Below are 121,896 nucleotides of genomic sequence, written 5' to 3'. Positions count from 1 at the left end.
CTCAGAAGGGAGCGACGATGGTCCGGCTTGATGATCGGCGCCGTGGCGATGGATTTCAGCCGTGGAGGCAATAATGAGGCTCACTCGTCCTGATCGTTTGATTTTTGAAGACGCTTTCTTTAAAACGTGTCAAAAAACAAAAAGCTTTTTCTGCAAAACTTTACAGCACAAACTTTACGAGGAGCCGCAGGGAGACGAGCAGCTTTTATCTCCTCAGAAACACTAAGAGAAACTCTGACGTCTCTAAAGTTGCAGCTTGTGTGGAGATCACAGACTTTAAATTTAACCAAGCTTTAACAGGAAGAGGTGGATGTGCTGATTCTGCTGCCACAACAATCCAAAGATTTGCACACTGTCGTCTCAGAGAGAGGCAGCAGCACTGATGCTAACCTTCAGTTGGTTTCACCGCGGTTTGGACGGCAGGTCGAAACTGGACCAAAGGAAAACATGAACACAACCTTTATCCAAGCTTTAAAGTGTGAAATATCTCAAATATCTCAGCCAACGTAAGCTGTGGCATGAAGATGTGGAAAATAAGGGATGAACGCTGAGTCCAAGCGTCCTCTTTCTGTTTGAACCGAGGGCTGTTTCCGATTGAAAGTTACGCCCGAGCAGAACCTCACCTGCACCCTTCCTTAAAGACGCCGTCATGACTCGATCGTAGCCGACTCTCTCGCAGAAATACTGGCGTGAGTGTTCGGACCGCTGACTCTCTGCTGGCTTCAACTAGAGATGGTTACCCCGCAGCCAAACAAGCCGCACGTGTGCCTGACGGCGGTCCTCATCGTGACCAGCCTGGCGCTCATAGACGCCTACCTGGTGGAGCAGAATCCGGGTTCCCGGAGGCTCGCTGTGTGCGTCACCGTGTTGGCGAGCGACGCGTGTTTCCTCATCGTCCTTCGATACGTGGCCGTCTGGGCCGGGTCAGAGGTGCACACCGCGAGGCGAGGCTATGCCATGATGCTCTGGTTCTTCTACATCTTTGTCTTGGAGATCAAGGTCTACTTTGTTTATCAGAACTACAAGTCCCAGGACGCAGGTGTGGAGGTGGTGGATGTAGGCGTGTCCCGGAGAGGTCTTACGCTGCTGCTGTCCATCTGCATGCCCGTTGTGTTCGTAACGCTGGCTGCGATCGATCACCTGGAGTACTTGCGACCATACAAAAAGAGAGAGGAGATACGGAGCCGCCTGTTCTGGGTGGTGCTGGACCTGCTGGATGTCGTGGATGTTCAAGCGAACCTGTGGGAGCTTCAAAGCGAAGGACTCCCTCTGTGGGTGGAGGGTTTGATGTTCTTCTACTGCTACATCCTCCTGCTGGTGCTGCCGTGCGTCTCCCTGAGCGAGATCAGCATGCAGGGGGTGAACATCGTCCCCCACAGAATGATGCTCTATCCCATCCTCAGCCTCGCCACCATCAACATCATCACCCTCCTGATCCGCTCGGGAAACCTGCTGGTCTACGGGGACATCCGAGTGTCGGGGATCATGATGGGAAAGAATGTGATCGCCATCGTGATGAAGAGCTGCAGCCTGCTGCAGTACAGGAAACACCAGCCGGCGGCTCCTCCGGCGAATCCGGGCGCCGAGATCCAGAAGAACTCTGAGGAGGTGGTTCAGGTGTACGGCGGGCAGCACGCAGGGCTGCCCAGAGTCGTGATTGAGGACTTCACCAGCATCCCAGAAGAGGAGGAAGAGGATGAAGAAGGCGAGGAGGGCGGTGCTGATGCCAGTCAACAAGAGGTGAGCTTGAATGGCGATGAGATAAAAGAAGGAGAAACCCAACTGAAGCGCCGGGACTCGACTGGTTTGGGATAAACGAGCATCTGCGGTGCCGTGGAGAAACTCAGCGGCAGTCCCCGAATCCAACATGTTCCCACTGCGTCGCTGTAAAACCGATCAACAGGTTTCTTCAGATTCTTGTTCATGAACTCAAACGTTTCTAAGGAAAGGTCGTTTCTGTTGTTGATTGTCCTGCTCTCGCTCTGATATAAAAGAATTTCACTTAAAACTGAGTAGAAATCTTCTTGTTCACACAGATTTACGGTGGGGATGTAAAATTCATTTTTAGAGTCCTGAATTTAAACCTGTCACACGTCTCTGAGAACCAGTCACTTAGAAAAGCTTCTTCTAACGCTTGTTGGCAGATTGATGCTGCTCTCGTGTCTGTGAGCAGACATGAAGCAGAGCAGATTTGGGCTCTGATGTAATCTTAGAGACTCGCTCAGCCTGTTAGGGCCATAAACAGAAACACAAATCCAAGCGAACCCTTCCTCGTGTCAGTGTTGAAGCCGCACAGCAGCTCCTCGGCACAAAGAGAAGATATCGTGGATGAAAATGATGATTCTTCACTGCTGAGGAGACGATGCTGGAGCTTTTACCTGGTGTGCTTCCACACATTACACTTATAAAGATACGGATGTGTTGAGTAAAGGAGCGAGGGAGGTGGCGTCGTCACCTGAACAGGTGTAATCTCAGTTTCTGGACACTTTTCAGAGTTTGGTGAAGAAGTTGTTTCTCAGGATGTTCATAAATTATGAGCAACAGACTCAGCGACACGACCAGCAAACGGCTGACAAGGCTCCGTCCATCATCATGTAACTCAGGGCTGAGGTGACTGTGCTGCTTTTGTTGATGACTCATATTTGGAAAAGAAAACTAATAAAATGACTAAAATTTGAAGCCAGAAGGCTTTCAAAGCAAAGCAGCTTTGTGGTCAGTCTAAAAGTTTCCTGTTTGCAGACCCTTCGTTTTATCTGCCTTCAGGTCTGACTTTAAGTTTTTTCCCTCTTATTTCAAAGCCAGTGCACAAACATGTAAACAGAAGCATTCCTGCAGTGCGCCAATGTGGCCACAAGATGGAGCCAGACCTCACACATTAAATAAAGTCATCGTCAGGTAAAGGACAAATTAAAAAAGAAGAAAAAGCAAATTAAAATGTGATGGTGATGATATTTCAGGCAGAAAAACACTGGCAGGAAACTGCTTGTTTTTCTTTCTTGCTGTTCAGCTTCGTAAAGCTACAGACACGTACGAGCACGTTTGTGCTGTTTCTCTGCTCTGTTTAAATGTGCTGCTGGAACAATCACACAGAGGCTACACTGAGACCGCTGAGTTCATTTTTAAACTCTAATTTACCCCCCTCAACCCTGCCGTCAAACACTCACACAGATGTAACTATAAAATGTTATATTTCCTAAACACATCCAAACAGTTTGAAGCATCAGAGGTTGACATAACAGGACTGAAGTCGTCGCTGACGCCCATCAGCAGGTCCTCAGCTTTGCTGTGTCCTTCACTATCAGTCCTCACTTCTAATATGAAGGAAAGCAGTCAGTGAGACGACGTGATCTTCTTTTTGACCTACTTTCCCTGCAGATCAGGGTTCAGGAAGAAACTTGGTTGTTTGTGGTGTGATGAGCATGATGTAAACTGTCTGCATGTGCTGTAGCGCTGATCGTATCAGCTGACTGCTCTCGGCCAGAGGAGGAAAAATCAGCTTCTGTTGGTCTGGTAACCACCTGTCACCTGACTCAGGCTCTCCTCCACATCCTTGTTTATAAAGTGCTTCACAAACCCAAACATGACGACTAACAGCTGGATTTTCCCGTTTCAGTGCAGCAAGCCAAACACCGAACAGCCACAGTGTATCCTCGGTTTAACATAAGATCATTGTTGCAGCACCTGATCGCCGTACACTGATGTTTAGTTTTAGTGTCACTAGTTAGCTGACATTTCAATTCAATTCAGCTTTATTTACACAGCGCCAAATCACAACAGTCGCCTCAAGGCGCTTTATATTGTAAGGTCGACTCTACAATAATACATACAGAGAAAACCCAACAATCATATGACCCCCTATGAGCAGCACTTTGGCGACAGTGGGAAGGAAAAACTCCCTTTTAACAGGAAGAAACCTCCAGCAGAACCAGGCTCAGGGAGGGGCGGGGCCATCTGCTGTGATTGGTTGGGGTGAGAGAAGGAAGACAGGATAAAGACATGCTGTGGAAGAGAGACAGAGATTAATAACAGATATGATTCAATACAGAGAGGTCTGTTAATACATAGTGAGTGAAGAAGAAACACCCAGTGCATCATGGGAATCCCCCGGCAGCCTACGTCTATTGCAGCATCACTAAGGGAGGATTCAGGGTCACCTGGTCCAGCCCTAACTATATGCTTTAGCAAAAAGGAAAGTTTGAAGCCTAATCTTGAAAGTAGAGATAGTGTCTGTCTCCTGAATCCAAACTGGAAGCTGGTTCCACAGAAGAGGGGCCTGAAAACTGAAGGCTCTGCCTCCCATTCTACTTTTAAATACTCTAGGAACAACAAGTAGGCCTGCAGAGCGAGAGCGAAGTGCTCTAATAGGGTGATATGGTACTACACGGTCATTAAGATAAGATGGGGCCTGATTATTTAAGACCTTGTATGTGAGGAGCAGGATTTTGAATTCTGGATTTAACAGGAAGCCAAAACAGGAGAAATCTGCTCTCTCTTTCTAGTCCCTGTCAGGACTCTTGCTGCAGCATTTTGGATTAACTGAAGTTTTTATTTCATGCCTGGTTTCTCTGAGCATGGATGCTGAAGGTGGAGCTGAGGAGTGGAGGGCTGGAAACCCAGAAGAAGAGACGGAGGTGTCTCCTCACGAGGATGTGCTGCTCTTGGATCAGCCCCCCCCCCCCCCCCCGGGCTCTCAGCCCCGCCCTTACCGGTAGCCGGGCTGGAGGATCAGCTCACGGCTTCGCAGAGACTGCCGACCGGGAGAGGAAACGATGGCGGCGGCTGTGGACCGAGGAGGACTCCGGTGGTCCACCGACACGTCAGCGGGGACCGAGGCTGCCGGGGAGCCAGACGGTCGCGGCCCGGTGCCCATGAACCTGTTCGCTACCTGGGAGATCGACCGGTCCTCCCCGAGCTGCGTGCCCAGGTAAGAGGATCGATGCCCGGCAGAGAGGAGAGGACGACGGGCTTCTACACAGCACCTGTTTGTTTGTGTGTGTAAATGTTTTCATGTGTGATCAGTAACGATGCAGCAGGTGCGTTCAGGTGAGTCTGGGGGACTCGAGCCTCTGTGCCTGTGATTACTGATGAATGATGATCTTCAGACTCGGTTCCTGTTGTTTTAGTTTGTTCATTTTTAGCTTCAGTCCAGTCAGAGGTGTGCAGCGTCTGTGGACGCTCACAGGGATCCTGCTGAAAGCTGTCTGCAGTTAAACCTGAACCGTGTGTGAGTTTCTCAGAGGTCTGTGTGTGTTTTATGATCGCACACACCCTGGCATTGTGCTGGATACCTGTGCAGGTGAAGCCCGTCCAGTTGTTTTGTCGTGATGGTTGTAAAACACAGTGTTTGCACAGTAACGTGAAACTCTCCTTTTAAACCGATCAGGTGCAACAGAAGGGAGAGCAGGGCTGTGCCTGCTCGTCGTTCAGCAGTTTATCCACAGGATGACAGGATGGTGTCAGACTTCCTGACGTCAACTTGACGTCAGATCAGCTTCAGTGCTTCCTTTATTACTTCCTTTGGCAGAGGAGACAGCGGAGCATCCTCATAAAGGATGCTCATGAATCAGATCAATCTCGTGTCGAGTTGATCTGATGTAAACTGTTGTGGTTCAAACTGAAGCTGCTCCTCCTCACTGTCCCGCAATGCTCAGAGGTTTCACCTGGTTCTGGCTTATCAGTTAAGACCAGAGACACCTGCAAGGTCATGACCTCAGTGATTACATCAGCTTTCAGCAGCCAATTAGAAATGGACAAAAAATCCTGATGACAGCTGATTAGAGTTCGTTCTTTCTGATCGCCACCTGTCTGTTTCCGGGCAGATTAGCAACATGTTCGTGCAGGGGTTAAGAAAGCCAAGCAGTCGATGTTAATCCTCTTAAAACTCCTGTTGACTCAGGAAGCAGCGAAGAGTAAAGCGAGTCATGCATCACCTGCAAACAGGTGCAAATAATACCTGAAATAATGATTCTAAAGGAAATCTTCTTCATTATGTCGGCGGATATTAAACATCAGAGCGATCAACACTCCGACCGATCCCAGATCAGTCAGCACTGAGTCGCTGCAGCCTGGCCTCACTGCTCCGCTGCTCTGAGGTCAGTCTGGAGACTTGTGGAGCCTCCATCAGCATTTTCTCCAGATCTCCAGACTCATGAACTGGAGCTTCGTCCTGGAAACTGATGATGTGGAGCCAAGTGAGACATTTGTGGGTTAATTCAGAGGTTTTCCCACAGAGCTGTTGCGTGATGAACTCGTGTAACTATGCATGTGACCAATAAAAGATCTTGACTCTCGAGATGAGAGCGATCGATGTGTTTGTCTTCATGCAGCTTTTAAATGATGAACTCTCCTCATCATCACGCTGCTCTGTCAGTGACCCTCATCACTGTGCCTGAGTTTAAGCATCTGATCAAAGTGTCTGTGAAGGTTCTCAGTCATCCAGGTCATCGTAGTCAAAGGAGCTTGCAAAGAAAAGCGTCTGGACTTCTTTAAGTTACTTGAAGACGTTTCACCTTCTCGGATGAAGGTGAAACGTCTTCAAGTAACTTAAAGAAGTCCAGACGCTTTTCTTTGCAAGCTCCTTTGACCATCTGATCAAAGATAACAGCGCCACCATCAGGTCGGCATGTGAACTTAGAAGGACAAGTGACCTATTACAGCCTGGGGCCTGTGCTGGCGCGTGCCCTCTGTCGATACTGAGAGCGTCACTGTCAGTTTCATGTACAACAGTCGTAGGTTTAAAGCTTAACGCACCAAATAAGTGGAACGGGAGGGTAAAACACACGAAACAAACGAGTCATCCACCCACACATTAAAAACAGAAGGTATCCTTCACACAAAGATCTATTTTTCACCTCCTCTGTCCTCGGGAGGGCGGATCAGAGCTCAGGTGGCACTGTTACCAGGATTAGCAGGATTAGCTCCCGCTGGCCGGCGTTGACAGGAAGCTGCAGCCTACAGGACGAGTCCCAGCATGACCTCGCAGTAATGAGGTCTCAGGAGGTCAGCCTCTCACTCAGCTCCCTCAGGACTCGGCTCGATTAAACACGTCCACCTCACTGCTGAAGGGAAGCTGAGGAGGTTAAACAGGCCCCGCCTCCACGATACGTCAGGAATACACGACTGGAATATTTGAAGTGATGGATCTCCGGGTCAAACATGGCCAGAGTGTAAAAGAAGTGAATCACACGGCTGCTTTTTTGTCCTTCATGATTGTTTTTATTCAGCAGAGTCACAAATTTATTTCATTCCAGCATAAAAACGAAAAATGAAAACCATTAACCTCAATAATCAGCCCCAGAGTGTGATATTTACTGATATTTACTGATAATCACTGATATTTACTGATATTTTTTGGGGTGTCTGTAGCTCAGGTGGTCGAGCAGGTTGGTGGTGCGATCCCTGTCTGCTCTCCGATGCATCCTTGGATGCATTTGAGAGGCTTTCAGCCAAGAACTGATTCTGTTTTCAGTTTGTTTTCTTAGCAAACACACTTTGGCTGCTGCCCCTCTGATGGCTTCTGGACAATGGCAATAAGAAGGGAGGGGCCTTTTGGGGAGCAACAGATTAAGTATGGTAAATGGTAAATGGCCTGTGTTTGTATAGCGCTTTACACATCCACACATTCACACACTGGTGATGAAGCTACATGTAGCCACAGCCGCCCTGGGGCGCACTGACAGAGGCAAAATAAAAAACCTGTATTGGAAACCATCTAAAGCTTTAGCAGCTAATTTAGAAGAAAAAAAAACAGACTAGCTTTCATCTCCACATGGACAGAGAGAGGCGCTGGTGTGACAGACAGGAGGCCGAGCAGATGAAGCTGAGGCTGAGAGAGGAGGGAGGGTGGATGTTGGACAAAGGATGATGAAGACAGAGCTGCCAGGCAGGATGAGAAGAGGAAGACCTCAGAGGAGGTTCATGGATGTAGTGAAGACCAACATGCAGACGGTTGGCAAAAGGAATTGCTTGTGATTGTCTTCAAACTGCTTGCCCGTAATGATCTGCTGAAACTTTAGTTGCTGAGTTTCCACCGACTTTGAAGCTGGAGTAAGTTTAGCTGAAGGTGCTGATCAGACTTGTGCTGTGATCTCAGCGTCAGGCTGTCAGTCTGTTCACACTAGGGCTGCCACGATTAGTCGACTAGTCACGATTACGTCGACGACTGATTTAATAGTCGACGCGTCGTTTGAAGCTTTGTAAGATCCCAAAAGACGCAGGAATAAGTAGTAGGATTTAAGAGTGTAATAACGGACTGAAACAGAAGATGGCAGCACTGCATGTACAAGGATGCCAGCTGCCGTTAAACCCCGAAGAAGAAGAAGCTGTGTCCCAGAATTCATAGCGCGGCCCAACTCAGTTTCCAACAATAGCGGCAGCTAGTTAGTTTTAATATTACTCTTATTATTCTTTCTGGGTCACAAAATAAACGTTTAACATATTTTCAGGCGAGAATGTAGCTGTGTAAACCTCAAATATCTGCTCAGTTTATCAAGACACCACATATTTTCAAAAGCGCTCCGACGTTTTCGGAGACGTCTGTTACCCACTAGCTCGATAGCTAGCCGGGGGCTAGGCTAACTAGAGCCGTGAGAACACCGGACTCCCGGCAAACCGTTTTCAAACCCACCGCCGTCTTTCGCTACTCAGGTTAAACATGATATATAAGTCACTTAGATAACTTGAAAATGTTATTGTTTGGCTTTTTTAGTATTTTATTTGTTCCTGAGTAAATCGGTTTGGCTGAGATTAAAGTTATAGTTTTACACAGCTGAATAAACGTCAAGCAGACAGCTGATTATCAGAAGTGTGAGATGCTCGAGAATTTACTCCGGTGTCCTGTTATATTTTAGATAGCAAGGAGTTTATTAAACTTCACCGAAACAATCTGCAAATTTCATTAAAATTTAATAAACTATCATCTTGTCTTTATTTTTAGTTAGCACCTTAAACACTTACAGCTGTAAGCTAATGATAGTGATGCATGCTTGTGCAGTAAGCTGTATGTTTTACGTCCAATGGATGATGATCTGATTAGTCGACTAATCGCAAAAATAATCGGTGACTAGTCGACTATCAAAATAATCGTTTGTGGCGGCCCTAGTTCACACCTGCTGCTGTTTGTGTTGACAGTGAAGCTGCTTCCTGTTTGCTGTGCTCTGCAGGCTCTGCATCCTGACCGTGAAGAAGCTGAAGGTTCTGAGGGAGCTGGACAGAGAGCTCAGCTCCGTCATCATCGCTGTAAAAATCCAGGTGAGATTCTGGCAGTCGCCGGCCTGACACTCACCTGTGCTGTCGATCTGACCCTGGGTCTGTGTCTCAGGGCTCTAAGCGGACGTTGAGATCCAACGAGTACCTTCTTCCTCCTGACGGCCTCATGGAAACAGACCTGGAGCTCACCTTCTCCCTGCAGGTTGCACATTTAACAGAAATTCCCTTCTCAGCATGAGGAACCACACAGATCGCACACTGCTCCTGTCTCTGATGTAAAATTGTGTGTGTGTGCAGTATCTTCACTTCCTGAAGCGAGATGTGAACCGTCTGCATGTGATGGTGCAGAGGAGGAAGAGGTACAAGAACCGAACCATCCTGGGCTACAAAACCCTCGCAGTGGGTGTTGTCAACATGGCCGAGGTACGACAGGAAGCTCTGCTGCAGCAGGAGCTCTCGCCACAGCGTGTAGCACATTTAGCTCAAAGATGAGCCGTCGTCAGATCTGTGAGAGGTGACGGAAAAGTTTAAAACTGTGTGTGTGTCCCAGGTGATGCAGCGTCCAACAGATGGTGCCCACATACTCGGTCTCCATAGCAACCAGAAGGATGCTTCTGTGCGTGCGGCGGAACTGAGTGTTCATTCTCTCTGCAGCCATCCAATAGAAATAGAGGACACAACTGGTCACCATGGCAACAAGGGCAAGGCCTCAGGTAGGAGGAGTCTGACCATCCCTGCATCAGGTACTTGTTATAAACTGGCTACTGATTGGTCAGACATAGAGTAATATACATGTAAAGACACACACACTTTTTTGTTTTCATATTCTATACCCGAGCCCCTCAAACTCACCATCACCTGACTGAGACTCTAAAACCACATTTAGAGTCTCAAACTCGCGGGGACGGGCAGTCTGTGATGATGTCACTGCAGAGAGCTGTGACATCACTCTGTAAATGAAACGCACATCAGGTCACCTGTTCACAGAGAATGGCTGCAGGTGTCGCTACCGCCGCAAAATGAGCTGAGAGAGTGTGTGTGTGTCTGTGTCTCTGTGTGTCTGTGTGTGTGTGTGTGTGTGTCTGTCTGTGTGTGTGTGTGTGTCTGTGTCTCTGTGTGTCTGTGTGTGTGTGTGTGTGTGTCTGTCTGTGTGTGTGTGTGTGTCTGTGTCTCTGTGTGTCTCTGTGTGTGTGTGTGTGTGTGTGTGTGTGTCTGTGTGTGTGTGTGTGTGTGTCTGTCTGTGTGTGTGTCTGTGTGTGTGTGTGTGTGTCTGTGTGTGTGTGTCTGTGTGTGTGTGTCTGTGTGTGTGTGTGTGTGTGTGTCTGTGTGTGTGTGTGTGTGTGTCTGTGTGTGTGTGTGTGTCTGTGTGTGTGTGTGTGTGTGTGTGTGTGTGTGTGTGTGTCTGTGTGTCTGTGTGTGTGTGTGTGTGTGTCTGTGTGTGTCTGTGTGTGTGTGTGTGTGTCTGTGTGTGTGTGTGTGTGTGTGTGTGTGTGTGTCTGTGTGTGTGTGTGTGTGTGTGTGTGTGTGTGTGTGTGTGTGTGTGTCTGTGTGTGTGTGTGTGTGTGTGTGTGTGTCTGTGTGTGTGTGTCTGTGTGTGTGTGTGTGTGTGTGTGTGTGTCTGTGTGTGTGTGTCTGTGTGTGTGTGTGTGTCTGTGTGTGTGTGTGTGTGTGTGTGTGTGTCTGTGTGTCTGTGTGTGTGTGTGTGTGTGTCTGTGTGTGTGTGTGTGTGTGTGTGTCTGTGTGTGTGTGTCTGTGTGTGTGTGTGTGTGTGTGTGTGTGTGTGTGTGTGTGTCTGTGTGTCTGTGTGTGTGTGTGTGTGTGTCTGTGTGTGTCTGTGTGTGTGTGTGTGTGTGTGTGTGTCTGTGTGTGTGTGTGTGTGTGTGTGTGTGTGTCTGTGTGTGTCTGTCTGTGTGTGTGTCTGTGTGTGTGTGTGTGTGTCTGTGTGTGTGTGTCTGTGTGTGTGTGTGTCTGTGTGTCTGTGTGTGTGTGTGTCTGTGTGTCTGTGTGTGTGTGTGTGTGTGTGTCTGTGTGTGTGTGTGTGTGTCTGTGTGTGTGTGTCTGTGTGTGTGTGTGTGTGTGTGTCTGTGTGTGTGTGTGTCTGTGTGTCTGTGTGTGTGTGTGTGTGTGTCTGTGTGTGTCTGTGTGTGTGTGTGTGTGTGTGTGTCTGTGTGTCTGTGTGTGTGTGTGTGTGTGTCTGTGTGTGTGTGTCTGTGTGTGTGTGTGTGTGTGTGTCTGTGTGTGTGTGTCTGTGTGTGTGTGTGTGTCTGTGTGTGTGTGTCTGTGTGTGTCTGTGTGTGTGTGTGTGTGTGTGTCTGTGTGTGTGTGTCTGTGTGTGTGTGTGTGTGTGTGTCTGTGTGTGTGTGTGTGTGTGTGTGTGTGTGTGTGTGTGTGTCTGTGTGTGTGTGTCTGTGTGTGTGTGTGTGTGTGTGTCTGTGTGTGTGTGTCTGTGTGTGTGTGTGTGTGTGTGTGTGTGTGTGTGTGTGTGTGTGTGTGTGTCTGTGTGTGTGTGTCTGTGTGTGTGTCTGTGTGTGTGTGTGTGTGTGTGTGTGTGTGTGTGTGTGTGTCTGTGTGTGTGTGTGTGTGTGTGTGTGTGTCTGTGTGTGTCTGTGTGTGTGTGTGTGTGTATACAGACCGCTCTCCTGATGTGGAGAACTACTGGGAGGACGATGACGACAGCTTCTCCTCTGAACAGGAAGGAAGTGACGACGCAGTCTTGCCTCAGGTGACCTCACCTGTCTCACACATAATCATTGAAATAGAAAAGACTGAAAGCAGCTGTGAGTCCAGCATGAATCAGTTAAACTTCGGGGATGTTGATGTGGTCAGTTCAGTAACAGACGGGGTTTCAAACAGTTTCAGCTGCTGTGGTGATGAAATCAACAACAGGTGTGCGAGAGGAGCAACAATGAACCACACTGAGCTATGAAACCACGACACGATTTAACTGAAACTGTTCACCTGAACAAATGCTCGACGAGCCTCTTTTTTCCCTTCAGGACATGTTTGATGATGACGAGGATGTCCGGGGAAAGATTAAGAAGCCTCACAGGAAAATGATCCGAACATCCTCGCTGACTCAGGTAAGGACCGATCAGAGCAGCTGATGGTCGAGGGGCTGGAGCTGTGTTTTTCACTCTTCTTCTGTTTTCTGTCATTCAGCAGCCCAACTTTAAGCAGAAGTTTGTGGCTCTGCTAAAGAGATTCAAAGTCAGTGATGAGGTTGGTACTCAGCACATTACCTTCAAACTCCATCTGGAGGAACTTCAGGTAGAGCTGTTTATTTTAAACTGGTTTCCTGGTGACAGTCGCCCGTTCTGGGTAGAGCTTTGTAGGAACAGCTAAGTTGTGCAGGGTTTCTTTCCTCAGGATCACCTCTCTGCTTTCCTTGGACCTCTGTGCCTGCTGTCAGCGTCTTTGTACTGGTTCTTCTTGAAGTTTCCAGCTCGATGTCAGAAAATCCTTCAGTAACAATATTGAGTGAAGATCAGGATCAGAGTTGAAAAAGACTTTTCTGTGTTTTGAGTGAAATTTAAATATTTATTTATTGTCGACTGAGTAGCTGAATCAAACACAGCTTTGCTGCTGCAGTGAAAATAAAACCATAACCTGGTTTGTAGGACATGAGTTGTAAAAAGTAGGACCTCTGTGACCCTGATTGGCTCGTTTCCTGCAGGTTCTGGACTCGGACCCCGTGGGTCAGAGTCAGGAGGCCGAGGAGGACCTGGACCTGCTGTACGACAGCCTGGAGGTTTACAACCCGAGCGACAGCGGCCCCGAGCTGGACGACAACGACAGCATCCAGAGCACTCCCAAACCCAAGCTCAGGTGAGCCTGAAACACACCTGTCTGCGCTCACAGCTCGTCAAGCTGGAGAGGAAGTTTGACCTCCAGTCAAAATGAGGTGTGAGGAGGTGACTATGCTGGCTGTTTTCCACCCGCAGGCCGTTCTTCGAGGGCGTCTCTCAGTCGAGCTCTCAGACTGAGATCGGGAGTGTCAACAGTCAGCAGAGAGAACGGACTGCAGCCGTGAGTAAAACATCATCATGTGAACGTCCAGAACCTGAAGCTCCCGTCAGCAGACATTAGTGCATGATTTCAAATCTTTATGTGCTGAAAATCCACGGAGCTGTCCACGGTGCTGAATAATCTTTCAGTCTCCGCTTTCTCTCAGACTGGAATATCATGGAAAATACCTGCACACAGTACTCGGACACAGATGCATATTTGGAAAATAAGACAATAGAAAATTTTAGAGAAAAATTCTGCTGAAAATACACAAACATCAGCAAAGTAAAGTAAAAGAACAGTACATCATTACTGCAGACATTTTTTACTGCTAATATTGACAATGTGCTTTCTATTCTAACATTTGTTAGGTGAGTGAATTACATGTTGATCTGCAGGAGGATCAGACAGCAGCTGTGTCGCCCCCTGCAGATCAAGCTGTGTAACTGCATCCTGCTGTTGTTAAACAGGCAGATCTACGAGGAGACTCTGAGGAGGTGAAAGGAGAGGAGACCGGGCCGAGGGTGAATCTGAAACACACAAAGACACACACACTTGTTATATTCAATTCAATTTTACCCTGACAAATCACTACAGCAGTCGTCTCAAGGTTCTTTGTACTGTAAGGTAGAGCCTACGATAATCCATGCAGAGAAACCCAACAATCATATGACCCCCTATGAGCAAGTATGGAGCCCCGCAAGGGACATGGCAGAAAAAAAATGAAGATAAACTTTTGCAAAACTTTTGCGAGATCGCACAAAACATCAAACTGGGTAACAGACGTCTCCGAAAACGTCGGAGCGCTTTTTCAAATATGTGGTGTCTTGATAAACCGAGCAGATGTTTGAAGTTTACACAGCTGCATTCTGCCTGAAAATATCTTAAAAGTTTATTTTGTGACCATTTGTGAGTGATAAGAGTAATATTAAAACTAAGTAGCTGCTGCCATTGTTGGAAACTGGAATTGACTGGGCCGCGCTATGAATTCTGGGATAGGTGACGAGCCAGTCGACGAAGGCAGTCCCAATTCGAAGGCTGCTCCAAATGCATCCTTCGTGGCCCAGCCTATCCTTTCCAACAATGGCAGCAGCTACTTAGTTTTGATATTACTCTTATCACTCACAAATGGTCACAAAATAAACTTCTAAGATATTTTCGGGCTGTGTAAACTTCAAATATTTGTCTATATTTGCAAAAGTGCTCGCAAAAGTTCATCTTCATTTTTCTTTCTCCCATGTCCCTCGCGGGTCTCCGTAAGCAAGCACTTTGGTGACAGTGGGAAGGAAAAACTCCCTTTTAACAGGAAGAAACCTCCAGCAGAACCAGGCTCAGGGAGGGGCGGGGCCATCTGCTGTGATTGGTTGGGGTGAGAGAAGGAAGACAGGATGAAGACATGCTGTGGAAGAGAGACAGAGATTAATAATAATTGGAAATAAATGATCTGAATTTCAGGAGCGGGACCACGCCTCCAACACGCCCCCTCCAGTTCTTGTCTATATACACATCCCCAGCTCTACAACTTGTCCGTTCTTGTTTTCGTGGAAACACCTTTCGAGAAAGTCTTTAACACAGCTTATCTTACACGAGTAACATAATCTTTCTCACCCTTCCATTTGCTTACAATCGCGTCCGTCAGCACCTCAGATGAAGGACTACACAGCTCTGCTTCATCGGTTTCCCTCCCAGCAATCCAAGAAACGCAAACACTCTGAATGTCATGGCGGCGCTTCAAAGAGACCAAATGTTGCCCAGGATTTTTCTTGCCAGCCAATAATCTGCTACGTCGATCCTTTTATCTGAACTCCGTCGTGCACAAAATTCCTCAAGGCATCCCTTCACTTCTCATGTGCTTTCACATGATGCTAGTGATTCAAGATTCAAGCTTCGTTATTCATCACATGTACTTGTATAACTATGCATCATTTAAACCCTCCCCCCTCGACACCGAATTCAAAACAATTCTCCAAGCGAAGGCTTTAAGACTGCTCACCATCACCTCTCTTTGTTTCAGAAATCAACACAGTAGTTATCGCTACCTTACCCAAACTAAATTACTCAGCCGAGCACCCCTCTCCATCTTCTACTCTAAGACAAGCTCACGTAAGAGTTTACGAGCCATCAAGCCATTAACTCAAGTAATGAAGCTCTGACAGGTCAAAACCTGTCAGAGCTGACATGTCCTGGTCCAAAATGACTCCAAGGTTCCTCACAGTGTTACTGGAGGCCAAGGTAATGCCATCCAGAGGAAGAATCTGGTTAGATACCATATTTCTAAGCTTTTCAGCGCCGAGTACAATGACCTCAGTTTGATCTGAATTAAGAAGCAGAAAGTTAGCAGCCATCCAGGTCTTTATGTCTTTAAGACATTCCTGCAGTTTAACTCATTGGTGTGTTATCTGGCTTCATGCACAGATAAAGTTCTTCTTCTTGTTTTCCACAGAAACCTGAAGATGATGTTGCCATGGGAACAGACACAGGCCCAGCTGCCAAACTATGTAAAACAGAGTCTCAGACACACATGTCACCAAGGTACACACACACACACACGTGATGTTGTTCCCAGATGTTTGAGCTCATACAGGTATGAACAGCTGTGTAAAAACGCCTCACACACCTGTGTGCTCCTCCTGCAGTAACACGGGAAGTCAGTCGTCTCGCCACACGTGGATCATCGCTATGAAGGACAGACAGAACTCGAGAATGAGCAGCTTCGACAGTGAGACATCGTCTGATTGCAGGATACCTGCTCCACAGGTGAGAAGGCGTCAGTTCCAGGCGTTTAAGCCTCTTTTTATTAGTAGCTAGTCGGATCGACTCATACTTTTTTAGCACCTTCTCAGCCGGGAAAGGTGATCTGAGCAGAGACTGAAATGTGATGTCATCAGCCAGCATGCTACCAATTGCACTAATATTGCACATCAGGGATACAGGGCGAAAGTTACCATTGTGTATGGGATGTGTGTGTCTGTCTGCACGTGTGTGGTCATCTGTGAAGTCTTTGTTGTAGAGTCTGACAGCCTCGATGTCCATACCTTGGATGTTCAGTGGTTGCAGTGGAGGATGTTTGTGCCTGTGGAAGTCTACCACCAGCTCCTTGGTTTTACTGGTGTTGATCTGGAGGTAGTTCAGCTGCACCAGTCCACAAAGTCTTGGGTCAGTTCTCTGTATCCATGTCGTCCCCATCAGTGATGGGCCGCCTGCAGTCATCAGAGAACTTCTGCAGGAAGCACTGGGTGGAGTTGTGGGAGACGTCTGCAGTGTAGATGGTGAAGAGGAACGGAGCCAGAACCGTTCCCTGTGGGGCCCCCGTACTGCAGACGACCCTGTGCGACACACAGCCCTGAGTCCTCACATACTGTGGTCGGTCGGTGAGGTAGTCCAGGATCCATGTGGGAGCTGTGGGACTCTCCCCAGCCTCAGGTTCAGGTTGAAGAGGTGCTCCATCACCCAACAGGACCTGACAACCCTTGAGCTGAGTACCTGAGTACTGGATTGTAGTGGAAAACCAGTCAATTCGAGTCGAGTGGTGCCTAGTTGATCCAGGCAGGCACTAATGGAAAAGGGGCCGTAGTGTCAGCAGGAACATGTTCCACCACCAGGTGTCAGTGTTGCTCCTGCTTTGGTGTTAAAATCAGTGATGCTGCATGCGGTCACCTCATTATCTGTGTGTGTGCGTGCGCGTGTGTGTGTGTGTAACACTTTAAGACACATCAGGTCTCAATGGGGAAAATCGTGCTGATATCTCTGATGCAGACGAGTAACATGTTAGGAATGAAAGGATGCCGTATTGTTTGATGGGAATGAAAATGATCAGAGAGGGTCAGATTTAGGTTCAGGGTCAGAGTGAACTGTGTGTCTTACCTGTATTTCTTTAGCTGGGTCCACATCCTGTTGTCACGGCGTTTCTTGTGATAATGGCGGATGGCGTGAGGATGAATTGAGGCTCCGCTTTGGGGCCCTCGGAGGAGGCTGGTGTTAGCTCCCGGGCTGGGCAGATGTGCATTTACTAATGAGAAGTGAATGAATTGAAAAAAGGATGTTGGTCGGGCAGGGGCGGTCACAGATAGACAGCGAACCAGGAGGGGGGTGTTTGAGGCCCCCCTACTGAAATTCAGATAACTTATCTCCAAATGAAAGACAGACACAGTCACTGTACTGATTCACTTTTGGAGCCTCAAGTGGGCACTAGAGGAACTGCAGTACTTCATATCTGATACTAAAGACCGGTGCTTGTTTTTAGGTAGCTAGAAAGTCGGTTTTGGATCAGCTGAACCACATCCTGTTCTCTGAGGATCAGATGCCTGACTCCATTATCCTGATCAACACCACAGACTGGCAGGGACAGGTACGCATCCTTTTTCTGTCTTTCAGGGGCTGAGTTCAGTTTCTATGATCGTTCAGAGCCCAACGTGTCTTTGTCTGCGCTGTCCCTCCTTAGTATCTCTCTGAGGTTCTGTTCGATCAGCCAATCGTCTGCACTGTTTCAACGGCTGATGTTCAGGCCGCCTTCAGCGCCATCATCGGACGCATCCAGAGATTGTAAGAACATCTGATCCGTACTTCTATTCAGACATCAGTGTTTGAATCTGGCTGAGCTCTGAATCCTGTCCTGCATCGCTACGTCCAAAAATTCATCTGATTATAAACAAGTTTGCATAGATATATGTATGAATATGTATATATATATATTCATACATATGTATGAATATATATTCATACATATGTATGAATATATATTCATACATATGTATGAATATATATTCATACATATGTATGAATATATATTCTCTCTGACCTGAATCTGTTTCTGCAGCTGTAACTGCAACTCGCAGGCTCCGCCCACCATGAAGGTGGCAGTGGGAGGAGATCAGAGCTACCTGACCACAGTGCTCTGCTGCTTTGTAGAGCAGCTGGCCAGCAAGACGTCTGATTGGTTGAGCTACATCCGCTTTCTCATCATCCCTATTGGTGCGCCTATCACACACACACGCACAGACACACACGCACACACACACACACAGCAATGTAACTGTACTAAATTGAGTAATCACAGTACAGTTACAGTTATGCTGTTGCTCATGTTACAGAGCTGCACACCAGGTGTGTAGAAGGAAAAATAAACATCAATCAGCTGATTTCAGTTCATATGTGGGAGCAAACAGTGGAGCTGTGAACATTTCTGGACTTTTATTACACAAAAGGACGAGCGAGTGGTGGTGAACTGAGACAATGATTTAGTGAAACATACACATACTTCAGTAAATCATTGTCGAGCACCGTCTGGAGACGCCAGTATTTGTTCTACATCTGCTGATCATTTGGTTTTTGTGCTCTGCTGCTTGTTTGTTCAGCAAAAAGTTGGGTGAAAATTACATTTTCTTCCTTTTTGTTACAAATAATTTAATTGTAACAAGTATTGTGCAGTTGTTAGTTTGCAGATTTAGTAAATATATATCATTCAGAAATCCTGTCATGGCCCTGAGTGTGACGACTGAGCGTTTTGTATTTCTTTATATTATTCGATGTTGTTGTTTATTCTGTTATGTCTTTTGTTTGAGCCATTTGTTTGGTTTCTGTGCCTGCTCACACTTCTTTGTGTTCCCTCTGTCTGTGTGGTGTCACACCGTCTGTCGGGTTCTGTCTCATGTGAGTGTTGTCAGCGTTGATTTCTCCCAGGTGTGTTCCCCTCCTGTGTCCCATCCCACGATTACTCCTGTGAGTATTTAAGCGCTGTGTGTTCTCCTGCCTGTTGCTGGTTTGTGTGCTTTCCCTGCATCGTCCTCTGTCTCACTGTATCAAGGTTTGTGTTTGCTTAGTTTTCCCAGTTTAGGTTTTCTCAGCTCGGTTTTCGCCTCACCTTTGTTATATGTTCACTCTCCATTAATAAAGCTCCCTCATATCAGTAGTGCCTGCGTCTTGGGTCCTTTAATAATTCCACACGGTTTGCCCTGCTAACCATGACAAAGACACCATTCTTTAACAATGTGAAGTTTTTATTACTGTGTGCTCAAATATGGGACTTATATTTATTTATCTTAGCTGTCATGGTTTTGACTGGCTCGTATTTTAGATGCTCCAGAGCAGTCAGTGTTTCCAGGAAGTGTGCTCCTCTTACTGTGACTGTGCCAAAGTAATCAGTGTTCACCAAAATGGTTTTATCCACAGTAACATCTCAGTGTGAGCAAACAGAGAGAAGTGAACCATTATTTCTATAATGATGTTTTGAGTCTTTTGAGGCTTGGACAGGTGAAGTCACAGACGATTTAATAAAGCAGCTCCTCAAAACCTTCTTACATCTCATTGGACTCACAGCTCCTTCGTCCTGTTCATTCAGGTGTTCAGAAAATATCTTCTGAAAGCACACAGTGCAGCAGTGAATACAGACACCGTTAGAGATTGTTCCCCTCGCAGGAGTTGATAGAGACAAAAATATGCAAATCACTTTGGAAGAACTGACCTTTAAATCCAAAAAGCCAATCCTGTAAGTCACAGTGCTGGGACCAGTGTATTTCTATCATTTATGTGAGGCTAATAAAAGCTTGCATTTATTTTAGAGATGAAAGCCGTTCATCCAGAACCAGAGCTGCTGTTTGATGAGCTTCCATGTTACAGGTTCATACGTGACTGTAACATCCTGGAGGAAATAAAATGATTGCTTGTGTAACTTGACACGTTTCTTTCACAACCTGCAGACGTGTTAGGACAGGGAGCTGCTGTCGATGGTGCATCCACCCAGGTCAAAACATCTGGACACAAATGTGTGGAGTCATGATGATTAATGTCCCAAATACACAGTATAAAACTCTACGTTTGACACACAATCCGGTCGTTAAGTGATGACGTGATGAATCCTACTTCAGGCCTAAAGTAGTCTGCGTTTAATATGCTTTTGTGTTGTTAACATGTTTAATGTTTTGTATTTTCTTCTACTTAATCTCAAAAAGCTCCTAAAACAGTCAGTGATCACTGTTGACCTCCCTCGGCTTTTATTACTGCTAATCATTTATTTAAGCTCAGTTTTTAAAACTTTAGGATGTAACTACAGCCCAGCCCATGCAGCAGTATATGAATGACTAACCTCGTATTGTGGATGGATTATCTTAGTTGTTCTCCTGCTGAAGTTTGGTCCTTTTACAGCATCCTGCCATGCGATTACATTTGTTCCTGACCACCGAGAACACTCACGTTAACTTTTATCGAGTGGAGAAAAAGTTAGCTTGTTTATATTATGCTAACATAGCTGTGTCGCTAGCGGTCACGTAGCACATCATTATATACCAGCTAGCCAAACTTCAGTAACCCTACAAACGTCACTGCTGTTTAGTTTTCTGTCTTCATTTATGTTGGAAGTGATAGCAGAGCTGTACGTTTGAATTTGTTTCCAAAACCCCGCAGTCAGGACATGCTATATTGTATTTAGATAGAAGCTAGCGAGCTAACTTCCTGCTAACTTCTAACTCCGTTAAATGTCATAAATTCCGTTTTCATGGATGCCTGGATGTTAAACTCAATTGTTACACCTGGTAGAGCAGAACGCTGATCATTTTATTAAAGATGAAAGACTTTAGACAGTTTTTCAACTCTCAGTAATGCCATAGTGATCGTTTGATATATGGACCTGCAGCGGAGTTTAGGCCCAGACACGGCTAGTGACGTCAGACTTAACGACCGGATACCAGACAAAGGATGTTCTGGTGTTCCAGCCTGAAACCCCTGCACAGGCGTCTCTGCTGATAGCTGCATGCGTGCTGCATGGTCCTGGACGCCTGTTCAGAGTGTCTGGCAGAGGATATGTGAAGACCTGTGTGTCTGTTGTCGATTGAGTGGATGACCGGTCACAGCATGCAGATGGTGCTGTGGGGTGTTGTCATTGCGGGTCCTGGATCCACTATTCCCCACCGTGGTGGGCTGTGGGGAATAGGGGTGCTTATTGCATATCCTTGTAAGGGCCTTTCTCTACCACCTGGTCTTATCTCAGTGCACTTTTCTACTTGTGCTCTAACCTTTTCTTACGTTCTGTTTCCTTTTTTCATTTTCACCACCATTCATTCACTCTCCATCTCTCTATGTTTATACTTGATAAAAAATTGTATTGAAATCAGAGACATTCGATCAGAAAGTGTTTTAAATTTGTCAGGTTACAGATGGAGTGACCTACATTCCTTCTTTTGACCAATGACCCCGACATGGATCAGTGAGCAGGTGCTTCATGTGTTGAGTTTTGGGTAAAGACCTGAAGCTTCTTACATCCTGACACAGTGAGAACTTGACTCATACCAGCTGCGTTTCCAGTAGCTGCTGGTGAAAGCTTAACGATCCAGAGCTCTCTTTAGATCTGAGTAGAGCTCCTTAAAGCTTTGTAGAGTTCATGTGAGGCAGCTCATTAGGCTGGTGGACAGCATGTTTTGGCTCATGAACCTTCCTCTAATGCGTTTCTCTGCAGGAGTCCACCCGCTGGCCAAGTACCTGTCTTCCCTGGATGGGAAGTTCAGCGGTTTGTTCATGGACGCCGGCTGGAGGGAGCTGTTTGGACGCCCGGAGCCGCCTCCTCTCGGTAGGTTTCCTCACAATTATTGCAGCCTGACATCTTAGCAGCAGGTTAATGAGCTGGTTTCAGTAAAACAAGCAGACTCTGTCGTTTCGCCTCTTCTTTGTGTCATTTACTGGTTGAAGCATTGCTGCTCTGGCTGAGAGTAGCTCTGTCTCTTCAAACACAAATCCAACCTTTCCAAGTGTTTTTTGGACCCAGGATAAAAACCACAGGATGTGATGTTTGTTTCTGACAGATCCTGTGGGTGTAGCCGGTCGGGTTTCTCAGTATTTGGCCGGAGCGGCTGTTTCTCACCTGTGTCCGATCTCCGAGGCCATGCTGACCTGCAAACACAAGAGGTATGTTCCCCTCAGCATCAGGATCTGACCGGAGATAGGGAACGCTCATCAAACACTTCCTCACTTCCTCTTTGTGTTTGTTGCACAAATGTAGTTTTTCTCCTTTGCTGTAAACCTCCACCACTCGAGTTCTGACCCCTGTAATGCCTTCGGTCTGCTTTCGATTGCTGGACGGTTGATGCCACTGAGCAAAGCTGTGTTGCAGGAAAGCGCTGCAGCACAGCTGGTACTTTGTCGCTCTGAACCCGTTTATTTATGGTTAAAATCCTCCCAGCTGTTCAGAACGATGCGTCCCAAGCAGAAGCCACGCCCTGCTGGCGGTAAAGTTCAGGGTGTACCAGTGAAATAATGTTTTTCTGACAGAGCGCGACAATAACTAAATAAAAACTTGCAGTATTGCATTATTGTGCATAGGTTTGAGTGTCCTTCATCTTTCTTAACTCTTACTTTTCTGTATTCTCCTGTACGTGCCGCCAATTGGCAATAAAAACCTTTGAGTCTTTAACGCACCGAGAGCTGAACGCTTCCTGTTTGCTTTTCAGTCAGGACCAAATCACAGCAGCACCCAGTGGCCATCGTAGGAACTGCAGCAAGAGAAACTTTCATTCATAACGAAACGATCTTCTCACTGTTATCGGTTTATTTTGCTCTTGCTCCACAGCCCCGACGATGACTCCTGCCAGAAGTTTCTTCCTTTTATCGGGGTAAGAAATGCTGCTGTGCTCCTGTGTGTTCCTGTAGGACACATTTAACGGCAAACACGTCGGGTCACGGTATAGCAGAGACAAAGACAGTGCAAAACCTTCAATTAACAGGAAGTGGTCCAAAAAAAAGTCTTTAAACTGATAAATGAATTTCATAAAGTTTCACAGCGAGCTGCATCAGCTCTTCTTTGAACTGTCTGTAAGCTGAGGATGCTGCTGGATGTTAAAGCTGGATTTCAGCTGCTCAGCAGGCTTTGCAATGCTTTCTACCCCCTCAGCTGTAAAAGGCTGATCGGGTGTGCTCGTCCCCCCGCAGGGTGGGCGACCGGATGGTGTGGACCTTACATTGATACCACAGGTGTATCTACTATTTTCAAACAGGTGACAGGTGTGTGCTGCAGGTGGAGTCTTTAGGACAGCATGGTTGAACATGGTGAATGGACTGTAGCGCTTTTCTTCTCTGCTTGAGCACTGTGCTATCGTCTGCTGAACGAAGAGCTGATGGCAGCTTACATCTGGAGCTCTGCTTCAGCATTGATGGACCAACGCTACACCTGCCACGTGCGCTAACATGCTAACGTGCTAACATGCTAACGTGCTAACATGCTAACGTGCAGCAGCAGGGACGTAAAGCAGATTCTGGAATGACAGGTATGTGACGGACATAACAACTGTTTCTGTGCCTGTTCTCAGCTGGTGAAGGTCGGCATCGTGGAGCAGAACTTCATGTCCACCTCAGGTATGCCTGCCCCCCCTCCCCATGCCCTTTGACCTCTGACAGCCTCTGATGTCTTTGTTAAATGCTCCTCTTGCCCCTCCACAGTGGACTCTGATGACATCATACTTGGATCTCCTCCCTCCCAATCAGGAGCACCGATCAACATCACCTCGACACCTCCTCCCTCCCCCTCCACCAGGTACTTCCTGCCTGCAGTTTTTCCCCAGACGAACGCCGTTCCTCTGCGATCAGAGTCGTGATCCTCCTTTTCTTCTGTGCAGCTGTCCCACAGAGGTGATGGGGCTGCAGGTGGACTACTGGAGCAGCCAGGGTGGAGGAGGAGAGCGGAAGAAGGAAATCGGGATGAAGAACACGCTGAAGAGCAACTTCCGCTGTCTGCAGGTGTCGAGGCTCAGCGGAGGAGAGCTGATGAGCATGACGGTGGTGACGAAGGAGAAGAACAAGAAAGGTGAGGAAGAGGAGGTGAGGTGAAGATGAAGGTGTTGATGAAGGTGATAATGAAGGTGTGTTTCTCAGTCATATTTCTCAGTAAGAAGGCAAAGGAGAAGGAGGCGGAGTCAAGGAGTCAGCTGATAGAAGGAATCAGCAGGTTGATCTGTACCTCCAAACACCAACACAGACTCAGAGGTACACACACACACACACACACAGACACACACAAACACACACACACACACACACACACACACACACACACACACACACACACAGACACACACAAACACAGTACCATAGTAGTACCATATCACCCTATTAGAGCACTTTGCTCTCGCTCTGCAGGCCTACTTGTTGTTCCTAGAGTATTTAAAAGTAGAATGGGAGGGAGAGCCTTCAGTTTTCAGGCCCCTCTTCTGTGGAACCAGCTTCCAGTTTGGATTCAGGAGACAGACACTATCTCTACTTTCAAGATTCAAACTTTACTTTCTGCTGAAGCAGTCACAGCATAGAGCACTTTGAGGTGACTTTGATTTGGCGCTGCATGAGTTGAACTGAATTCCTCCTCGTGTCTCTCAGTGTCCGTCGACGGCGTGGAGTGGAATGACGTAAAGTTTTTCCAGCTGGCGGCTCAGTGGCCGACACACGTCAAACACTTTCCTGTTGGAATCTTTGGATACAACAAACCCTGACCTTGCTCGCTCTCGTCGTCGTCCGGATCACGTGACCTCCCTGCGGACGCATCGTGCTGAGCTCCTGGTGATGATGGGCAGTAAACCTGTAACCCCTCCTCTCAGTGTCAGCAGAGCAGCAGAAACCTCGTTTGCCTTTTTCTCTCACATCATGTTGGAGTAGAAATATTTGTACCTCATCAGAAAGTTTTTTATGTGATGGATGTGTCTGACACGGAGTAAGTAATGTGCACATGTTTGTCCTGTAATAGTAATGTTAATAATAGCATCTTTTATATATGGCTCAGATGAGTTGGTTAATTAGATTTTTAACGAGTAGTCTTTCAGTGGAACTCATTAAACTCAGAGTTTGGCCTCTGTTTGAAGTGACTCTGATCATTTCTGTAACAAAAACACAGAGACAAAGATCCCAGAGAGGACAAAGGGTCCACAAAGAGACAAAACCAGCAGAGACAACGGTGTGACTGTTTTAACCCTGTGAGGTCTGTCATCAAAGGTGCGAACAGCCAGGAACTCTTAGAGAAAGCTTTGTTGGAAAAGCTTGAATAGTTTTATATTCATGTCAGTTACAGTTACATAAACTTTATTTTGTGTCTTCACTGTTTAACAAACAAAACCAAAAGTTTCACATTCTGAGTCCTCAGAGAGCTAATGGTCATAACCAACAGTGCTCAAAGCTCAGCCTTTAACCTCGTGTCATCGATGTTTGTTTTTTTCTGATGTTTGTGTCAGCAGTTTGTCGTACCGTAGAGCTTCAACCCTTCACAGGGACGTTGGTTTTGTAAAATATCAATAAATACACCTGAAATTGTTGCTTTTCTCTTACCTGAGCTCCCTAACTGTAAACTGTGAGCTATCGATGCACCTGTCAGGTTTACATCGCAGCCCTCGTTTAGTATAATACATGTATAATATTATCATTTATAATATTCTGCTCTTTGTTGACATTTGAGCAGACATGTCTGTGATCCAGTCAAAGAGGAGAACGATTTACTGACACTCTACTTTAATACTTGAAACAAAGACACTGCATTATGAAGACGCAACTAATGTTTACATCACCCAAACAGCCAATCACATTTCTGTCATCAGTGTAGGAACTCACACTCAAGCATACATCGTTTCCTCAGTGTTTGACTCCACTGAAGCAGCAGCTCAGGTCCAACTCAAGCCAGCTGCTGTTCAGCATCTCTGATTAAACTCTTCTTTAATTCAAACTCAGTGCAGATATTAATGTAGGTGCAACACTACCTGAGTCACCTAAAACACTAAAAGTCACTCCGGTTCTCCTTAATCGCCGCGACTACTCGTGATGTGGTTTAAAGTCCATGCACGTCAAAATTAAATAGTTTACATTAGACATCGCTGAAAGGTTCGGATGGATTTTTTACATGGTTGGGAGGTATGTGAGAATGAAAGTAGTCACCATTGCTCAGCAGCCAGAGAACAGTTCGATATGGACACCAGAGTCAGTTTCAGTTCCCAGGGTTCCACTAGAACCTTCAGAGATCCTTCACAGCAGAAGAGAGTCCACCGGGTACCGTCGGAGCCTTTAGAAAGCCATCAAACAGGTTTTGCAAATATGTGACCCCAACCATGTGACGCTTGTCTGCCATTTTGGATCATGGTGATACTGTAGAATCAGGTGACTAGTACTCAGGTCACACAGGCCTAGAGAGCGGCTGCAACCATCTGTTTGTGAGGGAAACAGCACTATTTTACCACTGGTTGTAAGCTGTTGCTGGAGGCTGATGGCAGTTGTTGTGGTCTTTTACTTTAAAGGCAAACTTTCTGAACGTCCAGTGGGTGTTGCTGGGAGTTTGCAAGGATTTGAAGACAAATGTGAAAAACTACATTTCCCCATGGCAACCTGGTAGCAACCAAAGCAATCACTCAGTTTTCTGGTGCAAACCTTTTTTAGCATCTAATTTCACCCAGTGAGAGGCAGAAATCACCAGCAACCACTGCAAATCAGTCAGGAAATAGACATTTTTCCACAGCAACCAGTGGTTGTATCACGTCTAATATGGCAGACAGCTCTCGAGCACATGGCGTCACATGAGAAACGTCTGTACCTTTAGTAGAACCTTAAAGAACTCCGATATTCAGAGATAGGGGGAAAAGAACAAACAAAACTTGTTAGAAACCTGTTGAAATGTTCATCAATCTAAACTTTCAGACAAGTAACAAATTATAGAAACTGCTAAGTCACTAGATTTTATTCAAACCCTTAAAAAGCCACCCAGTATGATTGTAACCCCAACCCATTCAAGATGTTTTTTAAAATGTATTTTATTTTGTTTTATGTGCCCTGTTCATGATCGTGAAGAATGTGAACTGAACTACAGCGAATCCATTCAGGTCAATCCCTCGTATAACCTTTAGATGGTACCACTGGTATATGCAGCAACCTAGAATCCAACAGAAAAGTCCTGAAGAGGGTCTGGAGTGGCGCTGTTAGAAGCCCTTTACATGGCAGTAGGCTTCCAGGGAGGAGAAGACGATGTACATCAACCACAGGCTGAAGAACAAGCAAGTGGTGAGGATCTTTGGGACACGGGGTCCACCTAGCTCCCCGCCAATCTCCGGTCGGCGGCGGTAGATGAGCACAGCGATGCAGATAAAGGCGAAGATGGTGAAGAGTGTGACAGAGAAGGCCAGTGTGCCAGGGCTGACCTTGAACTCCTGACCTTGGGTGTAGTGGTAGACAGCAGCGATTGACCAGGCCACACCAATACCTAGGAAGACATTGACGGCGTTGCTCCCCGTCACATTTCCAATGGAGGCATCGGCATATTGGTCCTGAATGGCTGCCACCTTACTGGCAAAGGTGTCTGATGATGAGAAAGTGGAGAGAAGATATGTTTGAGATAAAAAGGGCTTGATGCATGCTCAATCATCCAGTTAAAGAAATTCCCCAAAATTAATTCTGTTCATCTGGCTGTACGGAAGATACATAAAGAGCTATGCCTTTAAGACCAATTGTCTGTATGATCAGCTCAGTCACCTATAACATCTCTAAGTTTCTGGCTTTGACCTTCAACCCTGCAGCTCTGAACACCTCATCCAGAACACCCTGGATTTTGTTGAGAAGGTGAGAGATGTCATCATGGAGGCAGATGAAACCATGGTCTCGTACGACGTTACATCTCTCTTCACTTGCATCCCAGTCACGGAAGCGTTGGAGGTAGTTCGTAAGAGATCACAGGATGAACCCAACCTCAGCAGCAGGACCGCTCTCAGCATCCAACAAGAGTGTTTGAACTGTGTCTTCATTCCACCTACTTCACATACAAGGGTCAGTACTACAGGCAGAAACATGGGTGTGCCATGGGCTCCCAGTTTCACCCATCGTGGCCAATTTGTACATGGAAGAAGTGGAAAAGAGGGCTTTGCTATCCTACCCTGGAACACCACCAAGCCATTGGTTCAGGTATGTGGATGACACCTGGGTGAAAATCAAATATCAGGACGTACTACATTTCACGGATCACATTAACTCGGTGGACCGACACATCAGATTCACCAGGGAGGATATGAACAGTGGCAGGTTAGCCTTCTTAGACTGTGAGGTTTCCATCAGTAATGGGGGACATCTAAAAGCTGACGTGTACCGTAAACCTACACATACGGATCAGTATCTAAGGTTTGACTCTCATCATCCACTGGAGCACAAACTGGGCGTCATCAGGACGCTACAACACAGAGCGAACACCATCCCCACAGACACAGCAGCCAGGGAGGCAGAAGAACATCAAGAAGGCCCTGAGTAAATGTGGTTATCCCAGCTGGACTTTTGTCAAAGCTGGGAAGGCTCCTAAAGAAAGGTCCAGCCGATCCAGGAGAGAAGGACAACCGCTGGCTAAGCGAAAACCTGTAGTGATCCCGTACGTGTCAGGAGTATCGGAGCAGTTGAGACGCATTTTTTCTAAACACCAGGTCTCTGTGGCTTTTAAACCCCAAAACACGCTGCGCCAAAAACTGGTCCACCCCAAGGATTGGGTCCCCGACACAAACAGAGTAACATAGTGTACGCTGTTAAGTGCAGGAGGATTGGCAGGATTTATACATCGAGGAAACCAAACAACCTCTGACTACAACACAGAAGAGCCACCTCGTCAGGACAGGACTCTGCAGTCTGTTTACACCTACAGGCCAGTGGACACTGTTTCAAGGATGAGGATGTAACATCCTGGACAGGGAGGAACGCTGGTTTGAGGGCGGAGTCAAGGAGGCCATTTACGTGAAAAGGGAAAGACCATCTCTGAATGGAGGAGGGGGCCTAAGGGTACATCTATCACCATCTTACAATGCTGTGATTGCAGCCATTCCCCAACTCTCTGTGAATGGGACTCATGGTTGTTGATCAATGGTCATGAGAATTTGCATAATTAAGATTAAGGAACTGACCTCGTTTCTGAAACGTTTCTCCCACTGAAAACGTCCAGATGAACAGAATCAGAACCTTTTGGGTTTTCATACAGATAGTTCTGATTTAATGTGCTCCTGTTGTTTGTTTGTTGTAATGTTTTTATTGCCTTGGACAAAATCTGAAGGACTGAAAGTCTTAGTAAAGAAAACGAGATGTTTGTGTTAGACCTGGTACAGAAGTGCCCAAAGCGACGAACACCACAGCGGTGACTGAGTCTTTGAGGCCCACGGTGCAGCCGAAATGCGACGCCAGGTCTCCGATCACTGCCGTCAACATGCCTATGACAGTGATGGAGACAACAAAACAGGCCCAACCATTCCAGTAGTCTGTAGGAGGAACGAAGGCGAACAGAAGCTTCCAAAAGATGGTGAGGAAGTGCATGACGTAGTCAAAACAAGAGGGCAGCTTCTCCTCTCCACATTCATCATCATCGCCTGAGGAGAGCAGAGCCAGGAATCAGTTTTCAAGCTTGGTTTGGGTACAGACTGATAGCCCTTAATCAGGGCTTATATTAATGTTGGTTTTCATACCTGAAGAAGGACAGTTAGAGTTAGTTCATACCTGAGCTGACCGTGATGGCCTCCACAAACTGCTCCCTCCAGCTGTTGGTCCCAATCAGCAGAGCCAGGTTGGTCTTCTTAATGAGTTTATCTACTGTACTCTGAAACACATCCAGGAAACATCTAATGTCACCTTCACTGCCCTGCTGACCATTTTGAAAATCAGCCACCTCACTTTAGCTTTTCTGATGCTGAATTCATTTCAGACGATGACAGTATCTGAAGTTCAGTCTGAAACAGTCGCCTTGCCTGACACGTAGAAGATAGCTGATGAAAGCCTGCTTCAGATGTTCTCTCACTATCGGAAATTCTTCAGTTTCTGTGATGCAAGGGACGAGCGGACAGGAAGCAGGAAGCAGGACCCATCGTGATCATTTCAGGCTCAGTCCGACTTGTGCCTTTCTATTACAGACTCTTTCAGGACTGTTTATAGACCAGTCTGAATGTGGTGAACATCTGCATCTTACATAAAACTCCAGCTCTGAATGTTTCTCCACTGTTCAGCGGTCAAGGCAGCATATTCTGCCTTTAAGGGCCTAAAGACGCTTCAAGCAGACATCAAGAAGCCTTCGTTTTGCTGACTCACCACTAGCTGCAATGCTGCAGGTGAACAGTGTCGGATCAGGGTTCAGAACCTTAAGCTTAACAAGTATAGCTTCACAAACCAGAGGCCATTAGGTTTCATAGAAAATCTCTTATATGCATTTGACCATTTGACCATAAAAATCCCACATGAAAGGCTAGAAATGCCAGATGCTCCAGCTATTCACGTTCCTCCTGGTTTAATGATGCAACTAAATGTCCGTTCAGTAACTCTGAAGGTAAAGCCATCGGCTCGACTCGATTCAAAGGGAACAAAGTCAACATACTAGTCTTTCAGGTCACAGTCCAACATGCTATGTGGTAGGAGCGATGCATAAAATGTAAAGACAGTGTAGGGATTGGACTTCCTTGATGTTGGCAGGTGGATTTCTGAACTATCCATTAATCTATGAGAGAGTTTTGGAGTGTCCTTTAGATGCGACTCGTCAGGCTAGTTCAGACTAAAGGACCTTTTTCTAATCACTGTTAGAGGAAGTCTCCTTTTTTATGTGTGCCCACATTACAGGAACTATGTGGGAAAGTCCTTAGAATTCAGTTTTCGGGGGCATGGTACTCTCTTTCAATTAGTTATGTTAAAAACAGTTAGCGCTGAACATTTGTTGTTTTGTTGGTGGTACAAACAACAAAGTCCTGGTTGATCTCTTGGTGCTCTCTGATGCATAGTGGCCATCAGAGCTCCTCAGAACAGTTTCGTCTGAAAGGGGCTTACATATTTCACACTAACCCAAGAGAAACGTCTCCTACCTTGAACTCATATGACTCCTCGATGATCACCTCCAGTTTGACGTGTTCGCCCAGCATTGGCCTGCCCATCTCTGCAATCCTCCGCTCTTCTTCTTCTTTCTTTGTCAAAGGCTCCTCAGCCCCGTCCTCTGAATCATAGAGGAAACATTAGGTTGTAGAGTCCACAAAAATATTAAGATTCATTTACCTTATTATGTGAGAGAGCAGCTATTTATAAATATGCCTATTCTTGATACAGAAGCCAATATCTGTCACTTTATTTCTAATGGGGTTGAGTCGTTTTTGAGAGAGATGGTTGAATTGCTCTCAGTTCTCACTAAAGATTTCCCAAGAAGACGTCTAAACCCTGACAGTGAAGAAATGTCACAATCAATAACATGCGTTTTCTCAAAGCTCAGCTCTCATTGATACCTGTGTACATACGAGCGTTGCCTGTCCTGATCAGAGCTACGAAAATAAATGATCATAATGGTTCGTTTGACACTGTGGTAAAAGTTAGCACAGTAAAAGATAGATGATGGGCAAACCTGCGATGCTGATGATGTTGGAGGGGACGGGTGGCTCTCGTCCCTGGACCTTCCTGTAGATGTCTCTGCCTGAACAGGTGAACAGAAACTGAAACCAGAACATGGCTGAATCATCACAGCCTGTATCCAGCACCGAGCTGACGGCTTGTGTGTTTAATGTGCGTCTGTTCAGAGGGACAGAAAGTCTGTGACATGTCAGAGGTGTTTTTGTTTAGTAATAGACTTCAAAAATCGGGATGAAACGTGTTTGCTGTTCAATCTGGATTTATGTTCCTGTGATGCTTTTCATTAACGAAGGTTAGTTATTATTCAACCAGTGCAGGTTAGTTAAAAGGTTAGCTTGATGTCTGTTTACCTCGGCTCATGTGGGAGATGTGGAGACGTAATTTTACTGGATGGTAACTGTGCGCTCGGCCCAGAAACAGCATTTTGCAGCTGTGAGCACGTGAACAGTGACAGGCTTACTTCTTTTGTACAGTCTATGATCGTACCACAGGGCTAGCATCGTAGCAATGTTCGGCTAGGCTGGCTGTGCTGAGGAGTATAAAGGGTGTGCTTCATGCTGGGGGGGCGGGGTTACACCCACTCTGCTCGTCAGCAGAACACTGACGCTCACACCTGCAGCTCCTCCTCAGGTGGGCATTCAGGTGGAGGGTTGAGCGTTAGACTAACGGACAGTTACAGAGGTCATGTGACGCTAACAGGAAGCAGCGAGGAGTGAAAACAAATCCTGTCTGCTGACGGCAGTATTATTTGATGTTTTTAAAATACTGATGAGCCGTGCTGCTCTCTGAACTGAAATAATAATAACAGTAATAAAATGACCTTTCCTGCAGTAACAGGATTTAACACCAATCCTGTTACCAATCCAACCGGGTGCAGGACATCTGCTGCACCCCAACCAATCACAGCAGATGGCCCCGCCCCTCCCTGAGCCTGGTTCTGCTGGAGGTTTCTTCCTGTTAAAAGGGAGTTTTTCCTTCCCACTGTCGCCAAAGTGCTGCTCATAGGGGGTCATATGATTGTTGGGTTTGTCTCTGTATCTATGAAGCGCCTTGAGGCGACTTTTGTTGTGATTTGGCGCTGTATAAATAAAATTGAACTGAGTCTGAGATTTAATTTAATGCTGTTTAAGACTGTTTTAGTGAACATTTGTGAGAACCTGCAGAGAGTCTGATTTAATGATCTCTTTTATTCTGAAGGTCTTACCTTCAAACATTCACATTAATGATCACACTGACGGTTCAGCATCTCAGAGCGCTGAGGACCTGCGTGTATCTGAGCATGCTCAGTTTGGTTAGAAATAACCTTCCTTGTCTCACAATTTTAAGGCTTCTGGAAACCTCCAGATGTTTCCTCGTCAAGAAAGTCTTCTCTTCACTGATTGGCTCAAACAGGTGATTTTTTGGCACAATAACAGGCTCTAAAGATCACGTGTTGTCTGTACACTGTAGAAATGGTGACATCAGCATCAGCCGCTGATCTGAGGCGTCCACCTGATGGCCGCCTGAGTGGTTTTTGTGTGACCATATTTAGATAAGAGGGCGGAGTCATAAGGTTAGTTAATGGCAGCGAGGTTTTTGGGTTGTTACAGTAACTAGAAGTAACTACAGTAGTTAGAAATTCGAAGGCCAGGTTTCATGTTGGACACTCGGGGAAGCGTTTGATCAAAGGTTAATGGATCTTAGAGAAATTTCTGCCAATCACAAGCTGTGAGGAACACACGTGTTGTCAAAGTGGTGAGGTGCGAAGCCGCCGTTTCCTGCAGGTTTCCCATCATCTCCCAGGTTTAAGTCCTTCTTTAAACGTCTGTCATCGCTGCCTTGGAGAAGCAGCTGATGGTTCAGACTCACACAGAGACGGAGCCTGAAGTTGTCGGGAGCTCACGTCACAGAATTTCAAGCTTGGCGATTGGATGGTGAAATGAACTCTGGGAGTTTGAGGCGGATGAGTGTAAATGACCCCAGAGAGGATCACTGTTGAAGGGAAAGCTGAATGGGATCGTTCCTGCAGGAAGCACGGAGGTCACTCCTTCACAGAACTGAATGAATGTCTTTCCAGATGTTTTCATCTGTATTATGTCTCAGCTAGGACACAATACCAAAGACAGGCTCTCATTTAGCAAACAGCCATTGCCCTCTCATCCCACTGTGTCTGACGCTGCCTGTGTCTAACCCTTATGTGAAAGTCCTGACATCGGGTTTCCCCTGTTATCCCTCACTCATCAGCTTCAGGAACTAAAAACCTGCATGGTTAGGTTCAGGGAAAGCTTGTGATTGGACCAAAACATCGCTTTGCATCAGAAAACTGCTCGTTCTGCACTGAGAGCATGTCTCACGCTCAGCTGGAAGTCTGGAAACAGCCGGAAGTCTGGAAACAGCCGGAAGTCTGGAAACAGCCGGAAGTCTGGAAACAGCCGGAAGTCCGGAAACAGCCGGAAGTCTGGAAACAGCCGGAAGTCTGGAAACAGCCGGAAGTCCGGAAACAGCCGGAAGTCTGGAAACAGCCGGCCTGACAGGCACTCCTGCTCTTCCAGCTGCTTTGGGATGATGATTTTTTAAATACTCGCTGATGTGTTTGACTAAAATGTTATTTACTATAATTTCTCTTCTATTTCCAACTTCATTAAAGTTGAGACACTCTGTGGCTCGGCGAAATAACAGGAACGATGGTGTCGCAGCGTGCCGATGGACGCCATGTTTAAATTACCCTGAGCTTCTTCCCCTGCGTGATGCCCTGGAAGTAAACATAACAAGAGCTGGTGCTGTTTCATCTGTGATCACGATGACGCACAGAACGGCTCAGCCTGTACGTAAAGCGTCTGGAGTCATGTCTGATTCTCGTTCCACGTCTCACGTGTGCACCACTTTGTGTTGGTCTTTCACGTGGAATTACAACAACATGGATTCATGTTTGTGGCTGTGATGTGACAAAATGTGGGAAAGTTCAAGGGGCCGAATACTTTTGCAAGCCACTGTAGCTCGGCCCACTCTGTGGCGGCGTTCAGGACGCATGCAGTCAGTGAAACACAAACGCTTCTCGGGCCTGGTGCAGCAGCGGGAACGGGCTTTGGTCTGTTTGCTCACGTTTGGCTTTAAGCGTCTAAATCTGAGATTCGGGGCTTCGTCTCAGGCGCCGACGTTTAAAGGTGATAAATGAGAGTCACGTGATGAGCTTACAAGACGCCGCTACCATCGTACACGTTGCTTTCAGTGTTGACACACTTTGAAAGCCAACATTTACACCACTGACAGGTGTCTTACCATACAGCTGTTTGTCTATCAAAAAGTCACAAAAAGCACAAATTAACACACACACACAGTGAATGCTCACATGTCAGATATCGTCTCACTTTCACCTACCTGTCTTAACGAATCCACCTGAAAGGACAGCAAGTACGAAACAGGAAGTCAGAGTTAGTCATTTGGTTTTGTGGCAATTCTTAGAAATCATGAAAGCGACACACATAAACGTTTGCAGACAGGAAGGGGACAAAGAAAGCGGCTTACCGACTTCCTGAAGCAACACAGCTGAAGAGAAGAAAGAGACGAGAGAGACATGAAGCAGAAGTGACATCAGAAGGTCTCTGTTTGACACACCTGTCCTCAATCTGGACTTCATGCTGCTGAACGCGTGACAAACGTGACGCCAACGACGGTTCGAGCGGAGGTCAGCTGTTAGTTTACTGTTACATCTGTGCGACTAACACGGACACGTGCAGGTGGACCTGACCCGTCCTCCCCAACCTGCCAGCATCACAGCTCGACTGGACACATCTGCATCTGTCCACATCTGGACCAACAAGGAAGCGAGAAGCTCTCTCCTAGCCTCTCCGGGACTAAACGAACTAGCATGTTCTAGTGAGGCGAACTGGGCGAAGACAAACTCCACAAAAACCACCTGAAAACCCAGTGAAACACTCAAGGAAATGAAAGTGGGCGGTTGTTACATTTAAAAGATTCAAACTGGTAATCTGAACAAAATAACTTCCTGTTTCTGTGGTGACCACAGGAAAATCTCTGGAGTTATAAGAGGCAGACGACCACGTGTGTGCTATCACTCTTTACTGTGGTTTAACCTGTCAGAGACAAAAACGTGCAGAAAATTGTGTATCGAGCCTTCCACCTGTTTTTAAGCCTGGATGGACGGCTCAGTGGCACAGCGGTTACCACTGTTGCCTCACAGCAAGAAGGTCCTGTGGTCAAATCCACAGTCTGGCCGAGTTTGCAGTGGGAACTCTGACTTCCTCCCACAACTGAAAAGTTAGGTTAGTTGGTGTTTCTAGATTACCTGTGAGTGCAAATGGTTGTCTCTGTGTTAGCCCTGCGACAGAATGGTGACCTATCCAGGGTTTGCCCCGCCTCTCGCCCTATCACGTCCGGATAGGCCCCGGTAACCATGGTAAAAGTGTTTTTACGTTAACCAGACTCTAGACCAGGGGTGTCCAACTCTGGCCCTCGAGGCCTGGAGTTGGACACCCCTGGTCTAGAGTTTGTTGAACACTCTAAAAATTTAAGTCTTTAAATGAACTTAATGAAAAGGATTTCCACATTAATAAATGGCTTTCTATCAGCATTAGGTATTTTGTTCGGACTAACATCATTTTCATGGGTTGGATCAACTTAAATAAATTAAGTTAGGCTACGTTCACACTGCAGGCGAAAGTGCATCAAATCCGATGTTTTTGACCCTCTGCGACCCATATCCGATCATGGTGTGACAGTGTGAACGGCACAAATCCGACATTTTCAAATCCGATCTGGGTCTCTTTCGTATGTGGTCCTGAATCCGATACATATCTGATGTTTCAGAAAGCTGCTGTTTGATGGTCATGTCGCATTAAATCCGTCTTTTACGTCACCGACACAAGACAGACGCCAATTATCAGCGCCGGAGAAGACATCGTGAACGCTTCCTGTCCATCCAGTGAAACTGCTGGGAAGACAACGTTGGAGAAACGTGAACATTTTATTTGTACTGCATAATCTGCAGATTCTGACAGAAATCTGCAACTATCCTTTGAAGCAGCGCTCCTCTAAAACAGCAAAACATTATTCGGTTATTTACATTATTATGTAAATCAGTGGTTCCCAAACCTTTTTTGCTGGGCCCCCCTTGTTTTACAAGAAAAATGTTCGCGCCCCCCCTCGCGCGCGCACGTGCGCACGCACGCGCACGCACGAACACATCCTCCAACCACACACACCCATATTTTGCTCCATTGCGGTTTATTTCACACCTCAAACATTTAGTAAACAATTAAGCAAATACAAGTAATCTGCAATAAATTACAGGTAGTAAGAAAATAAACTACTAAGTCTTTTACGCTACGTCCACACCTACACGGGTATTTTTGAAAATGCAGCTGTTTCATCCACACGTAAACGGCGTTTCGAATCACTCTGCAAAATGGGTTCAAAAACATAAATAACTGTTGGATGCTGTTTGTCCGTGATTTGAACCGGGGGAACAAATTGTGGCAGGATCAGCCTGATGTTATTTGTATCCCACTGTAACTTTACTGTATAAAGAGCAAACATCTCCAAAATGTCAGGAGTAGTTAGTCATTACAACAAGTGTTTGTGAACTACAAATCAAGAATGTGGGATCCTGTTTGTCTGTGATTTATACAGCCCAGCGCTGCTCCCAACAAAGGGAAAACCAATTCTGCAGGAGAGACCAACCTCTGCACTTGTGCAGGTGAAACCAAAGGGCAGATATGCTTCACCATATTTTCTAGTCTTTGGCTTAGAATGAAGTTGGTTTGGAAACATATTCAGCTATGCTTCATCTCCTGCTTTGCGTTTGTGTGGGCGCCCGTGCTAGCAGTGTCCAAGCGTTGTTGTTGTTTTTTTTTTTTTCCCTTTTCATGCCGCGCCCCCCCTGCAATGGCTCTGCGCCCCCCCTAGGGGGCGGGCCCCACACTTTGGGAACGTCTGATGTAAATAACAAAATAACTTAAAGCAAAAATTGGGAAACGTGAAGTCCGAAGTCTTTATATTAAGGGCCATCAGTCAAACATACTGTTGCTCTGGGTGTAAACAGAGCGCGTTGTGTGTGACGTCTTCTTTTGCGCATGCGGCCGCTTTGAGCGTTCACACTAGAGCGCGTTTGCTGTCGCATTTTATTTGTAGTGTGAACGAGCAGACAAAAAAATCGGATTTGATCAAAAAATCATAATTGAGCATCAAGACCTGCAGTGTGAACGTAGCCTAAGACTCAACTGCAGTAAATAAGTTGATCCCACTGCATTAAGTTATAATAACAGCATTGCATAATGCTAAAATAAAGCAATTTAATCACATGAAAATTATTTCCATTATTTGTTATTCAATTCAGTCCAAATGAGTTTATTTAAAAATCACAAATCGCCACAGCAGTCGCCTCGAGTTAAAGAGCCTGCAATGACAACCCAACAATCATGTGACCCCCTATGAGCAGCACTTTGGTGACAGTGGGAAGGAAAAACTCCCTTTTAACAGGAAGAAACCTCCAGCAGAACCAGGCTCAGGGAGGGGCGGGGCCATCCAAGAGCTGTTAAACGCCACGGGTGACCTGATTACACGTGCCTTCACATCACCAACCCGACGAGAAGAAAAAGCGGGTGTTTGCCATAAACGTCTGCGTGAACGACAACAACACTGTGTGAAGATTTCTATGAACCCAGAGAAAAGAATCAACGCGTGGATTTTGTTGTCGCCTCATATATCGATAAAGTTGACTCAAACTGTCCTAGCACCTCTCAGCACTGATAAGTCAGTCTGGACCAATAGGACGCCAGCTGAGGGCAAAGGAGTGACAGCAGCAAAGACAAACTCCACAAAGACAGGCAAAGGAGGACAGGTCAGAGGTCGTCAGAGGTTAAGGTGCCCGTCCACACCTGTCCATCTCCTCCTGTTCCAGTACGGCTCCTGCAGCTCCACGTAGAAGCTGGCATTCTTATCATACTCCTCGTGATCGATTATTTTAATGGCTATGATCTTCCTGTGGGGGGAGGGGGGTCAGAGGTCAAGGGTCATGCATTAGTTCACACACACACAGACACCTTGTCTGCCTGCTGGGATACAAAAACATGATTAGCTCAGATTATTAAAGGATGAGCTCAACTCAAACTTTCACTTGTTATGACATTAAACACCACATCAACAGGGCTGACTGAGGTCAAAGGTTATCAGTGATATAGGAGGGGTCAGGGTACAGGAAGGCGACACCCCCCCACCTTTCCTCTCACTCATCTCCAGCAGCCGAGGCTCTCCGATCTCCAGGAAGAAGTTCTTGTTCTTCTCGTACTCTTCGTCATCGATTATATTTATCCGAATGGTTTTGCTGAAACAGAGAAAAGCCGGAAAGAGAGTTTGCAGAAGGAGAAGCGTGCAGAAGCCCGAGACACGACAAAGGAGAAACACGGCGGGCAGAGGGAGACGCCGCCCACATTTACACGCCGCGTGACCTCGTGTTTCTGTTCGCCGCTTCTTACGAACTTTATGTGTGCAGCTCTCTGAGCTCCAACCCGAAACCAGCCCAGCACATATTTAATATTTATGACTCCAGGAAGTCAAATCTGAGTTGTTCAGGTGAGGCAGCATCAGGAGTGTGAGGACGCAAGAAGAGAGCCGGTCAGTTCATGTGAAACACAGAGACGACGAGAGGACGGCGAGGAGATCTCAGGATGACACAGTTTGTTTGTTCGGAGCTGGAGGCGGAGCTGGAGGCGGAGCTGGAGGCTACAGCAGGCCGTGTGTGTGTGTGTGTGTGTGTGTGTGTGTGTGTGTGTGTGTGTGTGTGTGTGTGTGTGTGTGTGTGTGTGTGTGTGTGTGTGTGTGTGTGTGTGTGTGGATGGAAACTGAAGATGGCCTGCATCCACTCACATGTTTATTTAATGTGAGCAGATTGATGCTCTGGGGCTTTCTCAGTGATCCAAGGACGGTTTGTTTGGTGTCACAGATTCAGGAAACTTTCAGCTCTGTGGATGTTTCAGTTTTATTATTTGTGCCGATTCATTATTATTTAACTTCATCTTTAAAGAACCTGATGATGCAGAATTACTGCTGTCATTTTAATACTCATCTGTTTGTTTCCACCTCGACTATATTTAGTGCTGGTTACAGATCGACCATGTTACCATGGAAGGAGTGCCCAGGTGGGTAAATCTCACAGCACCAGAGGAGCACCTTGTGTTCCCCTGTAGCAGGAACAGCTGGACAGGAAATACAGGACAAACGTGGACACTGCAGGTGTTTCTGCACTAACTGAACCCGCCCGGCCGAGACGCAGCAGTTTCTCCACCAGAGACTCTGCCGTAAAGCTACAACCACACTCACAGCTTTGCCTTAAACCAAAGACTGCGCAGAGACTCGACGTCCTCAGATATTAACTGTCTAAATGTGAGGTCTCTGTGTAAACAGTAAAACAGAATCATAAACTCATTTGATCAAACACAGGAACACGTTAAAGCTGACAAAATGAGCTGTTCTGAGATCAGTTTCAAATCTAAACTGCGGGTTTAGCATCGTCTCGCTCCAGGCACTGACACGCCCCCATCAGAGCTGCAGGCTTTGACCTGATGTTCGGTTGGGTCTGACCTCAGATCAGTTTTAAAGGAGCTGCAACCTGTATGTGTGGAAGACACACGGAGTGTTCGCAGGTCGGCGACCCTCTGCCTCTGTAACACAGTGGTTTGATGCTCGATCATGTGATCGCGTCCTCTTCCTTCACCAAGTTGTTGCCATGAAATTCAAAATGACCATATATTTTTCTAACGATGGAAAATGTTGTCAGTTTAAAGATTCGTTGTGTTTTATTGTAAATAAAATCAGCATCCTGAGTTTTGTGCATCTGGGTTGTAAGATCTTGAAAGCTGCTTCGTTGCAGTGACAGACACACACACACACACACACACACACACACACACAGACACACACACACACGCACACACACACACACAGACACACAGACACACACACAGACACACACACAGACACACACACAGACACACACACAGACACACACACACACACACACACACACACACACACACACACACACACACACACACACACACACACACACACAGACACACACACACACACACACACACACACACACAGTGGTTGCGTGGATGCACCGAGGAGCTACAAATGGAAATGCTCCCTGAGCTGCAGAGGTCTGTGTGATTTACTGCCTCTATAAAAATCAGAGATTACATATAAACTCTACGTAAGTCAGCTTTTTATCACCGCAGAGGGTTTCTGTGCAGGAAGGAGAAGCGAGATAAAAAGTGCACCGAGTCTGCAGACGTGGCCGCCGGCCAGCAGCGACCTCCCCCGTCGTCGGCCGTGACAGGAACAAGCTGCGGTGATGTGTCTGCTTTATGATGCTGCGACGAAGAGCAGGGACGAGGCGCTGCTGCCTGAACGCAGGCTGGCCTAATAAGGAAGAGAGCAGCGTGGTGTTTATCTGCTCCGCACAGCAGACAGAAGACATCTGACACACTGAAAATCCCCCACACCTCCAGCCGCCTGAGAAAAGATGGAAACACGAGCGAACATCCAGCATCCAGGCAGCAGGCAGCAGCAGGCAGCAGCAGGCAGCAGCAGGCAGCAGCAGGCAGCAGCAGGCAGCCCCCTCAGCGAGCTGCTGCCATGCAGGATGCAGGTGTGCACACCTGCAGCAGCTGTTACGTTTCATCATCACACTTTCACTGATCTGGCATCCGACCACACACCGCCATGATGTCACAGACTGCTCTGACTGGCAGCGACAGACACCTCACACCAGGGCTGTCAAACATAAAGCCCGGGGGCCACAATCGGGCCCCCTGAAATGTGAAGGAGGGCATAAATTGTTGGCTGTATTTGAATCCATTTCCTGCCACGCTCATTCAGCTGCACCAACGTGACAGCAAACACTGAAAGCTGTTTTGCCGTCTACGACAGAAACGTCAGATTTTTATTTATTTCACAAACGTCCCTCATGAGAAAAAATTTCTGTGAATTAACTGAAACTTTATGTTTTATAATTACATCAGAGTCTGGCCAATGACAGAAGGCCTAGTTTCACTGAGCCCACCCAATCAGGAGCAGAGATGGGCAGTAACGCGTTACTGTAACGAGTAAAGTAAGGGATTACTATTGCAAACACAGTAATTAGATTACCGTTACTTTCCCGTAGGAACGCTGCGTTACTGCGTTACTAAAACCGTGATTTTTTGCGAGAATGTCTCATGACAGTGACGTAAGCGAGCGCGACGTTCGTGACAACAGCTGTGTGCAGATCAACAATGGATCATATATCGAGTGCAGAGAGAGTATGAGCGTGCAGCGTTTAAAGCGTGGAAGTACTGACCTTACTTTGAGTTTGATTCCATAAAAAGTGACAAAAACATTAGTGTCCGTTGTGCGTGGGAAGAAAACTTCTTTTTACAGCAAAAAAACTCCTAAACTTCCAAACAAGCACCGAGTAGCTACGACGTAATGGGAAACTCAGAGAAACTCGCGGATTCTTCCACTGACCGCTGCACACCTGCACCAGGGTAAACCTCCGCCTACCCCACTCCTGCTTTACAGGTGAAAATAGAGCAACAGGACCGCTAGTCTTTGACTTTATTTATTTTCTGCTGTGTTTTACTTGCATCTATTTGAAAGACTGAGTGTAAACACAAAAAATATTTTATTTTATGTGCTGGAATGTGCAGAAAATAGGTTTAAATATTAAACTAATTTCTTCCAGTCAGAGAATGTTGCATAATTAAATGTTTGCTTGATGCATAAAGTTAAAAGATTAAAACTAATAAAACAAGTTTTAAAAAGAGACTTTTCCATTTGATTACATTTTGTATGATGATTATGCAGAAAAAGTAGAATTGGGCTGAAAGATCTATCACTTTATCACCTATTCAGGCTGTAAATCGTGTTTTTAAAAAGTAACTAAGTAACTAAGTAATTAATTACTTTTGAAAATAAGTAATCAGTAAAGTAACGGGATTACTTTTTGGGGGAAGTAATCGGTAATTAGTTACTGATTACTTTTTTCAAGTAACTTGACCAACACTGATCAGGAGTGAGGTGATGTCACACATTCGTTTGACACAAAGTGAGCATATATGGGTGGAGTCATAATGTGGTGTGGCAGTGAGAAAAGTAACGCTTGATGTGTTGACACAACACGGAAAGGAATAACAAGGAAAGGAAAGAAGGAAAGAAGGAAAGGAAAAATGGAAAGGAAAGAAGACAGGGAAGGAAAGAAAGAAAGGAAAGAAAGTAGGAAGGGCCCGGTCTCTGCTCTTCTGCTGGAGCCGTCATATCGCTCCTTCCTCGCGTTGACAAAAACCGGACGCAGGAAGTGCTACAGCTGCCTCGGTGACGGCTACGAGCTATGAACCGGCACAATGATGCCAGGACAGCAGACACCTTCCAGAAAGAGTTTCATATGTTTAATATCTCATCATTACTGGATTGTCAGACACCTACAAGAAGCTGATCCAGATCAATCACGTGTTGGAGGGCCAATCAGAGCTCTGCCCTCTCAAACACATCGAGGGTGCGGCTTCACAAACACGTGACCTGCTGAGGCGATGTCCCCACAGACAGCTGTTTACAGCCAGGGGACACCTGCAGGGTGTGACACGCATCGAGTCACGCTGTAACATAAAGCACACAGTGGCTGATTCGCTGGGCGCTGTCACATGACCTGACAGTCTGAGGCGAAGCAGACGCCGCCTCTGGGAAAAAGAATCACGTGGATAAGACCATCAAATGTTCCCGACACCGCTGCTGTCCCGTCAGGACGACCGCAGCAGCCTGTCACCTGGATCACCTGTCCAGCTGTTTCAACATCACTGCATCAGCTGCGTGTCAAACTGAACGCCATCGAGCACGTTCACCGCCGCCGTGCAGCGTGCAGGCGTGTGTGTACTTGACTCGCTGCAGCTTTGATGGATGCCAGCTGTGCAGTCCTGCTTCTGTCACTGGAGACTCTCCTTCAAACTCACTGAGCAGCACACACAGTGTTGGCGGGGGGGGCGTGCACCGCACTGTCAGAATGACGGCGTGCCTAATAAACTGACTATAAATGAGCCGCCTGCAGCCATCTGTCTCCCGGGTGACTGAACGCAGCCTAAAACAGGACGCGCCGTGGAGCTCGGAGATCCTGCCTCTGCGATCACTCCGTCGGTCTATATAAGGCCGCGGCGCTGCGGCGCTGCCAGCGTCCTCATTAATATACGCAAACACAGGACGAGCGAGGCAGCGTCTCCATTCCAGCACGCCGGCCTCTTCCTTTCGCGGATATAAATGTTTTCATTTGAGACGTGGAAAGAGTCGACCTGCAGCCACTATGCCAGGCATGTAAGTCACGTGACTGTGTGGAGGCGGAGTTACACTCAGACCAGGGTACAAGAGCTGTGAGGCGTTTAGCTCGTTTTCATCGTGACCTACGACCTCAGCACCCTGAGTGGTCAGCAGGATTACTCTACCTAAACACAGTAGTAGTAACAAACACGAGTTCTTCACTCATGTTTATTCTGTTCGCTCTGATAACAAAACTCACGTATAATCACCAGAAACAAAACGAGTCACATCCATCTGTGTTTGTTTTCCTTCTTAAACAAAGATCTCGTCTACAAACGTGAATGACTCCACCCACGAGAACAACAGTAAAGAACCGACTTCATGATACGAATTCAAACATAATGTTTTAAAACGCTGCTATGGTTCCGTGTGATGTTCTGCATGAACAACAGAGGTTTTTCATCATTAATAAAGAACAGAGTGCAGCTTCAGCGGCTCCTCGCTGCGAGCGCCTTCAGCTGTGCTGCACGTCGTCTCTGCAGCTCGTTGCTGCTACACCATCAGCTCCAAACCATCAGTCTGTCATCAACATCATGTGACCTCTGGGTGTGATTAGTTTATTTCACAGCATGAGAGTTTGTTCTGTCCACACCCCACAGTCCACTGTGGAGCTGACTCTGGTGAATCGATGTGTGTGATGAGTGAGTGTGTGTGGGAGTGTGTGTCTGTGTGTGTGTCTTAATTCTAAATGAGGATTGTGCATTAATTAAAGATCAGTTGTGTCTGACGTGGAAGCTAAAGGACAAATTTAAGTTCTCTGACTCTCCTTCAGGTGTCGAGTGATTAAACTCGATGTTTCTGAAACTATTGTCTGGGTCGTTTAAAGAGGTGATGAAAAAATTGCCTGTTCATTAGAATAATCTGGAAAGGTTTGAAATCTTCAGAATGATCCGTACTTAAATCATTTATATTTCAGGATGAATAAGAAACCGTGTGAGAGCCCGGCCTGCCTGCTCACGTGATGGTGTTAGGGCTAACCTCTGAACATGTCCGGTTTTAGCCACATGCCAAACAGGAAGTAGAAAATGTTAGGTCACAAAGAAATACAATGCTCCTTAAAAAGCTGATCCATGAACTAATCCAAACACTCAAACTCAAACCCTAACTCTGGTCCTGGGGGAGGAGCCAAAACACTGGTGGGTGCAAAGCGATTAAGTAAGATACTGTTACTATAACACCTGTGGAGCTAAAGTTGTCTCAGGTGGTTAAAGAGGATTCGTACTTACGAAATCTCATCGTTCTCAAACTCCAGAACGCCGTGAGTATCCTCAAAGTCCTCGCCGCCTCCTTTAGCGGTCCCCTGTATCGTTTTGTAGGGCACGACCACAACGCCGCGTGCTCCTGAGGTCCGGATCACCTTGACCTCCATTACCCCGACGCTCTCGCTCACGGTCATCACTGGCTCCTCGAACGTAAAGATCCCGGCGTGGTCGTCATCAAAGATGGTAACGGTGGCCGTGCAGGGCAAACCCAGACCTGCGAGGGCGTCCGCGTGGTTTGCCTCGTGGCGGTTCGAACCCTCAGCTGTGACTCTGACGTTGCTTAGGTGAACCAGGAAGTGCTCGTCTTCTTCAAAGATGTCGTCATCAATAATATCGATGCGGATTTCTTTTTCCGTCTCACCGGGTTTGAACACAACTGTTCCTTCTGTGAACTGATAATCGGAGCCGGCGTTGGCGGTGCCGTCTTCTGTCCGGTAATCCATGGAGACCGTGCTGGTCAGGTCTCCGCCACGCCGAACCACATTCAGCGCCACGCTGCCGCAGTTCTCCAAACACTGGTAGGTACCAGGGTCGAAGATCACCTTGGAAGAGAAGTCGTTCAGCGACACCTCAGAGAAGATGTCGTGGGTGGCTCTCTTGGCTTGGTCAGCGGCGTGCTTCTTCAGGACGTTACCCGCTCCGGTCATGATTCTGGTCGCTTGGCAGCGGTAGAAAGCTCGACTCTTCTGTTGCTGGGTCAAAACTTGGTAATTCACAAGCTCCATCAGCTGCTCCATCTCCTTCTCTGGATGTTTCTGTTTCAGCTCCTTCAGGATCCTCGCCACCTCCCTGCGGGCCTCCTCCTCGTCCAGCTCCTTCCCTTCAAATCCCGCCTCGCCATCCGTGAACTCCTCTCCGTGAGAGTTGAGCATTTTTCCATCCATTTCAATGTCAACCTTTGAGGGAAGTTCTGGCTCGCCCTCCGTTTCGATGATCACTCCTTTCCGCTTCCCCGCTCTGTATCGCTTGTACATGTATTTGTAGAAAAGAAGTCTGCGATCCGCTATGTACGCCAGTCCAACGCAAAGCGGGAAGAAGAAGAGCGTGAGAAGGCCCTCCCATATCTCCACGACTCCTGGAGAAAAGACAGCCAGGATCAGGTAAAGCCAGGTGTAAGCAAAGACGCTCCAGGCAGCGGTGATGAAGAACACGCGCAGGTGCTTCACTTTTCTGGTCTCTCCTTCAGGAATGACAGACACGCACAGCCCGATGATGACAAACATGTTGAAGGCGGCGCTCCCTACGATGGTGTTGGGACCGAGCTCCCCGGCATTGAAGTTGTGCCCACAAACCTCCACCACGGAGAGGAGGATCTCTGGGGCGGAGGAACCCAGCGCCATCAGGGTCAGGTTGGACACCGTCTCGTTCCAGATGCGTACAGTCGTCGTGATCTTCTCACCGTTTGGTTTCTTGATGGTGATCCGTCTCTCCTGGGAGGTGATGACTTCGATGGATGCCATGAAGCGATCGGCGATGATGGAGACCCCTAAGAACATGTACGCTAACCCCACGAAGTATATGGTTGCTCTGGCGATGCGGTCAGTGAAGGCTGGGTTTTCTGGCTTCCACACAGGCAGGATGACGCCCTCTATGCAGCCGGTGCTTCCACCACATTTGCTGTGGTTGGAGGCTGTCTGGTTGGAGGTGAGAGTCAGAGTAGAGCCCGCTGCTGCTGAATATGCAAACTCAGTTGAGATGACGGTCAGAAAGAAAATCAGCTTGTAGGTGAAGAACATCGGCACGGTCCTGGCTGGGCTCATGGTGCTTCAGCTCCCTTAAACCTGTAAGACACAGAGAGAGTGCTCAGTAGTCTGGTTTCTCCCTGATTATGTTTGAGCTGGAGCTGAAGCCTTGTTCCACATTCAAACTACCTCTACTTATAAAAGTCGCTGTGAAACTGGCAGCAGCAGTGCTTCAGTGAGAAAAGGAGTCTGTCCTGTCATCTGTATGAAAGCTAAAGTCCTGACCCACACATGAGTCATGTTCTTGAGATGGGCTTGGTTTGTGACACATGAAATGCTTCCAGCAGGCTCAACGATATTATTGGTGTATCTTATGGGGTGGCTGTAGCTCAGAACATAGAAATCTCCTGTTTTGGCTTCCTGTTAAATCCAGAATTCAAAATCCTGCTCCTCACATACAAGGTCTTAAATAATCAGGCCCCATCTTATCTTAATGACCTTGTAGTACCATATCACCCTATTAGAGCACTTCGCTCTCGCTCTGCAGGCCTACTTGTTGTTCCTAGAGTATTTAAAAGTAGAATGGGAGGCAGAGCCTTCAGTTTTCAGGCCCCTCTTCTGTGGAACCAGCTTCCAGTTTGGATTCAGGAGACAGACACTATCTCTACTTTCAAGATTAGGCTTCAAACTTTCCTTTTTGCTAAAGCATATAGTTAGGGCTGGACCAGGTGACCCTGAATCCTCCCTTAGTTATGCTGCAATAGATGTAGGCTGCCGGGGGATTCCCATGATGCACTGGGTGTTTCTTCTTCACTCACTATGTATTAACAGACCTCTCTGTATTGAATCATATCTGTTATTAACCTCTGTCTCTCTTCCACAGCATGTCTTTATCCTGTCTTCCTTCTCTCACCCCAACCAATCACAGCAGATGGCCCCGCCCCTCCCTGAGCCTGGTTCTGCTGGAGGTTTCTTCCTGTTAAAAGGGAGTTTTTCCTTCCCACTGTCGCCAAAGTGCTGCTCATAGGGGGTCATATGATTGTTGTGTTTTTCTCTGTATGTATTATTGTAGGATCTAACTTACAATATAAAGCACCTTGAGGCGACTGTTGTTGTGATTTGAATTGAATAGATCAGGTCAGCTACTAATCAAAAGGTTGGCAGTTTGATCCCTGCTCCTGTCTCTTTGGGCAAGACGCTCAGCCTCACGTTGCCCTCTGAGGCTGTCAGAGAGAGAAAGCACTTGAGTAGAAAAAAAGTGTTTGTGTGAATGTGATGGTGCAGATGGGGCGGAGCCACAGAGCAGCTCCTCCTCTTTCAACCCCACACCAGCAACACTGAAGTCTAATGAGAGGCTGCTCCTACAATGACAGCTCACAACAGCTACCACGGCTTTGTTCCTACAAGGACACATTTCACACCTCAGTCCATGAAAAGACACAAAGCAGCCGAATTACACGAAGGCAAACTAACCTGTTGCAAGAGAGCGAGACAGGAAATCAAAGGTACAAAAGTATATAATAAAATAAATATAATAAATATAATAATATATATATATAATATAATAAAAAGAAACAGAAAAGTACCACAAACACTGCAAATCACTGTAGAAGAAAGAAAAACGTCAACACAAACTGTCAGAAATGTGATAAAAGAAGACAACCAGCGAGCCGTAAACCTGCTGGAACAGAGAAACTGCTACTGGAGGACATCAAGCTGTTAAAACAAGTGACAAAAAACGACTAAAGTGACATAGTCCTTTAAATTAGTTTGTGTCTCTTTTATATTCAAGCTTTTTAAATAAAGATAAAATTTGACTGGACATCTTTAAAATGATTTGTTTTCAGATTGGACGATCTTTAATAGCCCAACAAAGTTTGCAGCTCACGCACACTGATCACAAACACTTCTGCGTGTCAGCGCCCTGCTCAAAAATGCTCATTTATAATAAAAAAATACAAACATATACATAAATAAACAAGGATGGGTGTGCGAACATGAACAATCGTGGACAGATGAATCCAAATCCTCCCTGTCAGAGTTCGATCAGGGAGAGACGCTGTGAGCCTGCTCGAGTGCTCAGGAGAAAACCAGAAACCTACCTTGGCTCAAACTGTTTCAGGTGAAGATCAAACTCACTGATGGACGATGGAAAAGAAGAAAAAATCAGAAGGGTGACTTTTCCTCTGACAGAGCTGAAACCCCGACACTAAACCTCCTCCAGAGGACCAGCGAGAGGCTGTCAGACGGCGTGGAGACGAGGAACAGAAACACCACCTGATGATAACACCGAAATAACAACAGAGCTGACGGAGCAGCGCCGTCCTCTCCTCAGCACCTCCTCTCCCTCTGCCGCCCGCAGGGTGACGTTAACAACGAGGACACGAAATCAGCAAATCAGATCACGCGTAACACATTCATTCAGAGCCAGGCTGTTTCCTGCAGCTCTCACGTTTCCTCTTTAACGGGGTCAGATTACTGAATCTGGAGTTTGGTGAGTCCACACCTCACGTCACCTCTGCTTCCTGCAAACTTCACTTCAGCTTGATTTACACAGGTAGACCCTACAATAATCCACACAGAGAGAAACCCAACAATCACATCTATATGAGCAGCACTTTGGTGACAGTGGGAAGAAAAAACTCCCTTTTAACAGGAAGAAACCTCCGTTTGTCAGACTGATCTATGGACCAAACTGCATTTTATTCACCCCGTTACCTCAGCCTCGTCTCCTTTACTCATACTTTCCATTAAAGTCACTTCAATCAGTCCTGGGAGGAGTTTCTCCTTGTACCACCGCTACAGTGAAAAGCTGTACTTCTCTCTCAGCTCCCTCACACAGACCTCCCCTCTGAGAGTTGAACCTGAGATCAGCTGTGTCCAAAAACAGCTGTTCAGCTCCGATTTAGTCAGATTTAAACAGGCGAGTTATGAAATCATCCACCGGCCGTACAGGTGGCGTGAAGGACCAATCGGTGCATCAGGCTGTAAGCATGGGAAGTTTAACATGGGAGTCTATGAGGACTGACTCACTGCTGCCTCCGCTGGATGTCAGAGGAACTGCAGGCTTTGGTCCTTCACTTGTGGTACAAAGTACCTTCTTCTCCTATTACTACAACATGACACTGCAAAACGTCACTGCAACCAGCCCTCAACCATCCAGCAACAACAGTACTGATCCTCACAAGTACTGCTGTATACTATTACCACACCATTACACCCTATAAAACCACACATTACACCAGCTACAGCATCACCTACGTGTGCATCACATCCCTCCATCACAGGCGTGACGATGACCTGCAGAAGCCGCTGAGTAAACCTGGTCTGCGGTGCTTCTCTGAGCTGGTACTCACCTCTGGTCCTGACACAGCAGCAGCAGGAGGAGAGAGTGCGCTCAGGAGGGAGAGCCGCGTCCGATAACTGCTCTAAATTTAACAGAAAACATGCCGCACTAAACATGGCTGCGTGGCTGCTTATCGTCCTTCTGCTGGCGGGCCATGGCCATACAAGGCTCTGCAGGGCCCGGGGCCATTCAGCAGCTCCTCGTCACCACCGACACGTGGAGATAACCGCTAACGGCTAACGGAGGCAGGAATGCTGGGACAAGTGCCTCGCAGCCACCCCCATCCCCAAACCCCCACACATGACATCTGCACAACCTTCACAGGGAGGCATCCAGAGAGCGACGCACTCGTCTCACACCTTAAACTCCTCACAGCAGACGAGCCTCGCACGATTACTGATTTTATTCTTAATATTACAGAGATTCTTTTTGTGTCTGAGGCTGACACCTGTGCAGGTTCACCTGCAGACAGAAACCCTCACCGCGGGGTTATGAGGACAGAGGACACTTCCTGTGTTTATCGTGATCATTTCCTGCAGCAACACGCTCGTGCTGCGGTTCAGTCTCAGCGATGAAGATTTAGGAGAAACTCGTGCTCCTGGTGTCTGTGCAGACCAATCATGAGATCAACACGGGGTCAGCTGACCCTCCCACAACCACGTCTCATTTTCTGTTATTTTCCGCTGCATCAGTGACATCAGAGAGCAGAAACCAGCACTGGTGCATTGTGGGTAAACCTTCAGGTGTCTGCTCAGAGCAGGTGCTGTTTGAGGCTCATGATAGCTGGGATACTGATGATGGCTCTGACCTCTGCTGGGAGTTTTATGAGAGTCATGGACACGTTTCGTTTTTACCAGCACGTATCCCAGCTCACGCCAAAGGGCGCTCTGGACCAGCACTGTGTTATTTTTATCTGTCCTACACCAGTTCAGCCTGCTGTCCAACACCAGTAACTTTACCTGAGTTGACGAGCTTAGTGGTACCATCTCTGTTACCAGCAGATCAACAATGTCCCACAGTGCATCACCCCAGTGTGCTCATTGTCGTTTCCTGGCCTCTGGCGAAGTAGCTGCTTCAGAAATGGTGTCATCCACCCACTTTTGAAAAAGGAACATTTGGATCCTCTGATTGGCAGTTATAGACGCCACTTACTGCTAAGAGAAGCCTGAGACCTCACTGCGTCAGCTCTGAGAGTATGATGCAGAGTGATGACGGTTACTGTTCTGTGTTGGATCTTCATCTTTTCATCATTCTGCTCAACAGGTGCTGGGTTGGTGTATCAGGATCTTCATACCTGTCTGACACCAACAAGCTCACCTGCTCAGGTGTCAGCAGGCTGGTGTAGTGTGGGTGTGGGGAGTGCGACAGCTGAGCCTGAGCCAGTACAACAACCAGCAACCAGGTGTCGTAGGCTCAGGAGACGTCTGCTGCAGCACAGGGGGAGGGGCCACAGCCCAACAACAGCGCGAGGAAGAGACGAGGACGGTGAAATTAAGGAAACAGATCACAGGTGTTGAACTCCAGGCCTCGAGGGCCGCCGTCCTGCTGTTTTCCAACTAACCTGCCCCTGTAGCTTCTTACTGGCAAAGCACACCTGATGCAGGTAATCAGCAGCAGGTTGGGATATCTCAGAAACAAGCAGGATGCCGGCGCTCGAGGAGGTTTCACAGCCCTGAAATAGATGTAGGGACATGTAGGGAAGGAAGAGACTCAAAGACTCAAGTAAAATAAACGGCCACAGCTAACAGCTGCTGATTGTCACCAGTGATGGAATAACGCCGTTAATTCTTTCAGTAATGAGTAATCTAACTAATTACTATTCCTATGGTTACAACGCCGTCACCGTTACTAACAAGATGATGAGGTCGCGTTACTGTTTTCCAACAGACGGTTGAAGCTGTCTTCAGCTTATCACACCTTACATCAGTTGCACAGAGTAATCTGGGTGCTGCAGCTTTAAGCAGCTGCGTTCCCGTGGACGGTGATCACTGTCTGCCCGACGATCAGTGTCTGGCACAACAGCTGGAGCTCAGGGGGCAAAACAATCATAGGATTTTTAAAATTGACAATTTATAATTTAAAGTTATGATTCAGTGAACATGTTTGTGGTTGTTACAGTAAAAAACCTTTTCTACTCAAATTTGATGTTTGTTGTCTGATTTTAGATCAGTTGTGTTAACACAGTTTGTCACAATGAAAACACGACTGTAGATTCAGACACGTGAGGCTGATGAGACCAAACAAGACAAATAAACAGTTTTAAAGGTGAAATAGAGGAAACATCAGAAGTGGTTAAAAATGGCCCCCAGAGGGTGAAACGTTTTTTTAAAGTAACGCAATAGTTACTTTTCAAGTAATTAATTACTTTTAGAATCTTGTAACTCAGTTACTTTTTTAAAGAAGTAACTATAATTAATTACTTTTTCAAAGTAACTTGGCCAACACGGATTGTCACTGCAGTGAAACCCAAGCACAACTTTCAGTTTTCAATATCAATAATAAAATAAATATTCAACAAAGTGAGGGTATATTTATCTTTTTATTATTGATATGATCCAGCTGAATGCTCGGTTTCACTATTTTCTACCCTTTGATCTGTATGAGGTCATGCAGAGGGAGGGTCTTTGTACATCTCACATGCTGAAGCCCCGCCCACTTGCTGACAGGCCTGTTTCTGTGGTCAGCCAGTCAGAAGAAATTTGGCCAAAGTGGAAGGTAGTTTCAAAGGGGGAGGAGCTAAAAGAGCACGTTTATGACATTCATGAAGCGAGGGGCCGAGGACGAGAGAAAGCCGGATTATGTTGTCCTGACCTCAGATTCCCCAGCATGAAGCAGAGCACCTGTAACGTCTTCCACACAGTTTTTATCGATTTAATAACAAATAGCAGGCGACAGACGCTGAGGCCCAGCACGACTGAGGAGGCCGAGTTTATCTGCCGTCTGATTATCACAGCTAACATTCCTCTGGCCTTTAAGTGTGTGTGTGTGTGTGTGTGTGTGTGTGTGTGTGTGTGTGTGTGTGTGTGTGTGTGTGTGTGTGTGTGTGTCACATTCTCACAGTGCACAAACACTCCACCTGTATCTCACAACCTCCAGCCTCTCTCTTTAAAGGCCACACAGACTGAGGTTGATGCATAAAGGTTTGGTCACAGGTGTCAGGAGCTACTGGACCCAGTCAGGAGGAGGAGGAGGAGGAGGAAGGGGCAGGGAGCTTTGAAAGAGAGACCAGACACATTTTCTTTTTGTGCTGTTTTTCCACACTGTGCCGGAGGTCCATGACTCGGCTGCAGGGAGGAGCGGCGCAGTGAGCTCAACGGGGCGGTGCTCAACGGGGCGGTGCTGGGGAGGCAGGTGAGAGCACAGCTGGTGGCGTTTGGTCTGATGAGTCTTTCCCCTTTGTTAGTGAGACGGGAGACGAGAGGAGGGAAGCCTGAGACAGCTGAGACTGGAGCTGACCAGACTGAACCGTCACAAAAAGCAAAGTCAGAAATAAACGCGACATCTCGCTCTATCGAACTGTGTGAAGTTCATTTTATACACACGTCGCTAAAAGTTGAGCTGTTTCCTGTCGGTGCCGCTGCAGGTTCACTGTGCTCCATTTAAACTGCATTTCTGTGCAGTTTACATGACGTGGGCTCAGTGTGACCTTCAGACAGCCTGCAGAGTCAAACTCAGACTCGCTCGGCCTGGTTACTGGTGCTCAGCAGCTGGAGGCGCCTCAGCCCGTCCTCTGTGTTCTTGCCGTTTTCCCTTTAAATCTGTCACATTCAGATCCTAACAATTTAATGACAACAGCCCCGAGTTCATTGAAGCGCTGCAGGTTCAAACAAGGATGCGTGTATTTTCCTCCAATAAATAAATAAATCTAGTTTTCTATCTAGCATAGCTACCCAGTGACAGCTTTATAAACAGAACCATCTTTCATTGGTTTTAAACTGTAGGACCAACTTTCACATTGCAGGAACTGTTTGAGGGACAAAGCTGATCACCTCCCACAGTGTTAGAAGACGTACAGAAGAGCTCTGATGGCAAACTTCAACAGTTTTAGTCAGTCAGCAATTTCACCTCCTAAAAACAATGGTGTTTGATTCAAGTGCGGGTGATGGGCGTGGCTTTAGTCTGCTGACTCCACCCACCTCAAAGATCAGTACAAACGTCACCACCCGACAGATGTAAGCTTCCTGAGTGGTGTGTGGTTAAAAGCATCATCACAAACGAGCCTGTCCTGACCTTTCAGTCTAACCTCTGCTACAAAGAAGCTTTGGGATGTAATGAGGATGAAACTGATCCTGGTTGAGTGAACGCTGGCGCCTGGCTGCTGAAGGGTAGGCTAGCCGGTCCCTCACCGAGCCTGCTGGATCCATTTAGTGGCTGGTCTGTACTGTCACGGCTAAGGGGAGAAAATAAATGAGGATCCAAGCGCAGATGTGAAGGTGGTTTATTGTAGAATAAAGCACAAGGTGAAAAATGGCAAAATGGAACAAAAACTAATCTATACTGGGTCAAACTAAACTACTAAACAGCAAAGACGAGGATGAGGCGTAAGAAGGTGGACGGAAAACACACGAAGAATACACAGACCAGAGACTAATACAGCAGGAGATCAGACACAGGTGGAAGTAATCCACAAGACGAGACAGATGAAGCAAAACTGAATACACTCACATGAGACACGGACCTTCACAATAAAACAGGAAACAAGAAACAATTCACAAGGAACAGTGACGCTGAACTAAACCTATAACACGAGACAGAAAACCTAGGAACTAAACCAGAATAAACTTAAACTAAATAATAATAACTATCACCAAAGCCTGAGAAGATAACCCGAAATACAAAATCAAACCAAAACATAAGAAACTCAAAATGCTGAGCCAGAACCGTGACGCTCGCAACTCGGGGAGGGGCTCGCCATAATTCACCGGAAGGAGAGTTCTCCCTGTCTCTGCCCCCCCCCTCCCATTCATTTGAATACATTGCATTAGCTCCCTGGATCTACCCCCACCATCATATGTACTGTTTATCAGCTACCTGAGCCAAATGAGGAGTTTTTAAATGACTTTGCTGCTCTTCTCACTCACTTCTCTGTACTTTCTCCAAATCTGATCACTGTTGGTGACTCCAATATTCATACGGACAGTGACAGAGATTTTACCTCCTGCCTGGAAAGTTTTGGGCAGTACATAAAGTTTTCTACTCTTTCTAAAGGACATATTTTGGATTTGGTCTGTTGTTCTGGCATCACCCCCACTCACTGTCAAAATAAAATAGGTCGTCTACGTCCACTGTGAACAACCATCACTGATCAGAGGTCCACAGCCTTTTCACAGTCACATGGTCAATAGTGGGTCATTGACGTTCCCACTAGGGCTCTCCAGCATTTGGTCTCAGAACTGGAGAAGCTTCTCGGATGAAACATCTTCAAGAAACTTAAAGAAGTCGAGACGCTTTTCTTGCCGAGCTCCTTGGATCAGCGTCTCTGGCTCTAAGCTTCAAGCTAACTTTCCATTATGAATAATAATAATAACAATAAAAACAGAAGTGCACTTGTCAATGAGACATTGTAGATTTTTATAATGAAGATAAAATGAAACAGTCTCATGCAGCTCATGATATCAGCAGCTGAACAAACGCAGCAAAGACGATACACAGGAAAATTTCAAAATAAAATAACGGGATAAAATAAGACAGGCTGTTAGTCTGTAAGCAGCTTGTGACTCCTTTAAGCAAAAGCACCATATAAATGATCATCGCTTGCTTAATAAGAACTGCTGAAGAAATAATAAAAATATAAACAAAACGTACAGAATAACTGTTTCAGGCTTTATGTCCGAGGTACCCTGAATGCAACACGTCACTGTCATTATCGAGGATCTCTGCATCGGCCTCAGATTTCTTCTTTCCTGCTCAGAGTCCTTTCAGCTCCTCAGCACACAAAGAGGAGGCTGTGGGGCGTCTTTCATATGATCACAATCAGACTTAGAGATTTAAAACGTGTTTTTATTCTGTATTAATCACAGTGAGTGCTTGAAGGTGTGAGGTAACAGCTGCAGGGCTGCATCCATCACACAGGACACTGTGCGCCCTCTAGTGTGCGAGCAGGTGCAGTGCAGATGAACAGGTTTCACAGCATGAACCCCATAAAGTCCCCAGCTGTCTCACCCAGTGGCGGTCCTAGCCTGTTTGGCGCCCCCTCCCCTTTCCACGGGTTGTGTGAGACTTTAAATCATCAAACTGTAAATTATAAATTTTAAATTGTTATTGATCCCTTTACCCCGAGTCCTAAAGTTATATTTGTTTTCTTACTCTTCTTATATTTATTGTTTGTTTACTTGCGCTGCTGTAACTGGAGCCTCGTCGTCTCTCTATATACTGGACTGTATGTAGCGGAGATGACAATAAAGTTTACTTTGACTGCAGCAGCGAGCATGCGCACTGAGGGCTCTGTATCATGATGTCTGGGGATTTCGTGTTTGTTGGTTTGTTTTCGTGTTGTTTTATTTTGCGAGTTGGTTATTAGACGCTGCTCCAGCCAGACAGAGAATCCCCGCCCTCTCCTCCCTGTGCAGCAAGCAGCAGGCGCACCTCGCAAACGGAGGGCGCCCTTACTCCCAGCAAATAGGCGGCAGGAAACCGATCGGTGCCTGTGACATTCCCATGAGTACAAGCATTTTTTAATATTTTTTTTGCTGATGCCCGTGATGCCCCCCCACCACGATGCCACCCCCCACCACGATGCCGCCCTGGGCAACCGCCCGTGTCGCCCGTATCTAAAACCGCTCCTGGTCTCACCAGATGTTAGCGGACCACTAGTGGCAGATCCTGGGTCAGTTTTCAGTTATTGATTTTCTAGCTCCATGATGGGTGACTACGCATGTTTATAATAAGCAAAACATTTATAATAAGCACACCGTAAACTTAAACAAAGTCTGAATAAAACATTTCAGTTAACAGGAATTAAAGCGTAACACTGAACTAATACAGCTAAAGACAAGAAAAGTACATTTATAGGAAATGACAGTTACTGTACAAAATCTATAATTATCATCATGTAGTAACAGTTACCCAGCAGTAAAGTACATGCGTGTAGCATTTCCACTGTGTGTGGAAAGCACAGGCCCCACTCAAACAGGAGACCACACCAAAGCTGACCTTGAAGAACCTTGACCCCTGCAGTTTCATCAGGATGAAAACATTCCCCGGCAGGGTCCTGGGTCTGGGACGCTGTGTTTACAGCACTTTCATTATTCTGAGATATTGAGTCTGCTCTTGGTTTTGATTACTATTCCGTATCCTGAGTCTCTGTTCAGCTGTGTTCCCAGATGTTTCCTGTCTGAGTCCTGGTTCCTGTAAGATTCCCAGTCCTGCACTCGGGTCCACTGCTCACTGACACACAGCTGGACATTTCCAGTGTTCACATGACACAGAAGCTGCTCAGTGAGAGTCAGCTGGCACCTCTGTGGCCACCCAGAGGTTGGAGGTTTTGCATGCTCAACCTCAGGGCGACAATTTAGTTGCCGCAGCTTCTACCGAATATGAAACAATTCTGTGCCCTGTTACCATGGTTCCATATATATATATCTATATATATACATATATATAGATATATATATGTATTTCTTGTCCCCCCACCTCATTTTTGTTTATTGCCCTTTAATCCCGTCCCTCTTCCCCGCTGTTTTTCTTTCCCACTTTCTTTCCCTCAGTCACATCTGTCCCGTGTGGAGCAAGTAAAAATAAAATAAAATAAACAATAAAAACAAAGATCAATCAAATAGACCAATACAGCAAGGCTGGGATGGTCAATTTGGCAAAGTAAATCCGTTGGGCATCTTTCTTTGCCTTCAGACAATAATTTTGATGGCAAAAGAGCCAAACGGGACAAAAAAAGAAAGAAAGAAAGAAATTGATCACATCGCATCACCAGTGATCGTCCGACGCATCCATCAGAGTGTGAAGACAGCACTTACAGGCATACAAGAGTATACACACATATATTATTACCTTAAACATATATTATTGTTGTAAAAAAGCACTCTAAGCACTCAGAGTAGAAATATCGGGTCATATGATTGTTGGGTTATTGTAGGGTCGACCTTACAGTATAAAGCTCCGTGAGGCGACTGTTGCTGTGATTCGGTAATAATTGAAATATTAAACGCTTCCTTACACGCCGTCTTAAGCCTGATTACTGTCACGTGATGATGATGTCACAGTGTGTCCATTTATGCATAATAATAGGCATCCTGCTGGAGGATGACATCATCATTGCGTCTGACAGCAACATCAGCAGGTTCAAAGGTCAGCTGTGGTCTGGGAATCTGAACCAGTGTGAAAAAGTCTACAGTGGTCTCTATGGTAACAACAGGTCAGGGCACGAGGGTCCGCGGGTAGATCAGTCGGTGGTGTTGCTCGTGAGCACAACGACCAGCTGTGTCCAGAAGATTTAAGTTATTTATGACCCCAGTGGGCTCGTTTCAGCGGTCTGATTTACAAAAACAAGTTCAAAGACACGTCAGTGAGAAAGCACGATAACAAGAACACGCCCACATATTCAGCCATCCGGAGCATAAAGGCACTGACTTCACGTCAAAGTGAGTCAAACATCACCTCGCTTTTCGACATAAGCCCAGACTCTCGTTTACGGAGAACTCAGAAACACAAAAGAACCAAAGGACAATGCGCAGAAGCCAAACCCAGGGTAAAGGGGTTCAGTGAATGTGGTGTGGAAGGTGTGGAGGAGGGTCTTTGAGCCAGAGCAGACTCTGTAGAAGGACACGGTGCCCGCAGGCCAGTCCACATACACTCCTGCTCTGTTAGAGACCGAGGAGAAGGAGGAGGACGAGATGTCTTTCCCCGTGTTGTTGTGCCACACCGAGTAGTGATCAACATCAGAGCACATCAGACTCCACGACTGACCGCTGCATCCAAACTTGCAGTCGACGCTGTCTCCTCTCCTTCTGATTCCTCTGTAACTGACTGCGATATCCACCACTCCTTTCCACTCCACCTCCCAGTAACAGCGACCAGTCACACCGTGCTTACACAGCAGTTGAAGGCAGATGTCGAACCTCTCTGCGTGCTGGGCGTAAGGTTCCTGCGTCGACAGTGCCGTCACTTTCCTGTTGTTGTCAGACAGCTTGAGGTTTCTGTTGGCTGTGTTTGTGTCCAGTGTGAGTTCGCAGAAATCTGAGGGAGCGGAGAAGAAACGGCAGCAGCGATTTATCATATTTGCAGTTAAGATGGCGCCGGTGTGCTTGACTCGCCATGTGTCTGTCTCGCCGCTTTTTACCCTCCCTTTACCTTCACTTATGGACCTCGGCACTGTGTTTTTTATTTTTATTTGTCTAGTCGTATGTTCACCTAGTGGTTGTGCACTGATTACATATGACAGGCAAACACTTTTAAATCTTCGTTCTTTCCATTCGTTTCGGGCCGACCCCTGCTGGAGTGTGGGCAGTGCTAGTCTACCACAACTGGATTCGTCCTTCGGCTTCTCGTACCTACCGCTCCCTAATCTCCACAAGAAGCGCTACAGGAAGCGGGGAAGAAGGAGTGGCCGTCGCGTCCGTCTCAGGGCCAGAATTACGGACCATGTACATGCTAACCTGGACATGCCATCATCTTCTCCCTGCACTGCTCTGACGCTAAGTTGCTTACTCATTGCTGGATTTACCCAGTTGATCATCAAGCCTCCTCTGCCCGTTCTGCAACACGCTTTCCTGCTCGGATTGGGATAACGTCGCGCCAACGGGGATTTGTTGAAGCAATCTAAGCACATCGTGCTTCTAGAGGTGACTTACTACCCTGGCCACGGATGGCACTGCTTAATGTCAGGTCGCTGGTAAAAGACCTTTGTTTTAAATGCCTTTTCTCTACGACCAGCCTTGATGTTTTATTCCTTATGGAAACCTGGATTCGCCCTGGTGAGCTCATCCCTTTCTCTGAACTTCTTCCTTTGGACTGTGCCTATTTTAGTTCACCGAGGCTTTCTGTAGGGGAGGTGGTTTAGCCTCGGTTTTTAACAACGTATATAATGTTCGGCAACTTTCCTCACCTAACTTTGCTAGCTTTGAAGCTCAGTTATTGGAGATGACTGCTTCCACGAGCACTCTGTGTGTGTTGGTCTACCAACCACCCAAATATGACAAGTGTTTCATCTCGGACTTCCTGGGTTTCGTTCTTTTTAAATATGACTCTGTGGATGGAGTTCCACAGGGTTCAGTGCTAGGACCAATTCTGTTTACATTATACATGCTTCCCCTAGGCAGCATCATTAGAAGACATAGCATACATTTTCACTGCTATGCAGATGACATCCAGCTCTATCTGTCCATGAAGCCAGATAACACACACCAATGAGTTAAACTGCAGGAATGTCTTAAAGACATAAAGTCTTGGATGGCCACTAACTTTTTGCTTCTTAACTTAGATAAAACTGAGGTCATTGTACTCGGCGCTGAAAAGCTTAGAAATATGGTATCTAACCAGATTCTTACTCTGGATGGCATTACCTTGGCCTCCAGTAACACTGTGAGGAACCTTGGAGTCATTTTTGACCAGGACATGTCCTTCAACGCACATATTAAACAAATATGTAAGACTGCTTTCTTCCATTTGCGCAACATCTCTAAAATTAGAAATATCCTGTCTCAGAGTGACGCTGAAAAACTAGTTCATGCATTTATTACTTCCAGGCTGGACTACTGCAATTCATTATTATCAGGAAGTCCTAAAAACTCCCTGAAAAGCCTTCAGCTAATCCAAAATGCTGCAGCAAGAGTCCTGACAGGGACTAGAAAGAGAGAGCAGATTTCTCCTGTTTTGGCTTCCTGTTAAATCCAGAATTCAAAATCCTGCTCCTCACATACAAGGTCTTAAATAATCAGGCCCCATCTTATCTTAATGACCTTGTAGTACCATATCACCCTATTAGAGCACTTCGCTCTCGCTCTGCAGGCCTACTTGTTGTTCCTAGAGTATTTAAAAGTAGAATGGGAGGGAGAGCCTTCAGTTTTCAGGCCCCTCTTCTGTGGAACCAGCTTCCAGTTTGGATTCAGGAGACAGACACTATCTCTACTTTTAAGATTAGGCTTCAAACTTTCCTTTTTGCTAAAGCATATAGTTAGGGCTGGACCAGGTGACCCTGAATCCTCCCTTAGTTATGCTGCAATAGATGTAGGCTGCCGGGGGATTCCCATGATGCATTGAGTTTTTCCTTTCCAGTCACCTTTCTTGCTCTCTATGTATTAACAGACCTCTCTGTGTTGAATCATATCTGTTATTAACCTCTGTCTCTCTTCCACAGCATGTCTTTTATCCTGTCTTCCTTCTCTCACCGGCAGATGGCCGCCCCTCCCTGAGCCTGGTTCTGCCGGAGGTTTCTTCCTGTTAAAAGGGAGTTTTTCCTTCCCACTGTCGCCAAAGTGCTTGCTCATAGGGGGTCATATGATTGTTGGGTTTTTCTCTGTATCTATGAAGCGCCTTGAGGCGACTTTTGTTGTGATTTGGCGCTATATAAATAAAATTGAATTGAATTGAATTGTTCTTATTCTTGGTGAACATACACATCTCCTGTAAGGACAAAAATTGCTCTTGGAGCAATTTTTGAGAAGTATAATATTGCCTTTCATTGCTATGCTGATGATATACAGATTTCTTTTGAGATTACAACGATCTTGCTATGTCTTTTCACTATTTTCGTGAATGCATGCGTGAGGTTAAAGATTGGTTCAAGAGTAATTCTCTTGTCCTGAACGAAAAGAAAACGGAGATCGTGGTGTTCGATAGTAAAATCCCCCGCGACCAATCGTGTGTTGCTCTGATGCCCTTTGCTTGCTCCCCTTCTGATTATGCCAGTAATTTGGGCATATTACTGGTTAGCTCATTTAAATTTGACAAGCAAGTGTCTGCTGTAGTGAGGTCTAGTTTTAATCAGCTGTGCCTCATTTCTAAGGCTAAGCGCTATATTCCGCACAATGACCTGGGAAAACGTATTCACGCATTCGTGACTTCCAGGTTGGACTACTGCAACTCTCTTTACATTGGCCTTTCCTCCTTCCTTCTCCTTAGATTGCAGACTGTCCAGAATGTGGCGGCACGCCTTTTGACGGGTAGCAGGAAATTTTCCTTCATCACTCCTGTTCTTGCTGGCTTGCACTGGCTGCCAGTTAAGTACCATATTCAATTTAAAATACCACTCTTCACGTACAAAATTATCAACAATTTAGCACCAAGCTACCTCAATGAGCTTCTTAGGTTACACACCTGTCAGAGCACTTAGATCTGCTACCCAACTTCTTCTGGAGCAACCTCGTTCTCGGCTGAAGTCTCGGGGCGACCGTGCGTTTGCTGTAGCTGCCCCAGTCTATGGAACAATCTTCCTGTTGATATCCGGGCGTCTGACTCTATGCCATTGTTTAAATCACGGTTAAAGACTTGTTTATTTAATCTTGCTTTTCCATCTAGCTAATATTTGGTGTGTGCGTTGATACATTTTTTATCTGTTATGCTTTGTTAACTACTTTTATGTATTATGATTGTCATGGTTTTATGTTTAAGACGTGCCGGGTCCTTTCTCTTTTCCCTCCCATCTCCTTTTCCTATCTTATTTTGTCAAGCACCTTGGTATACCCTTGGTTTTTTTAGTGTGCTTTAGAAATAAATATTATTATTTGATTATTATTATCAGTTGATGCGACATCTGCTGATTTATGAAAAGACTGAAGAAAAATATCACAATGATTCATTGTTCTGGCTCTTTAGTCAAATTCAGAATAACCTGCAGAAGCACAAGCTTTAGATTGAAGTTATAACATGTGCTGACGTCATGAATCAAAGAGAACAAACACTCACATTTCTTCAAACCAGGTTTCAGCCTCTGCTCTCCACCATGCTCCAGCCTGGATGACAAACAAAGTCTGAATGACACTTCAGAAAGATTTTTTAATGAATCATGACCTTCAGTCATATCCACCACTGAGATGAGCTGTAATCTGTGCTGCACACACAGACAGTCATAACTCTGAAGTGTGTTTCTGTTTGTGGTGCATTCTAGTGTTGCATTGAAGATTTTGTGTAGTCCAAAAAAGTTGACGTCTACACTCAGCCTCACATTCATTGTCTCATGACGACATTCACTCCGAGTCAGGCGGGCCCTTGTATAAGATGCTTTTTAGACTTAACAAAGACACACTCGCCCAGATGTTACATTAAATGTTCACAAACAATGAAGAAAGTCTCAGATCGTCTGATAACCAGACTGATTGAACATGGATTTGTCTTTAATCCAAGACTTCCCAAAGACTAAACCTTCAGTAGCTATTAGCAGCTGTGAACCGGCCAACCCCACCAGTGTGACACAAAAACACTGAGTGAGTCTCATTTTAATCTCTTGCCTGAGAATGTTAAGCTTCCAGTGTTGATGCTCCACTCCAGCAGAAAGCAGCTTGGTGGCGGTGTCTCCTGGATGGTTGTAGCTTAGGTCCAGCTTACTCAGATGGTAGGGGTTGGCTCTCAAAGCTGTGGCTAGAGAAGTACAGCCCTTCCCTGAGATCATACAGCCTGACAGGCTGAGTATGCACAGAGAGAGAGATATACAATAGGATTCCAGTGGTGAGACTGAGGTGTTTTTCAGAAATACCTCAAAAGACAAGGACTATACTGAAACTTTAATGTGTTATGAGGTTTTGTTTTTATCCATGCCCTCCAGATGATATATTACTCTATACGTTTTTTTTTCAATGTCAACTTTGACCTTGGGCGCTAACAATAAAAGTCAAGGTCAGATGCTTAGCCAACCTGGGTCCTCCAAGGCCCAGCTGTAAAGTTTAAAGACCATAAAAGATCCATAAAAATTGTCAGTAAAATAAAGTTTCTACTGATTTTCACACTTGATGTCACCTTGACCTTAACCTGATTTTCAGCAAAATAAAATCAGCTCGAGATGTTATTGGTATCTACTACCATACGAAATTTAAACATGATAACTTGAAAACTGTGGATGCTAGACTGTTAACAAGCAGACAAACTGAACTGATTATATGTGCCTTATCTTTGAGGGGAGAATGAACAAAGCCATGATGCTCTAACTGTCTGCATAATGTCGTCACTGGAATTTATATAGATTCATTTGCTGACACAGAAAAATAAGACAAAAAATGTAATGCTTTACGTTTAATTGAAATATACAGGCAATGTTCTTTCAGTCCTTACACGTGTGATTGTGGGGGGTTGAATGATCTGGACTTACTTGAGTTTCTCCAGTCTACAGCTCGGACTCCCCAGCCCAATAGACAACAGCTTCACTCCTGAATCCTGCAGGTCGTTGTTACTCAGGTCCAGTTCTCGCATGCTGGATGGCTGAGAGTTAAGAGCTGAGGATAGAGCTGAACAGCTTCTCTTTGACAGATTGCATGCACTCAGCCTGGAGGAGAGTTAGTGCAACATAGTGATACTCTTTCACATGGAGCAAGAATAGCAACAACAACAACTATACAATTTTTTGTTTAATCCACTAAAATGATTCAGTAAGACAAAATCAGTATGACACAGACTGAAAATGTTATTGGTTGACAAAACCCCTACATATGTATTACGTATTATCTGTGCACCTACAGAACTTTGCTGGCTTCTTTCGTTATTGGTAGCAGTCTCAGAAAAGCATCCTCTGAAGCAAAAACTGAGTATTTCTTCAGATCAAACACGTCCAAATCGTCTTCCGATGACAGTAAGATGAAGACCAGAGCTGACCACTGAGCAAGAGAGAGTTTTTCTGTGGAGAGGCTTCCTGATCTCAGGGACTGTTGGATCTCCTCCACTAGAGAAGAATCATTTAGCTCATTCAGACAGTGGAACAGATTGATGCTTCTCTCTGGAGACAGATTCTCACTGAGCTTCTTCTTGATGTACTGGGCTGTTTTCTGATTGGCCAGTGGGTTACTGTCCGTCTTGATCAACAAGTTCTGTAGTTTCTCCTGATTGGTCTGCAGTGAAAGACCCAGAAGGAAGCGAAGGAACAAATCCAGGCTTCCATTTGGACACTTTAAGGTCCTGTCAATGGAAATCCTGTGGATCTTCTTCGAAGATGTTTTGCTAAAAAGGAGTTGAAGGTTTTTCAGAGACATTGGTGGTAAAGGCATCACATTTTTGTTGCTGTTTATTAGAGACATCTTCACATAAAAAGCAGCCAGAAAATCCTGAACACTCAGATGGATGAAGCTGAACATCTTGTCTTTCCCTTTCCTCCCTCGCTCCTCTTTAAAGATCTCTGTGGAAACTCCTCCACATGCTGAGACAAAGTCAATGCCGCTCTGTCTCAGATCCTTCTCATAGAAGATCAGGTTGCCCTTTTCCAGCTGCTCAAAGGCCAGTTTTGCTAATGACTTAATGTATTGAATGCTCTTCTCTGGGCCATACTTTTCTTTTGTCCGATCAATCTGAAACACCAGAAACTCTGCGTACATCTCAGTCAGAGTCTTGGGCAGCTCTCCTCCCTCTCTGGTTTTCAACACATCTTCCAGAACTGTTGCAGTGATCCAGCAGAAGACTGGGATGTTACACATGATTAGGAGACTTCGTGATGTTTTAATGTGGGAGACAATCCTGTTGGCCTGTTCCTCATCTTTGAATCTCTTCCTGAAATACTCCTCCTTCCGGGGCTCAGTGAACCCTCTGACCTCTGTGATGCTGTTTATAAACTCTTGGGGGATCTGATTGGCCGCTGCAGGCCGTGTGGTTATCCAGATGCGAGCAGAGCATAACTGTTTTCCATTAATGAGTTTTCTTAGCAGGACATCTGTTTCTGTTGCCTTGGTTACATCGACAGAGTGAATGTCTTCAGAATGAAGGTCGAGATGAAGGCGGCTCTCATCCAGCCCATCAAACACAAACAGAAGTTTGAATTTACTCTTGTCATAGTTGGTGATTCCTGATGACTGAACATCTGTAAAGATGTAATTAAGAGCCTCCTGTGGGATGCCTACAGTTTCTGGGATGCATTCATGAATGAGCTCTGCCAAACTGAACTTTTCTCCCTTCAGAGGATTCAGCTGACGGAAGGTGAAGGGGAAAATCAGATGCACATCTTGATTGGATCTTTTTTCAGCCCAGTCCAAAACAAACTTCTGGACAAGGAAAGTTTTTCCAATTCCTGCGATTCCATTGGTCATCACTGTTTTGATGGGTTTGGATTCTCCAGAAGGATGCTCAAACATGTCTGTGGGTTGAATTGATTTCTCTGCTTCTGCTGGCTTCCATGCCTTTTCTAACATTCGGACCTCATGCTGTGTGCGGAAATGTGCGCCACACCTGGCTGTGATGTACAGCTCTGTGTAGATATCAGCCAGATGCTGTGTGTCTTTTGCCCACTCTTCTTCTGCACCCAAAAATTTATCCTGGAAATTTGACTGAAGCATTTGCTGGTAAAATGTGATGGGATGTGGCTCTGGTACTGGAACCATCATATCTATGTCAAAAATGAAGGATAAAAAAACAAAAGTGTAAAGTGTATAATTAAGATATCGAGCATTATTCAGCCCCGAGTCCATATCAGGTTTACTGGCATAAATTACGATGTTTCAGCTGTTTGTAGTTATTATAATTTTATACATTTTAAAATATTCCTTAAACCAGTGATATAAAGACTAGTGCTAATGAAAGTATACAATGGTCTACTCTTTTGGTTTCAGATGGTAGTAGTTGTTACCAATATGGAGAAAAAAAAATTATATAACATTTTGAAAAAACTCTTATAACGTCATTTAAATGATTTGGTTATGGCAAACAACAGAAAATGTGTTCATACACTTAGGTTGATATGGGAGGTGAATAACTACAAATCATGTTTTCTTTGCTCAGTTTCCCATGTTGTTATCCTCCCATAAACAGCAGAAAAGAGTGAATAACTTCATTGTTTTAGCTAACTACAGAGACACTACTGCTATGTTTACCAAGCTTTGAAGTGAAAGTTTCAGTTTAGAACTTTGACCTTTAGTTTAAATCTTCTCTAGTAAGCTATGACCAAGGTAAACTGCAAGTATGCTAGATAGTATATAGAATGATTAAAACACAATAGTCTAGTGAAATCTCCAACTAGGGCTGAGCAATATGGCCTAAAATCCACATCATGGTATAATTTGAAGCATGTGCGGTAACGATATATATCGTGATATATTTTTTTCTTCTATATAATGTATTTTACACACTATAAGGCGGACTTAAAATCCTTTAATTCGACAGAGCGCCTTATGTATGAATTCTGGTTGTGCTTACTGATCTCGAACCGATTTTATGTGGTACACAGCGCTCAGAAATCTGTCAAAAAATGTTTTAGTACAACTTTGCTAAGCTATGAAGCCGCACCACTCGATGGATTGTTGGAGCATTATGGCTGCCGTAGTCAGGAGCGTCACGGAGTAATCTGGGTCCTAAACTCTGTCAGCTTCAGGTCCCAAAGTCAAACGAACACTGCAGCATCACTGAGAGTTACAAACTGTCTAAATTATTTCATCTTTAATAAAATGATCAGCGTTGCTGCTTTACCAGGTGTAACGATTAAGTTTAACATCCAGGCATCCATGAAAACAGGATTTATTACATTTAACAGAGTTAGAAGTTAGCAGGAAGTTAGCTCGCTAGCTTCCACCTAAACATGATATAGCATGTTCTGACTGAGAGATTTCTGAAACAATTCAAACGTACAGCTATGCTATCATTTCCAACATAAATGAAGACAGAAAACTAAACTGCAATGATGTTTATAGGGTTACCGAAGTTGGGCTAGTTGGTATATAATGTTGTGCTACGTGATCGCTAGCAAAACAGCTACATTAGCATAGCATTAGCACAGTGAAGCTGGAGGATGAGCGCTAACTTCTTTCCACTCAATAAAAGTTAATGTGAGGGTTTCTGGTGGTCAGGGACAAATGCAATCGCATGGCAGGATGTAAACGGACCAAACTTCAGTCAGGAGAACAACTGAGATCATTCATCCACAATACGAGGTTAGTCATTAATATACTGCAACAACATGGGAATAGAGCAGCTGCCAGAGAATTCAGCATTAATGAATCAATGGTACGGAAGTGGAGGAAGCGCAGTTTTTGGCTTTCCCCATATTCCAAAAGTGCTCCGTCTCTTTGCTATTACTGTCGCCCGCCATAATTTCCAGATTATGCTGTTTGCAGCCGCTGCAATGCTTTCGACCAAAGCAGGCAGCTTGATAGTCAAAATCTCTACTGTTGGCCAAATTTATATCGTTTCTACCGCCCACCCCTATCTCCAACCTTTGTAAAGTTAAAATTCAGTAAAAGATTTGGATTAGAAATGCAATAACATCACAAATATTGAGTATTTGTTAATTAGCCAATCATCACGTTATCAAACCTGACAGTAGTTTTACCATCAGTCTCAGAAGTAGGAGCCTGAGTCTTAGAGGAGAAAAGTCCTTTCTTCTTTTTAGCCTTCCCAGCACTGCTGTCATCTCCTTTCTTCTTCGTAGTCTTCCCGCCATCTTCATTATCCGCTTTTTCCTTTGAAGTCTTCCCATCACTGTCATTGTCCCCGTTCATCTTTGGGCTCTTCCCACCATCTTCATCATTTACTTTTTCCTTTGAAGTTTTCCCATCACTCTCATTTACTCCTTTCTTCTTTGGGCTCTTCCCACCATCTTCATCATCTGCTTTTTTCTTCGAAGTCTTCCCATCATTGTTATCGTCATCTTTCTTCTTTGTGGTTTTCCCACCATCATTGTCATCCCCTTTCTTCTTTGGAGTCTTCCCACCATTGATGTGCACTGATAGACAAACAGACACTATGAGCATTAAAAGAATATAACCTGCACTTTGTTGAACCTTTTCAGACAGCAGTGTTTGTCTCTTCCTGTGACTGACCTTCGGTTGTTGGGCTGCTGACAGAAAAACTCTGCAGCAGGTCATTTCTGTTAATTCTCTCTAAAACCACCTTGGTCACCTCCAAAGCTTCTTGGAGTTCATAGGTTTGTATCATCAGGTCCACAGTTTCCAGTCGCTTTGACGTCTCCAGACGGCTCTTTCTGATGGCAGGGCGCCCCAGAAGGCCATCACCATGCTGCAGGAACCACTTGAATTTATCAAACTCTTCATCTCCCAAATCTTCCAGAGTGTTTAAGAGGTCCTCTGATGTCATCACGTCAGATAGTACTGCAGGCTCTTGTGGTACAACTGCTTTATTGGTCTCTGTTTACCTGTCAAACATGAAATCAGACATATCAGCTGTTCCCTTTTTACAAATAAAGTTTATTAACAGGTTATTATGATTCTCTGTTTGTCTAAATTGAGATCAGTTCATGGAGCGCCTCGTTGGAAAATAATGCAAATACAGCATTAGAACTTTGTGGCTGGAAACATGGAATGAGATCTCTGATTGTCAGTGACTGTAATTGTCAGTGATTATCTGTAGTTGTCAGTGACTGAGTGTTAGTGATTGTGTGTAATTGTCAGTGAGTGTCTGTAGTTGTCAGTGATTGTCTGTAATTGTCTGAGTGTCAGTGTCAGTGAGTGCCACTGACTGTCAGTGATTGTCTGTATTTGTCAGTAATTGTCTGTCCATCAAAAGATGGCGCCAGTGTGTTCGGCAGGCCGTCTCCACTGCTCTCTGCTGCTTCTTACCTTTCTGCTAATATGCTATTCAGGTGGCTCTGCATTGCTAACTTTTGACCGGCTTACTCTTCTAAGTCTCCGGCCACCCTATACTTACGGGTCATACTTCCATGGATCGGACCCGTGGTGGAATTTAGGAGATACCACTCTGCCGCGGACGGATCACCTCTCAGGAACGTACCGCCGATCTCCGCTTCCTCCGCTTCCTCCTCACAGGAGGCGCTACAGGAAAAGGGGTAAACGGAGTGGTGTCCGTGTCCGCATTAAGGCTAATCTAAAGCTAAAGCTAAATCTAAAGGCACGGTATGTGGCTGGCTTTGACGTCGATGTGGATGCTCTCCGCCTTCCCCCGACTTTCTGGGAGCACTTTACCTTTAGATTGTTTACGCATCAATGGATTCGCCATGCTGAGTTGCAGGCCCGCCCTGTCGCCCCAGTGGTTTACTTGCCGGCTCGATGTTGGATTAAGCCTCCTAAAGGCGGCGTGTGTTATGGCAACCTATGCCACCCGAGACGTGCTTCCAACTGCGACTCAGCGTCTTTGACTCGGATGGCGCTATTAAATGTTAGGTCGCTGACTAATAAGACTTTTATTGTGAGCGATTTTTTTACTGCTACAGGACTGGATTTACTATTCATGACGGAAACTTGGATTCGTCCCGATAAGTCTTTCCCTTTCTCAGAGCTCCTTCCTCCGAATTGTGCCTTTTTTAGCTCACCGAGACCTTCGGGCAGGGGTGGAGGACTGGCAGTGGTCTGAGTATGGCACCTGCCTTCCCCTATGTTCTCTAGCTTTGAAGCCCAGCTGCTGGAACTTGCTGGTCCCCCCTTGACTCTCTGTGTTGTGATTTACCGTCCCCCAAAATATAAGACTTTTATTAACGACTTTGGTGACTTTTTAGCATCTCTTTACCTAAATTATGATCGTGTTCTTATCACTGGTGATTTTAACATTCACATTTGTTGTAAAGATGATGTGTTTGCCAAGGATTTTCTAGCCTTAGTTGACTCTTTTAATCTTATCCAGTGGGTTAATGCACCTACCTTAAAGGACATACCCTTGATTTGATTTTTTCTTATGGACTGGACATTTGTATCAGGGACATCAGCAACATTGGAATCTCCGACCATTTCCCAGTCATCTTTGATGCTGAGTTATGCAAATTGGACCAGAACTTTGAGGGTCCTCTACGTCTTGTGCGCATTATCAATCTTGGGACTGTGGCTGAATTTTCAGCTGCTTTCTCTAAATATGTTCTCCCTGACTTTGATCGTTCTACACCCTCTTCAGTTGATAATTTTGCTAACTCCTTTCTCTCTACCTGCTCCTCTTTACTGGACGTTGTGGCCTCTATGAAAGTAAAACGGCCTAGAAGCTGCTCTCAGCCGTGGCTAAATGACTCTTTACGCGCTTTATGACACGTTTGCCGCCAAGCTGAGAGGCGGTGGAAAAAAGATAGGCTCCAGGTGTTTTTTGATATCCTTCGCAGGACCCGCCTGGAATTTCAGAAATCTGCTAAGTTGGCTAAAGCGGCTTTTCTTTCCGGTGTCATTGCGGACAACAGTCACAACCCACGTATTTTATTTAAGACTTTTAACTCATTGTCCAATCCTTGTCCTGTCTTTAATGATCTTCTCTCAATTGCTGACTCAGGGCACCCTGTGGTGTTAATTTTGCTTGATTTGTCCTCTGCTTTTGGTTTGGTGGACCATAATGTCCTTTTAATGAGGCTTGAGCATCTGGTGGGCATCACGGGCAGTGCCCTTAGCTGGTTTAAATCTCTCAGAAAGGTCCTTTTCTGTCACCATGGGTACCTATGCTTCCTCCATTGCCCCTGTTACCTCTGGTGTCCCCCAGGGGTCTGTGCTGGGTCCCATGCGGTTCTCTTTATACTTGTTACCCTTGGGCCGAATCTTTGATAAATATAATATTTCTTTTCACTTCTATGCGGATGACATTCAAATCTATTTTTAACTAGCTGAGGATGTCACGTCGTCGTTGCAACACTTCTCCGATTGTATGAATGAAGTTAAAATCTGGCTACTGAGCAATTCCCTCATTCTCAATGATAAGAAGACTGAAATCATAATCTTTGATACTCCCTCCTCTCGGGCTGAACTAACTGGAATTTTTGGGCCCTTTGCTGACTCCCTTTCTGACACTGTGAGGATCCTGGGTGTTGTCAGTTCCTTCAAGTTGGACAAACATGTGTCCTCCGTAGTTAAATCAAGTTTCAATCAACTACGTCTCATCTCTAAGGCCAAGCCCTACTTACCACGTAAGGACCTGGAGAAACGTATCCATGCCTTTGTTACATCAAGGTTAGATTACTGTAATTCCCTTTACACTGGTCTCCATTCTGCCCTTGTTCACAAACTGCAGCTCGTTCAAAATGCGGCTGCGCGTCTCTTAACTGGAACTGGCAGGTTTGAGTCTATTACTCCAGTTCTTTCCGACCTGCACTGGCTCCCTATTAAATTTCGTATTGATTTCAAAATCTTATTGCTCACTTTTAAAATCATAAATAACACCGCGCCCAGCTATCTTACAGATCTCCTCAGCTTTCATACCCCCAGGAGAGCGCTTAGATCAGCAGGCCGAATGCTCCTGGTGCGACCAAGATCTCGGCTCAAGACCAGAGGTGACCGTGCATTCGCCGCTTTCGCACCTTTCGCACCTTTCGCACCTTTCGCACCTTACCTCTGGAATAACCTCCCTCAAGGCGTCTGATTCAATTCAGTCTTTTAAATCTCAATTAAAAACTTTTTTAGCCTTGCTTTCCCGCCTCCTAGAGCCCGCGTTTTTAGTGTACTGTAAGTTATCTTTAGTTAGCTTTATTAATGTTTATAATGTTTTAACCTTCAGCCTTTCGGGTGGTGCCTACTACGCCTGGTGTATTATTGGTTAGTTATGTCACCCGCCTGTTAGTATATTTTATTTGTGTTTGTATTTATTATTGCTCTAACTCATTCTGTGAAGCACTTTGGCATATCTGTGGTTTTTGAAATGTGCTATATAAATAGAATTGTATTGTCTGTGTAATTGTCAGTGAGTGTCTGTAATTGTCAGTGAGTGTCTGTGTCAGTGTCAGTGAGTGTCTGTAATTGTCAGTGAGTGTCTTTAATTGTCAGAGTGTCTGTAATTGTCAGTGAGTGTCTTTAATTGTCAGTGAGTGTCTGTAATTGTCAGTGAGTGTCTTTAATTGTCAGTGAGTGTCTGTAATTGTCAGTGAGTGTCTTTAATTGTCAGTGAGTGTCTGTGATTGTCTGAGTGTCTGTAATTGTCAGTGAGTGTCTGTAATTGTCAGTGAGTGTCTTTAATTGTCAGTGAGTGTCTGTAATTGTCTGAGTGTCTGTAATTGTCTGAGTGTCTGTAATTGTCAGTGAGTGTCTTTAATTGTCTGAGTGTCTGTAATTGTCAGTGAGTGTCTGTAATTGTCAGTGAGTGTCTTTAATTGTCAGTGAGTGTCTGTAATTGTCTGAGTGTCTGTAATTGTCTGAGTGTCTGTAATTGTCAGTGAGTGTCTTTAATTGTCTGAGTGTCTGTAATTGTCAGTGAGTGTCTTTAATTGTCAGTGAGTGTCTGTAATTGTCTGAGTGTCTGTAATTGTCTGAGTGTCTGTAATTGTCAGTGAGTGTCTTTAATTGTCTGAGTGTCTGTAATTGTCAGTGAGTGTCTGTAATTGTCTGAGTGTCTGTAATTGTCTGAGTGTCTGTAATTGTCAGTGAGTGTCTTTAATTGTCAGTGAGTGTCTGTAATTGTCTGAGTGTCTGTAATTGTCTGAGTGTCTGTAATTGTCAGTGAGTGTCTGTAATTGTCAGTGAGTGTCTTTAATTGTCAGTGAGTGTCTTTAATTGTCTGAGTGTCTGTAATTGTCAGTGAGTGTCTGTAATTGTCAGTGAGTGTCTTTAATTGTCAGTGAGTGTCTGTAATTGTCTGAGTGTCTGTAATTGTCTGAGTGTCTGTAATTGTCAGTGAGTGTCTTTAATTGTCTGAGTGTCTGTAATTGTCAGTGAGTGTCTTTAATTGTCAGTGAGTGTCTGTAATTGTCTGAGTGTCTGTAATTGTCTGAGTGTCTGTAATTGTCAGTGAGTGTCTTTAATTGTCTGAGTGTCTGTAATTGTCAGTGAGTGTCTTTAATTGTCAGTGAGTGTCTGTAATTGTCAGTGAGTGTCTGTAATTGTCTGAGTGTCTGTAATTGTCTGAGTGTCTGTAATTGTCAGTGAGTGTCTTTAATTGTCAGTGAGTGTCTGTAATTGTCTGAGTGTCTGTAATTGTCTGAGTGTCTGTAATTGTCAGTGAGTGTCTGTAATTGTCAGTGAGTGTCTGTAATTGTCTGAGTGTCTGTAATTGTCTGAGTGTCTGTAATTGTCAGTGAGTGTCTTTAATTGTCAGTGAGTGTCTGTAATTGTCAGTGAGTGTCTGTAATTGTCTGAGTGTCTGTAATTGTCTGAGTGTCTGTAATTGTCAGTGAGTGTCTGTAATTGTCAGTGAGTGTCTGTAATTGTCTGAGTGTCTGTAATTGTCTGAGTGTCTGTAATTGTCAGTGAGTGTCTTTAATTGTCAGTGAGTGTCTGTAATTGTCAGTGAGTGTCTGTAATTGTCTGAGTGTCTGTAATTGTCAGTGAGTGTCTGTAATTGTCAGTGAGTGTCTGTAATTGTCAGTGAGTGTCTTTAATTGTCAGTGAGTGTCTGTAATTGTCAGTGAGTGTCTGTAATTGTCTGAGTGTCTGTAATTGTCAGTGAGTGTCTGTAATTGTCAGTGAGTGTCTGTAATTGTCAGTGAGTGTCAGTGCTAAAACGGAGCAGCTCTGGTGTCACTCACTGACACAGTGCTAGCTCTATCCTCTGCCTCTCACTGATTGGTGCAGCTTTGTAAACTGCTTTCTTTCGTGCACTTCACAAGAATAAAATTATCGTGAATTTCTTGCTTGGTAACTCATGTGTGCTGACAGGCTGATATCACACAGCACCACCCAGCAGCAGCGGCTCACCTGCAGAGCCCCGCCCTGCCTGACCGTCGGAGCTGGATTTGTGCTCAGTGAGCAGGTTTATGTTGAACTTGTGTGGCAGAAGTTAGAGCTGCTGTTATCCCCGGCAGCTTTATAAGGTATACAGAGACATGAAATAAAACCACAAGAAATTCACAGTGAAACACAAAACTATGAGAAGGTAATAAAACTGTAAACCTTAACTGCAACCCTGATTCACTGTCTCTAATCTTTACCTTGAAATATCTCATGTCTGTGTTTACTTGGTCTGGCCCGTATATGATAAACCCTATATGAGAATGCTTTAATCTATACAGATTCCAGGGAGATTATAGATTACACAGAATGAGATTAAATTCTTGGTTGTGGCAGTCTTTCACATGAATCATATACAAACTGTATATTGCTTTCACGTTTGCTTTCACATTTTTTTTCCAAAGGGAAGCAGATGATCAAACATGCATTCTTCTAGTTTGGTGCTACAAAAGTTCATTACAACAACTGAATTATTCAGTCGAGAACTTCTTCTTGTGGAACAGCACCAGTAATAGATGCAAGGTTTCACTGATGGTTACATTAAATCTAAAGATGCAGCAAACGAGCAGAAAAAGGTTTCCTGTAACCGTACGTGCTGTAAAATAATGTCCAAGCATGACTCGATTTAACCTCTAATACAAGAAGATGTCACAGGTACAGAGAGGAGCGTTCATCATGTCAAAGATGCCGTTTTTTACTTGGTTGGTGCAGCTTACATTGTTTTATGTGTGTAGACTTGTATATGCCTGATTATGTTATACTGAGCAATGTTGATTCATAAATGATTAAATAGCATTAATGAGGGTGGATTGAAAAAGTGTGGCCTCCATCCTACTGTTTGATATAGAAACTTTTTCATGTAGATGTTATTCATCGATCTGGCTGTAAAATCTAGATTTATTTTAACTCGTGTGTAGAAAGCAGCTCTGTTATTGTCACTGTTAACACTGTTAATGCATCTGAAGTCTCTTCAGTAAAAGTGGAAACGAATGAAAGTGATGGTTACGCTCAGAGCCCGCTGCATGCAGACGAGAGCATACAGCGAGCGTCAGCAGCACTCGTGAACGCAGCCGTCTGCACTCACCTGTGTTTGCAGAAACACCTGACGGACGCGTGCAGCTCGTCCTCTGCCTCCAGGTGCGCTCGGTGGCGGGTGAGGTGTGGGCTGTTCTGAGGTCAGGGACTGCGATCTGTAAACGTCTTTCTCTGTGCGGCGCAGCGCGTCAAGTCAGCGGCGACGAGGGCTTCTGGTCATTCTGCGTTCCTGAGAGAGGTGCGCTCAGGTAAACATCCCTCTGAAGGCTGAGAGGTTGTTATGAGCTGAAAGTCTGCTGACACGCTTCATGTGAAAAACGTTGGAAGGATTTGGATCTGGGCTCCGCCTCTCTCTGCACTGTCCTTAGACACACTCAGGCAGGTGTAGATAAGGTTACCATCAGCCGCACTTCCACAGAACTGCATCACCCCACAGCCGCTGGCATTCTTTTAATATATCACATATCTGGCTGCAGCTACTGGTGAGCATACAGGGGCCTGAAATGTTTCCACAGCCAAAGAGCCAATCAAAGCTCAGGACTGAAAGAAAGCAACAGAAGTTGGTTTCCTGTCAAATTCTCCACACAGGTCATTTTATTCCAGAGTGGCTGATGGGAGCAGATCCTTCGCCTCCATCAGGTGCCAAATATTTCACCATCGCCTTTTATTAAAAATAATCCCTCTGATCGGTTCTCATCAGAACGACAGCACACGGGACTCAAACACTCTGACTATGAGTCAGTGCAGCATCACCAACTGTGATCATTTGATCTGTCGATCCATTTCTGCGTCACCCCCTCTGATGCATGTTGATCTGATTAGTTTCATCCCGCGCTCCAACACAACAGGAAAAAGCTCATTTATGCATTTACCCTGGAAGCCTGTCCACTCAAACCCAAAGGAGACGCATTTGTGTCACATAATGAGCAACTGCAACCACTAAAGGAGCGAGATAAGTGACGCCCGCAGTGAAAGCTGCCAACAGCCTGGAGCAAAGTTTCAGGAGAAGGTGCCAAACCTGCAACGACTGTGATAAACTCAAACATTTCCCGGGAATCAGCCGGGCAAGACTGGACTCGTCTGTCTACATCCTGGGGTGGCAGCGGGACAGGAGACGTTTGTCCTTGGGCTCAAACCTGCCGATCGGGTGGTTACACAGAAGATTTGTAGGCTCTTGTATTTCTATAGGTAATACAGGAACAACAGGACTGCTGTCAGTGTTTGAACTGTGGCACACAGAGGGCAGCATCGCCTCAGTTCATTAGATTAGAAAACAAACTTCCAGTTTAGGTGAAAGTTTCACTTCCTCCTGGGAATTATTACTCAGCTGTCATTCACTGACAATTCCCAGAAATTATAACAAACACGTCCCAGAATAAACACGTCCCAGAATGAACGTCGGGATGGTTTCCAATGTTGTTCCTGTTTCGAAGACAAACTTTTAAACTCCATCACGTTTAAAGCTGGTGGAGTTTCGTGCTCTAGGTGTTTGAGATGAATACCATCCACAAGCTCCAACGCGTCCAGAACTCTGCTGCCCGTATCATCACAGGACCCCTCCTGCCCACCACATCACTCCTGTCCTGCAGCAGCTTCATTGGCTCCCGGTCAAATATCGCATCAATTTCAAAATACTCTTGTTCACATTTAAGGCTGTTCATCTTCTCTCTCCTCCATATCTCTCTGACCTGGTTAAGATCACCGCCCCATCTCGTTGTCTCAGATCTTCTTCTTCCCTTTCTCTCTCCGTCCCTTCCTGGGCTTTCAGCGACTCTGGAATTCCCGACCTCCTGATATAAGAAACATCTCTTCCTTCTCTCTCTTTAAGTCCAAACTCAAAACCCACTTGTTCAAAATAGCTTATCCCACATAACCTCTCCACTCTCCTATTTTGTTTATGTCCTACGCTTTTATGATTCTGTAAACTTCTTGCTTTTATGTTGCTTTTAAGTGTACAGCGACCTTGAGTGTTTTGAAAGGCGCTTTCAAATAAAATGTATTATTATTATTATTATTATTATTATACCTGCAGCTATGGCTCTCAGGTGAGCTCAGACTGATGATGATGATGAAGGACCAGCGGTTGCTGTGTTTGTGCACAGTCGTGTGCACGTGTTCGCTCACTCAGATCTTCTGTGAAGGAGTGACAGCATCCTGCTGTGCCCCCGTCCTCATTGTTTATATTTGCCCCGTATTCAAAGAGCTGCCTCAGCTCAGAACCAGCAGAATAACCGTGGAGGAGGGCAAACCCGTCTGCAGCTGTGGCAGAGGGGCAACAATGCAGGAACACATAACCCAAATATGATTAAAGGGCTAATGTAATTGAATTTGGTCATTCCTTATAATTATTGTACACTTGTAGAAAAATAACCTGACAAGCAAAAAGTCTTGGAGCAAATGAACATCTGTTAAAAGGTCAAAGCAAAAATGAATCCTCCAATCACAACATAGGAAGGTGAATATGAAGTATACAGTAAATTCAGCTTGATCTCCAAATGACCACAAACCGTGTCTCATGTAAATCGTCTGGTTTTGCTTTCTTTGTCTCGTTAGGCCTCATGTGCCCCAGCTGTGTTTCCCTCCTGTTGCCCACTCTCTGATTGCTCCCTCTGTGTATTTAAGCCCTGTGTTTCAGTGTGTCGTGATCTACCCTCATCTTTCTGTGTGTTCTGTCTGCGTAAGGTTATTTTGTGTTCTCAGTTTTGTTGCCCTTTTGAGTTCACTTTCCGTCTCCGAGTGTCTGCACATTGGGTCCTACTGCTGCTCCTGCCTGCACACAGCCGGCACCTAACACTAGTGATGGGCAGATGAAGCTTTCTGAAGCTTGTATTAAAAAACGCTTCATTACCCGAAGCTTTTCAACACAGTCCTCTCTGGTGACATCTGGTGGCCAAAAATATGAAGAGCAGCTTGAATCCACAAAATAAAACCAACCGCTTCATGATTGCTCACTCTACAGAGTGGAGTTCTGTCTGATATCGGGCTGTTGTGTTGCTTTGAACGTGTATTTTTTGGAGGTTAAAAAAAATGTTGTTTATTTGTTTAATAAATAATTTTGACCAGTAAACTCTCCCTGTTTAAACATGCACCATGGTGTGGTCTTTCTTTGCTTGTGACGTCTTGATGTTGGTACATAAAATAATTGAAAAATACCACATTACATATAAAATATACATATAATAATGTACAACACATTATGGAGTATGCTCTGAGGTCTTGCCTCCATGCACTTATGCAATTAATCGCTAGACGGGTATATTTATAAATAATATATTAGGGAATTTTTCCTATATAAATTTTTGGACCTGGGGGTAGAATTGATTTTGAACTGGAAAATGCTTATGAACTTCGAAATTAAAAACCTGATGCATTTAAAGTAACCCTTTTTCATTTTTATTTAAGAAGAGAACCTGTTCCTTTTCGTGGAGATAATTTCTCCTGCATTAAGGAAAATCCCCTCACATGGCACAGAGACGATTACAATATTATTATTATTATTATTATTATTATTATTATTATAACCACATCATCACGTGTCTGTTTCTCACAGCAAGATCAACGTCAGACTTCGCCCTCTGCTGGTGAGCTGCAGGAACTACAATATTAACCCTTAAATAAATACGGTTAGACTTTTATCTGTTGGCCTCGGTCAGATTAAAATATAACAGCTGTGTACATGTATGTTATTACTGGATTGCCAACCTTCCAATCAGGATATGACCTGCTCCACCCCCGAGCTGTGCCGTGGAGGCCGGAGGACCAGACGTGGTTAATCTACATCAGTTCCTGCAGACAGGCAGATGAAATCATTGCTGGTGACAGCATGAAGCTGTCTCTGTTCCAGCACAAAGTCAGCTGGGTCCAAAAGCAGATGTTAAAAAGCAAATCACTGATGTTAACTTTTACAGTGCTCATGACGCTAGCTAGTCTGACAGGAAGCAGGTGGAGGGCTCACAGCAGCAGGACTGCAGACAAACCTCATCTGTCCGCACATTCGCAAACTTCCTCCTTCATAGCCGTGCATGTTTTTAAAGCTGACATTCGACTGTTTTGCAACATTAGCACAAAAGCTTTCCCTGCTTGTTGTTAGGAGCACAGTACCCTGGATTCATAAACTGTTCATGGTGAGTCTGCAGAGGGTACCAGTGCTGTGGAAGACATCATGCCTCGTCCCTGTACCAAAGACGCCACGTCCCAGTGGCCCCCAGGATTACAGGCCCGTGGCACTGACCTCCCACATCATGAAGACCCTGGAAAGGCTCATCCTGGACCAGCTGCGACCCAGAGTAAGACCACATCTGGATCCCCTTCAGTTCGCTTATCAGCCTCATCTCAGAACTGAGGATGCCATCATCTACCTGCTCAATCGTGTCCACACCCATCTGGACCAGTCGGCGAGCACTGTGAGGGTCATGTGTTTTGACTTTTCCAGTGCTGTCAACACCATCAGGCCGACCCTCCTGGGTGATAAGTTAGCAGCGATGCAGGTGGATGCTTCTCTGGTGTCCTGGATTGTTGATAACCTGACAGGAAGACCACAATATGTACGTCTCCCACAGTGTGTGTCTGACACTCAGCAACACAGGGGCAACACAGGGACCGTCCTCCCCCCTTCCTCTTCACCCTCTACACCACAGACTTCAGCCACTGCACAGAGACCTCCATCTTCAGAGGTTTCCTGATGACTCTGCGGTGGTTGGATGCATCAGCAGGGATGATGAGACAGAGCACCGGGCTGTGGTTGACTCCTTTGTCACGTGAGCAGAATCATCTGCAGCTCAACGTGGCAAAGACCAAGGAATTGGGAGGGATCAATAAAGTTTTCTGATTCTGAATAAAGCCTACCCCCACCACACAAACGAAGCTGCCAAGATAAATGATTTCAGAACCTTTCCCAGCTTTGACATGACCTTTGACCTCTACACACACTGACTCCTTTTATATATTAAAAATGTGGCTGCACAGGCGGAGAGCTGATGTCAGTACTCTGTACAGCGCTCCAGAGGACGCGGCGTCCATGCCCGGTCTGACCTCAAATCAGGGGAGGTCTGTTTACACCCGACCATGTGACCCACCTGCTGACAGCTCACCTGATAAATGTTCCTCCTGCTGTTTCTTTAAAGCTGCTGCCATCAAAATGAAATGAATGATTGATTTCAGTGTTCTGTGACTCCAACATCACATCATGAGATTTGTGAGTCTTTGCATTCTGCTTTATTTACACTGCGTCCTGACACCCTGACAGCAAACACAGAGAGTGGGCTTTTTGGAGTTTTCTCACATTATTTTCAGGTTTGCACAGGTGTGCAGAGACACGGTATCTCCCAGATACCTGTCAGCTGTCAGCTGTGGCTCTGCTGAGCAGGTTCAGTCCAAACATGAATCCTGAACGTCAGAGCTGGTCAGCAGACAGAACAGCCAGGGGCGCCTCCAGAATGTTTTCATAGGGGTGGCCACTAAAAGTATTGGGGTGGCCACCAAAAACAGAATTTATTTTTATCAAGCTGTTGTCAAATATAGGTTACCTGGAAAATATGGCAAAAGAGAGAGAGAGAGAAGACTGAGGTGCTTGTTACTAAAGTTATATCACTGAAAACAGAGAAGATTTGAAATCCAGACGAATCTGTTCTGTCTGAACCATCGCTGTTATGAGCAGAAGCAGGTTAAGAGCAGTGTGGGAGACACCAGTGTGGAGCTGGGGTGAGTATACGAACACTTCAGCCTCCTTTTATCCAAGTGTCGGGTTTATTTCATGCCAGACCCCGGGGCCCACACCGGCTCGAATAATTAGACACACGTGTGCTTTAAATCACTGAGGAGGGACTTTAGAAAGGTGCATTCACACAACATATTGTTGTTCTGCAGGTGCTTCCTGTGTGGGTTCTCGCCCACAGTCCAAACAGTCAGTGGGGTTCACAGGTGAACTGGCCGTCTGTCTGTCTGTCTCCGTCAGCTCTGACACAGAGGTGCACCTGTCCAGGTGTACCTCCTCTTGCTCTGAGGCAGCTTGGACTTGTGCCCAATCCGATTATTGTTCATGTTTAGGTCTGCTCAGCGGAGTTTGTAACAGCGGTTTCCACTTACAGAAATAAAGTTTTGATTTTAAAAAGTGCTGGGAGAGAGGCGTGGTTCAGGAATACTCGAGTACAAGCGGCCAACTGGTGTACATGAGTAGGAGTACTCAGTTACATCCATCCACCTGTTCCACCTGGAAGTTTGTGGAGCAGCAGACCGCAGCGGTGCATGCTGGGTGATCGTGAGGCAGGGCAGCAGCAGCAGCCGGCGGACTCCACCTTCAGCACGGGCTTCACAGTCAGCCGTCCCGCTCCGACGACAGCCCGTGTGGAACCGAACCATGGACGCCAGCGGGCGGCCTCTGACGGTGAGCCCGGCTCTTTCCTTCGGGATGAGACAGTTGTTGTCACACGAAACGCCGAGCTAAGCTAAGCTAATGCTAGCTCAGCTGCTTCTTGGCTTGTTGTCGTTGGTGAAGCTAGCTGCGCAGTTAGCAGGGGCAGCTAACGTCAAACCGACTCGTTCCTGAAGGGTCCCCGGCCTGTGTTTATCTGTGTACCGCCGCTGTGTGCCAGCAGAGCCGCTCGGTAAAGTACCAGCATAGTAATCGAGCTGGCTTCAGCTTTCCACACAGGCTGACCGGGCTAGTCCCGCCGAGCTCGGGCTGCTATTAGCCGCCGAGCTGTCCTGCTAGCTTCCCTGTCGGGCTCGGGCTGGGCTCAGACAAGTCGGTTCTGCTCGGGACAAACTCTCAGCCCTCCGTCGTTTAGCCTGCTAAGCTACCTGGGAGTTTGCTGAGCCTGCTACGTTAGCTTGTTAGCTGCAATTTAAGCACTGACGTCAGACAGGTGAGACTGCTGGGGGCGCTCACAGTGTCAGGTGGAGTTTGGGACTGGGACGACTGTCAGGAGGCTGAGCGCCTGTTGAAGGTGACCCGCTGAGTGCGCAGGTAAACCCATCTTAAACATGTTTACCTGCCCTGACGTTAACACGTCACCGTTTGCGGGGTCTGAGGGGTTAAACGGCTCGCGCTCGGCTGACTGGTCTATCAGGACTGCATACCTGAAGTCCAGCTCAGCTCTACCAAACACAGGTAGGCTCCGCCCACCGCCGGGCACAGCACAAACACAGGCCGGCCAGGCCAGCAGGTAACCCGAGAGGGACTTCCCCTGCAGAGCTGCAGGAAGGTACCTTCATCAGAAACTCAGGTGTTTCCTTACCTGGCTGGTTGTTTCAGTCCAAACTCAGTGAAATTTTAAAGAGCTGAGGTCTGTGCTCGCTTCAGATCAGCGTTTGGAAACGTGATTCAAGCACACAAATACAGTTAATGTATTACCTCTGACACCCCGCCAGGTGTCAGAGGTCACAGGGCGAGAGAGAGAGCGCACAGCTGAAATCAGAAGACAGGAGACGGGTTACTTTAAAAATGATATTTGTTTTTATTTAGTGACAAAAATGTTATTATCTTATTGTGAAAGCTGTGTGATCAGAACTGTGATGTCAGCAGAATAAAGTCATATAGTTCTGACATCATCATTTTTGTTACATAAATAAAAAAGATTATTAGTGATGAGTCAGAATCGTGTTCAGGCTGAACATCAGGTTGATGCTCAGGTGAGTTCCGTGTTACGAGAGGCGTTTGTGTCCACGCCTGTCACGCTCATTCAAACACGCTTTCATGTTCACGCTGCAGTGATGATGTGATCCCGCAGCAGTGACATCAGAGCAGGAGGGCGGGGTTTCATTTCCTCATTTCTGTCGACGATGTGTTTGTGACGCTGTGTTTGTCCTCGGGGCTCTTCGCGTTCCTCGCCGTCGCTTTGACGCCGTCTGCGCTCTCGGGGCTCGTATTACTCGATGAGCTGTGACTCGAGCCTCTCGTTGGAGATCATCGGCGTTGCTGAGAGGCGTGCTCGGCTCCTCGCCGCGTGGATGAAGCGCGCTCCTGTTCTTTACTTATTTTTGAATGTTTGTCCTGTGATTCGCTGCTCACGACGTTCTCTCGCTCTTTCAGGTATAGCCCGGAGGATTCTTCGATCACCGCAGAGTCATGGAGCCAGACGTGATCCGCATGTACTCCTCCTCTCCGCCACCCATGGAGGACGGCGCTGAGGAAGAGGACGATGAGTTCGGAGATTTTGGCACCTTCTCTGGCATCCCGAACAGCATCAGCTTCTCAGAGTTTGACACTCCGACCACTTTTAACCAGACGCAGGCTCTGACCGCCACTTCGCCGCCGGAGCTGATCAACAGCAGAGGGGTGGTGGGCTTCAGCCACGGCTCCACGAACGGCGCCCGCAGCCGCAGCGGTGAGCTCTCAAAGGCGAACGGTGTCGTGCTGGCAAGTGCCTCAGAAAGAACTGAGATGAAAAAGGTCCTCGCCAGCTGTGTGGACTTGACCGCGAGCGACACCTCGGATTGTAACGGCGGCGAGGTGCTCACAAACGGGTTTGATGTTCAGGGAAGTCCTTCCTCCCAGAATTCTGTCCACGATCGCATAAAAGGAGCGTCCCCCGAGGACACGGGCGGCGCCGGAGGCCCGGAGGACAACTTTGCAGACTTTGCTGCTTTTTCCGATGCTGACGGACGCCTCGACCAGACGGCGAGCTCGCACTGTCCACCGGGCGTCAGCCATAACGTAGAGCAGGGACTGACTTCAGAGGATGATGTCAGGGACACAAACAGAACTGAAAACGACGCGTTCGGCTCAGAGTCCCTCTGCGTCCCCGCCGAGACGCCGGACCGGCGCGCTCACGTGGATGCTGACTCTCGACAAAGGGATGTGGCCTTGGCGGCAGATTGCGGCGCCTCAGAGGCCGTTTGCACTGACAAACTGTTCGTCGTGAACAGGGCGGACGTAGCTGACAGCAACGGTTCTGTCGACGGCTGCGGTGAAAAGCAGCTCCTGCCCGACGCCGCCGCAGACAGCGAGGCGAGGCAATCGGATGAGAAGAGCTCCGGGAACGAGACGGAGACCGAAACGGAGACCGAGACGGAGACGTCGTTTGGCCGTCCGCTGTCCACCGACGCTCTGGAGGAGTACGGCGACGTGAGCACCACGGGCTCGGTGCCCTCGCCCCCGCTCCACGGGGAATCCGCCACACCCGCTGACGACAGCCAGATGGGCGAAGACGGCGACGAAGACTTCGGGGACTTCGGAGACGCCGGCTCTTTCAGCGCTCAAGGCTTCGCAGACTTCGATCAGTTGGAGGTTGAGCACGATCCAGTCGGATTACAGAGTTCTGCTCTGGCGCAGGAAGCTGCGAGCGCCACGGACAACGCAGAAGAAGAAGACGACTTTGGCGACTTCAACTCCCCCAAATTTAACTCGGGTGAAAACGAGGGGGAGGAGGGAGGAAAGTTTGCCGACTTCCCTGTGAGCAACAGTTTTGGGAATTTCAGCTCGGCCGGTGGCGGCGAGAGCGACGCCGGGTGGAGCGCCTTCGGGGAGCAGCAGCAGGAGGAGGAAGAGGGGGCTTCATGGGCGGCGTTCAGCGCTGAGACGAGCGTCTCACTTCCTGCTGATAGTAGAGGAGCGGAAGAGGAGACGCAGGAGGAGGAGTGGCACGAGAGTAAAGCACCTGCGGTCGGCGAAGAATCCAGCAGCACTGACAGTCAGCCGGTAAGAGACACTGGGCACACTGGGAGGACTGGGACATGATTCTGTTTCCCATGTTTAAGATGCAGAGATACTCTAGAAACCTGTGACATCACACTGATCCAGTTAGAGCAGGATTACACGTTTCCTGTCATAAAGGTCATGATAACGATGTGCTGTCCAAACCCAAACAGGAAGTTAATGTGAAAGCGTTAAAGCTGTTCCACTTCCTCTGCTCACACCCAGCTGACTCACACAGATGTGTCGTCCACACACGATTCTGGGCTCGGAGTTCACCGAGTTAAACAAACCCAAATATAAAAACACGGAGCGCTCAGACGGGCTGCAGACCCGCGGCGCTCCGTGTCACTGCTGTGGCTGGCAGGCGAACAACACAGTAGGAGGGGCCCGCAGACCGCCGCCACCACGTACTTTGTACACTGTATCCAGGATGTCTTCATCCAGGATCTGCAATATCTGTCAAATTTAAAAAAATAGTTTGCAGCTGGAACTTTTTGGGTTAAGTTCTCCTTAAGAGGATCTGTGTGAGGCTGTCATTAGGGTCCTCGGGATGAAGGTGGAGCTGTTTCTGAACTCTGAGCACGCTCACTCACCTGCTCCTGTGGATGTGCACAGGTGAGCTCAGACTGATGATGATGAAGGATGGCAGGTTTGGGTCAGGTGGGAAGGTCAACATCTCGAATCATGTGCCTGTAGGGACAGGAAGTGATAGGAGTTTAGCGTTTCTGATTCCATCATCAATATCACTGATTGATTCCTCACTGGTTCCTGTTTGAGACGTTCTGCTGTGGGTCACATGTTTGTGCATGTTGGAGGGATTTCCCTCAGTGTTGGCTCATTACTCAAAGAAATGTCATTAATTACTCAGAGTACTTCAAAGTAATTCAGTATTTTACTTCATTACTTCTGCATTTCTCCATAAAATGTCCTGAAACTCGTTGTGTCATAATCACAGTTTAACAACATGAGGTCACAGCCCCACACACCAACACGCTGCTCTGTGCTGAATCACTGTTATTGTCACATCACATGTGCAGCTACACGGCTGCAGCACATGCGAGTGAAATTCTTGTGTGCGAGCTTCACAACCGACAGAGGTGTGCAAAAATACAATAACATAAAACAAGCAAAATATAAGAATGGTAATAAATATCTGTACAATATAAGAGTGTATGCATTACTGGATGTGTATACTAAATATGTTTTTCTACGTGTGTGTGTGTGTGTGTGTGTGTGTGTGTGTGTTAGGGCTGCCACGATTAGTCGACTATTAAAATCGTCGACAACTGATTTAATAGTCGACGCGTCGTTTGAAGCTTTGTAAGATCCCAAAAGACGCAGGAATAAGTAGTAGGATTTAAGAGTGTAATAACGGACTGAAACAGAAGATGGCAGCACTGCATGTACAAGGATGCCAGCTGCTGTTAAACCCCGAAGAAGAAGAAGAAGCTGTGTCCCAGAATTCATAGCGCAGCCCTGCTCAGTTTCCAACAATGGCGGCAGCTAGTTAGTTTTAATATTACTCTTATTATTCTTTCTGGGTCACAAAATAAACGTTTAACATATTTTCAGGCGAGAATGTAGCTGTGTAAACCTCAAATATCTGCTCAGTTTATCAAGACACCACATATTTTCAAAAGCGCTCCGACGTTTTCGGAGAGTCTGTTACCCACTAGCTCGATAGCTAGCCGGGGGCTAGGCTAACTAGAGCCGTGAAAACACCGGACTCCCGGCAAATCGTTTTCAAACCCACCGCCGTCTTTCGCTACTCAGGTTAAACATGATATATAAGTCACTTAGATAACTTAAACATGTTATTGTTTAGATTTTTTTTTCAGTATTTTATTTGTTCCTGAGTAAATTGGTTTGGCTTTTTAGTTAGCACTTACCTTAAACACTTAAAGCTGTAAGCTAATGATAGTTATATAAGAGCAGATGCTGCTGGTGCAATAAGCTGTAGTTTTATGTTCAATGGATGATGATCTGATTAGTCGACCAATCGCAAAAATAATCAGTGACTAGTCGACTATCAAAATAATCGTTTGTGGCAGCCCTAGTGTGTGTGTGTACATATTTTACATATTAAATAGAGTAAACAATAAATAAAATATATAAAATATACAGAGGTTGGTAGTTGCTAATGACACGTGTGATCGTTCTCTTAGTGTTTAGGTATGAACACAAAGCAAAGATGGAAACCAGCACGGTCGTCATGGTGATTCTACTGTAGAAACATGAACAGGTAGACTGCTCATCAGTCTGACCTGTTCAAGTTCAGCTAACATCACTCTGGGCTCTTGGCTAGCTTAGCGTAGCATGCTGTCTGTGCAGGTGCTTGTGTTAGCAGCATAATGCGGTTGTTTCATCATTATCTCATCCTTTAGTCCAGTAAAAATCAAAGTAGTGTCCATGTCCACGCCGCAGACCGCCCCTATGTTCCTCCTCCGGCACACAAACTCAAATCAGCTGATTGAATTCCAAGGAACTGGAAGACTGGGGATTCCAGTCACAACGTGACAGCGGCTCGATAAGTTGGCCCAGAGTTTATCGACTCCTCTGTGAGTTAAACAGCAGCAAAGTGATAAAAGTTTAATATTAGAAACATGTAAAGTCAGTAAACACAACACAGACTGAAAGCAGCGAGAAGCATCTGCAGGGAGTCATTCAGACTGTCAGGTTATCAGCACAGACGGATGTTTATTGTGCATTTCTGAGGGACTTAAATCCAGAGCAGCCGTTACATAATAACAATGAACCATTAAAAACCTGCAAACTGGAATGACAGTGTGAATGAGACTCACTGTGGGCTCGTACAGCACGAGGTTAAAGCAGATATGAACCAGCAGCTCTTTGCACCATCACCTTCACCTGAGGGTGAAGCGCCCCTTTAACTGTAGTCAAGCCCAGACTGTGAAGTTGAGTCTGACGCTGCCGTCTCTCTGCAGGCATCGCTGTTCAGCCGTGTGGAGAAGCTGTTCCAGGTCAGCTTCCCTCAGAGCGCCACCCGACTGCTGGAGGACCAGGTGGTGTCCCTGAAGGCCGTCCTGGAGCCTCCTGAGGACAGACACCCCGGAGCTGAGGAGGGGGAGGAGAAGAAATCGTCATGCGAGAGGTGAGGGTCTCCTCAGCGAACCTCCTGGTTATGAGTGATCCATAGGTGTTTCCCTTCCCGCTCCATTAGGAGCTGCTCCCACTCATGAACCCTGTTTTTGACTCCGCTGCGTCTGATTGGCTGCCACAGGTCCGTGTACGGTGGTGTGTGGACGCAGCTTCAGGACATCCACGAGGCGTTCGGCCTCAGATACCAGTGGGGCGGCTCCCACTGCAACAAAGCACTTCTCTGCTGCCTCGGCATCGACACCAGAAACATCGTGAGTACACGCTGCTGCCCTCTGAATGCGCCGTCTCCTAGCCCCGCCCAGATAGACTGGCCCCGCCCAGATACTCTTCAACATAGACTGTAGATAAAAGATGGTTCCTGGTCATTTGTTGGTATGACTAAAGGCGTTCCTGCTCCGGCAGCTGCGCTCGAGGTTTGAATCCTAATCTGTCTGATTTTCATGTTTCAGCTGTTCACAGGACAGAAGAAGCAGCCGGTCATCGTGCCGATGTACGCCGCCGGCCTGGTGAGTGCGTCCAACAGTTTAAGATGTTACTAACAGCTAAATTAAAGCCACAGGTAAATACAGATAAGCGCTCAGCTCCACAGTGACTGTGAAGGATCAGCTGTTGATCAGCTGATGTAAGCAGGGGAGGGAGGGGGACAGGAAACTGCTTCCTGCTTGATTTCAGGACAAGATGAAGATCTTTAAGTTTTGGGAACTTGAGAACAGGAACAGTGGTGATACAGACAGTTTCATTATGGCAGGAACATCAGTTATTCTCATTTCTAGCTGTAAAACGCTGACAGGTACGTGCGTTTGGTAACTTCAGATGTGACTAAAAGTCAGAGGTCAAGTTTTCTGAAAATCTTGTGAATGCAGTAAATGTACCATCCATGCATCTACGAGGAGGCCGACAGGCAGCGCTGCAGGACGTTTAAATGTGTTTGTCATTCGAGTCCAAACTTAATTTATAAACTCGAGACGCAAACAGGAAGTAGAAGTGTCGTCGTTTCAGGAGAGTCACTTTTTCAATTTGCCACAGTGAGTGAGAGCTGCTGCACAAACTCATACAGTGTGTGTGTGCGTGCGTGTCTGTGTGTGCGTGTGCGCGCGTGTGTGTGTGCGTGTGCGCGCGTGTGTGTGTGTGTGTGTGTGTGTGTGTGTAGGGGATGCTGGAGCCAACCAAAGAGCCTGTGAAGCCCGTCTCTGCTGCAGAGATGATCGCCTCGATCGCCCAGGCGCCGCCGCTGGTACCTGAGAAAAGCTCCTGTCCTACAGACTCGGTCCAGGTGAGACGGGGAGGCGGGCCGACAGGTGACCTCCGAGCAGGATTCAAATGCAATGTGATTGGCTGATAGTGAGAAACGCTGCCACAGTTTGAATCTTTGACGTCGTTTCCTCTAAGCGATGGCAGGTGAAGTCCTCGCCGTCACGAGGACGAACAACAGCTGTGACATATGTAACATGTGGAATTAACCCTGACACCGTTCCCACGTGTGGGCGTGTCCTTGTGTTTACATGATTCTCACACACACCTGGTACATGACTGAGCTGCTCCCTCTCCTCCAGCAGGAGGCGCTCCCACCCGTCCAGTTCGACTGGAGCAGCAGTGGCCTTACCAACCCGCTTGATGGTAGGTGACCCCGCCGCCTCTGCCGCACTGACTCCTCCTCCTCCCGCTCACAGCTCTTCTCTTCTTCCACTTCCTCTATTTATTGTAGTGTTTCCTGTTAGCTGCTTCAGTTTGTACTTCACAGCCAATCACACACCAGGAGGCGCTCTGTGTATAAAACAACCATCAGTCACTTCCTGTTTCCTGACTCTGAGTCGCTGTGGCCCACAGATGTCAGAGGGCGCCCAATGATGCCATGTCTTTGTTGGTGAACCGTCCCCTCACTCTTATTTTGAAAGTTCATTCGCTGCTGTTTCCTTGCGTCAGCCATCAGTGACGCTCGCTGAAGTCTGATAACCTCCATAAGAGGCTGACTACGGCGCCGCGCTGCTGTGTCATGTGCTGCGTCATCGCTCTGCGGGGTCGGTGTGCCACCTGACCTGTATGTACGTGTTCAGGTCACCTCGTAGGGTTTCAGAGCGGCTTGCAGTCCCTGCAGCATCAGTAGCTCAGCAGGCTGCTGTGGTTTCAGAGGAGACCGGAAGGCTCCGCCTCCCATTCTAATTTTAAATAAGCCTGCAGTGTGAGAGCGAAGTGCTCTGATTGGATAACGCGGTCCTAAATGCCCCTCCCACCTGCTACAGTCCAAACGTCGTGGGCTTCAGTGAAGCGGTGCACTGAGCATGTGCAGACTGAGAAGTGAAGTAAATCTGCTGCATGTGGAAACGAACGTCTCCGGTTTCTCTCACTGATTCTGCTGCATGTGTCTCTCTCTCTCTCTGACTGTGTGCGTTAACCTCGCTCGCCCGGCTCTGCAGCCAGCGGAGGCTCGTCTCTCTTAAACCTGGACTTCTTTGGTCCTGTGGAGGACTCAGGCTCCAGCAGCTCCCCCTCCATCCCAGGTCAGCTCCAGCATCCTCCTCCTTTGAATTAACCTCCATCTGCTCCTCTCACTCGCCGCACTCTCGTGCTTCCTGACCGGGTCACATGACCATCCCGACGTTTGATCCTGGTGCTCATTTTAATGTCATTTTAGTCACGTGACTGTTTCGCAGCTCAGATTTTTAAAATCATGAATGATGTCCTGGTGTGCGGGGCGGCACAGGAAGGTCGGTATGAGGTCATGTGACTGTCCCGCAGGCAGCAGAAAGCGAGGCGTGTCCGCCGGGTGCTCACCATTTAAGCACACGCTGATCGCTGCGGCGGACACGCCTCACAGCTGCTGCACTCCTTCAGTTTCTCTTTTAATCACGCCAAGCTCGACCATTTTGTGCGGGTGCGAACCTCCGAGGAGGACGCTCCCGGCTCGCCTCCTCCGAGTTTCTCACTGTGGGATTGTTGGTGAAGTTTAAGCTCCGCCTCCCTGATCTTTCTTCTGCATTTCAGGCGTCGACCCCGAGCTATTCGAACTGACCACCGCCAAGCTGGACTCCGGGAGCCGCATGGCCGACGCCTTCGCCCGCCTGATGTCCACCGTGGAGAAGACCAGCACCTCCACCAGGTCAGAGGTCAAAGCGCTTCTGGTTTGTCCCCAATTTCCTGTGAAAGCATGAAATCAGGATCAGCTGCTCCTGAGGAATGACCTCACAGCTGACGCTCAACTATGATTGGCTATGGCTAAATTTAAGTGGAATAACAATTGCGTGCAATTGCGTGTGTGTGTGTGTGTGTGTGTGTGTGTGTGTGTGTGTGTGTGTGTGTGTGTGTGTGTGTGTGTGTGTGTGTGTGTGTGTGTGTCAGACATGCAGGTCATTCCCACTCAGCTGATCTGGGTGCAGTTTGTAACAGTTTGTGTCAGTGGCGCCACTGATGACGTCATCAGTGGCGCGCTGATGACGTCATCAGTGGCGCGCTGATGACGTCATCAGTGGCGCGCTGATGACGTCATCAGGAGAGTAAAACTACAAATGTTGTGTTCATGTTTTTAAAAAACTGGTCACTTCCTGTTTGGCAGGAAGCCGAGGAAAGATGAGAATCTGAGCGAGGAGGCGGCCAAAGTGATTGCGGCGCTGCCCGACCTGTCCTTCATGCAGGCCAAGGTGCTGATGTTTCCCGCCACGCTGACGCCGCTCGGGTCACACGCCACGCCAGACTGAAGCCCCGGCCACGCCTCCAGACATCACCTGCTCACTCTGCTGGCCCCGCCCATTTTATCAAGCTCTTCTTTTTTTAATTAATTAGCTTTTTGTTGATTTTCAGTTATTTCTCTGGATAAAGTGAAGCTTTGCTGATTGTTTGGTGGGACACGGCGTGGAGGATGGGCAGCACGTGGTAAAGCTGACAGGAAGTGGGATTTGTGCGTTCAGGCCGTGTCGCGTGTGTGTGTGTGTGTGTGTGTGTGTGTTGTTGTCGTGTGTGTAAATAATCAGGGATTCAATGTTTTTGTTTTTGTTTGTTTTTAAACGGGCTCCTTGATTCCTGCTGATTTTACACGTGTGGGGGCGGAGCTTGAAGGAAGCTGAATCGAACTGAAGTGGAAGTTTCTGTGAATTCATACATTTATATACGTATATATAAAATCTGAATCTATTTATGGACTTGAAACCACACTGCCTGCAGAATCCGCCGAGTGTTTCGTCCCCTCGTCTTCGTTCGTCCTTCAGTTTTAATCTGTTTTTTTTTCCCGTGAAGCTTTTTAAAATAATCCTGTCCACCCTCGCCCGTCTGTTTTTGTTCTTCACGCCGGCGCGTCTGCCATCAGACGTTCCGGCCGTTACTTTCTGTTTAAAAACGGGACGATCGGCTTCGAGCGTCGGCGAGCTGAAGGCCGCTCGCATCGGAGGGGAACGAAGGGACCAACGGCTGCTTCCATCGGTCTGTTTCTGTTGCTCATACTACTGTCGGCCGAGCCTGGAGGATTTTGCACATTGTAAAGATGAAATGGATGTAATCATAGTTCACTGTGGCTTTAGACTGTGTGCAGTTAAACTATGGACTGTAAATGTACGGGGAGTTCCTATGGGACACAGATCAGTGGGAGAGCCTGTGGGAGGTTATCATGCATGCCCAGGTTCTTTCAGACCACTGTGTAAATTTGACTTTTAGTGTACACAACAAATTAAACTAATTTAAGAGAAAAGCTGCTGCCTCGCCTCCTCTGTGCTCCTCTGTTTGTTTGGTGTGAAGTTGCTGTTCAAGGGTTCAGCTCGGGGCAGATTCAGAGGCACAAACTGTGTTTTAGTCATAAAAGCAGCTGATTTATTCAACTCCTCAATTCAGTTTCATTATAGATATCAAATCACAACAACAGTCTCCTCAAGGTGCTCAGTGCTGTAAAGAAAACGATACAGAGAAGAACCCAACAATTATATGATCCCCTGTCTGTCTCCTGAATCCAAACTGGAAGCTGGTTCCACAGAAGACTGAAAACTGAAGGCTCTGCCTCCCATTCTACTTTTAAATACTCTAGGAACAACAAGTAGGCCTGCAGAGCGAGAGCGAAGTGCTCTAATAGGGTGATATGGTACTACAAGGTCATTAAGATAAGATGGGGCCTGATTATTTAAGACCTTGTATGTGAGGAGCAGGATTTTGAATTCTGGATTTAACAGGAAGCCAAAACAGGAGAAATCTGCTCTCTCTTTCTAGTCCCTGTCAGGACTCTTGCTGCAGCATTTTGGATTAGCTGAAGGCTTTTCAGGGTTTTTAGGACTTCTTGATAATAATGAAGAAAGAACTCGGCAGCATGTAAAATGACCTGTGATTACAGAGACAGGCCTGCTGAATGTGCCAGTCTCTGCTCTACATATGAGGACACTGATTTTAAATGATCAGTGACATTAATGAGGTTTTACTTTGACTCTCAGTTCCCGTGTGTGACACAAAGCAGTTATGCATCTGTGTGTGTGTGATGACCAAAGAGTTTGAGATTATGAGGTGCTGCCAGCAATGCACTCAGTGAGAGAGACCATAACAGGGAGGTAGGTGCTGTCAGCGCGTCCAGTCAGCATCAGCGCTGCATCTTCATTCTTCTCTCAAAGAGGAAAACGTTCACACATGCTCAGAAGATTCAGGTTCTGTTTGGCTCTACCTTCACACGTGAACAAACATCCTCAATGATAGTTTAACAACACACAGTCTCTCAGTGACAGTGGAGCTGACTTTAATGCACTTTTTCAGGATGATTTCTCTCACTGAACAAGAAAAAGAACAGAAACGCTTCAGTTCAAGTTAAAAGTCTCTGAAATTTTACAAATTTTATTTTGTTTTGAGAAATGGTAATTACATAGTTATAAAATGTCAGTGTCACTATCCAGCAGCACTTTAACAGATTAAAAGAATATTGAGCAGAACTGAGTTCAGCTTTTTACTGTGTCTCTCCACATCAGCCCCGTCTAACGTGGCCCCCTGGGAACATTAAGTTGGTCATCCTGATACAGACAAAATCTAAATGAACTGACAACTAACAAGAAATGTACATCTTTACAGAGTTCTTCACTCAGACAGAAACTACACCCAAAATCCTCATGCTTGTCTCGCCACTCATCAGCAGGGCTGGGTCGCCTAAAGAACGAATGTATCACACATCAACACAGCAACGTATACCTGGCAAAAACTGCCTAAATAATCAAATATAATATAATATAATATAATAAAAATATATGTATACGTTTTAAGTATAACACGTCATCTTGTTTGTGTGTCTTGACGTGTAAACGCCCATCTTCACAGAACTACACTACCCATGATTCCAATCTGCGGCGTTTCCGGGTAGGTAGTGAGACAGCCATATTTGATTCGATTATGCTGTTCTGGCTGCGACGGGCAGTTTAGCCACTCCATCAGAAAAAACGGTGTTTTTTCTTCACTACGAGGCCAGTTACAGATTAATCCGCGACGACCTGCAGCTGAATCCACCGCAGTGACGGTTCTGAGCCTGTAGTCAACGATGAATCCCGAATAGTAAGTGTCAGTTTGATGTCGGCTGTGACCGTTCCGGCGGAGTTGGAAGATTAGCCGAGGAGCTATGCTAAGCTAAGCTAATGAAAGCGCAAGCTAGCCGGGCGGACTGAAGATGACCGTCCGCTGCTTTGTCTCTCAGTTCCGTTAACGGGCTGTGAACGCAGCGTAGACCGAGTGACAGCGCTCAGATATAACACCAAAGGGCCGCCTAACGGCACGGTTGTCCGGGCTCCGTGCGCCTGAACCGGTGAATTTTTCGATTTCGCTAACAGTTTGTCAGAGACGCTAGCCACTAGCATGCTAACAGCAGCTACGTAGCTTAACGGTCAGGGTGTGTTATTGACACACAGGCTCGGCTCACTCGGTTCGATTCCAGTGTCAGGCCCGGGGTTCGGGTTTCAGCTCCGTCAGTGAACCCGAACCGAACCGGGCTGGGTGTGACGTATGCGCCGCAAACAGGAAGTCTGCCCGTTATTGGGTAATATGTTGTTACTTCATTGCAGTTGACACCAACGAACAGCTGATCCCTCAGATAATCGATTAACCAATCGGGCGTTTAGCCCAGTCGACCCCACGGTGTACTTTAACCAGAATCCACAGTACTCTGATCGTTTAGTCAAAGGGCTGCTGAACATTATCACACATTAAGATACACAAAGCCTGTTTACTTAAAGTATGAACAGGAGTTTCAGCGTTCCTGCTGTGTTCATGTGTGTGAGGTACAGGACACACACACACAGGCTTCGTTCATCCTGTGTTACTGCAGCTGAAACATCGTCATCATTGTAGCTTCTGTGTATTTATACGAGCTTATAACTTAATAACAGACTTCTGCTGTCAGCAAATCAAATATTTGAGTAACAAATAAAGTCAAAACAGAACAATTAAATATTCTGTGTTATAGCAGGTAATGTAGTAATAATGGGAGATTATTAACAGAATAATATGAGTATTAGTGTTGATGACTGATTATGATTATGATGTCACTCCTTGTTTTTAAGTCAACATCTGACTCATTATCGTTAATTGAACAAAGTCTGTTCTTCCAAACGGTGTCACTAAAGTGTCTGCAGGTAAAAACACCTGTTAGTCCTGAGGAACACCTTATCTTGCCTCACCTGCGCTCCTGTGTGTGTGTGAAGCCCCGCCCACAGTAAAAGTCCAGCACGGAAGCAGCTGTGTGTTGTTGGACTTGTTTTCAGAGCATGCACACCAAACACACACTCATAAAGACCGGCAGCAGTGTGACGCGTGTGTGTCATGATGATGTTTTCTGTCTTCACAGTGACTATTTATTCAAACTGCTCCTGATCGGGGACTCTGGGGTCGGGAAGTCGTGTCTCCTGCTCCGGTTTGCAGTGAGTGTTTCTTACACAATGTTGTCATGGTAACTGCATTTTGTAGCACAGACTCACCTGTGTGTGTGTGTGTGTGTGTGTGTGTGTGTGTGTGTGTGTGTGTGTGTGTGTGTGTGTGTCCAGGATGACACGTACACAGAGAGCTACATCAGCACCATTGGCGTGGATTTCAAGATCAGGACTATCGAGCTGGACGGGAAGACCATAAAGCTGCAGATTGTAAGCACACGATTGGTCACACGCGGTGATGATGTCACTCTGCTCTGACTGGACTGACGCTCTGCTTTTCCTCCTCAGTGGGACACGGCGGGACAGGAGCGCTTTCGCACCATCACGTCCAGTTACTACAGAGGAGCTCACGGCATCATTGTGGTTTACGATGTGACGGACCAGGTGAGTGGCGCTCAAAGCGTGACGTGTGTGGTTCAGGGCGCAACGTGGCTGATGACCCGGGACGGCTGCTCACGGTGTCGGTACCTGACAGCAGCCCTAAAACTCAGCATTCACTCACTTTAAAGCTTGTTATGTTTCCTGATACACGGTTATAAGATCGACATATTAATCTGTGGCAGTCAGCACCGCCGCCGCACACAGGAAGGCTCCAGCTGGAGCTTCCTGTGTGGATTCTGTGTTTGTTCTGTGGCTTCCTCCCGCAGTCCAAACACATGATAAAACAGTCTGAAGGCTCGGCGGTGATAACAGAAGCTCAACTCGCAGCGCTGATGAAGGAAATACAAACGGCAGACAGATTCTGACCCGTAACATCTGCTCAGATCCAGGAAGTGCTCATCAGCCACATGTAAGCTGCTGATGGTTTCAGCGACAGAGACGTCTGCGAGCACAAAGTTCTCCAACAGGTCCAGTCAGTCATTGATGAGCAGGGTGGGGGGGGCACCCTGAAGGAGGGATGAGCTGCTTCTCACATGTCCAGCTTACCAAAATAAAAGCCTTGTTCAGAAGCTAACTGTGAGGGCCGGATCTAGATGTTTTGTCGTTTGCTCACTTGTCTTGATATTGATTATTTTTGTTAATTTCATCTGTTCCGTAGTGGAAAATGGCCAGTGCTCTTATTTTGAAAGTTCAGTCTTTAGACCCTTCCCGTCTAGTGTTCATTGGCCAGTAGATGTTCAGCTTCGCTCGCAGCTCAAACACAGCGACTGAAGAGCAGCGAGAAAACCGGCCCGACGAGTTCAGACACACAATACAGACACACAGGAACACGCCCTCCTCGCCGAGCGAGCAGCCGGCCTGACGTGTTTCTGTTCTGTTGGACGCTCCCATCATGCGGGACCGACCCAATGTTAAAGTTGCTGTTTAATGTCAGACACACACTCACAAAGGTGTGCAGGGAGGAGGGGGATTGGTTTCTGCCTGCACCGTACGTACAGGAGCATGCACGCACTCTGAACACACGCAGGAAGTGAGGTGGGGTCAGGGGGGGGCTGTCTGTTGGGTATTTGGCATAATTGTGTGTGAAACTGTGAAATGAGTGGAAACACCGCCCCCTGCAGGCGGCTGTTGGCAGTGTGAAAAGCTCTGTGTTCACGTCTCTGTCCTCAGGAGTCCTTCAACAACGTCAAACAGTGGCTACAGGAGATCGACCGCTACGCCAGCGAGAACGTCAACAAGCTGCTAGTAGGCAACAAGTGTGACCTCACAACGAAGAAGGTCGTGGACTACACCACAGCTAAGGTGAGAGGTCACAGTCTTCCATCAGTGGGCGACAGACGCACTCGGCATCCGTAGGTCAGTTAGGATAGAAGGGACTGTTCTGGGGTCAGCCATCAGCACGCTGCCGCCACGTGTCAGGAAGTAGAAGACATGAGTAAGTGGATGCAGACGCAGAGTCAGCACAAGAGGAGGAAGCTGCTGCGCTGACGCTCGCTGTGCCATCAGGCCTGTGCTGAGTTCCTCCACCTTTGACCTCTGATGATGAAGATTGCGCGCGTGACGGAGAAAAAACACGGGTCCTCCTCGCAGTTACACGTGACACACGTCAGTCCCCCGGGTAAACTCGGCCGTTTGTCACTACTTTGGATTTGACCTCTGTGACCTCCACATTTCACCTTTAAAAACTGTTTGTTGTTTGTTTCCTTTGGACACACGGAGTCAGCTCGACTGATCTAAGGTCAGACTGAAAACATAAAAAGTTATATTTTACTGTAACAACCACAAACATTAACGTAACTTGAAATACAAATAGAAACATTTTAAAACCAGCTGTTCTGCATCAAAGTCACACAAATGATTTTTAATTTTTACTTCCTGTCCGTTATAAGATAAACGCGAACGTCACAGCCCGATACCTGCAGGCCTGAGGGTGACATTCAGCATTGTTCTGACACAACACAACTACACACTAACTATACACTAACTATACACTAACTACGCCAAATCTCTCACATCTTAAAACTCTTTCGCTCGCTCCTTCTCGCCGCTGTCACTCTAAAAACTTCCCAGTCTTCCTAAACAACCAAACGCCGTGTTGCCATATCATTGTTTTAAATTGGTTTTTATTCTTCCACCAATAGGAAAGCGTGGAGTTGTTTGGTTTTTGCTTTTGCTTGAAAGCAGCGAGCGCTCTCGACCGCCGTCCTTAGAAGACGCTGTTTTTACCGTTTCTTCCCTCCGTAACCACGACGACGGCGTTGGAGATGCTGAATTGGCAGCAGATCAGGAACCAGACGATTCATGTTGTTTGATTGGCAAAGAAACAGTATCGAGTATAGCTTTGGTCCAAACACACACAAACAACAGCACGTACGCGCTTCAGACGGCGCCCGTAAACGGCTCTGCAGCAGGAGCGTGACCCACTTCAGCTCTCGTGTTCGTGCTGAGTTCTGCGACTCGTGAATCTGTCTGATGAATTGAACTGTTTGCGGGTTTTGCGACTTCCTTAGAAGGAGCGGTGAGAACGCGTCGGTTTAAAATTAACCCGCGTTCCAGCTGTGCGAAGGACAAATGGGGTCTGAGGGGAGTCACAGCTGGAGCCTCTGCTGGTCGTCAGAGGAACTGCAGCTGTGAGGCTGAACGTTGTTTCTGAGGTTTGATGTGTTTGACAGCGATTCACTCACAGTGTGCCCCCCCCCCTCCCTCTGCAGGAGTTTGCAGATAACCTGGGGATCCCCTTCTTGGAGACGAGCGCCAAGAGCGCCACCAACGTGGAGCAGGCCTTCATGACCATGGCGGCCGAGATCAAGAAGCGGATGGGCCCGGGCGCCACGGCCGGCGCCGCCGAGAAGTCCAACGTCAAGATCCAGAGCAAGCCAGTCAACACCTCATCCGGGGGCTGCTGCTGAGGCCCGAAACCGCCACACGCCGAACCCGCCCCTCCCCTGAGTCTCAATGTAACCATGGCAACCACAGAGTGAGAGAGAGAGAGAGAGAATGAGACAGCACGAGTGAGAGAGAGACTGAGTGGTTTGTAATTGTGTGTGCAGGCCCCACCCCTTTGTCAAAGACCCCGCCCCCACTCACACCGGGCTTTCTTCTAATTTCCTAAAAGTAAAGCGACGTGTCCCATTTTTAACAGTGAAGCCCCGCCCCCATCTCCTCTCACAGCTCGAGTTATTCGGCCCGTCCAGTGAAGCACACGCTTAAACCAGCATCATGCATGCCCCGCCCCCGCCCCGCCCCCACTGATCCAACTTCACAGGGCCGCCCTGAAAACGCCGTGCCTTCAGGCCGCAGACCCTCGTCACATTCTTGCCTTCGGCGCTCTCGTGTTGTTGGCGGAGAACTCCACCCCCCCTAACATTCCTCTACGCGCCCATGAGCATGTGCTGCACCTGGACGGGTTCCTTCGCCCATGTTTCTCCACCTACAGCACAACCACGCCCGGAGAAGAGCCCTGCTGAAGAAGAAGCTCCAAACTGTACATATTTATACATACATGTATGATCTGCAGAGTAGAGCAGCGGCGGCGACGCGCTGCACGTAGAAATCTCAGCACGTGATTTGTGGCTGCGGACGTGACGTTTTTGTGGCACAAATTCAAATATTAAACCATGAAGGAGATCTTTGATAACTGCTCGTGCTCCTGCTGTCGTTCTTTACTTCCTGTCAGAGCTCGCACCAGCGCTCACTTTATTAGCGCACCTGCACGGCTTCAGGCCGCTGAAACCAGAAACACATGAAGGTAAAACCACCTCAATGTCATTCAACATCGCCATGGTAACTGGTGCTGCACACGTGACCTGCAGGTTGGAGGGCGCCGCCTGCTTCCTCTGCGAGCAGACGGAGGGTCTTAGCTCGAGTGTCAGAAACCACACGTACGTATCGTACAGTGTTACACTACACAACATAAATGTCGCACATAAACTGTTTTTATTAAAGGGTCATAAACAGGAAGTTCCTGTCAAAATAAAGTGTCACACGTTATGCTTTAACAATGCTTCCTGTTCATGTCTGGCAAGACAAACCTCAGGCACGAGGGCAGAGACGGGAGCAGGCGCCACAGGCTGAACCTGGTCTGCTGGTACAGCCGTGCGGTGCAAACATCCTGCAAACCTCAGCGTGCCATCGCTGAGCGAGGCGACAGCGCCTCCAACAGGACGGGCGCTCAATGCCCCAAACGTGTGTACGAACGCTGGGGTCGAGAGGAGGAGCACATCCAGGTGCTGCTGCAGGTTCCCTCCAATCCGTGCGTCCCCACAGCCAAACGGCTGCAAGACGGTGATAACATTCAAGTTGCAGCAAAGTAAAAACTTTCTGCTTTTTAAGTTTTTCTTAAAGACTGAATAGAAAGAAATCTTCCTCCACAGACCTTTAAACTCTGAGCTCTGAAGGCGTCTGTGGCTCTCACACCTCCGTACCTCAGCTCTGTCCTGCTCTTTTACACTCTTGTTGAAGCTTTTGTGTCACTTCCTGTCTCTGATTATTTCAAACACAAAAAATGCAAAATCCATAAAAAGATGAAGACAGGACGACCAGGTGATCCAGGTGAGCGCTCAGCCTCCAGTGATGATCCTGAGCTGATAACCAATCACTGATCAGTCCTCGTGTATCGTCCACTGGATGATTAGAAACGATCAGCTGTGATTTCAGAGATTTTAAAAAGTTCTGCCCACTCTGAGGGTCAGTCAGCTGGTGCAGGAGGGGAGGAGTCAGAGAGCAGGTGCAGCAGGAGGGGAGGAGTCAGAGAGCAGGTGGGGTTACCATGGTAACTGAGTTCCCTCAGCTGAGGAACAAACTTTTACATAAACCTGGCTTCTGTAAAGAAAAAACTAAAATGTTTTTTTTGATAAACTACAAATATTCTTGAAGGATCTTCTGCAGGGTTGGTACAGTACAGCCATCCTGCACAGCAGCCTTTAAATCACCATTACTCTGCCTCAGTTTGTTTATCCACAGCTTTATGAACAAACATCATGTGACATGTACAGATTTCACAACACGTGAGCTTTAAATGAGCGTCCTTCCTCTTCCTCTCTTGTGTTTGTCCATCTCTGAGTGAACTCTGTCTGGTCTCTCCCTGTGAAATACAGCAGCTGGACCTTTAGCTGCAACACTGAGACAAAGTTTGTGATGTTTGTTGAGCTCATAGAAACGCCACATTAGATGCTAAAGTACCCAACTTACAGACACCTGCAGAATCAGCTGAATATTATGGAATCACTTCACAAAGTTGAGCCTTTCCAATGAAGCTCACGTGGATTTGGTCCATCCGAATATTTCAGGAACTTCAACCGGGTGTCTTCAGCTGAGCTCCTGCGGAACAGCTGTAGGAGCCCAGTGATGTTTTTGTGTAAAACTGATGACTGAGGGGAGCTGAAGCCTTTCAATATTCCTGCTAAAAGGAATTTTTACTGCACATCTCACATAAAGGAAAGACGTTTGCACACACGTGAACTGTTCCCAGAGAAACCGTACGAAATGATTTCGGGGACTTCTTGACTGTAAGCGCTCGTCTGCTCACAGCGTGCTCACGCACAGCCTGATGCTTTAGGCCACTCCCACAACCTGACCGACACAGACACACAGACCATCCGAGTGGTTTCTTTCATTTCCAGATGACGTTTGTGTTTATTCATCTCCTCACTCACATAATAGAAACAATAAAAAAATAGAACTGAAAATGTACATCATACACCTGATACACAGATTTATATCTTTTTGTGTTTTTGTTTTTTACATCGGTACAAATGTGAATTATATATAAAAAGACAAACTCATGAATTCACCGTATATTTTTTACACATGACTGAGGGAAACGTAATCAGGACAGGATGAAGAGGAGGCTTCAGGCACTTTCCTTTAACAAACAAAGACACTGCTTTCAGGTCACCTTCCTCGCCACAGACAGGAAAACACACGAGGGACACGTCAGCAGAGACGCCGGTCGGACCGACGGGCGACACTGCTGAGCGGCGGCGGCGGCGTGGGATCTTACGGGCTGATCGTATGTTTCACGTCACGGACGACAGCTACACGTCTTCTATAAAAATGAAGCTCATAATGAAATCGTTTATATTACAGGTCATTTCAGTTTATAAAATAGACTTTTACTGTTTCACACCTGCTGTTCATATTACTGGATCACGAGACTGTAATACTGCTCTCAGCCTACAGGTGGCAGCGTTCTGACGTCAGCCGTAAACATCACCGGGTCATGATGTCAGCAGACAGTAAGAGAGCGTGTGGGAGGGGCCAACGTGACCACAGAGCCAACAAAGCGTCTTGGGGGGTGGGAATTTAAAAACGTTTAAACAGGTCAGAGGATATGAAGGGTCGTCTTTGTACCGACACGTGACGCCAGGATCATCTTCTCGCTGCGTTACAACATTATTCTGTTTTAATCGTCGAGAGCTTTTGGAGAAACCACATCGCTGCAGATGTTCTGCAGATGTTCTGCAGAGCGCCAGCGGATGATCTCCATCGTTATTTGTTCAGATTGAAATCTTTTCTTCTGGCATCGAGCGACACGTCCGCGTCACTAAACGTCAGACCAGCTGTTGTGTTCGGCGCAGTGTTCTCGTCTGCTGCTCGACGCAGAGCTTCCTGTGACCTTCAAGGGTTCAACAGTTTTACTTCGATGCATCTGGAAGCTTTTTTAAGCGAGCATCACCTGCAGCATGAACACGCCCACTGACCGTGCCTGGGGTGTCCGTGGGGGCGTTCCCGCACCACAGACCGCACCCGAGCACATCGGATCCTAAATTTGCGATTAAAGGAAACTCAGGTGTGATCAGGACTCAGGAAGTGCGTCATCGTCACACTGGTCAGACCTGCTGGGTTACCTGCTCCAGTTAAACTGAAACCAGTTAAATTCCCACTGTAAGGATCAGAAACCAGAGCTCCCAGCACAGTGAAACACGTTTCACCATCAGACTGATCAAAGTCAAACTCTACTCTCTACTCTGTTGAAGCAGCTTCAGCAACAACCAATGAGAGTGAAGAACGGTGCTGATTGGCTGTGGACGAGGAGATACACTAGAGCAGGGTTGGGCAACCTCGGCGTCCGGGTCGTTTACGGCCGGCGAGACCAAAGAAATGTTTGTATTTTACAAACGCACGAATCAATCAAACATACACGGCTGCGTATGTCCGAGTCAGAATCAGCTGATGTACGCCATCACAGGATCGCCACAGATGACGAAGAGTCGTGGCAGCCGTCAAGAAAACGAAGGTGGACGCCACGTAGTCCAGGAAATGGACTAATGACATTTTCTTTGAAGTGAAAGGCGAGCGAGCCGATGTCCAGCGCCATTGCAGCTTGAAACGTGACGAGCGGCGAGAACGAATGCGCTCTCGACTTCGTTGGAGTTTGAGAGCTCAACGAGCGGCTTTCACGCGACCACAGATGGACGGCGAGAATATGACGCGTGCGTCGTCACGAAGCTGAAGCCTCATCCTTAGTAACGCGGCAGCTGTAGACTTTTGTTGGTCTCTCTTTGGTTTGTGTTAACGGTACGACCCTCAGGGGCTCGACCTCTGACCCCTCAGCTTTGAGTTCGGGTTTGGTCAGCTGAGCATCAGGACGCCGTGTTCGCTGATTCGCTGATTCACGTGATTTTTCTGGTGGCGAACAGAAAAAGCTTTTTTGGGCAGCGAGTGAAGCCGCTGACTTTGTGACGGTGGTGCAGCGTGGGTGCGCGCTAAAGCAACATTCAGACAGACACGCCCACGCGTCGGCCGTCTGGACACGTGAGCGTAAAAATATAACGTCTGCGTGAAAGTGCTGATCATGTGAGACTCAGAAGCTTCTGGAGTTATGAAGACCGACAACGACGACAAAACGACAACAACGTAGAAATCACCTCCAACTCCCCGCTTCCTGCTGCGAGTCTGTCACTGTGGAAGGGGCGGGGCCTGCAACGCCTTAGCCCACCGCTTTGTGTTTCCCGCCGCAGCAGCGGCAGGCCACGCCGCAGTGGTAGCACGCCCTGAGGGGGGCGTAGCAGCACATGCAGGGAGCCAGCAGCGACAGCCCCACCAGCGCCGTCCAGCGCAGGCAGAAACGCTCGTCGGCGGTGTCGCAGGAGCACGGGTCTGAGTAATCGCCCTCCGGGTCGGACATGCAGTGGTACAGAAGGCTGTCCGCGCACCACATGAAGGTCACGCGCCGGATGCACGTCTGAATGGGGTCGGGCGCCTCGTGGCAGCGGCCCCGCCCGTTGTCCTCTTGATTGAACATGTCCTGACAGTAAACGCAGCGCGAGCGCTCCGCGTCCTCCTTCCGCAGTTTGCCTTTAAACTCCGGGGCTCGCGGCTGCACCGTCAGCACCGCCCTGTGGCCGCCGCCCATCTCCAGGCAGCTGGGTTTTCCGTCGCAGCTCAGAGGATACGGGTAGGCGTAGTCGCGTTTGGCCGGCTCGCTCTTGGTAAAGTGCACGCAAGTGTCCGGGTTGTGGAGCTGGGCGAATTTGTCGCGTGAGGAGTTGGCGTGGCGGTAGTCCTCGTAGCCGGTGAGCCAGGTCCGCTCGCGGGGGTTGATGCGTACGACCTCCTCGTCCTCCAGCTGGAAGCTGACATGGCGAGGAAACATGTGCACCGCCTGCAGGAGGAGGTGGAGCGTGTTTGTCTGTCACACCAGCAGCACAGTCGCTTTATCATTCTGACCAATTAGAAACGAGACTCTCGCTCTCACCGTACTCACCTGGTCCAGGAAGTAGTGCTCCGTGGGCCGATGCTGCTCATACAAATGTCCCAGGATGCAGTGGTGCCGGCGGCGTTCACAGAAGGTGGGCGGGGTCAGCGCGTGCATCGCTGGCTCTCTCTTCTGGGACGAGTTGGACGAGCTGTCGGTGGCAGTCTGCAGGAGAGAAGGAGAGAAGGTGTTTCCTGAATCACCATAGTAACTGTAGCATAGTAACACATCACCTGGACAGGAGCAGGTTCAAAGGAGCACAGCGTTTTCATTCTTATCATGTTTTATATCTTCAGTTCACTTCAGGTTTATTTATATATATCATCAAATCACAGCACGAGCTAATGACTCAGTGCAGAGAGGTCTGAAGAAGAAACTCCCAGTGCATCATGGGAAACCCCCGGCAGTCTACACCTGTTACTGACAGAGCTCCAAGACTGAAGCCCTCCTCTGTTTTGTTTATGCATGAACTCGAGAGCTCGAGTCCACGGCGTCCACGCAGGTTTGCAGGCAGGAGGGGTTTGTGGGTGTTTGGCTGCTCTGAGCCTGGTTCTGCCGGAGGCTTCCTGGAAACGGGAGTTCTTCCTTCCCACCATCACCAGATTGCTTGTGCTGTATCTGTGACTAATCCAAACAGGATGGGGACATGTTCCTGGCCATAAACAGGAAACCCCTCCCGTCCATCACACTTCCTGTCTGACGTAGCAAAACATTTTATATATTCATCTTTGCGAGGACGTGCGTGTCCTCCCAGTCAGACAAAAACAAATATACCAGCTCCAGTGACTCCTCCACAGATCCTGCCACCATCACAGTGAAGGACTGGAGGGTCACGTGACTCACCGTGAAGACGTCATCGTCGCCGAGCTCGGCCTCATTCTGCAGCGTGGACGAGGACGTGGTCGACCCTGGAGCGAGACAGCAGAGAAGCTGATGAGCTGCAACGTGAGCGCAGATGGAGGCAGAGCTCAAGCTGTCGCCACCTACCTTCGGTAAGGTCCTCCAAGGCCTTCCTCACGCCGCGATCAAAGGCGCGGGCATCGGCCGGGCTCTGGAAAGTCAGGCCGCACTTCTTGTTGTCCACCTTCCAGTGGTGGAAAGTGGGCGTGGCCTTCGTGTAGACTAGATCCTTCTTTAAGAAGCACTCAAGAATCACCTGATTGTTTCAAAGACATCGGACAAAGAGACAACAGCGTTATCGAGAAAGATGTCATGGCAACAACGAGAAACACCGTGAAAAGAGTCCTCTGACCTCTGACCTCAACGACTGAATCTAATAATGGAAAAAACTACTTTGGGTTCAAACGAAACAACCTCCACGTTCACAAATGTTTTCTTTCGCTCCCTTAAACTGAAGCCAAACTTATCATCAAACCTTTGAGATTTCTCCCATATTCCATAGTTCATCTCCCGAAAACCTTTCTGAAGATATGATGCAGCTGAGACGTTGTCTGTTAGTCTGCTTGCATGTCAATCCCGCTTATTGGTTCTTGCACTTGTGCTACAATCAGCTGATTTCAGAGGAACATAGGGGCGGTCTGCGGCGTGGACATGGACACTACTTGGATTTTTATTGGACTAAAGGACGAGATAATGATGAAACAACCGCATTATGCTGCTAACACAAGCACCTGCACAGACAGCATGCTACGCTAAGCTAGCCAAGAGCCCAGAGTGATGTTAGCTGAACTTGAACAGGTCAGACTGATGAGCAGTCTACCTGTTCATGTTTCTACAGTAGAATCACCATGACGACCGTGCTGGTTTCCATCTTTGCTTTGTGTTCATACCTAAACACTAAAAGAACGATCACGTGTGTCATTAGCAACTACCAACCTCTGTATATTTTATATATTTTATTTATTGTTTACTCTATTTAATATGTAAAATATGTACACACACACACTAGGGCTGCCACAAACGATTATTTTGATAGTCGACTAGTCACCGATTATTTTTGCGATTGGTCGACTAATCAGATCATCATCCATTGAACGTAAAACTACAGCTTATTGCACCAGCAGCATCTGCTCTTATATAACTATCATTAGCTTACAGCTTTAAGTGTTTAAGGTAAGTGCTAACTAAAAAGCCAAACCAATTTACTCAGGAACAAATAAAATACAAAAAAAAAAGTTAAACAATAACATTTTTAAGTTATCTAAGTGACTTATATATCATGTTTAACCTGAGTAGCGAAAGACGGCAGTGGGTTTGAAAACGATTTGCCGGGAGTCCGGTGTTTTCACGGCTCTAGTTAGCCTAGCCCCCGGCTAGCTATCGAGCTAGTGGGTAACAGACGTCTCCGAAAACGTCGGAGCGCTTTTGAAAATATGTGGTGTCTTGATAAACTGAGCAGATATTTGAGGTTTACACAGCTACATTCTCGCCTGAAAATATGTTAAACGTTTATTTTGTGACCCAGAAAGAATAATAAGAGTAACATTAAAACTAACTAGCTGCCGCCATTGTTGGAAACTGAGCTGGGCTGCGCTATGAATTCTGGGACACAGCTTCTTCTTCTTCGGGGTTTAACGGCAGCTGGCATCCTTGTACATGCAGTGCTGCCATCTTCTGTTTCAGTCCGTTATTACACTCTTAAATCCTACTACTTATTCCTGCGTCTTTTGTGATCTTACAAAGCTTCAAACGACGCGTCGACTATTAAATTAGTCGTCGACGATTTTGATAGTCGACGTAATCGTGGCAGCCCTAACACACACACACACACACACACACACACACACACGTAGAAAAACATTTAGTACACACATCCAGTAATGCATACACTCTTATATTGTACAGATATTTATTACCATTCTTATATTTTGCTTGTTTTATGTTATTGTATTTTTGCACACCTCTGTCGGTTGTGAAGCTCGCACACAAGAATTTCACTCGCATGTGCTGCAGCCGTGTAGCTGCACATGTGCTGTGACAATAACAGTGATTCAGCACAGAGCAGCGTGTTGGTGTGTGGGGCTGTGACCTCATGTTGTTAAACTGTGATTATGACACAACGAGTTTCAGGACATTTTATGGAGAAATGCAGAAGTAATGAAGTAAAATGAAGTAAAATACTGAATTACTTTGAAGTACTCTGAGTAATTAATGACATTTCTTTGAGTAATGAGCCAACACTGAGGGAAATCCCTCCAACATGCACAAACATGTGACCCACAGCAGAACGTCTGAAACAGGAGCCTGAGACATCTGCAGTCTTATCAGAGCGAAGCTGTGAATGCTCTCGTTATATTATTAATAACAACAGAGTGAGGGGTATTTGTCTCCAGAGTCAGGGTCATGTGACGCTGAGTCCTGGTTCAGACGTCCTGCTGAGGGTGCGTGCCGAGGCGCGGGGCTCACCTGCTTGTCTTTAAGACGTTCTCCGTGGATCAGGAACGTGTTGCGTCCCAGCAGCTCGGTCGGCAGCAGTCTGCACACGCCCACTCTGCTCAGGCAGCCGTCCTGCGCCAACCAGCCGCCGCTCGACTCGTCTCTGGTCATCACCACCGCTTTGACGCGCACTATGTAGCTATCGCTGCAACAGAGAAACAGGAAGTCTGAGCTCTCCTCCTGTGAGGAGAGCCGCAGGTGGGAGATCATGTGACCAGACCGAGCGCACTCATCAGGACTGCTGTCCAATCAGAATGCATAACACCGATGACACGGTGAATGTGGGCGGTGTTGGACAGCCTCTTCTCCTCTGCAGCGACACAGATCAGACTCAGTCAGAGCAAATTCACGGAGGCGGGGCATGAGACCTGCCAGCGGCTAACCCCCCCCCCCCCCCCCCCCCAAACACGGAGGCGGGGCATGAAACCTGCCAGCGGCTAACCCCCCCCCCAAAAAAAAAAAAAATAAATAAATAAATAAAACTAGACACGGGGGCGGGATTAAGACGAAGAAAATCAAGACTCTCTCCTGCTTGGCTTTCTCCTACATCCTGTTTCCACGGTCACCGTGTCCCATCCGTCTCCATTGACAACAGGCTGTTGAGATCTGCTGCTGCCGACACCACATCCTCTCACACACACACACACACACACCATCTGTGTGTGTGTGTGTGTTACTGCTGGCAGAGCAGTGATGACTCATGCTCTCACACACTGGATTTCGGTCCCTCACCGGCTGATTCTCCATTTTCAGACACTTTCCCCGCTTAAAGGGACGGCGCCGTCTGCACAACCACATTCTGCACAGGACGTCAACCTGCAGCTGCTGTCGCTGCAAACATCAACCACCGTGCAAGATGCAAGGTGGTGGGAGGAGCTTGTTAATGAAGACAGCGGGGACCACCGTCACCAAGACCACCGACCTGTCGTGTCGGTGAAACAGAAACACAACTATGACCCAAAGAACAAATCAATCGCTGATGTGATTTTCTGGATGTTTGTTTGATGCTCGTCTTTCTCTCTCCATTAAAATGAAAGTGCCATAAAAATGAGTGTTTCTTACTTTGTAAGTGAGCAAACTTCAAACGCTGAGCAGCGACGAGGCGCCACAGTCTGATCAGACTGTCAGGTCACAGCTGACTGACGGCTTCACCTCTCTGCTGGCTGCTTTGGAGCATCAGTTGATAAAAAATAGTCCCTCAGTTTGGTGACACGGGGAAGAATTTCAGAGTTGAACAGCAGGACTGAAGGTTTGAGCAGGACACCATCACAGACAGGAAGACTCGGAGGATCAATACATCGAGCTTTCCTGACAGCGACCCACATCTGCACATCAAGCATCTGGACCACCCAGAAGCTTCTTCTCTTTGCCGTCAAACACATTTCCACTGACTGAGCCGACGTAGCCCCGATGAGACCCGAACGAGCCGACTGTCGTCCCCGAGAACGCCGCTGATCATCGAACATCAGAGCGCTAATCAGGAAACGTCCTGTCAGAAGAAAGCTGTGTGGTCATGACCTCAGAGTAGGTCTCCAAGGAGACACGAGCACGTGCCAACATTTCAGAGCAACGGCTGGAGAAAGGTCAAAGGTCATCATTAGTAATACACGAGCATTTTTCTTTCACACCACTTTGCTGCCTGTCTGCACTCTTCACCTGTCTCAGGTAAATGACCCCGCCCACCAGCCACACTTCCACACCCACTACCAGCCTCGTCCTCTGGGCCACTCGGACTGTTAACAGAAGCGCAGGCCGACATCTTCACTGAAGTAACCATAACACACCTGAGTGAGTGACGTGGTTACCTGTCAACAGGGCTTTTAATCTGAAAGTGCTCTGCCTGCACCTGCTCAACTTCCTGTTTTATGGACATGGTCAGAGCTGCCGTCCTCTCTCCATCGTCATCATCATCACAGCTTTCCTTTCTAACGTTACCAAGTTATTAACAACTGTTTCAAACTCCATCTCGTCTACGTCACATGATGTCTGAGGCGGTTAGCGAGAAGAGACTCGACCCTCGCCGCGCGAGGATCAATCACTGACGCTTGACTACTTGCTGTGTTTCCACACCAAGCTCGGCTACGACCTGATCAGGTGAAATAAGAGCAGCTTTCAGCAACAGCAGCAGACTGCAGTAAAAGTAATAATTACACGTGTTACTTGACAGGCGAGGAGCTTTGTGACGGCGCTGTCTGCTTTACTTTTATATGTTTTTGTTTATGTCCATCTGACTCCAGCAGGTTCAGCTCCACCCCAGTGTCGGCTCCCAGCTGACTTCCCCGAACATCCTCAGCACGATTCAACCCAAAGAGCCGAGCGTGTCTGAGTCGGGTTCAAACAGAGTCTTTGGTTTGTTTGTGCTATGAAACACTGCAGATGTTTCTGGAGGGATTACAGGAAGTTACAACGAGCTCTAAACACCAAAAGAGACAGAGCCTGTTTGTTCCAGCACAAACTCGTTCACTGACTCTTCACCTTCCACTCAGCTCCATCAGCTAGCATCAAACTGAAGCTGCTATGTGGTTGGACGACTACTTGTGAACGATCGAGGAGGCGTAATGAGCCGAAAGCACAGACACGGTCAGAATACGAGCGCCGGACATCCTTCAGTCTGTTTCGTATTCAGGGTCTGACTGTTCTCCATCAGGTGGGTGGATGTGGCACCTGATTGGTCAAAGCTGTGAGCGTTATGCTGTTCTTTTGTCTCAGAGGAAAATGAGTGGCTCTCTTATTTTGAAAATCTGATTGTTACCCAGCTTGCTCCAGCTCTTTCCTCTCCGGCTGGACGGACAGCAGGGCACTGCTGTAGCAGAACTCAGTACCAGCTAGCTTCTCGCTCCTGCTGGACTGCAGTCCAGCTCTGGAGGGTCACTCTGCAGCTGCAGGAGACGCCGATGCCCGACAGCGGGGCCACAGACTGATTACAGGGTGAGTTTACTGCATTACAGCGAAGCAGCGCTCATCTTGCTGCCACGCTGTGATGCTTGCTTCATGGCACTGCGGTGGTGTCGGCCAACAGACAGTTTACAAACCCCCCACAGCGTGTAGCTGGGCTGTGCGCAATGCGAATGCTGATTGGCTACAAGTAGCGGGAAAAGGAGGTAGAGAAGCACGAAAACCATGAAAAACAGCACGCCAAGCTCAGACCTGCAGACTCTGCAGCTCATTGGATGACACCGTGCTGGACACCGCCCCCACCTGGTAGCCCAGCCTCTGGCCTGTAGGATCAGCACAAAACTTGCGTTAAGGCAGTAAATGAATCACAGGGCTGTAAAAGGGACCAATCACATTTGGCTCCGCCCTCCAAAAGGTCAAAAGTCAGACCAATTGGAGCAGCAGAGTTGTGCTGCACCTGTGAGCACAAACTATTAGCTCGTGACCCCCCCCCCCCCCCACACACACACAAACACCACCCTGATGTTGGGCACACTGTGGGTGGCTCACAGTGACTTTCAGTGCTCAGCATCCCACAGGCTCCTGTGTGTGTGTGAAATCAGCGGGCCTCGGAGTCACACTGAGCCACCCTGCGCCTGCCCAGATGAGGCTGAGCACGTGCAGCCTCCGAGGATGACTCATGTGATGATGGAGGAGCTGCTGAGCTCCTGCAGGAGGTTCACGTTCAGCTCCCTCTGAGGAGGAGGATGAAGATGAGCCCGTTTGTTCTCGTGGGTACTCACTCGTCCGGGCGCGTGTCCTCGCTCATGTTTCCCATTTCACCTCCGGTCATAAGGAGCTCCCACCGCGGCGGCGCGCGCGGTGCTCATGTTTCCTCAGCAGGAGCAGCGGCCCGGTCCTCCCCCGCTCCCTCCGCGCCTCCTCGGCGTTAATCCCGGTGAGTGTTCCCCCCCAACACCTCCTCCTCCTCCCAGTCCTCAATCAGTGGAGCTCATCCAGTCTCCTTCACCTCCTCCACCTCCGCCTTTTTTGCCTCCTCCGTCACCTCCTCCCCCACCGGAGCGGGCTGGAATGCGGTGACCGAAAATGGAGCGCTGGTGTCGGTGCGGATGGCCCCGGACGAGCCCCATCTCCTCATTTCTCCATGTTGGATTCAGAGTCAGACGGAGAGGAGCGGGAGGGGGCGGGGGAGGGGTGACGTCAGACCCGAAGGACTGCAGAGTCACGTGGCGTCACCGTATAATAATAATAATAATAATAATAATAATAATCGTTTACATGTTTCATGTGTTTAACGGTCTGTTTGAGTCTTAAGTGCAGATATTTCATTTTAAAAGCTGAGTTACTCTTCAAAATAAGAGCCAAAGTCTGCTTCCAGCCTGTGGGCACATTAACAGAAGTCTGTGCTCCAGTGCCACCAGGTGGCCGAACTGTGCAACTGCAGCGTTGTGTGTGTTAATCAGGTTTAATCTGGGGCCGATTAATGAAGCAAGCGCTGAAGCGCCAAACCTGCAGTTCCTCTGACGTCCAGCAGAGGCAGCAGTGAGTCGGTCCTCATAGACTCCATGTTAAAACAAACATGTTTACATCCTGATACTCAAACTGTTTCGTCTCTGTAAAACATTTCTGCCTTCATAACACCTGAGGATGCTTTTACAACTCACCCGTTTCTATTATTAGGGGCGTGGCTTCTTTGACTCACAGGTGAATGGTGACACAGGCGGCTGTCTGCTGGCTTCACCTGAGCTGGACCTCTGGACCGTGTTTGTGGTGTTGGAGCATTTTTAATGACACCATGTGACCAATAACATGGCTGCTGTGAGGTTACTGTGCTAACAGAGCGTCCGGGGAGGCGGAGCTCCAGTTTGGGTACTCAGAGATTTGGGTGGATGAATCCACAGTTTTCACAGTTCCAGGAACATATTTCTGGGCCAACAGGCAGCTGTGTGATCTTTGCAGCACATTTCTGTTTTTAATAGCTCTAAAAATATAAATTCATTTAATAAAAGCAGCTCGATCATTGTAAAATGTTCACAGATGAATTTATTATTTTTATTCTGAATAAACATCCGTTTATTCAGAATAATAAACGGATTATAAACTTATAAACTGAGGAGAACGTGAGTGTTTGGTGGGTGGTCGGAAATAAACGAAGCTGTGAGGACGGACGGCGAACAGCAGAGGGCGCAGTGGGCCAGCAGATCAAGCTTAGGGTTGCTTTGTTTTGACGCATGCTCAATCATCCAGGTAAATAAATCCCAAAAGTTTGAATGCGTTCACCTGGATGTTTCGTCATCGTCACTCTTCAGAGTCAGCTGACTGCAGGTTAAACATAAACAGGACACAATGAAACTGGGATTTCTTTAGTTTTAAACTTAAAACCGTTTTAATGACGTCAGAACGTCACACAGGCAGCAGACCCCGCGCGCGCAAAGTCTGACGTCAGTAGAGTCGCGCACGTGTAAGGGGAAGGAAGGTGCACGGTGTGTTTGGGGAAAACTTTCACTTCAGAACTGCTCCGGTGACGCGCGTCCCCGTGTCTGTTTGACAGCCGCGGGCACGCGCAGGAAATCTGCTCCTTTAAGTGGGGGGGAGCGGCCCTCCCTCCTCCCCCTGCTTGGCCTCCTCGCGGAGCTGCGATGGGGATTTGAAGGCTCGGAGCTCCGCGGGCGGCTCGGCGTCACCTCAGCGCCGCTTTGGAGTCACCGGATCGGACCGGCCGCTCACCGATCCGCCGCTCGGTCTGCTGGAGCCGGAGGCGCGGAGCAGGACCGCGTGTGTCCGCGGAGGGACCCCGCTCCTGCTCGGGCTCGCGCTGTTAGGCTCGCGGACGGGATTCGGGATCCAGTACCGGGACTTGGATGCGAGTTTGGCCCCGCGCGAGGCAGCGGGAGCCCGCGAGGAGAGCCGGGGCCGATGGCGCAACGGGTGGGTATAAACGGAGCGCGGAGGCACGCGCTGCTTTCAAGAAAACCCCGCGCGACGCTTTTCATCAAAGTCGCCGAAAAACAAAGAGAAAGTTTCAGAAACTAAAAAAGTTTCACCGCGAGAAACGTGACCGTGGAAAAGGTCACGAGGAAATAAAAATACCGTTTTTGCTTCCTTTTAATTTTACACGTTAAAAGTTTTGTTTTATTTTATTTTTAAAGATTTAAAGTCTCATTTTAATTTAATTTAGTTTTTAAAGCGCAAAATGAGAAGTGCGGATGTTTTCATTGAGCTGCTGCTTCACGGAGATAAATCTGATATCCGAGATTATTCTAAATAAAAACAAATTCTTTCCTTTTATTCTTTTTTTGTTTTTTGAACGAACGAGAATTTCGTTTCGTTTTGTCTTTTTCTCAAACTCCGAAAATTAAAAAGAACGAAAACGGAAATTATTTAATAAAAAAACGTTTTTTTCATTAGTTTATTTTAATGTTCTTCTATTTTTAACAACGACATTAAAAATACCAACAATAATAATATTATTATTAATATTAATAATAATAATAATAATGGTCCTTTAATTCGAGAAAACTGTAACTTTTATTAAATTATTTTAACGCTGAATCATAAACAGATTCTTGCTGACAAACTTTGGTGAAACTTCATAAATTGAATCTTTTGCTCAGGATTATTTTTATGATTTGTAATTTTTTCGTGATCCGAAGTTTTTTGTGATTTTTTTCAAACCTTTTTTCAGCTGAGTGTTTGTGTTCATAATATTTTGGCCACAGCCTGTGTGAGTTGCTGCAGTTTTGATGCACGTAAACGTGGGTGGACAGAATAATAGGAACACCTGTTGAGTGAAATCTGACGTGACTCAAACTTTGAGTTTTGGGGCTGAAGCGTCTCCAACATCTGGGAAAACGTCTGGATCGGAGCAGGGGGTGGACAAAAAAACAGGAACACCTGCAGTTGCTGTTTTTCAGCTTTTCTGATTTTTCTGTCTGACTGGAGCAGGAGGAGGTCAAAGGTCACACCTCTCTTATCTGTGTTTCAGTATGAAGAGCTCGCCCACTACGGGCTGGAGGTGGTGGGGGGGGTGTATGGAGACCCTCCCCACCACCACCCTCACGCCGCTGCAGCTGCACGTTCCCTGCAAGCCGTTCACCTGGCCACCGCCGCCGCCACCTACCCTCCACACCACTACGCCCAGTCCACCCACAGCAGCGGCGGCAACATGGCCGCCACAGCCGGGGACGCCATCAAGAGGGACAAAGACGCCATTTACGGGTAAGGACGTGTTCACGGTTTAACCACACAGGAGCTCATTCAGCAAGTTCACACACACACACACACACACACACACACACACACACACACACACACACACACACACACACACACACACACTGACGCTGACCTGCTAACGATCCATCGTCTCTGCTGCAGCTTTTCTGTTTGTGTTTAAATAAACTCGTGCCTGAAGCAGCGTGTGTGTGTGAGAGAGTGTGTGTGTGTGTGTGTGTGAGAAAGAGAGTGTGTGTGTGTCTGTGTGTGTGTAGCAAGGTGTTTCTGCGCAGTGTACCAGGGGCACGGAGAAAAGTTGTCGTACCATAGGCACGAGGAGTGTGTCTGTGTGAGTGTGTCCCAGCATTTTCCTGATATTTTGAGTGTTTTCATAATAAAAATGAATTCCTATCAAACGTCACAGCTTTGCTGTTAGTGAAAAACTTCGTTTTCAGAGTAAAAACATGTTTGAGTTCATGAGCTCCTCGTGTTTCATGTTTCTCGGCTGCATTTGTATTAATGACCCTGCAGGGACGGCTGCAGCTGACTCTTTGATTTCTTTAGATTTATTACATCAGTTTGTCTTAACAATGGAAAAAAAATATATATATATATTATTTTTTATATACATATGTGTAAAAAAATAAAATCAGAAGATAATTAAGTATTTACATTTTACACACGTGTGTGTAAAATGTAAATACTTAATTATCTTCTGATTTGTAGAAGTGAGTCTTTAAAATGTTAAATATTCTCTTGTTTAATTAAAAGTTTTAAAAACAATAATTAAGCAATTGTAAAACATTTTAATAGATTAAATAATAAATTATGAGAATCACTGTTTATATTTTTATATTACATTTAAAGTAATATAAAAATATAAACAAATCTGAGTTTGATCCTGTCACAAACGTCTTCACTGTATTTAAATATGATCAGCTGTTATGTTAAAATGCCACAAAACTAAAACGTTCAAATCTAATTTTAAAATTCTCTTATAAATGACAAATTAATACTTCAAGATTATTAATTAATCAAAAGTTAAAATTAATTAAAAGTTTTGTACTAAAATATAACATCATGATCTGTGTTTGACTGTTTTAATGTTGTGTGTTATGACCTGTATGATTACTAAGTGCTGCTGTTTTCTTCCATCACATGTCAGTGTTGAGCTGTAGGGATGATGAAGGTGTGGCAGCAATAATGAGACGGCTCCTGCACTAGTCTGGGCGTCCGCAACACTTTTGTTTAACTGTGTTGTTTCTTTGTTGTAGATTTGTGGGATCATTAAAATATCTGTCTGTCTAAAACAGCTAACAGATCATCTGCAGAGGAATGGTTTAGTTGAAGAGTTTCAGTCAGGTTTCAGAGCTCATCACAGCACAGAAACAGCTTTAGTGAAGGTTACAAATGATCTTCTTATGGCCTCTGACAGTGGACTCATCTCTGTGCTTGTCCTGCTAGACCTCAGTGCAGCATTCGATACTGTCGACCATAATATCCTATTAGAGCGATTAGAACATGCTGTAGGTATTACAGGTATTGCACTGCAGTGGTTTGTATCATATCTATCTAATAGACTCCAGTTTGTGCATGTAAATGGAGAGTCCTCTTCACACACTGAGGTTACTTATGGAGTTCCACAGGGTTCAGTGCTAGGACCAATTCTGTTTACATTATACATGCTTCCCTTAGGCAGCATCATTAGAAGACATAGCATACATTTACACTGCTATGCAGATGACACCCAGCTCTATCTGTCCATGAAGCCAGATAACACACACCAATGAGTTAAACTGCAGGAATGTCTTAAAGACATAAAGACCTGGATGGCCACTAACTTTCTGCTTCTTAATTCAGATCAAACTGAGGTTATTGTACTCGGCGCTGAAAAGCTTAGAAATATGGTATCTAACCAGATTCTTACTCTGGATGGCATTACCTTGGCCTCCAGTAACACTGTGAGGAACCTTGGAGTCATTTTTGACCAGGACATGTCCTTCAACGCACATATTAAACAAATATGTAAGACTGCGTTCTTCCATTTGTGCAACATCTAGGGCAGGGCGATATGGCCAAAAATATTTATCACCATATATATTTTAAAATTTGCGATAACGATATAACTGACGATAAAATTTCTGTGAGACAAAATACAACTCCACAACTTTACTAGCGCAAAAAACCCCATCGATTTATTTTTCTTAAACAAGCAGCTGTTTTTTATGTGCATTAAAGCTATATAAAAATTTAACAGTGCAAATGCTAATTCCTTGCTTAAAGTTTAACCAAAAGGCATTTCCAGTAGAAATGTGCTGACATATCCTGAGCATAACCATGTATGATATTCACTGAAGTTAAAAAGAGCTGCTTTGCAACATTAAACTGCAGTGTGCCAAATAAAAACGTCAAATCTCAGATATCTCCGTCAGAACATGCTATATCACGTTTAGGTAACTAGCGAAACTAGCAAGCTAACTTCCGCTAGCTTCTAACTCCGTTAAATGCAATGAATTCTGTTTTCATGGATGCCTGGATGTTAAACATAATAGTTACACCTGGTAAAGCAGCAATGCTGATCGTTTTATTAAAGATGAAAGAATTTAGACAGTTTTTAATTCTCAGTGATGATCGTTTGACTTCGGGACCTTAAAGGACGAAGTTTAGGACCCAGATTACTCCCAGATTTACGAGCGCGTTAGTCCAACAAATACGGCAATAACGTAATAACGGACCGCTTGCATGTTCTACAAAAAAAATGTGCTTTGTTGTGTACCTGACGGACAAACCAGTTAAGTTGCACCATTTTTACAAACCAATTCTGGTTCATCCGTTTCACTCAACAATCTGCTTTCCCCATTCTCATTCTCCGTTGCCGCCGTGCTTTTTCGTCACTGCGCATGCGCGTTCTACCCATATTCTATCGCGATATTTCATTTTCTTATCGTTGCCTAGCACCGGTACTACCGTGAACGGTATAATATGGCCCAGCGCTAGCAACATCTCTAAAGTTAGAAATATCCTGTCTCAGAGTGACACTGAAAAACTAGTTCATGCATTTATTACTTCCGGGCTGGACGACTGTAATTCATTATTATCAGGAAGTCCTAAAAACTCGCTGAAAAGCCTTCAGCTAATCCAAAATGCTGCAGCAAGAGTCCTGACAGGGACTAGAAAGAGAGAGCAGATTTCTCCAGACTTTTTGAATCTGTTGATGACATCGGAGGTCAGTTAACTTCAGTTAGGTTGGTAAGAAGAAGTTTCATGAAAGTATATTTAAGCAGTTCATCACGTACAGACCATTCCTGATTGTGAAACTCTGAAATGAATCTTTTTTGGTCTTGTCTGTCTTACATTTTTCGCACAGTCACGTGTTTCCTTGTGTGAATTTTCCTGCCACCTAAAAGCCGTTACTCCGTTTGTGCTCGCTAGCTACATGCTAGCACTGCGAGAGCAGAGAACTTTAAAGTTATCATTAAAATCTTCAAACGTGCCCTCTGCTGATGGATGAGCGGTTTCACTCCTCCTCTGCTGTTTGAGCTCCTCGTTTTACTCCTGTGGGAGATTCAGTCACACAGATTCATGCCTCCTCCAAACAGCGAGGCTGCACTGCTGTAAAGTCTTCAGTGTGCTAAAGAGGCCATGGTATTCCTGAGTGCAGCGTAAGCAAACACAAAGACATAGAAGGTCTGAAGAAGGCCGAGCAGCTCCTACAGGCAGCCTCCTCGGTCTGCTTCCTGCAGCCGAAGCGAGCTCACAGGGATTCTGGAAAAAGCAGAAGAACGAGGTGAAAGAGTCGCGTTGAGCTTGAAGACTGGAAGGAAACAATGGACTAACTTCCTGTGAAGAAGACACGTTTAAAGTGAAACCGTGCACAGCAGTGTGTGACAGATTTGTCAGATAGAGTTTCAGCAGCAGGAAACGTGTTGGAGCTCCGTCTGACCTCCTCCTCTCTTCCTCCTGCAGACATCCTTTATTCCCGCTGCTCGCACTCATCTTTGAGAAATGTGAACTGGCAACCTGCACGCCGAGGGAGAGCGCCGTGGCCGGGGGAGACGTCTGCTCCTCCGACTCCTTCAGCGAGGACATCACCGTCTTCTCCAAACAGGTGAACAGGAAGCGGTGGTTCATGTCTGAGGCGGGCCCTGCACATCAGGGTGGAGGGTTGGTGGAGAAGAAGCTAAAGCTCCAGCAGCAGTGAGGCTGGAGCTTTAGCTTCTGCCACCTGAGAACGCCTCGTTCATCCCACCTGCTGTGAGACAAAGCAGGACTTTTAAACACTTCAGAGCGTTTTAAGCCAAACGCGATGAGCGTACATCGCCGGGATGCGCTCTGCAGGTTCCCATAATCATCCTCGTTTGTCTGTGTGTACAGATCCGCTCGGAGAAGCCGCTGTTTTCATCCAACCCAGAGCTCGATAACTTGGTGAGTCATTTAAAGTAGCTGCAGGTAGCACACTTTCAGCCTAACTGGCCTCTGAGCTTCTATGAAGCCCAGTCATGCAGTCCCGGGGGAATACCAGCACTTCAAAGGTAATGGGATCATGCTGGAACATCTGGGATTTCATGTCTGTATCTGACAGTGCAGGAGAGCAGCGGTGCAGTGTGTATGTTTGTGTGCATTTATGAATTTGTGTTTCTCACAGATGATTCAGGCGATCCAGGTGCTGCGTTTCCACCTCCTGGAGCTGGAGAAGGTTGGTCTAACTAACCAACATCTGCTGCGATTGCAGCGTGCCGCTAATCCCGGCTTAATCCTGAGCACGGCGCCGTCGTCGCTGTTTGATTTCAACTTCACCGATTTTGTTTGCTTACTGTGGTTCTTTGGTGGTGAAAGCATCTCCACGTCAGGCCTCTGCGTCTTATTTCCAGGTTCACGAGCTCTGCGATAACTTCTGCCATCGATACATCAGCTGTCTGAAAGGCAAAATGCCGATCGACCTGGTCATAGATGACGGAGACGGAAACAAGTCAGACGGCGAGGACTTTGTCAGGTCGTCGGGGAACCTCGTGGATCGGGTAAGCTCGCTCAACTCGCGAGGCACAAAATACATCTTCTCTAATTTTGTTGTAGCTCATGTAGAGTTCAGGGTCAGAAACGCTCCTGTACGTCCTTCCTGTTCCCCAGAGTTCATGTTCATGTTTGAGTGCTTCCATGTTTCAGCCTGTTTAAGGTTTTAAGGTTTCACTTGAATAGTTTTTGCTGGTTTTCTTCTCTGTGTGTATAAATAGTCCAGGCTTCCCGTTATTCTGAGTCTTAAACCCTCGCACGAACCTGACGGCGTGAAATATCTTAACCACGATGAGTGCGCGTTAAAGCAGCAGCTACTAATGGAAGCTGCTCATCTTTCCAGACCGGACGCTAGCGTCGCTGGCAGAGGTGAAGGCGTTCGCGGGAGCGTCGGATCCAGTTGGAAACGACCTGATGAATGTTTGTCGTTAGGGGCGATCGTGGCTCGAGTTGTTCGTCTTGTAATTGGAAGGTCGCCGGTTCGAGCCCCGGCTCCGACAGTCTCTTCACCCGTTGTCTACTGGTGGTGGTCAGAGGGCCCGGTGGCGCCAGTGTCCGGCAGCCTCGCCTCTGTCAGTGCGCCCCAGGGTGGCTGTGGCTACAATGTAGCTGCCTCCACCAATGTGTGAATGTGTGGATGTGTGAAGCGCTTTGGGGCCTTAAGGACTGAGTAAGTTAGTAAAGCGCTGTACAAATAAAGGCCATTTACCATTTTTGTTTCAGCAGGTTTCGTGGAGCGCAGATCACAACGACTCGGCATCGATCAGGTCGGCTGGGACGCCGGGACCGGCCAGCGGAGGACGCG

At 46.8% G+C, this 121,896-nt stretch overlaps 7 protein-coding genes and 1 pseudogene across 21 annotated transcripts in view; 5 read left to right on the top strand and 3 right to left on the bottom strand.

Annotated features, from left to right (window-relative positions):
- Positions 1–732: 732 nt before the first annotated feature.
- LOC102785946 (transmembrane protein 121 pseudogene) lies at positions 733–1,815 on the top strand (annotated as a pseudogene).
- Positions 1,816–4,734: 2,919 nt separating this feature from the next.
- Positions 4,735–25,123, top strand: LOC102785657 (phosphofurin acidic cluster sorting protein 1-like). 2 transcript variants are annotated; one of them, XM_087842265.1, is made up of 24 exons: positions 4,735–4,924; positions 9,162–9,249; positions 9,320–9,409; positions 9,505–9,630; positions 9,758–9,920; positions 11,838–11,929; positions 12,204–12,287; positions 12,367–12,426; positions 12,881–13,032; positions 13,149–13,233; positions 13,683–13,736; positions 15,656–15,744; positions 15,849–15,969; positions 17,456–17,560; positions 17,654–17,754; positions 18,029–18,183; positions 21,659–21,769; positions 22,002–22,104; positions 22,766–22,808; positions 23,502–23,547; positions 23,632–23,725; positions 23,808–23,995; positions 24,064–24,174; positions 24,562–25,123. In XM_087842265.1, the coding sequence occupies exons 1-24, from the start codon at positions 4,770–4,772 to the stop codon at positions 24,672–24,674; spliced, it is 2,529 nt and encodes an 842-aa protein (XP_087698391.1). In that variant the 5' UTR covers positions 4,735–4,769; the 3' UTR covers positions 24,675–25,123. The 2 variants fall into 2 exon arrangements, with proteins under 2 accessions (XP_087698391.1, XP_087698392.1); XM_087842266.1 differs by having other exon boundaries at positions 4,741–4,924; positions 13,149–13,258; positions 13,699–13,736.
- Positions 25,124–26,242: 1,119 nt separating this feature from the next.
- slc8a1a (solute carrier family 8 member 1a) lies at positions 26,243–50,269 on the bottom strand. 4 transcript variants are annotated; one of them, XM_087842260.1, is made up of 11 exons: positions 50,188–50,269; positions 45,114–46,930; positions 38,760–38,866; positions 35,050–35,070; positions 34,903–34,920; positions 34,804–34,818; positions 31,541–31,609; positions 31,014–31,141; positions 29,668–29,767; positions 29,274–29,540; positions 26,243–27,508 (listed from the first exon to the last, which is right to left on the bottom strand). In XM_087842260.1, exons 2-11 carry the CDS (start codon positions 46,907–46,909, stop codon positions 27,132–27,134), a joined length of 2,898 nt encoding a protein of 965 aa, XP_087698386.1. In that variant the 5' UTR covers positions 46,910–46,930; positions 50,188–50,269; the 3' UTR covers positions 26,243–27,131. The 4 variants fall into 4 exon arrangements, with proteins under 4 accessions (XP_087698386.1, XP_087698389.1, XP_087698388.1 ...); XM_087842263.1 differs by lacking the exon at positions 50,188–50,269 and adding an exon at positions 50,093–50,177; XM_087842262.1 differs by lacking the exon at positions 50,188–50,269 and adding an exon at positions 48,934–49,010.
- An 8,498-nt stretch (positions 50,270–58,767) lies between these two features.
- LOC102785076 (protein NLRC3-like) lies at positions 58,768–69,341 on the bottom strand. Of its 2 annotated transcripts, XM_087842247.1 has the most exons (8): positions 69,068–69,341; positions 68,816–68,970; positions 68,578–68,746; positions 64,794–66,642; positions 64,429–64,602; positions 63,575–63,748; positions 63,033–63,079; positions 58,768–59,366 (listed from the first exon to the last, which is right to left on the bottom strand). In XM_087842247.1, exons 1-8 carry the CDS (start codon positions 69,339–69,341, stop codon positions 58,819–58,821), a joined length of 3,390 nt encoding a protein of 1,129 aa, XP_087698373.1. In that variant the 3' UTR covers positions 58,768–58,818. The 2 variants fall into 2 exon arrangements, with proteins under 2 accessions (XP_087698373.1, XP_035770603.2); XM_035914710.2 differs by having other exon boundaries at positions 68,578–68,970.
- A 12,773-nt stretch (positions 69,342–82,114) lies between these two features.
- On the top strand, positions 82,115–93,868 carry aftpha (aftiphilin a). Of its 4 annotated transcripts, none has more exons than XM_087842271.1 (10): positions 82,115–82,259; positions 83,907–85,514; positions 88,457–88,623; positions 88,753–88,882; positions 89,081–89,137; positions 89,782–89,904; positions 90,188–90,248; positions 91,046–91,129; positions 91,614–91,728; positions 92,182–93,868. In XM_087842271.1, exons 2-10 carry the CDS (start codon positions 83,943–83,945, stop codon positions 92,321–92,323), a joined length of 2,451 nt encoding a protein of 816 aa, XP_087698397.1. In that variant the 5' UTR covers positions 82,115–82,259; positions 83,907–83,942; the 3' UTR covers positions 92,324–93,868. The 4 variants fall into 4 exon arrangements, with proteins under 4 accessions (XP_087698397.1, XP_087698395.1, XP_087698399.1 ...); XM_087842269.1 differs by having other exon boundaries at positions 90,185–90,248; XM_087842273.1 differs by lacking the exon at positions 91,046–91,129.
- A 1,072-nt stretch (positions 93,869–94,940) lies between these two features.
- Positions 94,941–100,514, top strand: LOC102795927 (ras-related protein Rab-1A). Its single transcript, XM_006806546.3, has 6 exons — positions 94,941–95,129; positions 96,415–96,487; positions 96,611–96,706; positions 96,785–96,880; positions 98,048–98,179; positions 99,589–100,514. The coding sequence occupies exons 1-6, from the start codon at positions 95,116–95,118 to the stop codon at positions 99,784–99,786; spliced, it is 609 nt and encodes a 202-aa protein (XP_006806609.1). The 5' UTR covers positions 94,941–95,115; the 3' UTR covers positions 99,787–100,514.
- A 1,947-nt stretch (positions 100,515–102,461) lies between these two features.
- Positions 102,462–113,040, bottom strand: spred2a (sprouty related EVH1 domain containing 2a). Of its 2 annotated transcripts, XM_087842303.1 has the most exons (6): positions 112,649–113,040; positions 108,942–109,116; positions 106,563–106,731; positions 106,419–106,483; positions 105,585–105,740; positions 102,462–105,482 (listed from the first exon to the last, which is right to left on the bottom strand). In XM_087842303.1, exons 1-6 carry the CDS (start codon positions 112,696–112,698, stop codon positions 104,808–104,810), a joined length of 1,290 nt encoding a protein of 429 aa, XP_087698429.1. In that variant the 5' UTR covers positions 112,699–113,040; the 3' UTR covers positions 102,462–104,807. The 2 variants fall into 2 exon arrangements, with proteins under 2 accessions (XP_087698429.1, XP_087698428.1); XM_087842302.1 differs by lacking the exon at positions 112,649–113,040 and having other exon boundaries at positions 108,942–109,326.
- A 1,351-nt stretch (positions 113,041–114,391) lies between these two features.
- Positions 114,392–121,896, top strand: part of meis1a (Meis homeobox 1 a) — a 30,354-nt gene continuing 22,849 nt past the window's right edge. For 2 of the 6 annotated variants that reach the window (XM_087842298.1, XM_087842299.1), the window contains exons 1-7: positions 114,398–114,794; positions 115,852–116,084; positions 120,048–120,189; positions 120,456–120,506; positions 120,727–120,777; positions 120,953–121,099; positions 121,815–121,896. The exon at positions 121,815–121,896 is cut by the window's right edge and continues 33 nt beyond it. In XM_087842298.1, coding sequence (XP_087698424.1) covers positions 114,783–114,794; positions 115,852–116,084; positions 120,048–120,189; positions 120,456–120,506; positions 120,727–120,777; positions 120,953–121,099; positions 121,815–121,896 — 718 coding nt within the window. In that variant the 5' untranslated portion in view covers positions 114,398–114,782. Of the gene's footprint in view, positions 114,795–115,851; positions 116,085–120,047; positions 120,190–120,455; positions 120,507–120,726; positions 120,778–120,952; positions 121,100–121,814 lie in introns of all 6 variants that reach the window. The other 4 variants (XM_087842301.1, XM_087842296.1, XM_087842300.1 and 1 more) reach the window with 4 other exon arrangements.

Source organism: Neolamprologus brichardi, chromosome 6, assembly GCF_056152115.1.
Source record: "Neolamprologus brichardi isolate AB-2024 chromosome 6, ASM5615211v1, whole genome shotgun sequence".
Taxonomy (NCBI): domain Eukaryota; kingdom Metazoa; phylum Chordata; class Actinopteri; order Cichliformes; family Cichlidae; genus Neolamprologus; species Neolamprologus brichardi.
This window is presented reverse-complemented; position numbering and strand designations above follow the sequence as displayed.

Bases quoted from the DNA above. Each gene is read 5' to 3' on its own strand.
- spred2a (XM_087842302.1), bottom strand. From the start codon at position 109,181: ATGATCTCCCACCTGCGGCTCTCCTCACAGGAGGAGAGCTCAGACTTC. The intron at 106,732-108,941 runs GTGAGCCCCGCG...TGAAACAATCAG, and splicing joins AACGTCTTAAAGACAAGCAG to GTGATTCTTGAGTGCTTCTT. The intron at 105,741-106,418 runs GTGAGTCACGTG...TCTCTCCTGCAG, and splicing joins GCGACGATGACGTCTTCACG to ACTGCCACCGACAGCTCGTC.
- LOC102785076 (XM_035914710.2), bottom strand. From the start codon at position 69,341: ATGACATCAGAGGACCTCTTAAACACTCTGGAAGATTTGGGAGATGAA. The intron at 66,643-68,577 runs GTAAAACTACTG...TTTTTGACATAG, and splicing joins TCCTACTTCTGAGACTGATG to ATATGATGGTTCCAGTACCA. The intron at 63,080-63,574 runs GCAAGAGATTAA...TTTGTCATCCAG, and splicing joins TGGAAGCTTAACATTCTCAG to GCTGGAGCATGGTGGAGAGC.
- LOC102795927 (XM_006806546.3), top strand. The intron at 96,707-96,784 runs GTAAGCACACGA...TTTCCTCCTCAG, and splicing joins AGACCATAAAGCTGCAGATT to TGGGACACGGCGGGACAGGA. The intron at 98,180-99,588 runs GTGAGAGGTCAC...CTCCCTCTGCAG, and splicing joins TGGACTACACCACAGCTAAG to GAGTTTGCAGATAACCTGGG.
- LOC102785657 (XM_087842266.1), top strand. From the start codon at position 4,770: ATGGCGGCGGCTGTGGACCGAGGAGGACTCCGGTGGTCCACCGACACG. The intron at 9,250-9,319 runs GTGAGATTCTGG...TCTGTGTCTCAG, and splicing joins TCATCGCTGTAAAAATCCAG to GGCTCTAAGCGGACGTTGAG. The intron at 13,737-15,655 runs GTGAATCTGAAA...TGTTTTCCACAG, and splicing joins GAGAGGAGACCGGGCCGAGG to AAACCTGAAGATGATGTTGC.
- aftpha (XM_087842269.1), top strand. From the start codon at position 83,943: ATGGAGCCAGACGTGATCCGCATGTACTCCTCCTCTCCGCCACCCATG. The intron at 88,624-88,752 runs GTGAGGGTCTCC...TGGCTGCCACAG, and splicing joins AAGAAATCGTCATGCGAGAG to GTCCGTGTACGGTGGTGTGT. The intron at 91,729-92,181 runs GTCAGAGGTCAA...CCTGTTTGGCAG, and splicing joins AAGACCAGCACCTCCACCAG to GAAGCCGAGGAAAGATGAGA.
- slc8a1a (XM_087842260.1), bottom strand. From the start codon at position 46,909: ATGAGCCCAGCCAGGACCGTGCCGATGTTCTTCACCTACAAGCTGATT. The intron at 35,071-38,759 runs GTGGGGGGGTGT...TCTTCTCTTCAG, and splicing joins GGAGATGAGTGAGAGGAAAG to CTGTGTTGCTTCAGGAAGTC. The intron at 27,509-29,273 runs GTCTAACACAAA...TCTCATCATCAG, and splicing joins TTTGGGCACTTCTGTACCAG to ACACCTTTGCCAGTAAGGTG.